Source organism: Atractosteus spatula (assembly GCF_055471065.1).
Source record: "Atractosteus spatula isolate fAtrSpa1 chromosome 10 unlocalized genomic scaffold, fAtrSpa1.hap1 SUPER_10_unloc_2, whole genome shotgun sequence".
Taxonomy (NCBI): domain Eukaryota; kingdom Metazoa; phylum Chordata; class Actinopteri; order Semionotiformes; family Lepisosteidae; genus Atractosteus; species Atractosteus spatula.
The window spans coordinates 38,439-182,617 of record NW_028296622.1 but is presented as its reverse complement, the minus strand read 5'-3'; the positions used below and the strand labels follow the sequence as shown (position 1 = coordinate 182,617).

General features: G+C 42.2%; 3 protein-coding genes and 4 non-coding genes across 8 annotated transcripts; 2 read left to right on the top strand and 5 right to left on the bottom strand.

The window, feature by feature from the left end:
* Window positions 1-11,962: 11,962 nt before the first annotated feature.
* On the bottom strand, window positions 11,963-12,036 carry trnan-guu (transfer RNA asparagine (anticodon GUU)). Its single transcript has one exon. It is a non-coding gene; the product is annotated as a tRNA-Asn (tRNA).
* Window positions 12,037-28,083: 16,047 nt separating this feature from the next.
* On the bottom strand, window positions 28,084-28,177 carry trnai-uau (transfer RNA isoleucine (anticodon UAU)). The gene is made up of 2 exons: window positions 28,140-28,177; window positions 28,084-28,119 (listed from the first exon to the last, which is right to left on the bottom strand). It is a non-coding gene; the product is annotated as a tRNA-Ile (tRNA).
* Window positions 28,178-46,240: 18,063 nt separating this feature from the next.
* On the bottom strand, window positions 46,241-46,353 carry trnal-caa (transfer RNA leucine (anticodon CAA)). The gene is made up of 2 exons: window positions 46,316-46,353; window positions 46,241-46,286 (listed from the first exon to the last, which is right to left on the bottom strand). It is a non-coding gene; the product is annotated as a tRNA-Leu (tRNA).
* Window positions 46,354-49,270: 2,917 nt separating this feature from the next.
* On the top strand, window positions 49,271-49,342 carry trnaa-ugc (transfer RNA alanine (anticodon UGC)). Its single transcript has one exon. It is a non-coding gene; the product is annotated as a tRNA-Ala (tRNA).
* Window positions 49,343-64,622: 15,280 nt separating this feature from the next.
* Window positions 64,623-68,006, bottom strand: LOC148812519 (uncharacterized). Its single transcript, XM_088908590.1, has 6 exons — window positions 67,965-68,006; window positions 67,552-67,638; window positions 67,250-67,312; window positions 66,526-66,642; window positions 65,254-65,622; window positions 64,623-64,808 (listed from the first exon to the last, which is right to left on the bottom strand). Exons 1-6 carry the CDS (start codon window positions 68,004-68,006, stop codon window positions 64,623-64,625), a joined length of 864 nt encoding a protein of 287 aa, XP_088764716.1.
* A 10,469-nt stretch (window positions 68,007-78,475) lies between these two features.
* On the top strand, window positions 78,476-105,549 carry LOC148812518 (antigen WC1.1-like). Its single transcript, XM_088908506.1, has 19 exons — window positions 78,476-78,686; window positions 80,063-80,161; window positions 86,520-86,744; window positions 92,386-92,529; window positions 93,172-93,204; window positions 93,333-93,371; window positions 93,653-93,967; window positions 94,735-95,037; window positions 98,109-98,180; window positions 98,631-98,945; window positions 99,180-99,212; window positions 99,402-99,440; window positions 99,542-99,685; window positions 99,904-100,002; window positions 100,288-100,359; window positions 101,548-101,634; window positions 103,738-103,821; window positions 104,010-104,081; window positions 105,374-105,549. The coding sequence occupies exons 1-19, from the start codon at window positions 78,476-78,478 to the stop codon at window positions 105,547-105,549; spliced, it is 2,562 nt and encodes an 853-aa protein (XP_088764632.1).
* Window positions 105,550-124,882: 19,333 nt separating this feature from the next.
* On the bottom strand, window positions 124,883-130,437 carry LOC148812517 (RING finger protein 112-like). Of its 2 annotated transcripts, none has more exons than XM_088908533.1 (7): window positions 130,395-130,437; window positions 128,079-128,141; window positions 127,524-127,788; window positions 126,902-127,096; window positions 126,347-126,478; window positions 126,056-126,160; window positions 124,883-125,184 (listed from the first exon to the last, which is right to left on the bottom strand). In XM_088908533.1, exons 3-7 carry the CDS (start codon window positions 127,779-127,781, stop codon window positions 125,044-125,046), a joined length of 831 nt encoding a protein of 276 aa, XP_088764659.1. In that variant the 5' UTR covers window positions 127,782-127,788; window positions 128,079-128,141; window positions 130,395-130,437; the 3' UTR covers window positions 124,883-125,043. The 2 variants fall into 2 exon arrangements, with proteins under 2 accessions (XP_088764659.1, XP_088764660.1); XM_088908534.1 differs by having other exon boundaries at window positions 127,710-127,788.
* Window positions 130,438-144,179: the final 13,742 nt, after the last annotated feature.

The following is a 144,179-nucleotide window of genomic DNA, read 5'->3' as shown; positions in this document are numbered from 1 at the left end:
ACAGAAAATCTTCATCTTGATCAAACGTGTTTAGCGTATGCGAATAGTGCAGCTCGACCAGACCCACTTCCCAGCTCCCGTCCAGGTCAATCGCCTTTTCCAGATGCTCTGTGAAGCACGCGCTGGTGTTCTTTGGAAACATCTTTGAGGATGAATTACTGGCCAGCGTCACATAGAAACCATTGGGGTTCATTTTTCAGCACCTCTATATTTCTCTGACCTCGGAAGCCTTTAACCAACTATTGAATTTATTGCTCTGTCTGCGCCACTTTACCAAAATCTGTTTGTTTTTCTTACGCCCTCTGGCTGCTTTAATCTTTTGGATGCGATAGATGCTCTCAGCAGTGGGGTTTATCTTCTGTAGCTCTTCTGCGTAGAAAGAGCCCTTAATGTCATCGCCTGCGTAGTCCTGCAGTTTGAGAGCTCCGCTCTTTGACAATGAAAATTTCATCTGTGAAGGTCTGTTCATACCCCTTCTCAAACATTCCCTTTTATTTTGGACACCTGCACATGATCACCTACATTAAATGAAAACTGTGACGGTTTTCGCTTAAAGTGTTCGCCATAGACGGTTTTCCACATCTCAAGGGAGTTATTGGTCGTAACAGAAGCCGGGGTTCGTTAAATAGTCATGTGGTAACTATGATTATAAAAGTAAATAAGATCAGACAGATCGATATATGGAAAGGTGTTTTTGTGTGTCAGGTACCTCACATTTTTGTTTTAATAGTTCAGTTAAACCTCTCTATCACACTACTGCTCGGTGGGGGAAGGCGGGAAATCTGCCCTATAACAACACCATTGGTTAAAAAGGGGGCAGGACATGGGGTTTTAAAGTTTTGACAGACGCTGCACACCACAGTGGGGAAGACTTGAGTTTTTCAAGTAGCTCTCGGTTACCAGTGTTGGCTAGCAAGGTGCCCGATACGTTGATTTCGGCCATTGCCCCTGTGAACACATCCCAACCTTTTAGCTTCTTACCGGCCGCAACTGATTGCTGTTGTGTGAGAGCCCTGACAAGATCAATCATGTGAGAGCCCTCAACGGGTGCCCCCTTGTACACAAAATTTCCTTTTTAATTCCAGGCTATTAACAGTTGATTGCGTGCCATAGTCTTTAACAATATCTCGGCATTTCTCTGGAATCACTGAGACGCGCTGTCTAAAATATACCCAAAGTCAGCGTCGGTCGATGACGGCTGTTGTGGTGATGCGTGTGATAGATCGGCGGGTGCATTTTCGGGTAGTACAACAGTTAAAATCCCCTTTTCAGAAAACTCCTGGCGTACTAATGTCAAATACCGTTGTAACACCTGATTATATAATTTCACTTTTTCATATTCAGGCAGATACGAGTTCTGAAAAAAGTCTCTCATTTAGTCATCCAACCTGCGGGTTGTTATTTTTCTCACATCGCTTTCGTTGCCGGACTGCTCTCGGAGTCGATCGAGCTGTTTCTGAGGTACAGGTACATTTTTTTTCAGCATGGTCCATTATCGGTGTTGTAGAAGCCCCCGTAATCAATGGTACCGCAATACTCAACAGGGTCCCGATAAAACTGCCGGACTGGTTCACCAAGAGTCTTTCTTTTAAGAGAAAGACCCTTTTTACTCAGTCTTTAAAAGCTTATGCTTTCTCTTCAGGGTCCCAAACTGCTAAGCAGATAACAGTATGTTCCCTTTCAAGGTGTTCAAGGTGATTTTAGCTATTGCCTGTACAAGATCACCTGAAGCCCCACAGAGAGTAGGTTTCCGCTGACTGGGGCTGGCTTTCACCAGAAAATGTAAGAGTCAGGTTTCGCTGAACTCGTGAAGACATGTCGACGGACCGAATCTGTTTTTTTTTTTTACTGAGTCTATGGTTGCAAGATCACTGACTTTTAATTTTTTTTAAAATACATAAGCCGTGGGTACATCTGGGGGGGAAAGACTTGTCCGCAAGCGATAGTCATCTGGGGTGTCGGCATTTAAATCCACCAACAATTAACCGAAAGGTTTTTTTAGTAGCGTCATCGAACGCTTCAAAAAAAATGTGGCTTTACCGGGGTACATCTGCTGGGACAGGGTTGTAATCTGTAGTTTATCTCTAGGGTTTTTAAACAGCACCATGTACTTTGTATCTAACGCAATGGTTCTACTTTTCCATCCTTGACAAAACACATTTTGGACGATATACATGATGCTGAGGTTTCGGTGGTGTACGTATTTGGTGAAAGCTTTTTCTATCTCATTATTTTCACACGCAGACTCCATCAAATCATCAACTATAATCAAATTTACTCTACCCGGCGGCAGTAGCTGATCGTCGGAAAACGACGTCGGTAGTCTTTCTATAAACTGAATGTATGGAAATTTCACAAGCAACTCAGCGTATAGAGGTTGCCAGCAGCTGTAACACCAGACTGTTTTCGGGTTTACGAGTCATAACGGCATCACCGTTCTCCAAGAGCTGTTTTATCAAATAACTTTTACCGCAATTCGAGGGTCCGGACAAAATGCATGAAAAAGGGTGTTTTAACCTGACATCCATCGTGTTAACATCCGTAGGGCAACGATGTCAAATTTTCTTGCTGCACCCGCTTGTCGTACACCACCTTCTGGGTTTTCTTTAAGGTCCAGGTCTCAATGTGCCAATCCTTTTTAACATGCACGATCATCGGCTGTTGAATAGAAATGTGTTTAAATTCCCGGCACTCAGCATAAGGGTTAACGCCATAGTCAAAAACCAAGTCACGCAGACTCTCAAAGTTAACTTTTTCACCATTATTACGCTCAATGTGAACACCTTTTACCTTTAAACAGGCTTTCCCACCAGACAGCTTGTACCCGTACGACTTGGGCCCTGTTGATACAAACTTGATGTGTTGTCCAGCATCGATTTCGCTGGTCGGCTCATGATATGGCGTAAATAAGTACCTGAACAATTAATCGGGGTTTCTCACAATGGTGGTCTGTGGTAAATTGTCTCTTTGTCCGTACTTCCCCCCACAAACTGTTCAAGGCAATTTTTGAAAGCTGTCTTTTGGCCGGATTCTTTTTAATGTTGCCGGGGTCCAGCCAGACACCCTCTTTTTCATAATATTCGCTGATATATCTTTGTTGTTTCGCAACATCTGTACACCACTCTGGAAACCCCGAAGCTTCCCGTTTCCCTTTCAGATGCAGTTAGATGTAGTCTGTAAAAAGATTGTGTGAGGCCTTTTCGAAATGCCTAATTTCGTACATTTTACACACTCTATACCCCAGATCTAAGGCCATCTGTAATTCTGGGGTGCACCAGACACCAGTCAAGGCGCGATCTTCATCACTGTGCTCACAGGGAGTGGACTGTTCTGTTACAGCACACGTACGACACAGTGTGAAAAACAGTTTTTTGTCAATTTTGGTTGGAAGAACTGGAAAGTACAAACGTCTGGGTGGGTAAACTTTCACCTTCACTAAACTGAAATACCGTTTTAAATCTCCAAAGTTGTTATATATTATTCGGGGGTGCCCCGGTGGGTATTTTTTAGTTTTTAGTTTTGTTCACAAACGGATACAGACTGGTGAAATCATAGTAATGAATTTTTTCACCGGGCTGCGCTGTGTAATGCAAACAAATCACATTTGTTCTCCCCCCCAAAAAGCGACTCATGCGGTTGCAAAGGCTCTGGTAACTGCGCAGCTGTTAGAAATTTACCCAAGTCTCCATTTTCAACAAGCGTGTCTCTGAACTCGTGCTCCCACGAAACACGCACGTTAAAACCTCTCATTTTGAGAAAATTAATTTTAACCATCGTCTTTCTGTACAACCAACCAAAAGTAGTGTTTGTTAGCAGATTAAAATCGTTTTCACAATAACAAACGCTACAACCGTGAAAAAAGCAACCGTTGAACTCAAAGGCTGTCGGCACTAATTACAGCATAATCATCCACAAAATATGGGCCAACCTTGAACTCACCGGCCGTGGTTAACGCGTGTTGGATTTTAACGGGCTCTGTGTGTTCGATGTACATAAGCCATTGAATGCTGGGTGTAGAAAATCATTTTTGCTGGCAGTGGTAATTTTCATGGGGTAGCAATGCTATCGTCTCTTCCTGTAAAAACATAAGTCTGAACATGGCCATGCAGACACTAGCGATGGTCACAAACTGAAAGGGGTCGATGCACACAACGCAGGAGGGCCCTGACTCAGTCACGCGTGTCTGTCTGGTCATATTCATGACCTTGTCCCGAAACCTGATACAGCCTTCTCTTAGAATTGCCACATCCAACTGGCAGTAACTTTTCAACTCTCTCTGTAAGTTAAACACACTTCCCCTGCATTCTTCATACCAAACCAAAAACCCGGCTTTCTCGCTCGGCAGCATGTAGTTAACGCCGTAAAGTTCTGGCGGCGGCAGCGGGCCGACATAATTTTGGTTTTCTGAAGTGTTCATCAAGTGTGGAAAATTCCCCTTAGCCCCAGGGAACCCCATGGCGGCCGGCAGTTTGCTTAATTTCATAGGTAGAACGTTTAAAGAATCGATAAATCTGATGTTCAGAGCTTTTACGGTCATACACATTATCTTACCACCCTGATTAATTAGTTCAACGTCCATCTTTTCAGCTACAACTGTCTGATTACTAGGTAATTGTCATATCCCTTGCCATTGTGTGATATGAACTATGGTTTTTGAAACGTCTATCGATAAATTTACACACAAAATCCTTTAGACAAGTTTCACACATAAAATTCCCAGCTTCGTTTATTGTCAATATGAAGGGCGTGGACGTAATTTGGTATGTGTGTCCCCGTTTCTTGCATGCATTCAAAGTCGAAAAAAATGTACTTGTTTGAAAATCTGGGGTTGTCCAAAGGTGGTATGTAGCACAAATGTGTGTCTGGGGTGTCGATCACGTTGTTACTACGCGAGCAGTTTCTCTTTACATTTGGGACTTGCGAGGTTATAAACCCCACATTTCTCACAAAAGACCCTGCGCTCACACTTACTAACACCCGTCGCTGCATTCCGAAAGTGTCTCGCCAAACATTGAGAGCTACGACAAAAGACCTTACAGGCCAGGCAATTCTGAATTTCTGCATCAATTTTGCAACGCTGGGGATCTAAACAGGTTTTACAAGCTTTAACACAGGCGTGTGCGTTCTTGTGGCTATACGCCGCATGGCAGTTAGTGCAAAAATACGCCGCCCCCACAAAAGCTTTAATATTTAAAACCCCATAAAAATGCTCTTCATGCAGTAGAACAAAAAGTATTTTAGAAATTTGGTGGTGTGGGTCCCGTTGTAAAATCACCCTGGTCGTGGTACAAAATTTTAATGACCACCTTTAAATGTTTTTCAAAAGCGGTAATGTCTGACAAACTAATTTTCAGATTCTCTGGAAAACCCAACTCTTTGTGCATTCGTTTAGCACCCTGTAACATTTCGGTACAACCCTCATTCAACAAACCGTACACACACCTGGCGAAACACAGATTACCGCCCGTGTAATGTAAGTCGATAAGGTGCGCTTTTTTCTGAGCAATTACCCGGCTGTACAGAATGGATTCAAATCTTTGGCGGGAACCCCCCTGCATATTCCTAACTATCGTCACCACTAAGCGGTGGCTGTCATCGGTGAGAACCTCTGTGTGGCTCTGTAAGAGGTCCGAGATGTGGCTTAAAAAATCGGCAGCATTTAATTCTCCGGGGTGTCTCCTGCGTGAGAACAAGGGTTTGTTAAAACCACCCGCAGTCAAACGCAGCTGTACAAAATCATTCCCCCCGATGTTTGGAGAAAGTTCATCCAATATTCTCTGGGCTGCACCATGCACAGCGTCTATAGCCTGTACATACGAGGTTATTCTGTCGAGATTAACAAAACAAAATTCTTCATGGTGCTCTGTTGCTCTAAAATTATTATAAGACCTGTTATAACTACGTATATGCTCCAGGAAAACGAAGGGGTCTCTATTCGCCCCTGCACCGCCACCAACCTGATTCAGATCGTTCAGTACAACCGGTTCTCGGTTACCGACATCCTGTTCTGCTACAACACCCTCGGGCCTTAAGTTATTTTCTACCACTGCATTCTCATTGCGTGGTTCGGGCGACCCTTGGGAAATCTGATGCCTCTCTCTGAATCTTTGACGACGCAACAAACATGCTTTTGCCAGTTTAATTCTTTTATTTATGTACAAACGCTTGCTGTTGGCAAGCGCTCGGTCTTTTAAACACTTTTTAGACCGCATGTTTAGTCATTTATCACCGGGGATTTGCACCAATGAAGCATTAAAAATATCATCATCATGGTCTGAAATCCTGAGCTTAGAGTGGCATCTTCTGTAGAAATTATATCTAAGAGGTTAGCGGTGAAAACCTGGATCTGTTTTGGAAACAAGGTCTGTACACCGGCTAAAACCGCTCTTAGACGCTCTAAAGCTCGTTTTTTGGCCACCTCATTAGTGATCGCCGTTGATAGTGACTGTGTAATACCGCGCAATGAATCTAGCACATCACCCAACACCAAGTCTTTAGGCGCGTTATGATTTCTCTCCGCAGGCTTGACACGTCTGGCTTTGGTCAGCGTCTTAACAGCCGTCTTCGATGCAGTCACCACCTTAGGGTCCGACGTTTCCGCCACATTTGTTTCGCCGCGCGTCGATACAGCTGCTGTGTGAAAAAATAAGACTTTTTATTACCACGCCAATGCTCCACATCTCAAAATCAGAAAACTACACGGTGATAAAAATAAAAGACTTTTCAACACAACAATCAACGAAATCTGAACTGTCAAAATCAGAAAACTACGATAACTATGATAAAAATGCCACACATGTGGCGCATCCTTACACACAGGGCTGCGGGTGAATGGAACAAGTTACCCGGACATGTTGTTACACCGGTTTCCTTGATGGCTGTGGTGGCGCTACTGGGTCAAGCGGCGTGGTTATAGACCCTCGCACAGACCAGTCGCTTTTAACTTTAAAAGCTAAGCAGTTTTAAAATAAGGTTTTTTAACACTCCCAAACAGAAAACTACGCAAAGTAGGATCTTTAAGCGAATTAACATCCTAACAAAAGAAGTAACGTTTACCGTAAGTGGATCATAACACATCTTGACCACGCTTAAATTATATTAACCTTTGCTTGTTGATTTCAGACGTTTTGAGCTCGTTGACCCAGTTAACGTGTTGGCGCGTCGCAGTTTATTTTTTGAAGGTCCGGGGTCTGCACGGAGTGGGAAAATACCATTAGTGAAAGAACTCAACACCGCAAATTACCAAAAAACGGTTGGGGTTTTTTATTATAGACACGTTTAAATGGCCATGCTAAAAGAATGTTTTATATAATACCGACCTCTTAGCTCCAAAGTGTGTTAAATGCTCGATATTTTAGGTACAAAGCATGTCTATTTTGTTAAGCCTTCCTTTTCTTTTTCCTTTAATAGAATAAAGAGGATGTGGACGGGTCAATCTTCAGCCTACCGGCACATGTGAATGTCTTGTGTCTATGCTCGTGTGTTCGCCCAAATGTTAATAAAGCTGATGCCTATGTCCCTAATGAGCCCGATGTTATGCCCCAGATTGTGAAAGCAGTAGTTTATTGCATCTTCAAACACTGTTTAAAGGGGGTCCTGGTTGATGACTGCCCGGCCTGTTTGATTGACCATCCCGGGCAGCGGGGTCACACATGCCTGTCTGGCGGCTACACAGATGGGTCTGAAGACGTGACGTTTGCCGCTTTAGAAATTTATAAGTCTCTCAGTTTAGCCCGAATTTTATCGGCTGTTCTGTACACCGCCCGGTGTCTGGGTTCGTACACCATTACAAATTACACTGAGCGGGGCATAAAACAGTTGCTAAAAAATATAATTGAGGACCGCTCCCCATACGAGCATGTACACACCACACTTGAACAGCTGGATGAAAAATTAGTAGACGTGACTTTTGATGAGTTGCAAAAGAAACACTATTCTTATTTTTACAGATGCAAAAAAAAAGATCTATGTAAAATGTGAATAGATTTCACTCTGTTTTACAGACCCGGGTGTGCCATCAGCCGAAGAATGAAGAATTTCGAATGTATACGTCTGAATTCTTACTAAGAGTGCTTTACACACTTCTCTCTACAAAGCTTGATATGCAAAACAAAGAGTCGAATGCTAATGTCCTTAAATTTGTTAAAGAGATAGATGTGTATGTCAAGAACTTGAGTGAAATTATTGCGGATCTGATGTTTTCAGATTAGAAAAGGAAGCCTGGGGGGTTCTACAGTGTGTATTCCAAAATACAGCGTGTTTTGCACAGAACCTGTGGTAACACCATCCCGCTGATTATGCAGGCAAATTTTTTTGCCCTGCTAGATCAGATCGCCCAGTGTGGTTCGCATGGCTTTAGACACGGGGAGCGGAAGGGGGTTATGAATGCTTTTTCAGATGCCGCAAAGTTTCTCAGCAATGTTGGGGTGGTGGTTACGTGTACCGAACTAATTTTCCGCACCAACATTTAATTGTTGAATGCAAACAGGAGCCAGTAATGCATGTGTGCTGCGTTGTTTCACTGTTTGAAAACCCCCCGTTGAAATAAAGCGGTTCACATTTCACATACTTGCAAACTGGAGTCTGTAACTTGTGTAAAAAGTGCTTCTGCACTGTTTCGGTGTTTGAAAACCCACTGTTGAAATAAAGCGGTTCACATTTCACATGGTGTTTGTCCTGCGAATTATTTCCGTGAGACTTTACGCAGTCAGTGTGTGTGTGTGTGCTTGCACCCCTGCTGCTTTGGAGACACGGCTTGTGCAGCGTATAAGCAGCCTGGCCGGACAACCACTCCGCCACCCGGCCGCGGCTGGCGCCGCTCACACCCCGGGATCTCGCGGCCCGCAACAGACTCCCCGCGCCGTCGTAACTACCCAATTTCCTAGGGTTATAATAGAGGGCACACAACCCCGCGGCAGACATGGTCCCCTTCCAAACCAATACACATTTTCACACACCTAAAGCGAGGGATGCGCCTCCTTGGGGCTTTGGGACCCTGAGGCTCCGGACCGACCGGCCGGGGGGGAGGCGGGAGTTCTGACAACGACACACCATTGGCTCCTGAGGGGGCGGGACATGCACAAATAACAACACGCCATTGGCTGGCAAGGGGGCGGGACATCCAACCACCGCGGACGACCATTGGCTGGAAAAGGGGGCGTAGTACCTGTCAAAAGTTTGACGAAAGGTGTCGCTTTATACTACTAACAGGTCTGTTTTGAGTCTCATGATGATTCTCTTCTGGATCTGATAAAAACACACAAATTTGTTTCCGATGTATTTTTCAATTTTATCAGATTTTTTCAGGTGAATGCAGTCGATACGTTCAAGTTTTTATATGATGACAGGACCTACACTTAGGGCTCAGTACTGATAACACTGCTGATATTGATGGAGTAGAAATAAGTGATGTATTGGCAGCTTTATCTGAGGCCAGAAGTCCTAGAACACCTACAAAAATGTTAGGATTCAGAGGAAGAAATATTTTTCTACCTCACCCAATCCTATTGCATTAACAAGGCTGAAGTTGGCTGCTTATTCACCAGCTTCTTATTCGCGTTTTTTGTTCCACCTAAAGTGCTGCTGCTGTGATGTTATGCCGCCTTTTGCCTGTAGATGGCTCTCTATAGTCATTTTTAAAAATACTAATCCGAGTTGATTACTGCACATATCCCCAGTAAAGGGGAATATATAAGTAATGATTATCCAAATTGCATTTTTGTATGAAATACATTTCAGAAAATCGAAAACCAATTTTCAAAACTCACAATAACACAAACTGGCATGTTAGACAACAAGTAAATAAGACAAAGGCAAAACGTGAATTCTCAAAGTCTCAAAATCTTGCATTTTGCAAGAAATGTTATTATAGCAGTTTACAATGGGACATTTAGAACATGGCATATGAGAATATATGGTTAACGGAGGATGAGCAAAGGGTGATGACACTTTCTGCTTATTGCTATGACCCTCCCTCCTGATTATAAAATCGTCTCACAATTCTGCCACGGAGGTGTGAGACACAATGTAACAGACTCTCAAAATCCTGAACTTCAGGAAATGTTGCTGTACCATTTTTAAAATATGACCCTCTGAATATGGCATGAGAGAATTCATAGGGAAAAGCTAATTGCTCTTTTTGTTGTATTGCGATGGCCCCTGTTTAGAAAAAAACATCTCAGAATTCTGACACAAAGGTGTGAGACACAATGTATCAAATTATGAAAATCATGAAGTATAAGAAAATTTACTGTACTATTTTTTAATATGACCCTCTGAACATGGCATGTGAGGATTTATAGTCAACAAAATAGCACCCCTTCTGCTGAATTACTTTTTCCCTCCTTCCTCGTTACCAAAACATCTTAGTATTCCGACACTAAGGTAAGAGAGACAAAATCACTCATCACGAACATTTGTAATTACAAAACTTCACTGTTGCATTTCTGCGTTGTGACATTCTGAACATTGCATGTTAAAGTATATAGAAAACCTAGATCAGAACAGGCTAAATGTAATTCATAGTGATTTATATTTTTTTAATTCTTTCTAAATGAAAAAAAATATGTTTTTCAGTGATTATGACACTTAAAATATGCTTTAATGCCAAAATAAATAATAATGGAAAAAATACCCAAAGTGGACATTCATAGTTGCGATTATAGGAATGTTATATATCAGGTGAGTAGCTGTGTCAGCATGCGTAGGCTGCAAAGGAAAAAGTAAAGGATTATTCCATGCTGAAAAGAGAAGAAAGGAAACATAACGTGTTGGCCGTAGAGCCTTCTTCAGGTGTGAGAAAGACAGGGCAGTAAGCAAAGATAATTTTCTTTCTCTTTGCTTACTGCAGTTTATCTTTGATGACAACATCAAAGACGTTAGGAAGTTTTACGGCTAACAGCTCCACATCAACTTCCTTTTATAACTAACCTCATCAGATCCCTCAACTCCCAACTCTTCCAGTTTCTCACTTCAGAGAAGGATAAAAAACTCAATCATCCTCTACAGAGAAAAACCATCAACACCCCTACCACCTCCACCAATCCTAACCTCGTTTTTACTATACCCTTTGACCTTTCCCTTTCACCCCTTTGCATCCTCAGCTAACATATTTTAAAATTACAATAGACCGTATAGTATTTATGTTTAAAATTAAGGTAAATATGTCAAAATATCAAAATCCAACTGCACAGTGCCATCGTAACAATGCTTGTCAAGTTCTCAAACAAACCTGCATTGTATTTTTAAAATATTTCAGCAGAGGATTCAACTGGAGTATAAATGAAGATTCGACGATAATATTGTAACGCAACGGGGGCTCAGGCGGGCGCCCTTGCCGCATCTGGTCGGCCCAAAGTATAGGTGGCTCGAACCCGGGACTTCCGCGTCTCTCTGCAGCGACCCAGCACCGTGAGCTAAAGAGAGATCTCTCTACAGCCCAGTAGCTGTAGTCCTGCTATCACAGGGAAGGGCGGTGACGTCACCTGCTCTGGTACGCCGGCTCTTACACAGTGCCTGTCGGCCGTAAGCGTTACACTCTCCCCCGCTTAAATCGCCGTCCCCGGCGAAGGGCTATCCCACCCCGCTTCTGACACCAATGTAACGCAACGGGGGCTCAGGCGGGCGCCCTTGCCGCATCTGGTCGGCCCAAAGTATAGGTGGCTCGAACCCGGGACTTCCGCGTCTCTCTGCAGCGACCCAGCACCGTGAGCTAAAGAGAGATCTCTCTACAGCCCAGTAGCTGTAGTCCTGCTATCACAGGGAAGGGCGGTGACGTCACCTGCTCTGGTACGCCGGCTCTTACACAGTGCCTGTCGGCCGTAAGCGTTACAATATTTTTTGGGTGAATATGGTTTTCTGAGGAGTTGCAATGTTGGGCATTATTGGACATCTCCCGGTGACATTATGGTTTCGCTGAGAAATCCAATCGACTGAAGACAACGTTTACATCGCAAAAGAACCCCGTCCCTGGGTGGACTCGAACCACCAACTTTTCAGTTAACAGCCGAACGCGCTAACCGATTGCGCTACAGAGACTGACTGGCAAGGTCTTTTCTCGAATCACAAGTTTTCGGTTAAAAAAAAATCTCTTACCGTTTATTTTGCCAGACGGTAATATTTCTTCTGCACTGATAACCGAGAATCGAATTTCATTTTTCGTGTGAATTTAATCAAAAACAAGTTTTCCAGAAAGGAAACGAACACATGCATTTAACGAAATCAAGCCCTTTGTGATTGCCCGAAATGATACGTTCTGTACTACTAGATAGGAAGAAAGACACGGCTGGGATTTGAATCTCGGTTCTTTTGTTTAATAGAGAAGCGCTTTAACCAACTAGGCTACGGTGACAGGAAAACCATTACCTTTTACAGCCACTTGGATACCCCGCTCTGAGACATCTGCGTTCAGTAAGCGCTGAACCTGCGCTCAGAGCAAATTGCCTCTTTTACATACAGATGCAGCCATTCAAAGTGCGCGTCACAGACACGTACCGCAGGTGACGTCGCTCAGTATGACGCAAGATGACGCGTGGCACCGCAGTACGTGATTGGTTGACCGACAGGGGCACTCGTGGTCCGTTGGTCTGTCGTAGAAAGACTTACAGTAAAAACGTCTTTGCTGTGCCCGTTGTAGATATTGAATTTTACCACTGAAGGGAAATCTTAGTAGCTGAGCATAAAAAGAATAGGAGCATACTGTAACGCGTGTGAAGGCCATAAACGATATTAATTTTGGAACATAAACATACAGTATATACTGTAGCTGGTCTTGGTACTTTAAAGAAAAAAATACACACCAGTATTCCATTTCTCCCTAAACATTTTAAGCTTTGAAGTCTTTAACTAACATGATACCGGAGTCAACAAGCATACTTTTAGAATTTGATTAAAAGGGAATATAATATGGAATCGCGTATCTAAAGAATTTAATAACGGTATTCGTGTGCTGCGACAGGGCTGTGTAGGGCTTTTTCGCCTGCCTGTTCATGCGAGCTGTCTTCTAGCCGACTGGTCTAGGTGCGTGACTAGCAACTGGGAGGTTGTGTGATCGAATCCAGCTGGTGCCGGACTTTTCTTTTAACAAACATTTCTTCGAAAAAATAGAATAGCGATATTATGGACAATAAATTGACTTTTATATTTCAAAATATCGCAACATGAACGATATTTGCGATATTTTGAACATATCTTCCCTTCTGACAGCGGTTCCTCCTTCTATTGTGTGTGTGTGTGCAACAGAGTAAATTTTTATAGAGAAATGGAGGCTGGACAGTATGCGTTACAATATAAACATTTATATTGATTTAAATCGTGTTCTGATTTAAATCGCAAACGCTTGTTTAATTATGTGTTTTTTAATCATAATCAGGCTAATGCATTTCTACATTTTCTGTATGAACCAGCTTAGAGGTTCATACAGAAAGACAGCTTGTGTTTAAATTGAGTGTAAGGTAATTTATGCTTCTAAAGTCATGGTCAGCATTTATTATTGTACTGTGCTGTAAACTTTTTCTGTGCCTAGTCACATTATTTTATAGCGTTTTTATTGCGTTATTAAATCCGGTGGCGCTGTGTGTTAGAGTAGTTTCCTGACTCCCTTGTCACATGGTCTGTGATTGAATCCCATAGAACTATGACTTTATTTTTTAACAAACATTTCTTTGAAAAAATGAAACGTTTCCCTTGGTCAGAGATTAAATAAAACCTCACTCGCACCAAACAAATTTATATTTCTAAATATCACAAAATACGTTCATTGTCTTCCAATCGAGTCGAGTTGACATTGGAAGCCTGCCACACCCGGACTGTTAAACCAACGCATTAGCACGTCAAAGCCCATCGAGGGTATTGAGCCAGTATTGCCTTTAGTATTCCCCCCTCTCCCCTCAATTCAATTCAATTCAAGGTGTTTTATTTGCATGACAGATGGGTACAAGCAGTTGGGTATGTATATTGTAACGCTTACGGAAGACAGGCACTGTGTAAGAGCCGGCGCACCAGAGCAGCGCACCGAGGGAGCGTCTGCATTTCTAACTTAGTTTTTAAAATTAGTCAAGCAATATGAAGCATCTCCTTTTACTTAGTGCCTGAGCATAAAAAGAATAGGAGCATACTGCAACGCGTGTGAAGTCCATAAACGATATTAATTTTGGAACTTAAACATACAGTATATGGCTGGTCTCGGTACTTTAAAGAAAACATACACACCAGTATTCCATTTCTCCTAAACATTTTAAGCATCGAAGTCTTTAACTAACGCGATACCGGAGTCAACAAGCATACTTTTAGAATTTGATTAAAAGGGAATATAATATGGAATCGCGTATCTCAAGAAATTAATAACGATATAATTATATTCATGTTGCAAAAGAACTGCAACGGACATAAAAACTCCCTTGCTTTTAACAGAGCGTTCCATAATTTCTAACTACGAAAATGCCAGGTGAAAGGATTTGTAAACATATTTTGTTAAAGCAAGTCAGAACCCATTCAGAGCCTACATTACATTTTAGCGTTTCATTCTGAGCAGAAGACCCTCACACCTGAAGAAGGGGGAGGTGTTTTTCGCTGGAAATCTCGCCTGCTTCTACTTTACAACCGGAGTGCTGGCTGTGACGAATTAAACCGGTATTACAGGTTACAATCACAGACCATGTGACATGGGAGTCAGGAAACTAACACAGCGCCACCAGATTTGATAACGCTATGAAAACGCTATAAAATAATGTGACTAGGCACAGAACAAGTTTACAGCACAGTACAAAAATGCTGACCATGACTTTAGAAGCATAAATTGCCTTACACTCAATTTAAACACAAGCTGTCTTTAGCCCTCTAAGGTGGTTCATACAGAAATGTAGAGATCCAGGCTCAGAACACACAGCTTCATTAGCGAATACATATGCAGGACAACTAGAGAAGACGTTTTACAGAGGATGGATTTTTAGAAACATCCCATCAGTGACATCACTGAAGTCAACTCCTAGGTACTGTAACTGTCGTGTGGATAGTTTCACAAGAATCAGACAAAGGTTTAAGCATCGCTTGTTCTAGATAAAACTGCAAAAAAAAAACAACAACCCATAATGTACTTCTTTGCGGCTCTGTTTGCCCAAATCATATATTCACAACGTGAAATCTAGAAAATAATATTACGTAACCAAAATCCGCAATATGGAAACAGAACCTGTGTAATTGTTGATAGATGATGTACTCGTAACATTTTTTCAAGACGAACTACAACATTTAAAAAATGACTTGTATGTACTTGATATCTCTAATCAATCCACGGGTCCCAGCACGAAACGAAAGTAAAACGCATACCGTTTCGCGCTTCTTATTAGTTGCTCAAAAGTAATTTGACCGTATGAAATGCATAATATAAACCTAGAAACATATACGTGAGTAGTACTTAAGCACTGTAGTATCGGTGTTAAGACATACCTCTCAAATACTGTAAATCAAGTTAAAAATATCTCAAGATTCTGGTCATAATGAAACCATGTTTCGTGTATGTTTTCTTTAAAGTACCGAGACCAGCCATATACTGTATGTTTATGTTCCAAAATTAATATCGTTTATGGCCTTCACACGCGTTGCAGTATGCTCCTATTGTTTTTATGCTCAGCTACTAAGATTTCCCTTCAGTGGTAAAATTAGATATGAATATTCAATACTTAAACGGGCACAGTTAAGACATTAAATATACATATACATACTGTATACAGTACAGTTTGCATACGGTAATATGTTTATGTCCCTAAATCAATCTCTTTTATGAGCATGTGAAAGGCATGGTGAATCACTGTACTTTGCATGATTGGAAAAAAATGCGTGATTGCGAAATGCTGTGGCGTTACTTTTACAAAGACGGTCAATGAAAAAAAGAATGTGGACCAGGGCAATACTTTGAGTTTACAGCTTGTCCAAGGTCATTTATTATTAATACTATTATTAATATCTTCGTTAAAGACTTTGATGGCTACAGCTCAAACATGAGAGGTTGAGCTTTATTAGCTCCACCTTGCGGAAATTCCGGATACTATTATTTTGCTAGCGGTATTTACCGGTAACTCGCGGTATTTACCGGTAGCTTGCGGTAGACTGCGTACAGCGTACCGGAAAATAATGCGGTATCGCCCGCGCATTTTGAATGGCTGCATCTGTATATATTCATTCAGTTACGAAGTGTTACACATCAAGAGGACATACGTTCAGTATATCATTCATTTAGACCGTTTCATAAATGAACTTGGTTACAACTTCTACATTAGATACTCAAAACAAGTACATAACTCTTAGGAATTAAATTGATATCAACTGGTGTGGATAACAATTGAATTCTTGAGCAGTAATGGAGTGAAGTTGAATACTCATCCAATCTCTGGGGATTCAGATCTCCTGCGGGCACAAAGAAACAGTTGCAGGCTGTTGCTGTCCAATCCGCGCTCTCTGGCTCCGTGCCAGGCTGTGCTGTGCGGCTTGCGACGGTGCGCTGCTGATGCTCACTGATCGGCTAGTTAGTGTTGGCTTTAACTAGCACAGTTTGTGCACAGGAGAAAAGATGACTGTGGGTCCCAGCAAGTCAGGAAGAGGACCGGTTCGTTCCTGATGAAGAGCTAGTTCTGAATAGTGATTCAGCTGTCCACAGTTCCGACCTGTTGCTGGTTACTCTCTGGCAACCTCCACTCTAGACTCTTAGAACAAAGGAAAGTTCTGGCACTCGGACACACTGGCCGTTCCGTGGTTGTCCGGGCTGAGTCTCAGGATGGTCAGGAGGCGCGTTGCGAGAATGTCCTGCCCTTGGGAGCCTTCTGCTCCTGGGCCGTCCTGCCCTGGAATTCTCCTTTGAATTTCACTGAATCTTCTGAATCTGAATCTTACTGAATCTGAATCTCACAGGCTCTCTGTGTTGCCTGTTTTTACCTGGAGGAACTTCAGCTCGTCGATTGGCTGAAAGTTCCATGGGCATCAGAGTCCCACGTGGGTTACTCGGCCCTACCAGTCCCTGATTGGTTGATCAAGGTGAGATATGAGTCACTTAGTCCTGACACTTAGTAATGCAGTCCAGATGTCCAACTGGCACTCCCTAGACAGATAGGCGCCAGTGGATGACCATTGATCATGATGGCCAGGCTTAGCTACTTGCATCCCCCTTTGGGAGCTGTCCTTATCAAAAGAAAACATCTTGCATGAATAGTTTCTCTGTGGCTGCACAACAGAGATGAACAGAGAAATGGGGCCTCATTTGGGAAGCTCAGAAACACTTAATTCTGCCTTATTATTAAGCCTCGCCGCTACAGTTTTATTTAATGTTGGTAGCAGGATGAACTGTCAGAGTGTATATTTTGTCGCAGAGTTGCTGCAAGATGTTAACAGTGAAAAAGGTATTTAGAAATGAGTTATTTCAAGATGAAAATTTTCAGAATAATTGCAAATCTAGCAGGATAGAGAAAGCACAGAAAACTGGCAGTTAGATTGATCAGATTAGTATGAAAAGTCATTTAGCAAAGGGAATTAGAAGAGTGACAAACTAGTATACTTTAGATCTTTTTTTTCTGAACCAGGGACAATCTGATCATGTTTCCCTATAACAATAATAAAAAACTTTATTTGATATATCACCATTAAAGGTGGCATCTCAAAGCAATACAGTAGATGTAAAAACAGATAAAAGGACCACAGATTACAAAGTAAATGCATATAAGAAAGACAAGCAGGTAGAGGTGCTACCAAAATTAGAAAATGAAGCAGATACAGACACTAAGTCTTCTGAAAAGAAAGGTTCTGAGGTTAGATTTAAACTGGCTCTGGTGTGTGTGTGTTTGTGTCTGTCCTGTGATGGACTGGCGCTATGTCCAGGGTGTATTCTGCCTTGTGTCCGTCGCTTCATTCATGTGCATCCAACACACAGTTCAACGCTAGCAACTACACAAAATCTAAAATATGAGCTCTACTTGCCACTTACAGTACCAACAGTACCAGCTATCTTTAGTAGTGACATTTTCATGGATCTTTTTAACAATAAAATTTACAACATCAGACTTCAGACACAATTAAACAGGCCTCAAAAAAGTCTGGTACAAACATTTTCAGCATGGAATAAACTGTTACTTTAATGGTATAAACCTTAAATGGATTCATATTCTCAATAAGATTTGGTGCTCAGTAACATGACTTAGAAAATGACAGAAGACATGCGTATCATGCTTATCCTTCTATTTTTCATAATCGTAAACTCCTTAAGGCAGTTACATTTTCTCTGTTCTGACCTGGAGTTACAGAGAAATTTAAATTCTAATAAGAGATTTGTAATGAGGAAAGTCATACCAATCACTCATACAGTACCAGGATTTGCAATTACAATACAAATACTTTCTTTCTGTATGTGTTTATTTTGCAGTTTGAGTCTATGGCATTCCTTTGGGGGTCTATACTCCAAGGCATGACTTTTTTATGTATAAACATCAGTATTTACTGCTATTAATTACTGTACGATTTATAGTTGAAATCTGAGCCTAGATATAAAGTTAGATATAAAGTTAAAATCTTGACAAAGCAATGTAGGAAATACAGAGAAAATAAATCCTTTCTGACATCTAAAATCAGTTTCGATCAAGGTCTCTAAAACGAACAAGAAAAAGAAGATTTTCGGAGGGCAATTACGCTGTGTTTATATAGAATAAGTGATTTATGAGCAATCTAATTTCTTGTTCGTTTAAAACAGTGAAATGTCAGCTGTAAAAGATCGCACCAGAAACAGCACTCTCTCTGCCTGTCATAGACATTCAGGAAAGGCTGAATGAAGTCATGTCAAGTACAATAATTCGGAGATCAATAATACCAGTTGTAGGACAGTATATAAGGAGGATAAGGATTTTGAAGTTGACTCGAAATCTGATAGGTAACCAGTGCAAGGACTTGAAAACAGGTGTAATGCATCCCTGATAGGATTCTTGCTGTCATATTCTGAACATATTGAAGATTGCTCAGTGTGGATTTAATTTCCCCAGTGAACAGGATGTGCATTTATTAATTCTAGAAAAAAAGCCTTTCTTGATTTCTCTAGTTCTTAGTTTCTCTAGTTCCCTTTAAAATAAACTATTATTCCACAATGCAGAGTATTACATGGCCAGTATTTACACATGATATTTGTGATTTAAAGAAATTAACACAAGCAGCTTTTGGAGATGTAAGTGTTGGCTGAGTTATTGCAGGATAAAAGACTAGAGATGTTGGCAAGAAGAAGATAGTTTGGGGAAAGCTGAGGAATACACGTATAACAAGAACACTTCCTAATGGGGTTAGGCATACTTTTGATGAAGATGATGAAGTTAACAGACTATATGTTTACATAGATACTGAAATAAGGATTGTATTTTAGATTATGTGTAGTTGCTGGAATTGAACTGTGTGTTGGATGCACATGAATTGAAGGAATGGGCAAACATAGCTGATGCGGATCCACAGAGCCAGCATATTAAGATGTTTATAATTAGAGGCAATTTGTTTAAATAACTAGGTATGGATACTGATGTGCAAGAGAGGTGGAAAGGCTGTTTCCTTAAGCCAGCAGTAAAAAATATTTTATTCTCAGTGAGATGCTGCCATTTCATAGTGGGTTTCTAACACTGTGTATAGTTCCATCCACACAGTGCCTTTACTTCCATTTCTAATCTCTTTATCCAGTACAGAGGATTTGGAGCCTATCCCAGTAAGCAACGGACACAAGGCAGAATACACCCTGGACATAGCGCCAGTCCATCACAGGACAGACAGACACAAACACACACAGACCAGGGCCAGGTTTCCCATAAACTAATTAACTTACCAGTATGTTTTGGAGTGCGAGAGGGAGTCATATCACACATATGGAGAAAAACCATGTAACCCAGAGAGAACATGTAAACCCCACACACACAGGATGGCAGGAATTGAACCTAGGACCCCAGTGCTGCAAGATAGCAATGCTAACCACTTTGCCACCATTATAAATGGATGGATATCTTAGTTATCTTTCTAGTTCACAGGTTTGCATGCATAATTTAATTTTGAAAGCCACTGAGACATCAGGTACTACTGTTGTATTTATGAAAAAGAAACAAAACAAAAAACATACTAACAACTGTGCCATCCTACTCCTTAGCTAATACATTTTATTATTCATAAACAGTTAACATTGTTAGCAAAATATTTTGAATTATATTTAACCCTATTTTTTCTTTAGTTTTGTATTTAACTTATTATATGATAGTCAGACTTAATGTATATTTGAAAATGAAAATATATTTTTACAAGATTTTACATTAAGCACTTAAAATTAATATGGTTAATAATAGTAAACTGTAACATGCTGTAACAAGATCGGTTAAACAGCGAAGAAAATGCTTTCAGAGAAAATGTTTCAGGTGTGAAGAACATAGATCTCCAATGCAATTTCAACCAAACCTGTTCCCACACACCCTGCCCCCACTACCATTAGAATATACACAAAGCACTCAAATCTTTCGAGCTAATGATCAGGTGACCCGAGAGAGAGCGAGAGAAACACCAAGGGGTGCGGAACCAGGGAACTATTTACATGGAAAACGGGCGATCTCCCCAGACTGTCCGCCCGTTTCACTGTTACCTGGATACCTCTTTATTTAGAACTCACTAACACTGATTTTTAGTTTAGAAGGATTCAAGTAGGGTTTTAGATGAAAGGCAGCGACCTTAATCAAGCCCAAATCACAATTGAACCCATTCAGAGCCTACATTACATTTTAGCGTTTCATTCTGAGCAGATGACCCTCACACCTGAAGAAGGGGGAGGTGTTTTTCGCTGGAAATCTCGCCTGCTTCTACTTTACAACCGGAGTGCTGGCTGTGACGAATTAAACCGGTATTACAGGTTTCAATCACAGACCATGTGACATGGGAGTCAGGAAACTAACACCGCGCCACCGGATTTGATAACGCTATAAAAACGTTATAAAATAATGTGACTTGGCACAGAACAAGTTTACAGCACAGTACAAAAATGCTGACCATGACTTTAGAAGCATAAATTGCCTTACACTCAATTTAAACACAAGCTGTCTTTAGCCCTCTAAGCTGGTTCATACACAAATGTAGAGATCCAGGCTCAGAACACACAGCTTCATTAGCGAATACATATGCAGGACAACTAGAGAAGACGTTTTACAGAGGATGGATTTTTAGAAACATCCCATCAGTGACATCACTGAAGTCAACTCCTAGGTACTGTAACTGTCGTGTGGATAGTTTCACAAGAATCAGACAAAGGTTTAAGCATCGCTTGTTCTAGATAAAACTGCAAAAAAAAAACAACCACCCATAATGTACTTCTTTGCGGCTCTGTTTGCCCAAATCATATATTCACAACGTGAAATCTAGAAAATAATATTACGTAACCAAAATCCGCAATATGGAAACAGAACCTGTGTAATTGTTGATAGATGATGTACTCGTAACATTTTTTCAAGACGAACTACAACATTTAAAAAATGACTTGTATGTACTTGATATCTCTAATCAATCCACGGGTCCCAGCACGAAACGAAACTAAAACGCATACCGTTTCGCGCTTCTTATTAGTTGCTCAAAAGTAATTTGACCGTATGAAATGCATAATATAAACCTAGAAACATATACGTGAGCAGTACTTAAGCACTGTAGTATCGGTGTTAAGACATACCTCTCAAATACTGTAAATCAAGTTAAAAATATCTCAAGACAGATTCTGGTCATAATGAAACCATGTTTCGTGTATGTTTTCTTTAAAGTACCGAGACCAGCCATATACTGTATGTTTATGTTCCAAAATTAATATCGTTTATGGCCTTCACACGCGTTGCAGTATGCTCCTATTCTTTTTATGCTCAGCTACTAAGATTTCCCTTCAGTGGTAAAATTAGATATGAATATTCAATACTTAAACGGGCACAGTTAAGACATTAAATATACATATACATACTGTATACAGTACAGTTTGCATACGGTAATATGTTTATGTTCCTAAATCAATCTCTTTTATGAGCATGTGTAAGGCATGGTGAATCGATTCTCAAAAATTACTGTACTTTGCATGATTGGAAAAAAATGCGTGATTGCGAAATGCTGTGGTGTTACTTTTACAAAGACGGTCAATGAAAAAAAGAATGTTGACCAGGGCAATACTTTGAGTTTACACTTACAGCTTGTCCAAGGTCATTTATTATTAATACTATTATTAATATCTTCGTTAAAGACTTTGATGGCTACAGCTCAAACATGAGAGGTTGAGCTTTATTAGCTCCACCTTGCGGAAATTCCGGATACTATTATTTTGCTAGCGGTATTTACCGGTAACTTGCGGTATTTACCGGTAACTTGCGGTAGACTGCGTACAGCATACCGGAAAATAATGCGGTATCGCCCGCGCATTTTGAATGGCTGCATCTGTATTTTATCTATCGCAATACAGTATCCAAAATCCAAAATACTACGGAAGGAATCAAATTTATACGTTTCTTTGGATCGAGAAGATGATCATTATGAGACTCAAAACATGCCTGTCTTTTCTTTTTTCGAGGACAAATGGATTATTGAGGTGTAAAGATGGGTTCAAAACTAAAACCACCTTCTATCGCTGCTGTTTCCTTAAATCCTTCAACTGATCATCGATATCGAGGAATAATATTATATAGTTTCTTCAAATCCTTCAACTGATCATCGACATAGAGAAATAATATTATACAAATTGTGGTTTTCTGTTAATTGCCAATTTGACTGTAATTACATCTTCGTTTACTGATGTCTTGCATGTATCACAAGGTATAATAGTTGTCGTGCGTCCTCAATTAAAATGTTTTAAAAAGTACGACAAAAGTACAACATGCTTAAGAGCATTTATGGTTACATCCATATTAAAATGAAGTTAAATGACTTACTTGCGAAGCACCAAGCAGCCTTGAACGGTTCGCGGAAATCAAATATACAGTACAGATGGATTCAGAGTGTGCTTTCCAACTTTTGTGCAACATTTTCTTTTGACAGGGCAGAGTTGTCTTCACAATCTGGGTTGATTAAAAAGGTGTGGCATCAGTGTTAAACAGCTTTCCTTCTTGGGGTACAACGGTTGTGTTCCATATTTCTAACTATTTTGGTTTCAAGATCGCAATTTAGTGTGAAACATAAAAGCCAGCTGGATAAGCTTGATTAATTTCCCTCAATGGATCAATAAAGTATCTATCTATAAATCTTTTACACGTCATTTACAATGGCCTTTCAACTAATAGCCCGTGCAGGGATCAAACCCTAGCTGTTGGTACGAGTTGCATAAGACCCTGTAACGCGCAGATAAGAAACTAACCTCTGCTTCTTCATTATATACACAGTGAGCTATATTTGCGAGCCTACTGCCTCCTACGGGCTCTGTATTTCATTGCGGTACAAGACCGGTCGTGGAGAAATGAAGTGAGGAGGGTGTGTACATTAAAAGGCTCATAGCGTCCCTGGGAGGGCTCAAACCACCACCCTTTTGGTTAACAACCGAACTACAAAGACGCATGTACAGCTTAACACTCCTCGGTCTCAGTGAAAGTGATACACTCCGTAAAATTTCCAGAGATTCATTTATTTTAAAAGGAAAATCACCAACAGTGGCCGAGGTCTGCTGGAGTTTTTCATTCTATACTGCGATTTCTGAAGGGTACCCTGTGAAAATACGAGTTTTGACGAGAAGGGATGGACATATAAGGTCAGAAGGCTTGGGGAATTGAACTTTAAGGTGAAGACTGCGGGTTCAGCAGCAGCAGAACCTGATCAGTATCAGTTGACTCCGATATACTTTGAAAATGAACTTGGGGATTTAGAATCAGACGTGCTACCGTTGCACCATGGGGTACTTAATTTAAAAAAATAGAAAAAACAATCAGTTTTCCTGGATCTGTAATTGAGAACAACACCTACACGAGAGCTGCGCAGGAAGAATAAAATGTGGTCTGGGAAGAAGAGACTCTCTTCGGAAGAGCGGCGCTCTTCACAGGAGATTTTTTTTTTGTGAAGCTGATTTATCTCCTTTGGGGAATTCAAAGGCGCTGACAGCTATTGGTTCTTCAGGTTCTGCTGGTCCTGAACACGGAATTCACACCATGCAGTTGAGGGCTATCTGTACACCACATAGATAATCTAAACAAAATAGAGCAGTACAGGACACGCAGTGTGGAGCTCGCACAGGCTTACAGTCTCCAGCATTGGAGTGAAGGGGAAAAAAAGAACTTTGTTTTTTTTAAAGAGAAAAGGCACAGTTCACATCTGCTTAACAATACGTCCAACTTTAGAGACAGCTACATCAGATAATGGAATCCCTGAAGTTTCAGATAACTTTTTTTAATACAGGTTCAAGCAAACCTGAAAGTTAATGAGTTTCCGGACACTTTTGTTTTATTAAAAAGTGTCTGAAGCCTGAAAATGTAATTTGAAAAAAAAACGCTATTGGACATTAGCAGGTGCTTTTTGTAACGATTTGCTATTTCATGCTGGAAAACAAAGGAAACAGACCCAACGTTTGCTTTCAGGTGCGGTTCATTACATAATACACATCTATTACTGAGGAGCTTGAATATAATTTACACGAGCCAGGTAGAAGTCGAACCTACAATCTTATGATCCGAAATCAGACGCGTTGTTTATTAAACCGCTGGCATTTCACATGACCTGAATTCCCCCATAGTGTGCTGAGCGCCGCTACTAGTAATGCACCGCTCCGTCTAAAATTTCAAAGTGAGAAACATGTGTTTTCTAATTTTTTATGAGTTTTAAAATATAATCTCTTTAAATCAGACAAGGGGTTTATGTTTCGCACTGAAATTCCGATTGACTGAGAATTCAAAGAAAGACTGTTTTCTTCCACAACACCGTATAATTATCACATCCACCAGACTCTCCAACCTCTCCAGACCTTGGTGGTTGAGCAATTGCTCCGATAAATTAGGTCACGTATCATGTTAAATCACCTCTTCTCAACACAACATTTCCTGGTGCACGTTTTCTCTATGAAAAAAAAGACATTTTTCCCTTGCACGATTTCTCGTTTTTTATCAAAGCGTACAGAAATAAAAAAGAAGAAGAAATAGTGTCGCAAAAGAACTCTGTCGCCCTTGGGAGATGTCAAACGCATTGGACATGAAAATGCCAGATAAAAGCCAGTTCTCTTCGTTTCTCAGTGTCGGGGCTGCTACTGTACTAATCTTCCCTGTCGTTGCAGAAGAATTACTGACAGCTGGCAAGAAAATTACAATGATTTTTTTTGTCTTTAGCCTTAAACCTGTGAATGCAGAAGAAAAGATGACGTGTGCCAATTTTTGTGGCACCGTGAGCTTGTCCTTCAGTCAACCACGTCGGTAATTCAAACACACCCAGAGACGCACTTCCAAATAGGTTTGACCTAAATACTATCTACTCTAGATGTGATTGGGCTGCTTTCCAAATCCTGATATATGCAGAGAACACGAGCTTTTGGCACGAGTGAATATATATGTAAACATAAATACTATTCGATATATCGCAATTGTGTTGTATTTAAAAAATATTGTAACGCTTACGGCCGACAGGTACTGTGTAAGAGCCGGCGTACCAGAGCAGGTGACGTCACCGCCCTTCCCTGTGATAGCAGGACTACAGCTACTGGGCTGTAGAGAGATGTCTCTTTAGCTCACGGGGCTAGGTCGCTGCAGAGAGACGCGGAAGTCCCGGGTTCGAGCCTCAGTCGGGATGGGGCCGACTAGAATGCTTGTTAGATGCGGCAAGGGCGTCCGCCAGAGCCCCCGTTGCGTTACAATACTTTAGCTGGGGATCCTCAAATCAGGAGTGTAGAAAAGAGCACCGTTAAACACCATTGGGAGTGCAGAACATGTGATAAAAGTGTTCTTGAAACAAAAAATGAAAATAGTGAATTTGTCTTTCACTTAGAGGTTCATCGAAAGCTCAGTAAATGATAAAGCAGAGGCTAGTGTTCTGAATTCTCCTCGCATCTGATTGTCTTGCTTCGACCTTTAAATTGTACGCTGTGTAGATGCTTCACTCTTCCTAACACAAATAAAGAGCCACAGGCAAAAGTGCCTGTCAGGAGTTCAGTTCAGTGGTAGAGCACTTGGGTCGCTTGTACAAGGCTTTGTTTTCTATCGCCACTCTGGATTTCTTTTTAAACGCGATGTGTTATCTGTGATTATCTTTCGTGTGATTTCCCCCGTGCGTGAATTTCAGCGTGGCACATAAAACCGTTTGAGATGCTATTTTTAAAACAGACCAAATGAAAGACCCAGTAGCTAAATACAAGTAGAAAACACGTGAATCTAATTGAGAAAATTTGGACCGGAGCGATGTACAGCGATGTATTACTAATAGCGGCGCAAAGCTCACAGTGGTGTCATTAGAACACATGATATCAGGGCCAGTGGTGCAATGGATAATGCGTCTGACTTCGGATCAGAAGATTGTAGGTTTGGTTTCTTCCTGACTCGTAAAGTTTTTAAACCACGCATCTCAACGCTGTCACTGTAGCGTGTGCGGTGCTACACAACCTTTCTATTGACTGGATACCGCACATTCTTCTTGTTTCACTACTGTTACCGTTAGACCACAGCCACAGAGTCGAGAAGAGAAACGGTTCCGAGAAACTGTCTTAAATAATCATGGTGAAAAAGATGGCAAAGCTTTTTTTTTACTTTAACATAACCTTACATTTGTCTGTTCAGTTCAAGTTATTTTCTGTACCTGCATATTTCATATTTCCCTGCTGTTTCCTGAGAACTATGTATCAAATCACAATAAGTAATACAAAAAATCTATTCAGTTAACACCCAGATGTGACAGAACGCATTTAAGAATTACACCCCCTTTAAATATGTGTCCTTCATTTCAGTTTTCTTCCCTCCCCAGGATACCTGAAAATTCACTATCCCATATTAAGGGCTGTACATGCATTACCGGTAATACAGCTACTAATAAAGGTTTACATTAATCTTAATTATTAATAAATTACACTTTTATTAATAAAGACATGTATTGATCAAATTCATTGTGAATAGTTGTGGTGTCTAGAAAACAATTTTAGCTAATTATTTCAAGCGAGTGGTGCATACTGTATGTTCGTTACTTTGTGACCATATTATTTCCACTACATTCAGAACAGTTCAAATGCGATCAACTGTTCCACTACTGAGTTACTTAAGCCCTGTGAAGAGGTGCTTTAAATTAGTCTCCTACATCAGTAAGATCTAATGGGCAGCCGATGTTATTTTAGGTTTGTTGAAATTGAGAACAGGTTTAGTACAGAGCTGCTGACAAATTTCAGCAGCCAGGTTCGTAGCAATGACCCGTTGTAGGGACATTGCCAATCAGCCACAAGTAAAAAAAAAACATTATTTGTGCCTTTATTAAAAAAAGAAAAACAGAGTAGTAGTTTATGTAGTAATTTCAGGTACAATGTAAGAACTTAAGTTAACTAGTCCCACAGTAATGCGTGGGGTCCTATCAATAGAAAAAAAAAATACTTGTAACGCAAAAACACAACAACCACAATGCGAGATGCCTTCCAGGAACCTAGGTAAATCACTGTAGTAAACTTACGACTACAGAAAATACAATTTAAAAAAATACTTAACGGAACAACTTCAAAACAAAAATAACATTAAAAACAAATCTGGGAAACAACAAAAACAGAATCTAATGCGAGAGCTTTTTCAAGTCTTCGGTACCCCATCGTGCTCCCTTAGTCCCAGTAGATCTCTCATCTATCTGTGTAGAGATCAGCAGGGGGTCCACAGCTGATGGGAAATTAAGTAGTGACCTGCATCAGCTGCAAAGGAAAAAGTATAGGTTTATTCCATGCTGAAAAGAGAAGGAAACACAACGTGGACCCTTCTTCGGGTGTGACGTGGAATGAACCTTTACCTGTTCCTTTGATGTTAATTTAGACCGGATCTCCAGCAAATACCTAACAGGCTACAATCCCGTTAGATAAGGTGTTAAGGACGACCTATAAGTAGCAGTATCTAAAGTGGACAGGTGCTTTCAGTAGCTAAAGACAGGCCACACTGCTCCAGGTGAGGCTCAAACTCACAACCTCGCCATGATTCCGCTGTGCACTGCTGTATAAGTACCGCGCGCTGACCGATTGCGCCACTAGAGCTGCGCAAATTACTTTCCCTTCACACACTGACGTTGCACAAACACAGGGTGAAAACGATTTCGGCATGTTTTCCGTCTCTCCGTGGTAGAAAGGGACAGTAAAAGAGGGAGGAGAGAGATGGTCAGACACGTAAATCAGCCCGGCGGATTTACATTACAAATTTGTACATTTGTACATTTGTAGTGACATTTATGAGTCTTCATGTGTCTGAAACTGTCCAGTTTGTATTTTCGTTTAAAAAATCCAGTAAACTTGAATAAGACAAGAAGGCACACTGCACATCTGCGGAATATCACGTCCGAGTTTACAGTGACATCAGAGATTGAAAGCGAAGTCGTTTTTTATTAAAAGTTCAAGGAAACCTGAATATGTTTGCTAGACGTATTTCAGAATCACAGTGAAATGTAGTACGATTGCTGCACAGATCTGCAGTCTGCAATTAGAATGCTGTTTGTGCGTTGTATAAAATATGCCATTCAAAACTTTTCTAAAACTGCAGAGATACATTTCGGAATGCGTCTTCCTGTAAAAATAAAATATCTATTTTATTTGACTGGCGCTATAAGCTATAAGAGTCTGAAGCCAGCTCCACAAAAGAACTATATTCAGTGGGCCAAATAAGTGAGTATTTCACTAAGTGAACAATTACTGTACATCATAATCATATTTGTTTTACTTCTCCTGCCATTGCAATTTGTGCCCAAAGATTTTTTTAATTTATTTTCAAAATGTATTAGCCTTGATGGGAAAGAAGCTTAAATTTTGGGCGCGGTGGCCAAGTGGTAAGGCGTCGGTCTCGTAAACCGAAGAGCGCGGGTTCAAACAAGAAAAGAAAAGTTAATAATCCTTTGACAAAGCAACGGCATCCTCCACTGCTTGTCAGGATGGCTGAGTGGTCTTAGGTGCCAGCCTCAAGAGCTCAATCGTGTGTAGTGACAGTTGTTATTCACAATCGGATTTCTATGGAAGCCCGTTTCCGCCAGGGAGTAAAAAAAAAACGAGCTATGGTATCTCAGAATTGCGACTTAGTAACTCAGAATTCCGACTTTATATCTGACATTTGCGACTTCGAAATAGCCCATATTTCAATGTCTGTCCTTTTGTTATTGTAACGGATTCGGGTTCTAGGGCTTGTTCCCTCGCAGCTCCCACCCTAGTTCGTGCCTCACTGCATTGGCTCGAGCCCGGGTCTTGCCAGCTGAGCTAAAGAAGACCTTTTTTAAGTAAAAAAGGACATACAATGAGATACCATAGCGCGTTTTTTTTACTCGCTGGCGGAAACGGGCTTCCATAGATTTCCCTTCATGTTCATTAAGATGTGTAATTTGTATGTTGCTTATATAAGAACAGTTTCTTCAAAAGTTCTGTCAATTAACAGTGGAGAGCTAGCCGATGTACGTTTTCATGAAAACGCTCTTTAAGGCGATTACAAGTATCTTGAGCAAATCTGCGTCATATTTTTAAAAAAAAAAAGTTTAGCTCAAGATGCAACAGGAGTATACAGTGCCTTGCGAAAGTATTCGGCCCCCTTGAACTTTTCAACCTTTTGCCACATTTCAGGCTTCAAACATAAAGATATAAATTTTGTATTTTATGTGAAGAATCACCAACAAGTGGGACACAATTGTGAAGTGGAACGAAATCTATTGGATTTTTGAAACTTTTTTAACTAATAAAAAAATGAAATGTGGGGCGTGCAAAATTATTCGGCCCCTTTACTTTCAGTGCAGCAAACTCACTCCAGAAGTTCAGCGAGGATCTCTGAATGATCCAATGTTGTCCTAAATGACTGATGGTGATAAATAGAATCCACCTGTGTGTAATCAAGTCTCTGTATAAATGCACCTGCTCTGTGATAGTCTCAAGGTTCTGTTGAAAGCGCAGAGAGCGTCATGAAGACCAAGGAACACACCAGGCAGGTCCGTAATACTGTTGTGGAGAAGTTTAAAGCCGGATTTGGATACAAAAAGATTTCCCAAGCTTCAAACATCCCAAGGAGCACTGTGCAAGCGATCATCTTGAAATGGAAGGAGTATCAGACCACTGCAAATCTACCAAGACCTGGCCGTCCCTCTAAACTTTCAGCTCAGACAAGGAGAAGACTGATCAGAGATGCAGCCAAGAGGCCCATGATCACTCTGGATGAACTGCAGAGAACTACAGCTGAGGTGGGAGAGTCTGTCCATAGGACAACAATCAGTCTTACACTGCACAAATCTGGCCTTTATGGAAGAGTGGCAAGAAGAAAGCCATTTCTCAAAGATATCCATAAAAAGTCTCGTCTAAAGTTTGCCACAAGCCACCTGGGAGACACCCCAAACATGTGGAAGAAGGTGCTCTGGTCAGATGAAACCAAAATCGAACTTTTTGGCCACAATGCAAAACGATATGTTTGGCGTAAAAGCAACACAGCTCATCACCCTCAACACACCATCCCCACTGTCAAACATGGTGGTGGCAGCATCATGGTTTGGGCCTGCTTTTCTTCAGCAGGGACAGGGAAGATGGTTACAATTGAGGGGAAGATGGATGCAGCCAAATACAGGACCATTCTGGATGAAAACCTGTTGGAGTCTGCAAAAGACCTGAGACTGGGACGGAGATTTATCTTCCAACAAGACAATGATCCCAAACATACAGCAAAATCTACAAAGGAATGGTTCACAAATAAACGTATCCAGGTGTTTGAATGGCCAAGTCAAAGTCCAGACCTGAATCCAATCGAGAATCTGTGGAAAGAGCTGAAAACTGCTGTTCACAAACGCTCTCCATCCAACCTCACTGAGCTCGAGCTGTTTTGCAAGGAAGAATGGGCAAGAATTTCAGTCTCTCGATGTGCAAAACTGATAGAGACATACCCCAAGCGACTTGCAGCTGTAATCGCAGCAAAAGGTGGCTCTACAAAGTATTAACGCAAGGGGGCTGAATAATTTTGCACGCCCCACTTTTCATTTTTTTATTAGTTAAAAAAGTTTCAAAAATCCAATAGATTTCGTTCCACTTCACAATTGTGTCCCACTTGTTGGTGATTCTTCACATAAAATAAAAAATTTATATCTTTATGTTTGAAGCCTGAAATGTGGCAAAAGGTTGAAAAGTTCAAGGGGGCCGAATACTTTCGCAAGGCACTGTAAATGAATTCTCCCGCCCTACATTCCAAGATATGGAATCTTATTTTTCTTGAAGTTTCTGATGTTGGTCGTTATTGGAAATTGTCCGGTGATATCGACTCAGGTACTCAGTTGTTACGTGCTGTAATTCGATACATGCAAAGCATTTATATTCCCTCAAATTATTAATAAGGTCAATAATGTATTAAACATTACATGCCACTTTTTCTATAGATGATGCTCGCGATGGAACAGTGAGAAAGGCGTGCCTAGATGTGCTTGAACCAGCACCTTACTATCATTTTAGTCCCGACCTGACCGCACTGAGCAATGGTACGACAGAGACTCCAACGGGTGGTTTTCTCCATTTACAGTTTTTGGGTAAAAACCAATCTGAACTTTTAAGCAAGTATTTTATTTCAAATTTTGCAAAGTGTAAGTTTTTCTTATAAAACGTTGTTTCAGAAAGAAACTGAGCTGATGGGAATAGCCCTGTCAGTAGAATATTTAACTTTTCATCTCAGCTAGTTCTTCTGTGGAACAGGCTTCAGAACTCTACGTACAACGCCTTTGATGTCATTTTATTTTTACAGCAGACGCATCCGGAATGTTTTTTTTTACTTTTTATTTGAACAACAAAATAGATTCAATATAAACAAGAGCACTTATAACATCAGTAGAATCGTCAGGGGTACATAAAATAATACAATTACACTTTCTGAAAACGATTAAACTAGGTAAATCAAGATAAGGTCCGCAAAGTCTCTTGCAAAGGTATTTGGGTTTGCTTGAACCTTTAATAAAAAAAGTGATCTGTGACTTCCTAGCTTCCAGTCTATAATCTCACTGTAACTAAACTAGGATGTGATGTTTCGCAGATGTGCAGTGTGCCTTTACGCTTGGCATGTTCAAGACTATTCGTTGCGTGAGCTCCTCACTGCGTGTCCTGTACTGTATTGTGATTTCGTTGAGATTATCTACGAGGAGTACAGCGACTAGAACGCCTTGAACTTTTTTTTCGGTATACAGTATAAAAGAAAACGCTAAAGCACATACAAAGTAACTAACATTTCCTATATGTAGGTTTTCTGAGTATGTCTCTACTTCACTTAAATACCTTAGTGACAGGCGATCTCTTTCCGATATTTGTTCTGGCGCGGTTATTGATCCCATACTAAAGATTATTTTTATAAAGAACATGTCACCTGCAAACTGGTATCGGGAAAGTTTTATAATATTACTTTTTATTTTAAAAAAGTAAATTTATCATAACCTATATGATTTCTTACCAGCGTGGAGCTCGAATTCACAACCCCGAGATTAAGTGTTTGGTACTAGTTGCACCACAGAAAAAATGAAATCTCTTATTTATATTAAATACTGCGGCTCCTGTTCTTTTCTTCTCGTCAGAGAAGAGGTCGGTCTGGTCTCCAGATTATCAACTATAAGATCAGACCGTGCTCCTTTGTAAAGCAGTGTTGGTTCACATTGCTTATATGGGGCAACACATCAACTCGATGATCGTTCGCTGTACACGCATGCCCCCCCTTCACTGAAATAACGTAGACGAAGGAAACTCTCTTGTCTTGGGCTGCTGTCACCCGGAGCGCGGGTATTGCGGTCACAGCACAAAGTACTGACCACTATACCATCGCGGCGAGTTGGGACAGACTATCGTTAATGTAATTCAAATGCTCACAGTGTCTTTAATCTGATGGATTCATATACCGTGCTCATGAGAAAGTCACAAACCTGTCATCTACACACTGTTCCCAGAGCTGGATAGGTGATTCCAGATTCTACAGCTCTCTAGCAGTAGTGGAAATCAGGCTACAGAAATGGAGAAAATCTCTTCAAAATGTGGAAATATAATCCCGAGACGAGTCCTTTCTCAAAGGTCAACTCTGCTTGCAAATCACCCCTCCCCACATCGCGCAGTGTAGCGGTTATAACCTTCTATTACCACACCAAAGGGCTTCAGTGAGAAAGCGGGCAGAAACAAAGCGATTCTTTCATTTTTATGTTTTGCACGCCTGACGGGGTTTTACGGTGCTCTTTTCTACACTGAACTGATCATTTGGACACCGTAAGTCAAGAGAGACACATTTCTATGTAATCAGGAAACCAGGAATCCTAACCGTTAGCCCGTTAGTGCCACAGAAAAAAAAAACGTTTCAGCAAGATAAAATTGCAGGATAAACACATTTTTTTCTTTTTCGTAGGGCTGGTGTTTTGTTTGATTTAGCGAATTGTTTACACTTTATTTCTGACACATGACTTAAAAGGCTGGTCGAGTATATTTAATACAAGAGCGCTGAACAACAATTTTCATCTACCGTATTGTCATGTTTTTTAAAAAAAAAGCAAGTTAAATGCATATATAGTAAATGTTTTTTTTTCATATAATAGTGTTTATGGTCTGATAAACGTAATTCATTATTTAACGGACATTTGGTATAATTAAAAAAAATACTCATTCACGAATGTAAACATTTTTTACAATAACGTGTTTTATTGTGATCTTGCGCCCCGTGCAGCAATATCACCAGACAGTTTAATGGTCTGTCGTCCTTTTACAGTTCTGGGTTTTATTCTGTCTTCAGATGCACCAGATGTATTTTTAAAATACGTAAATAACAATTCTGGTGCAGCGAGGCATTCTGATTAATTCAGATTCACTTTTCACGTGTGTTACAGATATCATATAATGTTTTTGTATCCACGCAAATCCTCGCATGAAGTTGATAAACTTTGCTTGTAACATATTTAACAAGGCACAGTGCCAAACTATTAAAATACATCAGAAATGTACCCAAACTCATCTTATTTATGTATTTGAAACGAACGGATGGGAGACTTTAACATGGCTTTCTAGAAATTCACTTTTAGGAGTTTTCGGAAGTCAGGACCCAAATATGCTCGTACAGTGAGGGAGGAGTGCTTGACTTCCTGCTTTCAGCTCGTGCATTGTTTCTACTTGTGACCACCAACAGAGAGAGCTTTACCGGTTCACAGAAAAGTCCCAGGAGTTTTCTGGGGTAAGAGGGAAGAATAAGTGTAATAAATGGAGATGTTATTGCCGCTGGGGAGTATGAAGGCGGTTTAGCGAGGCGGTGGTGTGTAGACGGAGGAGACGCGCATTCCGCACGGGCAGCGCAGAGCAATGAATCACATCTGCTGCGCGTTGAGTCCTCTCCTAAATAACCGCTGAGCCCGGACACACACAGCCTCTCCAGCCAGTGCTGGAGATTTTAAAAGGGTAGTATTTTTTTAATAATACTTCAGAAGGTGTTGGAACTGACTCTTTTGCTCAGTTGAGGCTATAGGAATCTGTGTTTCTTTTCAGGCTGTCAGGAATAGCGCTTATTATATTTTTTTCTCAGACTAAACAGTATCGTTTGGCTGAATTTCAGTTAAATGCCTAGTTTAGGAAGATCAAGAATGAGTTAAGGAAGACAGAGGTGGAGACTAATGGAAGTTATGAAAGCCATTAATGGGTTGTCTCTGCTTGAGCTTGATTTAGACCTTAGTAGGGCAAAGTCTAGGGGTTAATTGCAACAAACTGAAAGTGAAGTACTAACAGGCATTCAACCCGTGTTTAGTACACAGCTGTGGTCTGAAGTTGTGCTCCACCTTAAGTCCAATTGTAACGAACGTTGCTGCTGTGCTTAGTCCACAGCACTATACTTAACCTGTTCTCAATTGCGACGAACACAAAGTAATAGTTGTTGTCCCCTAGAAGTGACTAAACTAGTGAATTGTTTTAAACCACCTCTTAATATGGCTTGAGTAACTTAGTACCATACTTGGTGTAACGAAGAATCGCATTAGAAGGCTCCAAAATATAGTGGAAATAATATTGTTACCATGTACTGAATTTATGCATCCGTTGCTTGAAAACATTGTAATATTTAATTAAAATTGCTTAACACTCATACCACATTTATTCATAATGAAGTTGATTAATGTGTGTATTTACAAAAGTGACATTTACTAATTATGTTGAATGTTAATCATTACTAGTAGCTGTGAAGTTTAAGGTGCTAGGGAGTGAAGAGAACAGAACCTAAGCTATTATTTATATAAATGTAGCGTGAGGCTTTAATGTGTTCTATAAAATCGAGGAGTCAACTGGATAGATTTGTTAAGTATTTTAGTGATGGGTCTCTGTATTCAGAGGAAAGCAGGGATGAGGAGGAAATAGGTGGCACCCAAGCATGTTAAAGGAAAAAAAACTCAGCATCTTAAAAGTGATTTATGATGGTTTACAGTCCCTTTTCTGTCCTGTGGCTGTGATCCAATGACTGTGTTGAAACAGCCAGGGTTGTGCTAGCTCTTGATGGACTGGTATGCAAACCAAATGACAGAAAAGCAAAGCGTTGTTTTACAATTCTGAAAGCTCGTTCAATGTGGCTTCTTGTGTTTTTATGACTCCTGTTATAGTGCTGGTCTTGTAATGTTGTTGGATTGTGCAGAGGTGTCAGAAGATACTGTTATAAAGGATAAGCATGAGTTAGCAAAACAACTCGCCAGCAAGCACTTCCCCACTTTGAAAGGAAGATGTTGGAACTGATTCTGAGAAGGTCAGAGGAACAACAATTGTTGTATTTATTTTCTCAGGTAGTTTTATAAGTCTAATTTTCAGTAAAGTTCTGTTAAAAATAAATTAATGTCAAATTAATACAGTAGTGTCCTGTCTCAAGCCCACAGCTGCAGTTCTCATTTGTTTTGTGACTAATTGCAATTGAGTATCCCTCATTTGGTGGATTGTAGCCTCAATGCAATTCTTACATTTAAAAACTATATTTAAACTAAATTTCCTGACTAATTTTAAACAAGAGACAAAGTAATTAGCGTGGCCTATGAATTAACCTACTAATCATATGAAATGTGCTGATGCACAGTCCCCTGCAATTCGGGCTAAATAGTACAACAACAATGCTGAGCCCTGGGAACTGGATTAAGCACAAAATGAGCTGAGCTCCAACTTTGTTCCAAATGTTTATTAAGCACAAGTTGAGCTGAACTGAAAGGAAGACATTGGAACTGACTAAAAAATAACTTAATTTGAAATGTACGCTCCTACTGATACAGGAGAGAGAGAAAATCAAACTTCTGAAAAGTAAGCACAAGGCACACCCTGCTAAAGAAATGTATTGCCTTAAAAAATTGCTTAGAAGGTCAGAGGAACAATTGTTTTTTTTTGTTTTTTTGCACAAGTTTAATTTCCAGTTCTGTTAAAAATTAAACTTAACTTTACTGGTTATTGGTCGGGTGTTTTGTAACGATTTAGCTATAACGATGTGTCCACTTATTCATCTGGAGTGTTAAACAAAATTAATGCTGCAATAATACAGTAGTGTTTAATTTCAAATGCACAGCTGCGGTTCTCATTTGTTTCATGACTAATTACAATTGGGTATCTCATTTAATAACGGTGTAGCCTCATCAGGTGAATTGTAGCCTAAATGCAATTCTTAAATTAAAAACTAACTGATTTGTCAGGAAATTTAGTTTGAATATAAATAAGAAACAGAAAAGTAATTGTATATTAATGTGGCCTACGTATTATCCTACTAATCAGAAGTGTTCTGATGCACAGTCCCCTGCAGTTCAGGCTAATTAGTACAACAAGGCCGAGCCCTTGGAACAGGATTAAGCACAAGTTGAGCTGAGCTCCATCTTTGTTCCACATGTTTTTGCTGCAATTGAACTCGGAGTGGGAGATGATCTCCAGAATGTACCATACTAACTTAGCACGCGGCTGTGTTTTAACTTGGGAAGTCCATTGCAATTGACCCTATGGGTTTATATACATGGGTTTCTCTGCATACACTACCATAAGGGAGGAATGGTGAGTTGGAGGGAGGGCACCAGTTTGGTTTATCAAGAATACACCAAACTGAGTAGAACTACAGATCCAACCATTCAAAATGTGCAAGGTATGCTGCAGTAAATAGCAGTGCTTGTTCTGCAAAGAACTGTAGGATACTGCATGATGTATCAAAGTAGGGTGAAATATCTTGTAAAACTGCCAGGCGGAGCTATGAAAGCTTAATGTCTCATGTGCAGCATTTGCACTGTTGCTAGAAAATGTTTGGTTTTGAATCCCTGTCAATACTGAGGGACAATCTTTTGTCAAGTACACAATTTAACAGTCTAAATGGTACATACAATTTAATAATTGTAAGCTTTGTATAGCATTGTTAAAAATTAAACTGATTAAAAAGTACACTGAAGTGTTATAGAGGACACGCGTTGTGTATTCTCTTACATTTAAAAACAACATTCATTTAAATGTGATATGAAAGATTAATAAAGAATAATATTGGATAGGCTGTAAGCTCAAAATATTACCATAGTCCACTTTCTTTCTAAACATCTGCATCAATTTGTCTCGTTCACCCATGATTACTTAAACATTTTGCCTGCCCTTTTCAGCTTTAGCTTTGTTTGAACCCAGCTCCTGGCATGAGTTTTCCTTTAACAAAAACATTTCTTTGAAAAACTAAAATAGTAGATTATATTGATTTGTTGCTATTTCTAAATATCACAAGATGTTCAAAGTTAAGTGATTTATTAATAACAACAATAATTTCAAACTGCTTGTATTCTAAAATTGTATTTTATTTGGGGGTGATTTGTCACTGTTTTCACAAACTTCAATTTATTAAACATCTGAGATATGGTGTTCCAGACCTCTGTTTGCTTTCTGAAACTCCATTTATATTTCCTGTTTTCACACAGATAAGAATAAACTGCACGTGCAAATCTTTTCACAAGTGTAAAGATGTTCTGTGCTCAATAGCTCTTTAACACAGTACGCATTATGTCATATCTTTAAGCATCAGTTGAAGCATTCTGAAGTCTGACAATCGTAAAAAGTTACCAAATACTATTGGTGAAACTGTTAGCTGTCCTGGATAAAGCGATTAGAAAATAGTTGGATTTACAATAGTTGGATTGTAAGAAACTTTCTGATTTTAATGGGATATGGAAGATATTAATAATAAATGATTGGATGGTCTAAATGGAAGATGTATAGAGGAGACATGTTGAGTCTTTTCTTTTCAGCTTGAAATTAACTTTTGCCTACTATGTATATTCCATTGGAGACATTTTAATGCAACGCAGCTCCATACTTCTCACAAAGTCTAGGCTAGGTGTTACACCCCACTGTGTTTATGTAGATTAGACAGTTCTACTTGGGGAGGTGAAAGAACTTTCAGTTTTCTGGTGTCATTGTTGGCCTTTAACATAAGGCAATCAGCAATCAAATGTCCTGTTTTTTCTTAAGTTGAACAAAGATGTGCCACATGCATACAGTGTCATGTTGTATACTTTTAATGCTACTACAGTACAGCTTGTGGGAAATACATTTGTCCTGTATCAAAGTTTAACTTACCCTACACCCTACATTACAAACTGAGTGAATTCAACAGAATCGTCGGCTAAAAGCAACATGTCAAAATGTTCCCAAAATAACAAAAAGTGAACGAGTTGAGGATTCGATAATAGAGTAATCATAACAATAACTCCCGAGTTGTTTAATGCAATCCAAACGAAAGAAGGACACTTAAATAAACATGAAAAGACTATTTTTTCATTGACGAAAAGTAATGTCGCACTCTCTCTTGTTTAATCTGATTGTTTTATTGCTGCACAGACTAAAACCAGAGAGAAATAGCACCTCTTTCTTTGAAGCATTTTGTTTATCCTATCGTGTATCGGTTTCCAATTATACAAAGAAAGTTATGAGAATCTCCAATTTACCATACCTATGTTTTCCTGGAGAATGCAAAGCCCTTTTGCCTCTGGACCAATCAAAATTTATGGATGTGGTTCACCCCCAGTCCCAAAATTGTGAAATGGAAGAGCGGCGTAGCAGTCGGCTCTGGCTGTCCCCTCTGTGCCGACACACTGCACATTCAATCCCTCCTTCTCTTGACTGATGGGCAAAAGGTGGATCACAACATGATTGATTCTAAGTCATTTTTGATAACAATGAATAGTCACCTTCTTCCCTTCTGACAACGGCCTCTGCTTCTGCTTCCTGCTTCTATTGTGTGTGTGTGTGTGTAATAGAGTAAATTTTTATAGAGAAATGGAGGCTGGACAGTATGCGTTACAATATAAACATTTATATTGATTTAAATCTTGTTTTGATTTAAATCACAAACGCGTGTTTAATTATGTGTTTTTTTAATCATAATCAGACTAATGCAACATAAATTGATACAGTATCTTTGTCTTCTAAGTATCTTAATAAACTTTCAGCATAGCTTTCTACCCATTTAGATTTATATTTCTTGGGATTTTGGGATCAAACGTGGAAGGATTAGATTGTAATCGTTTTTATTTTTCAAATACGTTTTAGAAAAGTGTAATCTATACCTGCCCAGACTGTATGCCTTCCTAAACCCCGCCCTGACCACTTTCACTCCTGTCCTGCTCTTCCCTGCGCACCCCAGCCGGGCGCTCTTCGGCCTCTGCCCAGGACGAATGTATATTTTGATATTTACACCCGGCGCGGCACCGAGGGAGCGTCTGCATTTATAACTTAGTTTTTAAAATTAGTCAAGCAATATGAAGCATCTCCTTTTACTTTTAAGTCCCTTAAATACATTGAGCACAGCTTTCTCACCACTTAAGATTACATTTTGATACCATTCATACACAAAGCAGAAACTTTCTGATGACATACAGTACAAGTGGAAAGATCTTTAATTTAACTCTTTAAGTCTTTAATTTTGTTATGTTATACGTTTTAGGAACGTTTCATCTAAACAAACACCACAAAACTATTCTCTGAATATTCAGAAATGATTGTATTTCTGAATGTTATGTTACACCTACAGTAGTTCATTGCTTTAAATACATCAAATTAAGACAGTTAGGTGTAGCACTTTAGCTCTTTGTTTCTGAACCAGGGAAAATCTGATCATGTTTCTCTATAACAATAATAAAAAACTTTATTTTACATATCACCTTTAAAAGTGGCATCTCAAAGCAATACGGTAGATCGAAAAACACTTAAAAGGGACCAAAGTAAATACCAGACAAATGCAAACGCGTTTTTAATAAAATGCTTTTATTCATTCAGCAGAGAGTGAGAGGGACATCCAGCAGAGAGAGAGACACACACCGGTTTCCATTGACAAAAGTAATTGTTTTTTTTCAATTCCTCTTGTCTAACAGGAATGTTTTATTTGTGGACAGACTGTTAGACTAGAGGAAAAGAGCGCCTCCTTCTGCGAAGCATTTCGTTGATCCGATCACAAATTCTTTTCCAGTCGCACGAAGTAAGGGTTGAGAATCTCTGATTCACCATGCTACTAATGGTTTCCCGGAGATTGCAAGGCAAGGCACTTTTGCCTTTGGACCCATCGAAATTTACAGACGTGGTCCACCCCCAGTAAATTTCAAAAGTCACAAGATTTCGAAACACGAGGGCGGCGTAGCAGTCGGCTCTTGCTTTCCCGTCTATGCCGATGCACTGCAAGTACAACCCCCCCTCCATCTCCTGAGTGATGGGTAACAGTTGGATATCTGGGAGAATTATTCATCCCACTGGCGTCTGTGAATTCCGCTCTGTAAACGGTGCTTCCTGGGGGGAGATAGACGGCGGGGACAGCATCAACAAATTCCTGCGCGGTGGTGAGCGGAGAGGCCGGGATGGAGTGTCCTGAGGCGGTGTGTGCTCTGCGGGGGGCAGAGCTTCCGCCAGGCATTGCAACCTGCGCGGCGGGGAGAGGCACTTTTCGGGAGACAGCTGCTCAACTGTTTGACTGCTGGAACATACTGTCTCCTTCCTCTGCATTTTCAGGAGTGCCTCTAGCCTCCCAATCCTCCCCAGTAATGCGTCGTACTGCTCCCGCTGCTGCTGAAAAGTCTCCACACAGGTGCTGCTTCTACAGGTTGGCACCCTGGCCAGTGGCCGAGAGCAGAGACCTACGGCCTGTGGCAAAATAACATAATTCATGTAAGAAATAAAGTCACACAGTAGTATTCATCAGTTGCGGAACAGACGTCAAAATAAACTTTTCTTTTTTTCCGTCTTACCGCTTTCTTTTTTTACTGTCCTGGTGGTAGATTTCGAAGATCGTTTCGCCCGTGCGGTGTTTTCTTGAAGAACAGGCTACGAAGATTATAATTATTATTATAATTGAATTTAAAATTCAAAACGGCAATAATACCTTGTAATATGCGCTGTAATCGCGTATTTCAGATGAAGTCTGCTGTATTTGCTTACCCTTCGCTCTTTGGAAGCTGGGGCGGCAGAAGCACCCCGTCTCTTCCCGTGAAAGGTCTTGGTCTCCATACTGTACTGTGGTCCCTGTAGTGCAGGTTCACAGTTTTTTTGGTGATGGGAGCTCACCCAGTCCCTTGGTGTATTTATGCTATATTCACATGTACGGCTAGAATGTTCATTGTCTTCCAATGAAAGGCGGGTGCCTTTTGCCGAAGTCGGGAGACATTAGAGGCTTGCCACACCCGGACTGTTAAACCAACGCATTAGCACGTCAAAGCCCATTGACGACCCGGGCGCAATAGTTGTTTTGTCCCTTGATTTACTGATCTGCATTAATTATGGAAATCGAGTTCCTGCTCTGTGCAGACGACCTGGTCCCGCTGTCGCCCACAGAACAGAGGCTGCGCCAGAACCTGGCACTGCTGGAGCAGCACTGTCAGACCTGGGCGCCGACAGGCAAACTGAACAAGACCAGAGTTATGGTTTTCCAGAAAAAAAGCCAGACCTCAGGGAAACAGGTACAAATTCACACTTAACAACACATTAACACCTAACAACGGGAGCAGGGACGAATTAGGCCAGTAACCACTATTGTTAAACATACAGAAAATAATATTAAAGTATTGAAGTATTGGCTTTAGTATTAGCCATACAGAACATTAAAGTGCCCCTTTTCCATTCAGCGGGTGCCTGAGCCGCTGTGTCCTATCTTCTGACAGTCGCTGTTGTGAATGCCTGTAGAGTGTATCTTATTTTTAGTACTATATTTTTGTATTATATTCCCTATTAATCAAACTCTAAGAGTATGTATCGGCTTGTCCCCTCCTCCTGCCCCTCTCTGTGTACAGTAGAGCCTCCTGTCCAGCCAGCACATGTCCACAGACATTCACAACAGCGACATATCATAAAATGTTTGCACATATAGTTAAATTATTAGTTGTTTTTCAGGAAGTTAAAAAAACACTTGAATTACTTATCCAGTCTCTTGAAATAAAGTTATTTTTCAAGCAATGCAACAAACGTCGGCAATGTGTTTTTTTTTAATCCAACATTGACAGCCACATCTTAAATCTTGTCAGTCAGCTCTTTTTTCTCTATTTGAATTGTGGCTTACACATCGCACGACTTTAAAACTAGAAAGACATGTTTCGATTCACATTAGCTGGTGAGCCTTGTTAACAAAAAAACAGACAATACACACGGAGGGGGAGGTCAAGCGAGAGAGAGAGTTTTTTACCCTCTGTCTAAAAACCCAAATAACCCGGGGCAGAGACTCTGGGGGGGATCATTGCGTGGTACAGAGCGGAGCTCAGTCAATTCTTATGGAATGTGTTTTCTTTCTTCTTTTTTTCAGCATGGAATAAACCTGTTGCTTGATTCATACGGATTGATTCATATGGATGCCTGGTTCCGCCAGGGATTCAAAACATTTTTTTTTTAATCGGGTATCAAAGGGAATAGCAGTATAACCCTGTTCATGCACAAACAGTGGCATGTTACATTATTGATTTGGGTGTCTCCTCTTGCCAGAAAGCTCTAAATTACATTTTGAGCGTGGTTTTTGATTTTTTTTAAATTGCATTTTGAGCACGGACAGCACATACAAGGGTTAATTGCACAATGAACTGCGCCAAGAAATTTAAAATAGTCTTCTTTAGGTGTGATACAGTCTTTTAATACAGTCTTTGCTGTGCTCTTGAGGGTCCTTGTGATATTTCGAGCTCTGGTTGAATGATAAGTGTCGCAGTTTATTTATGGGTTGCAATTTAGAAAAAGTCAAAAACCGCACTCAAAATGCAATTTAGAGCTTTCTGGCAAGAGGAGACACCCAAATTAATAATATAACATGCCACTGTTTGTGCATGAACAAAGTTATACTGCAATTTTCCTTAGATACCCGATTAAAAAAAATACATTTTTTGAATCCCCGGCGGAACACATTCCATAAGAATCAGTGCTTTTATACAGTATATCGCCTTTAAACACATATATTTAAACACGCGTTTACGATTTAAATCAAAACGTGATTCAAATCAATATATATGTTTATTTTGTAATGCATAGGTGACTATTCATTGTTATTAAAAATACTTAAAAATACTTAAATTCGATCATGTTGTGATATTTAGAAATTTGTTTGGTGCGAATGAGGTTTTATTTAATCTCTGACCAAGGGAAACATTTCATTTTTTCAAAGAAATGTTTGTTAAAAAATAAAGTCATAGTTACATGGGATTCAATCACAGACCATGTGACATGGGAGTCAGGAACCTAACCCACAGCACCACCGGCACAGTCACATGCTGAGTGCTGAAAAAGCACTACAGAAACATTATCGAAAGACAATGCACAGATTTGATAAAGCTATAAAATAATGTAATTAGGCACAGAAGAAGTTTACAGCACAGTACAATAATATATGCTGACCATGACTTTAGAAGCATAAATTACCTTACACTCAATTTAAACACAAGCTGTCTTTAGCCTTCTAAGCTGGTTCATACAGAAATGTAGAGAACCAGGCTCAGAACACACAGCTTCATTAGCGAATACATATGCAGGACAACTGGAGAAGACGTTTTACAGTGGATGGATTTTTAGAAACATCCCATCAGTGACATTACTGAAGTCAACTCCTAGGTAACTGTCGTGTGGATAGTTTCACAAGAATCAGACAAAGGTTTAAGCATCGCTTGTTCTTGATAAAACTGCAAAAAAAAAAAAACAACAACCCATAATGTACTTCTTTGCGGCTCTGTTTGCCCAAATCATATATTCACAACGTGAAATTAGAAAATAATATTACGTAACCAAAATCCGCAATATGGAAACAGAACCTGTGTAATTTTTGACAGATGATGTACTCGTAACATTTTTACGAGACGAACTACAACATTTAAAAAATGACTTGTATGTACTTGATATCTCTAATCAATCCACGGCGAGATAGTTAAAGCAGAGTCCCAGCACAAAACGAAACTAAAACGCCCTGGGCATACCGTTTCGCGCTTCTTATCAGTTGCTCAAAAGTAATTTGACCGTATGAAATGCATAATATAAACCTAGAAACATATACGTGAGCAGTATTTGCGTAGTATCGGTGTCAAGATATACCTCTCAAATACTGTAAATCAAGTTAAAAATATCTCAAGACCGATTCTGGTCATAATGAAACCATGTTTCGTGTACGTTTTCTTTATAGTACCGAGACCAGCCATATACTGTATGTTTATGTTCCAAAATTAATATAGTTTATGGCCTTCACACGCGTTACAGTATGCTCCTATTCTTTTTATGCTCAGCTACTAAGATTTCCCTTCAGTGGTAAAATTCCATATGAATATTCAATACTACAACGGGCACAGTAAAGACGTTTACAGTAAATCTTTCTACGACAGACCAACGGACCACGAGTCCCCCTGTCGGTCAACCAATCACGTACCGCGGTACCCCGCGTCATCTTGCGTCAAAATGCGCGACGCCATAGCCAATTACCTCCGGTACGTGTCTGTACCGCGCACTTTGAATGGCTGCATCTGTATAAATTGAATTGTTCTATTTTTCAGGCTTGCATAGTCTTATTCATATTTCAGTTAAACCTTTTCTTCTGTAGTAATTTCATTTGATATTAAAATTAGTCCTGATTTACAATTTTTGGACATGGTTCATCTTAAAGAATTTTGTACTAAGTTTCAGTTTCAGTTTAATCGTGCCCAGAAGCTACCAAAACTGGTAATGTTCACGTAATGTGTAATGCAAAAGCAGCAGTTGGGGTGGGAAACAAAAGGCATTTCTTGGTACGAATCCTAAAACTTCATAGATGGCGTTCTAGGACTTCTCGCTTCAGATAAAACTGTCAATACATCATAGATTTCTACTCAATCAATATCAGCAGTGCTATCACTACCGAACGCTAAATATAGATCCTGGCAATAATTCATGAGTTGTTCGTTAGAAAATTGTTTGTTTTTTTTTAACGTTTTCAATACCAGACAAAAAGTCGAAAGTTTCAATTTCATACAACTGATGAAATCTCTCTTCGATAGAAGTTATAAGTACAGTACATCCAAAATACTGCGGAATGAATCAAATTTACATGTTTCTTGTGGATCCAGAAGATCATTTTGAGACTCAAAAAATGCCTGTTTTTTCTTTTTTCGAGGACGAAGGAGTAGCAGCAGGAGTAGCAGTAATGGCAAGAACGTGTTTAGAGTTCAGCACTTCTCATTTCTAATGCAGAGCCATCGACTCGGAAAGCACCGCCCGCAATAAAAGAAATTGCAGAATTGGTCTGTTCATGCTGCCTACACGCTTTGAATTGCTGGCATTTTCTGCAAGCGTTCCTTTTTGAGGGTTCATGAAATTCCTCACATTTGAGCCAACACTAAAATATTTCATTCGGGGTCGCCTAATTCATAGTGCAAACCGAATCTACAGGGGAATGCTGTGGCACATGAAGCCGTTTGTTATTCTGTTGTGAGGTGTGAGGGGCGGAATGCAAATTGAGTTGGTGAATAGAAAATGAAACAGGAGTCACTTCTTGAGCTACGAATTCCAAAAAGTATGAAAACCTGTGCATTTTAACAGTGCAGAATACTCACAAATTGCACTGAGTTGCTTGCTTTCTTCTGCTGCTTTTATATTTCAGTCATTCCCTGTCAGCTAGCACTGGAACAATTCAAGAGAGGTAAAAACTGAAGCTGTCAGGAGTGGGATTTGAACCCACGCCTCCATTTGGAGACCAGAATACCCAAGCCAGCTGGAAAGACACATGTCCTTGAGTCTGGCACCTTAGACCACTCGGCCACCCTGACAAGTGAGAGCAAGTGGTGTGCTGAATGCACCAGTAGTTGACTAAACTGAGTTTCTTCCCTGAAATTATTTGCTTGCGAAGAGCCAAGTTGCCTTGAATGGATCTTGGAAATCAAATATACGGATGGATTGTTATTCGGTTGTGAGTTTTGAGGGGCGTATTATAAATTGAGTTGGTGAAAAGGCGCTTTTTGTTAGTCTGTCGGGAGGCTGCACAAGGTGTTTAGAGGGAGAACTTCTAAAAGGCAGGCTCTCTATGTTTAACATCAAGAAAGATTTTTTTTTTCTCAATGGAAATGCTCTTTGGCACTTTCAGCTTTACGTAGGGAACAAGGTCTGCCGAGATCACTTTTGAGCCAGTGCAAATGGTAATGTGCCACCAAGCACATTTAATATTGGCTGTGGTAGCGAGCTGCTTTTGTTTGTGAAGCTTTGAATTCTTTAAGCTGAATCATCGGCAGGAGTAGCTTATTAAATCTTTGCTCATAGCGCTCCATCAGAAATACCTTGTCCATGTTCAAAAAAGATCAGGGGATTTACTTCATGCTTTCACATAGCATGCCTTACACGAAAGATTTAAATATGGAATTGATTGTGCTTCTTGATGTTGTTCCTGTGGTTGCCTTGGTTACAATGGTGAACATTCTTCCACGTTCTGCTAGAGTATCCACTGGGTGGGCTTTATCAATTGGCTCGGATAGGTCATCAGTGCTCCGTCTCCAGAAAAATAATCAGCACTGTCTTTTTTCTGTGCGCATGACCGTCTTTTAAAACATATAAAATCACAAGTTCATTGATTTCTCCAAATAACAACAATACATTTTAACCCAGCGGTTATCATTCCTTCAATCCAATAGTTTCACTCCAAGAAAAAAGCAGCGCAATATATAGAGAGATGATATTCAAAGATTTCAACGTTCTTATTGGATTGCCTGTATGCAGATATCGCTCAGAATTGCTAATATGATTTTAATTCAGTTTTTCTCTACTACTTTCAGAGTCTTTTATTGACCTTGCTGAAGCAGAGAAGTGAAATAATCACAAATGCCACCAGTTGTGCAGCTGTTTCTGGTTAATAATGATTAATGCAAAAAAAAAACAGCTCCTTACATTAAGAGCAAGAGCAACCAACGCGCTCGCTTGTTGAGTTATTTTCCGAGCTACTCTTCCTTAGCTGTGTAGAGGTTTGATGGGTTTACTGAGACAATTATTCATTGTAGCAGTAATCACGAGGTGGTTTGTTGTTGCTTTTAGAAAATCAATCGTCAGAACAACTAACAACACACACACATGGGTTCAATACACGAGATACAGTTATTAATATAAATTGTGCACCAAACATACAGTATACTAGTCTGCCTGGATACAAGCGGCAGACCTTACTGTGAGGGTTATCAATATACAAGGTATATAATCTCGAAGAGATGCAAACACAAAGAGATACACAACAGAGAATATATGTCAATTATATCGTTCGGTTACCAAATCGCTAATTAGTGTTATTACCCACTGTTACTCTTAACTCGGAAGTAAATGCATTACTCATGAATTAAATTGATAACAACTTGTGTTGAGGTACAATTGAATTCTCGAGACGCAATGTAGAACATGGGGTTTACTTATCCACTGTGTATGGATTTGGAATTTCCTGGCACGAACACCAAACCAGCTGACAGGCTCTGTTGCAGCCTCGGTTCCAGCGGTTGTCCAATGGGCGTTGTCCCGGCGTCCTCTGGCTACCGGCCAACCAGTCGAGGTGCAGCTCAGAGTAGGACAGGCGGAGTGCGCAGGACTCCGAGAGAGTCCGGCTGGCTAGTAGAAAGTCTCTATGCACAGAGTGTGACCTCACAAGTCACTCTTTTGCCTGGGAAGAAGCTGGTTCGTTCCCGGTCCAGCGCTGCTTCTGAACAAGCTATTCAGGTTGTCGACGAGGGGTCCAACTGTAGGCTGCCGTTGATCAAGCGGAGCATTCACGTTGGTAGAATTCTGAGTACGTACGGGATCCTCGGCCTCACGCTTAGAACAAAGTCCAAGTCCCAGTGCAGACAACAGCAGTTGTCACGTGATTGTCTCTGACGATGCGCGAAAATGGCCAAGGAGAGCCCCGATCGGAGCTTGCGCTCCCTTTTTGACCAAGACACAGATGTGTGCTGATTGGTTGAGAGTTTGGCGGGCATTGGAGACCCACGTGGTATTACCATGCCCTGCCAGTCCCTGATTGGTTGATCAAGGTGATATGAGTCACTTACTCTTGACACTTAGGAATACAGTCCAGATGTCCATTCGGAACTCCCTAGACTGATAGGCACCAATGGATGACCATTTATCATGATAGCCAGGCTTAGCTAAGTGCATCTCCGTTTGGGATCTGTCCCTTATCAAAAGAAAATATCTTAAATCAGCCTGCATGAATACTTTCTCTGTGGCTGCACCACAGAGAGGGAGAGTGAGATGGGGCCTCATTTAGGAAAGCACAGCAACGCTTAATTCTGTCTTATTAACAAGCATTGCTGCTACAGCTTTAAAGTTATTTGGCGAGCATGGACCTCTGAGAAGGAGTCTGAATCCATCAAGAAGACAGGAATTCTAATATCGCACCGCCGTCTTGTGTACAAAATATTTGTTCAGCTCTAACGTGTGTGCGTTGACAAGACATCTCAAAAGGACGTATTAAATAAGAAAATGATCCTTTCTGTTACCATTCCTGTGGTTGGAGCGTTGTTTCACCCTTTTACGTTCTACAATATTTACAGACAAGGTTTTATCACTGGAGTTGTACAGAACAAGTGTGCATCAGTCCATGAAAATCATCAGTACTGCTGTTTTTCTATGCATAGTTTAATCAAGAGCACTTAAAAGATGGATTGTGTTCTGTGAGCACCTGCACATCTCTAAGTCACTTCCACAGCCTCCTATGTTGGAGATGTAGCTCAGTGGTAGAGCACATGCTTTGCATGTTTGAGGTCCTGGGTTCAATCCCTGGCATCTCCAAGTGCTTTATGTTACTGTACTCACATCGCAGTCTTCTGTTGAGTGAAAATTCTTTACTCGTGTTCATAGAGAGCCAGGTTTACACAATTAAACTCGAAGTGCTACAGTGTTCTCTGCAGTTTTAAATGTACCTCCAAAGCATTTAGTTCTGTTAACTACCAAAGAATGTGAACTAATTTAAAGTCACATTCAGGAAATCCAGAGAACGTCTTCACACTTGTCATGGCTGTTGCAGAAAAACCTCACCCAGGATGTTGAATCTCACCCGGGATTTCCTGAGAGATCATTCAGCGAGCGAGTCCTCCCTCTGGACTCCACACTGAGCTGAAAGCTGCGCGAATTCCTCACTGTGTGTCCTGTACAGTGTAGTACAGTGACAAGAACGCCTTGAGTTTTTTTCCGTATGTGAAGGAAAATGCAAAAGAGCATGAAAAGTATTGATGGTATAAAATATCCATGGTACAACTCGAGAAAGATCTGACGGACAAAACAATGACATTTGATGATTACAAGAGAAACACAACCATCCGAACATGTGCTTGGATCCTGAACGCTTGCGTTAAAAGACAAAGCAAAGGATATAACCTGTAAATGTCTTCATGTCTTACAGTTTATGAAATGACACAATTTCTTCCTTTCTTAATAATTTCTTACTTTTGATAGATGCTTTTTTGAACTTTATCAGAATCACAATTACAAACATTTGGGGTTAACTGTTATTCACATATTCTAACGAAGAGAAACGTTAGTATCTTCCGGTGTGTGAGCCCATTTCTCAAAAAAGAAAAAAATAAGTTATATAAATTTAATTATTCTATTTTGTAGGCTTGCATAGTCTTATTCATATTTCAGTTAAACCTATTCTTCTGTAGTAATTTCATTTGATATTATATTTATCCTGATTTACAATTTTTGGACATGGTTCATCTTAAATAATTTGTAATTAGTTTCAGTTTTGGAAAATCGTGCCCAGAAGCTACAAAACTGGTAATGTTTGCATAATGTGTAATGTAATAGTAGCATTTTGGGTGGGAAAACAAAAGGTATTTCTTGGTATGAATCCCAACACTTCATAAGCGGCGTTCGAGGATTTCTCGCTTCAGATAAAGTTGTCAATACATCATAAGTTTTTACTCAATCAATATCAGCAGTGTTATTGCTACCGAACGCTAAATATAGATTCTGGCAATACTTCGTGAGATCTTCGTAAGAAAATCTAAAAAAGTACAGAAGCAATCAACGCTTTTTTTGGATCGAGAAGAGGATAATTATGAGACTCAAAATATGCCTGTCTTTTCTTTTTTCGAGGACAAATGGATTATTGAGGTGTAAAGATATGTTCAAAACCAAAATCATCTGCTATTGCTGCTGTTTCTTTGATAGTTTCTTCAAATCCTTCAATTGATCATTGATATCGAGGAATAATATAATACAAATTGTGGTTTTCTGTGAATTGCCAATTTTATTGTAATTACATCTTCGTTTACAGATGTCTTGCATGTATCACAAGGTATAATAGTCGCCGTGTGTCCTCAGCTAAAATGTTTTAAAAAGTACGACAAAAGTACAATATGCTTAACAACATTTATGGTTATATCTATATTAAAATGAAGGTAAATATACCAAGATATTAAACAATTTAACAGTCCTAACCTCATAATGCTTGTGAAGTTTTCCAATAAATCCGAACTCTAATTTTGAAATATTATTGCTGAGAATGCAAAGAGAATACAAAGATCAAAATCAATGAGTGAAAATACAAAAGTACAGATGCAGCCATTCAAAGTGTGCGGTACAGACACGTACCGCAGGTAATTGGCTGCGGTGTCGCGTATCGTGACGCAAGATGACGTTGGGTACCGCGGTACGTGATTGGTTGACTGACAGGGGCACTCGTGGTCCATTGGTCTGTTGTAGAAAGACTTACTGTAAACGTCTTTACTGTGCCCGTTGTAGATATTGAATTTTACCACTGAAGGGAAATCTTAGTAGCTGAGCATAAAAAGAATAGGAGCATACTGTAACGTGTGTGAAGGCCATAAACGATATTAATTTTGGAACATAAACATACAGTATATAGCTGGTCTTGGTACTTTAAAGAAAAAAATACACACCAGTATTCCATTTCTCCCTAAACATTTTAAGCATCGAAGTCTTTAACTAACGTGATACCGGAGTCAACAAGCATACTTTTAGAATTTGATTAAAAGGGAATATAATATAGAATCGTGTATCTCAAGAATTTAATAACGGTATGATTATATCCGTGTACTGTGACAGGGCTGTGTAGGGCTGTTTCGCCTCCCTGTTCATGCGAGTTGTCTTGTAGCCTACTGGTCTACGTGCGTGACTAACAACTGGCAGTTGTGTGTTTGAATCTAGCTGGTGCTGGACTTTTCTTTTAACAAACATTTCTTCAAAAAAATAGAATAGCGATATTATGGACAATCAATTGACTTTTATATTTCAAAATATCGCAACATGATCGATTCTAAGTCATTTTTGATAACAATGAATAGTCACCTTCTTCCCTTATGACAACGGTCTCTGCTTCTGCTTCCTGCTTCTATTGTGTGTGTGTGTGCAACAGAGTAAATTTTTATAGAGAAATGGAGGCTGGACAGTATGCGTTACAATATAAACATTTATATTGATTTAAATCGTGTTCTGATGTTATCCTTTACAGGATAAAAATGACCAGAACAGCAGCCAGGGAAAGGCACTCCTATTTTATTTAAAACACAATACGCCAAGAAATGTGTCTGATGCATTAGCAAGTTAAAACAATTGGGTCGAAAACCTGGGCGTAACACCATTTCCTTTTTCTGATCACTCGCTTTCTAGATACACATCTCACCTGTCCTGTTCTTTGTTTTCCTGGTTTGCTGATTATGCCTGCTGCGGTCCACTCCTACCCTCACACCTAAAGAATACTATTTTAAATTTCTTGGCGCAGTTCATTAACCCTTGTATGTGCTGTCCGCGCCCAAAATGCAATTTAAAAAAAGTCAAAAACCACGCTCAAAATGCAATTTAGAGCTTAATAAGATACACTCCACAGGCAAAATTAAAGACAAAATTAAAGACAATTAAAATCTGTAATCTTTCCACTTGTACTGTGAGTCATCGGAGTTTCTGCTTTGTGTAAGGACGGTGAGAAAGCTGTGCTAAATGTATTTAAGGGCCATCAGTGTAGCTGCAACTGCAGTTTGCTTGGTACTTCTGGCAACAGGAGCGGTTTGCATTCTTCTCTGGAAGAGGAAGATGGGTAAGAGTTAATTACCAGTTTACACATAACAAGTACTGCACTGTCTCTTCACATTACAGTATCTGTCACTCATACTGTCAGTGCTGTCTCTGTATTCTGGATGTGTAGTTCAGTATTATAGAATGGTCTAGGGTCACACATGAGAAGTGCCTCTCTGTATGACAGTGATATTGGACTGTATTAATATAGTACACAAATATGAATTTAGAGATTCAAAGTTAAAAAACTCCTGGTGACTGTGTTGTCTGCAGACTAAATAACATGACTTACTGCTTCATTCCCAGGGAGAGAGATGCTGAGTAAAAAAGTCTCAGTCCCCTCAGTGGACAGTGGAGACTCAGGTGAGACTCTGCTGAAAGGGGGAGGGTGATGGGAAGGGTCTGTGGAAGCAGTGATGGCCAGTGTGTGTCTGTATTTGTTGGTGGTCAGGAGCAGGTGGCTGTGGGAGCAACGATGTTCAGTGTGTGTCTGTTGTTGGTGGTGGTCAGTAGTCTGTGGCTGTGGGAGCAGTGATGGTCAGTGTGTCTGTTGTTGTTGTTGTTCAGTAGTTAGTGTCTGTGGGAGTAGTGATGGCCATTGTGTCTGTTGTTGTTGTTGGTCAATAGTCAGTGTCTGTGGGAATGGTGATGGTCAGTGTGTCTGGTGTTGTTGTTCAATAGTGTGTGGGATCAGTGATGGCCAGTGTGTTTGTCAGTAGTTAGTGGCTGTTATTGTTGTTCAGTAGTCAGTGTGTGTCTGTTATTGTTCAGTAGTCAGTGTGTGTGGGAGCGGTGATGGCCGGTGTGTCTGTTGTTGTTGGTCAGTAGTCAATGGCTGTGGGAGCAGTGATGGTCATTGTGTCTGTTGTTGTTGGTCAGGAGTCGTGGCTGTGGGATCGGTGATGGTCAGTGTGTCTGGTGTTGTTGTTCAGTAGTCAGTGTGTGTGTAAGCATTGATGGCCAGTGTGTGTCTGTTATTGTTCAGTAGTCGTGGCTTTGGGAGTGGTGATGGCCATTGTGTCTGTTGTTTTTGGTCAGTAGTCAGTGGCTGTGGGAGCACTGATGGCCAGTGTGTCTGTTGTTGTTGGTCAGGAGTCGTGGCTGTGGGAGTGGTGATGGCCATTGTGTCTGTTGTTGTTGTTGGTCAGTAGTCAGTGTCTGTGGGAGCAGTGATGGTCAGTGTGTCTGGTGTTGTTGTTCAATAGTGTGTGGGATCGGTGATGGCCAGTGTGTCTGTTGTTGCTGGTGGTCAGTAGTCAGTGTCTGTGGGATCGGTGATGGCCAGTGTATCTGTTGTTGTTGTTTGTCAGTAGTCGTGGCTGTGGAAGCAGTGATGGCCAGTGTGTCTGTTGTTGGTGGTGGTCTGTAGTCAGTGTCTGTGGGAGTGGTGATGGTCAGTGTGCCTGGTGTTGTTGTTGGTCAGGAGTCGTTGGGTGTGGGATCAGTGACGACCGGTGTGTCTGTTGTTATTGTTGTTGGCAGTAGGCAGGAGTCGGTGGCCGGGGAATTGGTGATGGCCAGTGTGTCTGTTGTTGGTCTATCAGGTGTTTCTTCACAAATCAGTTCGGAGGGGAGTACCAGTTCCAGTGTGACAGATAGAGGAGCTTGCGATCAGGCTGAAGAATTTGACCCCATGCTGCCCCCTAAAAGCCAGAAGCTAAACAGTGATGCTGAGACAAAGCAAATTATGCTGGAACATAATTTGTGACCCCTAGTTCACACAATATATTGTCACAGGTGTTTTATACACACTGACCTACACAGTTTCACCAGTGTCTTGACTGCAGCATCAAGAAGCAGTGAAACACAATGCTTAAACACACACTCAGCTCCTCCAGCACTGAGAGAAATGTGTGCCAGAGCAGAGAAGCAGGTTTAAAGTCAGCTGTGCTGAGACATTTTCACCAGTAATCTTTCATGCCCTTCTTCACTTATTCTGCTTGTTCTTTAATGTTTGTTTTTTTAGGCCTGTGATTGTATCTAGGTTTCTGGGTTGTATTGTATCTGGGTGACTGTCTCAATGAGATATGAAACTGGCATAGTTGCTTCAGGCTAATTATCCTGATATATCTGAGACACTGCGTTGTTCAGGGCTCCTCCTCTTGGAGGCACTGTTGTGCCAGGAAGCGGTCAATAATCTGGGAACGGAGACAAGACAGGACTAGGGGAACAACCTCCCCGTCTTCCCTGCACCCCAGGAGGAGGACATGAGGAGATCAGAGAATCAGAGGATTTACAAACCAGCCAACAGCTGATGATACTGGAATCCAGCTACAGTGAGACTTGAGCACTGGGGCTTGGTCATTGTTGCAGTACTGAAATTTGAATTTAAAATCAAAATATGAAATTTCCTCTTTTCTTTCTGGGTATTATTTAGCATACATACTGTATTTGACCATGTTTGAAGATACTTTGTGATAAGTTGACAATGGTATAGTGAGTGGAACATTGGAAAAACATGTTTGCACCTGAATATGCTTTTCATTTTATATTAATTAAATCCATATTGTAGCACATTAAATGCACCAAGAAGAGAATCTGAGAACTAAATGCATGTTTCTCAGCTCTCAAAAACCTTTCTAGTCTGTCTGTTTGAGAATTTTGCAGGAATATGTTTTGAAACTTGTATTGTAATACTTTGTGTCACCAAGGTCTTCAATAAAATTAATCAGACTTTAATATTTGAGGCTTGCAAGCAATGCTGCATGTTAGTGACTGAGTATTGGTTTACTAGATGCTTTCCTACGGGCCTGCATGTTGCACTATGAACCTCAGGGGTGAAGACTTGATTTAAAGTGTTTGCTGTCGAAAGGGAACAGTTTAAAGTGAAGAGTGAACAGGGTGCACTGTGTTTTGGTTGAGATGACAGGTTGGTGATGGGAGAGAGGTGGAGGTGGGGCTGGACAGGAGATGTCAGAATGGCGGGAAGTTTGGGTGAGGCTGTGCAAGTACTGAGTGCCCTGTAAACAGATATCTGAGATAGCTACAGCATGCAACTGGGAGAGAGGCACTGTGCCAGGGCTCTGGGCTTTAACACAGGTCTCAATCACAGAAGACAGGTAGTACATTTTACCAGCTGAGAGAGTCATTGTCTCAAGGTGAAACTGTCTTCGAGGGATGTTGCATCCAAAATACAATGGAAACCATCACATTTAAGCTTTTTTGGGGGGATTGAGAAGACGATCATGGTGAGACTCAAAACATACCTGTGTTTTCTTCTTTTGAGAATGAGTGGATTATTGAGGCTCAAATATTGGTTCAAAATAAAAAATCCATTCCTGTCATTGTTTATCCTTTGATAGATTCTTCGTTGAATATTTAGTGATTTAGTATCGATATTATATATAGTATAGTATTTAGTATCGAACGTTGATATTTAGTGATAATATAAAAATTGTGGTTTTCTCTTATTCTCTAATTTTATTAAAATAACAGGCTCTTTTACAATTGTATTGGATGTTTGGAATGTATAACAGTCCCTCTTGCATCCACAGCTAAAATATTTTTTTTTTAAATTACAAAATATTGAATGGCATTGGTCTTTAGATTCACATTAAAATTAAGATAAATATGCCAAAAGATTATAATAGAACTCTACAGTCCTAACCTAATGACGCCGACGAGCTGTCATTTTTACTTGTCAAGTTCTCTAATAAATCTGTTCTTTATTTTTAAAATATTTTAGCTGAGGAGACAAGAGGAGTATAAATGAATTCTTCTGCCACCCACTCAATGAATATTTGCATTAAACTAAATCAAGACGTATGTTGTCCATGACTATAAATTCTGTACAACAAGACAGAAAGAAAGGCACCACTGGGATTTGAGTGTAGGATCTGGGATGTTTACTAGACAGGTGCTTTATCAGCTAAGCAACAGAGTGCTCCCCTTTTACAGCCACTTGTACACACCGCTCTGAGACACCCAAGTTCGGTGTGCGCTGAGCCTGCTCGCTGAGCAAGCTGTCTCCTTTACAAGCAATAGTAGCACTGAAACTGAGAGAAAGGATGAGAAAATGCTATTATCTGGCACTTTTCATGTTAAAGGAGCTCAATGTGCTTTCTGTGTACAACAGGATGTCCTGTACACCTGCCACTGAAGCACAGCACAGGCTTGGTAGCTTGACAGCTCCCAAGAAAAATTTTGAAATTTCAGTTGGAAGAGGAAAATGACCCTTACCTACAGGGAAAGATGGTCATCTAGAGCATGACACCTCATGCCTGGAGGTGTTAGTTTTCTTGACGAAGTGGCCAAGTAGTAATGGCGATGGACTACTAATTCATTATGCACTGCACCTGGTTCAAACCTCATCATTATCAAGCTCACAGATGTGCCTTGTTTTAATAAAAAAGCTCGGTATGCTTTCATTTCCTTTTTTGCTCTTGTAGTACAACAGCAGTATATCTGGACTGAACATGCTATAGCAGGCTCACAGCAGGAACGTGTGACCCACAAGCAATGACAGTATCAGTATCAGATCTAGCTGCAGTATATTGGTTGACGAGAAGCAGTAACGATTCTGTGGAAACAGGTGAGCTTGCTTTAATACAGCTCTTTTGAGCAGAATGTGTCACAACAAACTGACCTAAACTCAACTATTTCAGTAGCTAAAGACATAAGTGATGTTGCTCCAGCTGAGACTCAAACTCATAACCTCGGTATGACTCCGCTGTGCACTGATGACCGATTGCACCCCTGGAGCTGCGTAAGTTTCTCTCTCTACACAGACTGACGCTGCACAAACACAAGGTGAAACATAGGGTTTTGACTGTGGATCCATCTCCACGTGGGGGAAGGAGACAGTAAAATAGCAAGGAACATACAAAAGAAGGAACCGAAAGAATTGTGCTCGCTGCAAATTAAAAAGGAAAGAGATGGTCGGACATGTAAAACAGCTCGGCGGATAATTTGTAGCAACATGTTTTGCGTCAATCAGCATACAGATTTCTCTTCGTGTGCCTTAAGATGTGCAATTTGTGCAGTCGTCGTATGACATTGGTTTCTTCAAAAGTCCAGTCAATTGGCAGTAGAGAGCTAAGCGACGCACGCCTTCGTGAAGACTCTCTGTAAGGCAATTACACATTTTATTTTCAAGTCGCCTCCTTCACATGCAATAGCAGCACCGACACTAAGAGAAAGGATGAGAAATGGCTTTTATCAAGCGATTACAGCCTTTGTTTGAAGGAGGGTATTTGTGTGCTAAATTGGCTCCTGGAGAAGTGCAGAACAGTAGGATACAAGGTTTATCAAAACTGACAGCAGCCCCAGACAATAAAGCTTCACACACGCATGACAAAATGCGTGTACGTTTGGGCTGCTCTCCTTAATGGTATAGTGGCTAGTACTTTGTATTGAGACCACAGTACTCCTGCTTTGAAACTGGGTTACAGCAACCCAAGACAAGAGAGCTGCCTTCATCTATGATATTTGAGTGAAGGGGAAAACGGTCATAGAGCTGATGTGCCATCCCACATAACCAATCTGAACAAACACTGCTTTACAAAGGAGCACTGCCTGAGCTTATTGTTGGTAAACTGAAGACCAGATCCACCTCTTCAGTGACGAAAAGTAAAGGACAGGAGCCGCAGTGTTTAATATAAATAAAAGATTTCAGTTTTCTCTGGAGCAACTAGTATGAAACTCTGAATCTCAGGGTTGTGAATTCAAGCGCCAGACTGGCAAGAAATTCCATAGGTAATGATAAGTTTTACTTGTATTCTAATAAAAAGAAATATTATGAAACTTTTCCCGATACCAGTTTCACAGTGACTTTGTTGGTGTTCTTTATGAAAATAAGATTTTGTATGTGATCAATAACCGCACCAGAAAAAATATTGGAAAGAAATGGCCTGTCACTAAGTAAATTCATTAAGTAAAGCAGCGACATAATCAGAAAATCGACATACTTGTAATGTTAATCACTTTGCATATTCTTTTGCGTTTTTTTATATAACGAAAGTAGTTCAAGATGTTCTAGTCCCTGTACTCCTCATAGATAATCTAAACGAAATCACAGTACAGTACAGGACACGCAGTGAGAAGCTCACGCAGTGAAAATACTCTTGAACACGACAAGAGTAAAGGTACACTGCACATCTGCGGACATCACGTCCAAGTTTAGTGAGAACTACTTCAAAGATTGTAAGCTAGGAAGTTTCAGATCGTTTTTTTAATGAAAGGTTTAAGCAAACCTGAAAACCTTTGCAAGAGACATTTCGGAATCCCAGTCAATTCCAGTACGATTGCTGGATCCTTCGAATTCAGCTGAACTATAGCACAGATCTGCAGTCCACAGTTAGAATACTGTGGGTGCATTGTATAAGACATACTGCCCAAAACAGTTCTAAAACAGGAGACACATTCTGATTTCAGAATGTGATATACATAAAGTGAAATGGTCTGGGAAGAGTCTTTTGTTTGAACAGTTCAAAATAGATGTAAAGGCGTATTTACAGACTACTTTGAAATGTCTTTAATATGCCTTGTTCAATCTTTTTATTAATAAGGTATAATTTATTATAGTATGTATCCCTGACAATGTTATTGATACTTTATATGTGTTATTGTTTGTATTGTATCTAATTTTTGTTGTTCAAATAAAAAGTAAAAAAACAACTTTCCGGATGCGTCCTGCTGTAAAAATAAAATGACTTCAAGGGCGCTGTATGAAGAGATCTGAAGACTGCTCAACAGAGGAACTATATCCAGAGGTGCCAGAGAAGTTGAGAGGGGAGAGGGGAGAGGGAGAAGCATCTCAGAAAATGGAGGTGCAGTCGCTTCCAGGCGTCATAAAACCACTAGGATGGACAACAAGAGCTGAAGCCTCCCAGCATTCTCCGAGCAAGTAATGTGAAGAACAGACACAGGTTATAGGGTAGTGTGACCGAGGGTCTAAGGCGCTGGATTAAGGCTCCAGTCTCTTCAGGGGTTGGAATCCCACAGCTGCCAGTTGTTTCAGGAACTGAACCACGATCACCTGCTTGGGAGGCAGCTATGCTCACCATTATTTTACCAACGCGCATGCAACATATGTGAGCAAATTTTCACTTAAAAGTTATGTAGAAAAAGATGTTCAATAAAAGCGATTTTTGTTCATTCAAAGCCCCACTAATTACTTTGTTGTGATGATGTTTGAATTAATATTTGCCGTGATATGATGTCATTTTGTCTCAAAGTTTAAGAGTCTGCTACCTTTTTTACTATTGGCTGGTATAGGAAAATCTGTGTTTTCACAGCTCCATTATAAATTATTTGTCGACGTTCTAACGCCTGAGTGCGTTTACAAGGCATTTCTCAAAAGGACATTGTCACGCCCTCTGCAGCCAGAGGGCGCTCCTTCTCTGTCCTGTCCCTAGTTTCTGGTCTGCTGTCCTTCCTGTCCCTCTCTTTCCCTTGGGCTATATATTTCCGGGTCTTGCACTCTGTCCTCGCTCAGCATTGACGTTTGGATGTCCTGAGACCCGCCTAGCACCAGGGCGCCCCACGTCCGCTCCCTGAGGGCATAGGTTTCTATACGGCATTCCTGAACTCTTTGCACTATGAGCCCGGGCCTTTTTCCCGTCTCGCCGCTACGCATATGGGTCTTTTCCGCTCTCCTGCTCCCCACGGTTAGTCCCTTTGGACGTCCGTGACAGACATATTAAATAAGAACACAATCCTTCCTGTTACCATTCCTGTGGTTGGGGCTGTTGTTTCGCCCTTTTTTCTCGTACAATATTCACAGGCAGGGCTTTACCACTAGAGTTCTACAGAACAAGTGTGCATCGGCCCATGAAAATCATCAGCAGTGATGGTTTTCTATGCGTGGTTTAACCGAGAGCACTTAAAAGATGTAAAAAGCTTTCAAAGAAGACAGAATTGAATGACAGTCTAGTAAGAAGGTAAAGAAACAACACATCCCCATCGGCGAATCAACCCGTCTCCTGTGTGGCTGGATATAGAAATAGCTGATTCATTCGTGCCAAGTAACTGGAAACTTTAATGTGATATTTTTTCCTTCCATTTCTCTTCATTCCTATGAATTTACTCTGTAGTAAAGGAAACGCATAAGTGGCAGACTGCAGGCATTTTTCATTTATGTAGGATTGCTTGTGTGCAGGGAGCTTCAGCGTTTCCTAGGTAATCTCCACAGACACACTGCTGTGTACAAGTCATTTTCTTATTACTTTAGGTTTTTAAAAACCGCACACACCAGGAGCTACTGAAACTGGTAAGGCTCATATAATGTGCAATGCAATAGCAACGCTTAGGGGGGAGAAATATGCCTTGCTATGAATCCTAACACTTTACAGGAGGTATTTTAATCATTATCGGCTCAGATAAAGCTGTCAATAAATACATCATGCATTTCAACTCCATCAATATCAGCAGTGCTAAATGTAGATCCTGGTAATACTTCATGAGTTCTTACATCCACATTACAGTATTAAACAAAATGTCGGAAGAATCAATTGCATGCTGCTGATAAAATCTCTCTTCGATGGAAGTTATAGCGTAGAGATGCAAGGAGTCACAGCAGAGTGAGTTGTACTGTAGTTTAGACTTGAAATAGTGTATTGCACATACAAGTATACAATGCAACTGTATTGTTTGTGCTCCAACTTTAAGCAAAATGATACTGCACGTGAATTCTCTCTAGGTTTCTGACACATACACGCTTTTATAACTTTCCCTATTAGGTTCTCCTGTAAAATAGTAAAGATTTCATCTAAATGTATCTTATGTTGTGTTAGACCATTTCAAAAGTCGTATTTCATTGTTTTGGTTCTTCGTTGTCTAGGCTTCTCCTAGATTGATTAAGGGTTTAAGTTGCTGCAATTTGAACTCTGGGAGCTTCACTTTCATGTTGCTCTTTATAAACTCACCTGTCTCTTCACTTTACGATATAAACTTGTTGTCTAATTTTCAGTTGTTGTATAATTTCTATTCCAAATGTCAGAAAAGTTTTATTTTTTCACTATCCCATGCATTGTTTGCTTATTATTGTGTTTTTGCAGTTTTTTCGACATCATAAGTAGTTTTTAACTTTACATAATCACGTACTCAGAAATATTAAATATATAGTATTCTAATAGTTCATTAACTAATGATTTTCTCGTTTTTTCCTTTTGAGTGATACATTTCCTTTTCCTTAATTTTATATTCTAGATATATGTAATATACATTCCCCCAACTACCAATATAGTAGGGTTATCATAAAGCTGCTCTTATTATCACTTGTAATGATATATTTACACTGATTCCTTCCTCTCAGCGAGAATATGATGATAAAAGTGGTTGGCTTTTATAATTTTTATATATACAGATACAGTCATTGAAAATGCACAGTACAACCCCGTACTGTGGAAATTTTCTACAGTTCTCCGAGTTGTACCGCAGTAAGTGATTGGCTGGCCAAAATGACTGACAGGCAGCACTCATGATGAATTGGTTGTTAGTGAAACGGTTGCTTCATTTGATCTCTTTACTGTGCATGTTTAAATCAGCTTAATATTGAATATTAATATGGACATTTTACAACTAAAGGGAAATTTTAGTAGGTGAGCATAAAAAGAAGAGGAGTATAACGCGTCTGAAGGTAATGAATGATATTAATTTAGGAACATAAACATATTATGTAAAATGTATATGTCTGGTTTTGGTAATTTAAATAAAAAATACATACCAGTATTCCACTTTCTTCATAAATATTTTAAGCATCAGTCTTTCATTCGGTTACATACTGTGGTTATTTTGGAAAAAGTTTTACATACTTCTGACTGTATTAAGTTTATATACAGAACTTCATTAAAAGTATATAAAAGTATATACTAAGTAAAAGTATAAGTATTAACTTCATTAATATTTATTCATATTTAATTGGGCTCGATATCACGGTAAAAAAAATGCATACTTTTTATAATTTGATTAATAGGGAATATAATATGGAACCGTGTATCTAAATAAATTAATAACGATATAATTATATTCATATAGCTCAAAATATTACAGTAGTAGGCTTTCTTTGTAAACATCTGCATCAATTTGACTCATTCACCCGCGATTACTTGAAAAATTTTGGCCTGCCCTGTTCAGTTATAACTTGAACTGTCAAGCAGTGTGTTGGTATAATGGCTTAGGCATCTGACTTGTATGCTGGGGGATTGAACCCAGCTCTTGCCATGAGTTTTCTTTTAACAGATAAACATTTCTTTGAAAAACTAAAATAGTAAATATTATTGACAATATATTGAATTTGATGGTATTTCTAAATATCACAACACATTCAAAGTTAACTGAGTTACGTGATTAACCTTTTCTTTGAATACTTGTGCTCGTTATCGCAGTATAAAACCTGATATTAATTTACTGTAATCCACATTCTTTGCAAACATGGTTTATTTTTAATTTGACTCAATCGCGCATGATTACTTTCAAAACACTTTAAACTGTTCATCTCAGCTGTGTTTTCGAGCAGCCCTTGACAATCCAAGTTCAATACCTGCTTACGGCACAAGTTTTTCTTCTAACAAATACTTTAAAAAAATAAAATAGTAAGTATAATGTACACTATAGTAACATGTTTTTATATATATTTATCATAACATATTCAATGTTAATTTATATTAATAATGAAATAAAAACGTGAATTATCAAACGGGAATACTGTCAACTGTTCAACCGATTTGATTCAAAACACTTTATTCAGTTGGGCAGTTTAACAGACGCCTCAAGCCTTAAAACGAAGTTGTATGTATTGTAATTAGAATCGAGAAAAACAAATTAAAAATACCACTGAAACTATAATAATGTGTCTGGTCATTATTTTCTCAATTCAGGTGTAAACCTGAAAAAGACACATCATGTTCACAATAAGCTATAGTGGACTATAGTAGTAGTAGTAGATTAATAAGATCCCATATTAATATAACTATCAAGTGATGTTAAATCACTACAACATGTATTTTTTTACAATAACAGCAAGTGGTGTTTTTACTACGTATTCTTAGAAAAGGATAAAACGTTATATCTTTTTATGAATTACAGAATATAAGCTTAATAATGTTAGAACAAGCATGTTAAAACCAGAACCCATGTTAGTTACCAAGTTAAAGACTTTGATGCATAAAATATTTATGCATAATTAAAATATTTATGATGGAGGTGGAAGGTTGTGTACACAAGAGGAATCTTTCTTTTATAAAATATACCTTCATTTTAATGTTTAATGATTGACATTCTGTAATACACAGTTTCAAATGATTAAAAATCTAAAGAGTATGCAACTTAAATTCTTAATTGTAAAAAGACTGTCCCTCAGCAGTGACTGGGATTCAAAACCAGGCGTTTTCTGGTGACAGCTCAAATGCTGTATATGAGATGTTAAGCTTTATTAGCTCCACCTGGTGATTTTACAAGGTGCTTCAAGATACTATTATCATATTTCAATTCAAATGTGGTCTGATTCGCCATGCCCACCATGTTTTACCGCCACGTACTCCACACATTTTGAATGGCTGGATCTGTAGGTGCCATTGCTCCAGGTGAGGCGTGAACACACAACATCGCCATGACTCTGCTGTGCACGCTGACTGATTGTGCCACTGGGGCTTCGCAAGTCGCAAGTCAGTCCAAAGACTTTGAACAAACAAATGGTGAAACAGGGTTTCGTCTGTGGATCCATCTCCACATGGGGGAAGGGGACAGTGAAACAGTAAGGAAAATACAAGAGAAGAAACTGAAAGAATTGTAATCACTGCAAAATAGGAAGAGGTCGTTGGACATGTTAAACAGTTTGGCGGTTAATTTGTGACATTTTTGGTGACAATCAGCACACGGATTTCTCTTCATGTTCCTTAAGATGTGCAGTATATATTTTCATTGTAGATTGGTTACTTCAAAAGTCCAGTAAAGTGACAGTGGAGATCCGATACACATCTTAAAGAAGACTCCCTGTAAGTCGATTAAACGTTTCATTTTCAAGTCAAATCCTTTACATGAAATAGACACCAACAATAGAAGGGGACTAGAAATGTCTTTTATCAAAATAAACCTGCTATTCACAGACCTCGGCCACAACATCTCCCAGGTACTTCTGCAGGATAAGGTCAAGCTCGGCTGCAGCCTGGTGGAAGCACTTGTCCACCTCAGATAAGTCACACCTGACCATTGTATTTTCGAAGTAGGATTTCAGCGCCTCTTTCACCTCCTCATAGCTGTCCTGCTTCATGATTCCTGTGCCCTGGGAGAACAAGAAAGGTGAATATTCATCATCATCCCTCAACGATTCTCCAAATTGCCTGACTGCAGACACCACCATGAGGAGGAGCTGGAGTGACATAACATCATCAGTAGGCAGTGAGTCAAGAGAGGAGGAGTCATTCCCACTGTTATCCTTATCCATGATCAAGAGTCTCACCCCCTGCATTACGCTGTCCCTAGTGGTGATCTGTAGACAGTGTGTCTTCCACCTCACCCACCTCCTGAGGCAATAATCTTGAATAAACAGAGGGCTGGAGGCCCAGCCCGGCTCCTGTCTCTCTCCCCTTGGGGACGGGAGATTTTCTCAGAACCATGTTGAGGTGAAATGGGAGTGGATGATGCAGGTGTCTTGGAGAGGTGAGTCACCCCAGCCCCTGCATACCTCAGTGTGATTCAAGCAAGGGGGAGGGGTTTAAGGGACTTACCAATCCCGCGTATGCACCCTCTGATTCAAAGTCAGGCAGGACTTCATTGTACAGCGCCAGGCAGTCCAGCTGGATAGATGATATCATGTTCTGAGCCCAGGTCCGCACCTGTATCTCCTCCTCCTGGAGCAGCCCCTCCAGCTCGACCTGCAGGCCCTCCCTGAGCTGCCACAGGGCCGCTGGGGTCAGGCCCGGGTGAGCGGGTGTACCAGGGGGTGGGTGAGGGGGTGTGTGAGGGGGCAAGCAATGGGGTATGGGGGCTGCCAAGGAGGAGGTCCATGCCCTGTCCTCCTGCAGATCCCTCTCCGGGGCCTTAGGGTGTTTCCACAGCTGGGTCTCGGTCTCCTGCCTGGTGATTGGCTGGCTGGCCTGAGGGGACAGGGGCACAGAGAGGGCATGAGGAGGACAGAGAGAAAACTGAGAGGGTCTTCTCCAGGAGGACCAAGCCCTGCCCCTGGTCTCCCAGCAATCACAGTCACCATCATTGCAGCTGAAACCAAACTTTTGATAGACGTCACAGACATATCAGGCTCACAGACTTGCAGCTCTCGGCTGCCTGGGGCGAGACACAGGGGGAGTCTGCTCCCTCTTCCTCTGACAGTCCTATCAGATGACAGCGGCAGACCTGATCCAACCCCACCTTCCCTTTCACACACAGCCACACACAGGCATGACTGTGTCACCATCATCAACACCTCCACCATTATAATCTCCACTATCTTCGTCACCATCATCTTCATCACATTTCTAATAAATGATCTCCACCATCTTCATCACAATATCCTTCTTCATCATGACAATCATCATATCCACCATCATCATCATCAACACCTTTCCATCAACATCATCATCATAACCACCTTCATTATCTACACTACCATCTGCATCACCATCATCATCCTGAGCAGAACACATTGGTTGTCTTACACTGGACGAATCTTTGCTCAGAGCCTCAGTATCGGTTGCCCTTCTCCGGCCTTTCAGGGTCACGTCCGTCTATGTCAAGACCTGTCAACAAGATGACTGCTTTAGTCTCACCAGCAGAAGCCAACCAAGTTTGTGTCTCAGTACAGGTTTATTCGTAGTCTGACAGTATTAATACAGTATTCTTTACATAGAGGAGGGTGGGGGTGTGGAACAAGCTGTCTAGCCATGTTGTTGAAGCCGATAGGGTGGCTTATCTTAAGAGAGAGCTGGATGAGACCCTACAGTCAGGACAGGAGGCACTACTGTATGTAGAGGGTGGTGGGTGTGTGGAACAAGCTATCCAACCATGTTGTTGAAGCCAATACTCATGTTCCTGTGGGATCTGCCCCAGGTCTCGGTGTGACACCCTTCTCTCTGCTCGGCCATCCCTCTCTCGACTTGAGCGAGTTTCTCCAGGCGGTGCTGGGGAGGAGAAAACAGAGTTACCAGCCAGTCACACAAACACACATCATCATCATGGGCCAAGATGACCCTACATGACAGTGGCCTGTCGTCCTCGATCCAGAAGCAGTGTCCAGCCCTCAGCTATCCAGCTTCATGATCCCCAACATCCCTGTCGAGACCTGTTGAGGCGCCAGTTCTGCTAGACCAGGGGTCTCAAGCCCATTCACAATCCCTGGAGAGCCAGGTGCATCTCCAGGTTTTCTTTCTAAACGGGGCTAGCCAATTAAAAATTTAATCTAATTATTTTCATAAGAAGATGTGGAAATAATGTGTTTAATAATATATTTTGATGTCTCTCACTGTTGAAGACTCAAAATATTCAAGGCATAGTTGGATATTTAAGGTCTGGATAAAGGTACAGTATTAGAATATTTTTTGTTTAATTAAAAAATTAGATCAACTTTGTAACCAAGACCTCTGGGCAGGAAACCAGATGATGCACCAGACCCTCTAGGAATGGAGTTTGAGACATGCTCACCCTCTCTCACACACAACCTCACACACACTCACCCTCTCACTACTACTACTACTACTACTACTACTACTAATAATAATGCAGACTCGCTTTTCTTGGGGTCTTGGGTCTGGCTCCTGTGTTGGCTGAGTCTCCTGTTACCTCCTTCCTGATCTGGGGATGTCAGATACAGTTCTGTTACAGACACGGGCTGGACTAGACTCACAAGCACACACACCCACAGACACACACTCCCACACACTAACACACACGCAGATGCACACACTGACAGGTAGAGTCTTTCTCTTCCTCAAGAGAAAACAACAGAGCCCTGCTACTGCGATGAGCTTTAATTTCAGGAGGAGGAAGAAGAGGAAGAATCACAATATGAAGAAGACCAGCAGTGGACTCACAGCTCTCTGGGTCTGTGGCCTGACTCTCAGACTTGTCTCCAGTCTCTGGTGGGTTTGGACATCTTCTCTGTTCACCTCTGTTGACATCTGTGGACAGGACAGTTCAGTTAGACAAACAAGTTCGACCAGACTTCACTCTCATAGTCAATCAATCAATCAATCAATCAATTTTTTTCTTATATTTTGCCTTTTAATCCAGAACATCAAAGCACTTTACAAAACATACCTGGAAAATAGAGTATAAATGTGCAATACTGTAGTTCCTGGAGTAACTGCTTGGATAATCCAACTACCACTGTTGTTACTCCTGCTGCTAATACTATGACCATGACTACAAATTCTAATACTAATTCTGATATTAATACTACTACTGCTGTCATTACTAGTAATAGTGATAAAAACAGAGCACTCACAGCTCTCTGGACGTTGGTCTGGAATCTAGAAAGTGGTTCCATTCTCAGGCGACTCTGGACCTCAACACCTGTTGATGGGTCACTTCTGTCAGACACACGAGTGGAGCCCAAGCCCACCTACACACACACTCACACACACTGACAGATATACACCCACACAATCACACACATTATCACACACTGCATGACACTCACCCACATATATTCACACACAGACATTACACACACTCACAGACACACATTCACACACTGACAGACACACACACATACACTACACACACTCACAGACACACACACAGACACAACACACACTCACAGACACGACATACATTTATACACACATACTCGCACACATTCACAGACACACACATAGACTACAAATACTTATAGACACACACCAACACACACACACAGACAAACACACACACACTCATAACTACAAATACAGTATAACTAACACTAACACAAATGCCACTAACATTAAAACAGTAACACTATCACTAAGAATTACACTATCATTATCACTGACACAAACTACTACTACACTACTAATACTAATAATAACAGTAATGCTATCACTAAAACTAACATGACTACTAGTGTAAATACTCTAACAGTAACTCTATAATTATAACTAATATTAACATGAATACTGGCATCAAAACTATCAGAAGCACAATCACCATTAATACTGACATGAACACTAGCATTAATATTAAAGCTACCGATTGTACTCTCACTAATATTAAATATGAATACACTCGCATTAGTATTAGTCCGTGACGTCAAACCACTCTTTGTGACGAAGGCGAGACACCTAGCTGGGCACAGTGAAGTGGCATGTGTTGCCATGGTTACCATACTTATAATTTGTAAACAGTGGAAAAATGCATTTAAACTGTTACCTACACAAATTTATCAACTTGGAATATAATTTCCAAGCTCTAGAATACAATTTCTAAACAATCATTTGAATAATTATTCTTTAATTTGGGATTGAACAGTATGAACACTAAACGCACTATGGTATTTGATCGATACAGGCTGTATTGACTGTTTTCTAGATATTTAAAGAATTTAAAGAAAGAAAAGAATCAGTACTCACCAATCGGTGAAGTTAATCGATGATTCTAAGGTTTTTTAGTTGAATTAATTGGTTGTCGATAGATAAGTGATCAATATCTCTCCTCAGTGCGCTCCGCGCGCTTCCCGCGGTCTCGCTCTCTGATCCCGGCACTCTGGCTGGTGTCTGTGACGTCACAGCGCTCTTTCTGACAGAGCAGAGCGCGTCTCCGCTGGAGGAGACTCCTTTTCTTACAAATATAACATATTTGTCCATATATCCGCTGGAGGAGACATAACAGCTGGAAATGGAGAGCGACAAACCGAGGAATACAATTTATTAAACAAAAAAAATAGTTTACTTCACAGACCAATGCGTTGTATAGCATACTCCCGTAGAGCAGAAGAGAAAGGGCACAAGTCCCTGTAATAAGCGCTTTTAAGGTTGAAGAGCATCTCCTGGTTTTATTTCCACTCGAGCTCTCAGTTCCTCAGCCAGTTTGGTGATTTAATTAACTGTATAACTGTTATCAGACTCTGTTTAACTGTATATTTATAAGACTCCGTGAGAGACGTGTGGGAGACGCTGTATCCCAGGGCTGGTGTGGAATAACACACAGACAGGTCTTCTGTGTGATCTGAGTCCCACTGCTCAGAGGTACAGACTGGTCAACTGGTCACTATTGTAGACAAGACCATTGGTCTGCTGCTGCTGATAATCATATTACACTTATAAGAGTAGCAATACTGCTGTTCATTAAATCAGTAAAAATAATAATAAGAGATAAACACATATTGCTCAATTTTCAGTAAAACACTTCTGACAGAGGGTTGGAGGAGTGACTTACAGTAAAGACAATGAATCAGGGCAGTAATACTTAAGGGCTGGAGGTCCTGGAGAGGGTTAATAGAAGCTTCTTGCTTCTGACCTGGAACAGAGCCCACAGCTGCCAGATCAGTGACCCCTGAGCCCAGTTCACAGAGAGGAGAACCAGGAGCTCTTCTCTGTCTCTAAGAGGCTGTGAAGAAGGAGAAAAGGGGGAGATGTGACCTGAGTCCAGGGTGTTCTGTCTGATATTGTTCATGTAGCAGCACTGATTGTCTGAATGTCCTCTGGTTCTGAATTGTCAGGATAAAGAGAAGGAAGGAGATGAGCTTCTGTCTGTTCAGGAGGTAGGAATTTGGGTAAAGTACTGAGGGACCCAGAGCTCTGTGTGTGAGTCTGAGCTGTGAATCTGATTGAGAGGAGAAAAATATTTTTGTTTTATTCTGCCTCTGAGAAGTCTTTTCCTTTGCCAAGCAAATGTTACATCCCCTTCAGATACTCTGCACAGACTGTCAGAGTGAGAGAAGAGGAGAGAGAGATGGACAGATAAGAGCACACACAGTGAGAGAGACAGGAAGGTGGAGAGAGGGAGAAGGAGCAGAAAGACAGTGCAGGTGTTCAACCACACTGTGACCACAGGAGACAGGAGGCTTTTCTCAGCTGCTGAGGAGCTCAGTGCTCATGGCCACTCAGGCTCAGAGGCTCTGGCAGCAGTCAAGTCTGAGAGCTTCTCCTCATACTGACACTGGAGCTCTGAGAGTCAGCCTCCATTCTGACAGGAACAGCCCCTCCTGTTCAGCCCTGAGAGACACACTGAGAGAGCTGTGTAGGGAGGGGAGAACACTGAGGGTCTCCCTGTGCAGCACTAGAGCTCTGAACACTGGGCTCTCCTGTGTCTCCCTGTGCAGCACTGGAGCTCTGAATATTGGGCTCCCTGTGTGTCTCCCTGTACAGCCCAGCTCTCAGCTGCCTCATCACACTGACACCCACAGCCTCACAGTACAGCCTGGTTTCCTGTGCTGGAAGAGCTCGGAGGAGCAAAAACCACAGACTCACTGCAGAGCCTGACCTGTAGCTCCAGTGAAGCTCTGCCTTAAATCACCGCTGTATTAACAAAGACTGAACTTTTTTTTTCATAATTGTGTTGCTTTTTCAAATTTGAAACTGACTCCTGCTCCGTGGCTCCTGCTGCTGCAGCTATTATGGTGAAGCTGTAACACAAGAACTCTGCTATATTGAACAGGAGAGTTTAAATACAGCATAACTGCTAATACTACTACTGCTACCACAACTGCTGCTGCCACTGATACTACTGCTACTACTAATATTTTACTGCTGCTCCTACTGCTGCTCCTACTACCCATAATGATAAGGAAGAGGATGTGAGCTGTTCCCTCACACTGTTCAGACTGGGGGTGTATCAGTGTATCAGTATCAGTTCAGCTCCACTATGCTGTTAGAGAGTCTCAGTCATGCAGTCGGCTTCACACAGAGAGACACTGGGGCCACAGCTGGAGGGGTTGGAACATCTGTGTGGACTAGAGCTGCGCAGAGACAGACTCAGGGTCTGAGGGACTCAACTGGAAGAGCTGCTGTCCAACAGGCTCAGTACATAGGGGACAATCACTGCTGAGCTTTTCTTTCTTTTTCATTTAAATTATTGATCACAGTCACAGGACAGCCAGTTCTTATTCAGTCCACCTTGTCTCTGGATTCCTGTGCTGACCTGAATGACCTCACTGCCACCTTAAGCACAGGCTCTCCTCACACTGCCCTTGAAGAGGACCAGAAGACATTACTGTCTGGAGACACGACAACTCTGTGGCTCACTGTAGGACACCAGTCATTGGACACTGCCTGACACAGACAGCAAGACAGGACCACGTTCTAGACACTTCCTGATACAGACAGCAAGAATTACAGGACCATATATACATAATTGATTATCTTGATACTGATTTAAAAATATAATACTTGTCTACAATTTTTTCTTAGTTTAATATCTGATCTCTTCCTGCCCCTGCAGCACCTGCAGCCCTGCTGTCTGTATCTGTATCTGTGTTTCCTCCAGTGAGACACAGAGCTGCTCCTGTCTCTCCTCTCCTCCGCACTGCTGGGAGTGTCTTCAGGGAGAGGAAACAGTGATGTGTCTCTGATATATATGGAGAAGACTGAAAGTGCCCTGTGTGATTGGCCGTCCCGCCTGTGTAAGAGGTTCCTGCTGTCAGTCTGAAAAGGCAGTGCTGTGTGTGATTGGCGGGGCGGGGGGCTGTGTTGTTACTGGGGGTCTGGGGTGCGGAGCAGCAGCTCAGTTGCCCTGTGGGCTCAGGGGTGAAGACAGGGGTCTCAGCTGTGCTCTGTCCTGATGACAATGGAGAGCTGCCTGTCCATCTTCTCTCTCGCTGTCCTGGTGCTGCACAGCTCAGCCAGTAAGTGACCAGTCTTCTGCTTTCCAGATAGACAGACAACAAGAATTAAAGTTAAGATGGAAAAGCTGCACAACATAATTTGTAAATGAGCTCGGAATTTAATGTTTTAATGTTTTATTTTAAATCCAGGACTGTGGGTATTCATAAGAAAACATTAAAACTATTTTTGATTGGTCTGTAAGTCAGGTAAAATAATTAGTTGCTAAGAACAATTTTATATTTTTAATAGCATCACCTCTGCCAATCTACTGCTACTTACTATTATCTTCAGTTTATGTCTCCAGTATAATTATCTGTATGCAATATTCTTATTCTTATTCTTAAACAGATAAGAGTGTTATAAGAGTATATTTTATTATTATGGGTTGTGGCTTTATTACAAATGGAACTTTTATATAAATAATGTCTTGAGAAGGTGATAGTTTAGCTTGAAGAATTATTAAGGGCAGGTATAATAATAGATTTAAAGGCATGTTTAAACACTAGAAAATGTCTGAGGAAGTAATGTTTTCCCACTAAATAATTATAAGAAACTGAGGAAGCATTGTAGGTAAATGAATTATTAAAGATGTGTATTTTTTCATTATGTGATACTTTCAGTGTTAAAGCTCCTTAGATAGTTCAGTATTAATGGAGGTAAATCTGTGTTTAAAGTCTGGAACAGTTTTAATTCAGTAATAAATATAGAAAAATTAATTAAAAGAGACTGAGGCACTATTGGAGGTAAATATGATGTGAAACTATTTTTGACCCATAGCTGTTTCTAGATAGGAGTATATATATATATTAGAGACTGTGGTAGTTTTATTACAGAAACTTCTTTTTCTGTATGGTTCATGCAGGTTTGCTGTGTTTAGACATTGAAAAGAACAGCCTGTACTGTAGAAAAAAAAATTTACTGCTTAGACAATAGTAAAATATGATTTTGTATTATTATTAGAAACCAGGGTAGAACAGTTACAGTTGCTTTATTGAATGAAGAGTCCCAGGGCAGCTGGAGTCAATCCCAACAAGCACAGCGGACACAATGCGGGCGACACACTGGAAAGAACACCAATCCATCACAGGGCACACACACAGACACAGACATGCACACACTCCCACCAGGGTGAATTTTATAGCATCTGGGAGGAAAACAGAGAAGCCAGAGAAAAAAAAAGATGTGAGCTCAGGTAGAACATACAAACGCCACACAGATAGCAAACAAGGTCTGGAACTGAACTGGAAGGCAGCAATTATATTGACTTTGCACATTTGAGTATAATTTGACAGATACATGAGTTGGTCTTCTAAGGTTAAGATTCAGATAATAAGGACTATTTTTCTTTTTGATAATGTGGAGATTTAATAAGAATGGTTTACTGCAATCTGGTTGGTGTGCATTTGAATGCTAGTTTTTAAGCATGGATAATGAAAATCAAATGATTGCTTAAATAATATTGTACAAGTTAAATAAATACTTCTCCTGCCTCCATCAGTTGGAGATTCATGATCAGAGTACTCAGGCTTGCTATTTATTAGGACAACTTCACAATAACACAGAGAGTTAATGAATTTACTAGTTAGCAAAATATATTAAACTTATCTGGTATATTTGGAATATGATTAATCTCTGAATCAGGTGTTAAATGATTCATGTGTTAGATCTTGGCATGTAAGGGCTTGAAATTAGATGTATGAAAGAAAGGGGTACCCCTCTTTTTTGTTTGTTTAAATGTGGTATTTTTTATTTTTCTTCATGATAATACACAACATGAAAACTCCTAAGAGGCTGAGAACAAGCTTCAATGCTGTTTAATAGTTTATCCTGTAGATGGCGCTTTACCACTGCCAGTGATAAGAAATCCGCGGTTCTGGCAAGAGTAAAAAGGCAAAGTAATTAAAGGCACCGCCAGAACATTCTGCACACTAATTCGTGTCTGGTCTCCTCATCACTTTGCAGATTGATAAAACTGTTTAAAACCTCATAAAATAAAGTGAACACAACGTGAATGATTGGATGTTGTGGCTAATGTATAGAGTTTTTGTATCCATCGCTGGTCAGAATGATTACGTTGTCTTGACTATTTTTCAGCTAAGCTACCAGCCATGGTCCTTATTGTCACTCCCACCGCGGAGGAGTAAAAGCACCTATTTCCATTTTAGGTGATTTTGTGTGATTTGTGTTATTTAACTGCATTCTTTGTAATGGTGCTTGTGTTGTTGAGTGGGCAGTGGTTGAGTCTGTAGTTCTGGGAATAATGTAGGAATGCGCTGTGTGTCTGTTGAGAAGACCATCTGTGGTGGTGTTAAAAGCAGTTTTAAACGGCTTCTGTATATGTGTATGTAGGACCAAGGAGGCTTTTTGCAACTGTAAGACTAAATTACTCTTTAGTTTTGATTCTAACTTATCTTAAGCTCTGTTTTTTACAACATTTTGAACAAGATTTGAACTTTAAATGTAGTGTATGGCAAAGTTGTGTAGGGCACAGTTGTGTTTGTTGATTGGGAGTGATGTGAGTTGGAGGGGTCCCCTGAAAGTCTATAGCCCTGAGGTCTGTGATAGTCTTAATGTTGCCCTGGGTATACAGGATGTGATTATCACACACAGAAATGTGGTGTTATGTTTGAGTTGTGGAAATAACTAGACATTGGTTTAGCATTTATGTAGAAGCCACACGAGGTAAAGATGTGTTGTTAAGAGTAAACATTGATTGAAAATATTACTTATGCCGTGCAACTATACACTGAAGCAAGATGGTGAACTCCATTGTAAGAAACATGGTAAAGCAAATGGTGACATGAAAGGAGTTGATGATAATAGTGGAAGTGTGAATCTGAAGTGCTTCAATCTGAATGAGAACTTGATAAGGTGGGTGCTAAACTTCCTAACTAACAGGTCTCAACAGGTCAAGTTGGGGGAAGTGCTTGTCTGACATTCGCTACACTTCAATTGGACCACCACAGGGCTGTGTCTTGTCCCCTCTGCTGTACATTTTGTACACTAACGATTGCATAAGCAAACACACAGATATACATCTCTTAAATTTGCAAAGGAACAAGTAATAGGTTTATTCTATGCTGAAAAAAAGAAGAAAGTAAACACAATGTTTCGGCCTTGGAGCCTTCTTCAGGTGGCTGAACCTGAACCTGAGCAGTAATGCTCGGTGTGTTAAATGAAACTGTGTAGTTCAACAGTTATTGAATTGTTTAAACAGTGGAAATCTGGAAAAATTGTGTATTGAAACAGTGAAAATGTCATGACCGCTAGCCAGCGGAGATCAACCCATAAGAGAACTAATCAGCACCAGCAGCGGGTTAATAATAACAAGCGCCGCTGCACGTGTTAATCCACCAGCACACACTCTACCGTGCAGCACACAGCTCTATTTAAACCATCCAGACCCGCTTCCCGCTGCTCGGTATTGAGTCTTTTCTCAGAGAGCTCTACCCTGCCTTTGTTTGTACCTCGCTTTCTATACTTAAATCAGTTCTTAAATCTCATACCGTGTACAGACCAGTATTCAGTTTCCATTCTTATTTTGCAGTTATTACATGAGGCCTGATACATAGATACAAACAAGCATCAGTGATTCAGACCTCTGACACCAGAGGCACTGAAAACTCTACTGACCACAGCTCTGAGAAAAAGAGAAATACAAGTCCCAGCCCTCTGAATTCATAGAATTACTACATGTATGCTGGTAGTCTCTCCAGTATCTCACACATAGAGTCACTGTGCTGCTAAACTCTCCAGTATCTCATACTGCAGAGTATGAAGTATCTCTCAGTCACTATGCTGTTAGACCCTCCAGTATCTCACGCAAAGTCAGGATCTGAAAAGGCAGATAGTGGGTGTCAATGTTTTACAGAAGTTGAGTTAGTATACTTAGTATGCTTTCTGTGTTGGTTTCTGCATGTAATCTGTTTCTAGTTCACCAGGGAATGGAGTAGCAGTCCAGTAACACAGAAAACTAAACTATCAGAAATATTTTCAATATGTATATGTACATATATAGAATTTTTCCTCCAAACATGGTAATATTATTTTCTCTGTCTCCAGGTAGTGCTGATGTGAGGCTGGTGAAGGGTGCCAGTCCCTGTGAGGGAACAGTGGAAGTGTATCATGATGGAGAGTGGGGGACAGTAGCTGACTTTGGCTGGGATCTGGATGATGCTGCAGTGGTATGCAGACAGCTGGGCTGTGGATCTGCGGTTTCACCACCAGGAGGAGCTCACTTTGGACCAGGGTCTGGATCAATTCTGCTGAGCTGGGTCCTTTGCAAGGGGTCAGAGTCTGCACTGAGGGACTGTGGAAAACAAGAAATGAAACAGTATAGCATTTCTCATGGCTTTGATGCTGGAGTGAGGTGTTCAGGTAGGAGACACTGATCTAGAGTTTATCATCATGATCCATCAGTCCATCCTCTCATTTCCACAGTTGAGAGCTGTGACAACACTCTTCACTGTAATTACTGTATGTGTCTCTCTACCTGTGGGGAGATCAGAGGTACAAACACAGGCAGGAGACCCTGTCTGAGTGTCACGTCCTGTACACCTAGAGGGTGCTGCTCTTCTGTCTTGTTCCTAGATCCCTATGATTATTCATGTCTTTCCAGTGTGTCTTGTTGTATAGCCTATTTACTTCCTTTGTCTGCTCTGCTCCTTGCTCAGCATTAAGGGTTCGGATGTCTTGAGACCGCCTAGCACCCGGTCCTCTCCTCTGTGGCCTGTGGGCATAGGTTTCTACACGACATCGTCTGACCTCCTGAGTTAATCCCTGTTTTTCTGCTACGGATAGGGTCTATTTGCTCTCCTGCCATTTCATGGCATTTCACTTTTGCTTGCCACTGCTGGCAAACGGAGCAGCAATGTTTTCCTGTTGCTGTTTCAGTTTTAACAGGACAAAGTTGTTAGACTTGCGCCCTTGGCACCCCACATGGGACACAAACCCTCTGCCCTGAAATTATGAGTTTCATGCTTTCAAAAGAGCTAGCCAGGGCCAAGGTGATTATTATACTTGAGGAAAATATCACATGATATTAATAACAGTATTATTAGTGTAAGTAATAATTATATGTTGTGAATAATATTTATTATTATTATTCAATATCTATTGTAATTAACTGTGGAAGAAGTGTAAATTTGGGTATTAAATTTAGGAAAAGTCTCCTGTATTTGTGTGTTTTTGCAGCTGGACAACAGGAAGTGTCTCTGTCTCTCTGAACATGTAGTTTATCCTGTCTGTCCAGGAACTTTAGTGTTAGTCAGTTTAAACAGCCAGACTGTGGTCTGTGAGTATCAGTGCCCAGGTTATATAGTACTGCTCCAGCAGTGCCAGCCTGTGACAGTCCTGGTGCTGTCCAAAGTGTCAGTCAGTGCTCAGGTCAGACAGTCCTGCTCCAGCAGTGCCAGCCTGTGACAGTCCTGGTGCTGTCCAAAGTGTCAGTCAGTGCCCAGGTCAGACAGTCCTGCTCCAGCAGTGCCAGGGTGTGACAGTCCTGGTGTTATCTAGAATTTCTCAGTGCCCAGATCAGACAGTCCTGCTCCAGCAGTACCAGGCTGTGACAGTCCTGGTGTTGTCCAAAGTGTCAGTTAGTACCCAGGTCAGACAGTCCTGCTCCAGCAATGCCAGGCTGTGACAGTACTGTTCTCTGGGCTCTATGAGTGATGTAGTTTAAATGATTCATAAATGTTCATGAGTTTTCAGTTTCTCTGACTGTTGTTGAGACTACAGGAGCTGCTCCTGCTGACTGTCTAGATGTCAGTCCTCCTTTATTCTCTTTTAAGGCCTCGGTGCAGTATGATTTTTTCACTGTCCTTCTGCACCTCTACCCTGCAGTATTATTGCCCTCTTGAATATTAAATTCAAAACTGAGTTTCTAATTTTTCCTTTTTTTTCCTAACATGACCGAGCATATTAATACTTCAGAAACGTTTAGATTAAATGCAAGTGATGATTTTAAGATCTTTTAAATTGAAGATTACAATGATTTAATACAGGTAATCTAAAGAATATAATTTATCTGATTTTATTTTACTTTGACGTACTGTATTATACACACTGTTAATGTGCTCTAATACTGTTAAAATGTGTACAAATGTTTTGTTACATGTCAGGGGTGCAGTTAATAGGAGGCAGGAGTCTCTGCTCTGGCAGAGTTGAGGTTCTGCAAGGGACATCCTGGAGTACAATCTGTGAGGCCGACTTTGACATGAAGGACGCGGAGGTCGTCTGTCGTGAACTAGACTGTGGATTTCCAGCACAGCTGCTGAGAGGGGCTCATTTCGGAGAGGGACAGGGGCTGATCAGGACAGAGGAGATCCAGTGTCGGGGAAATGAGACCAGAATCCAAGACTGTCCCACCTCAACCAGGGAGAACCAGAGCTGCACTCACAGCAGTGACATCGGCCTGGTCTGTACAGGTGAGAGCACTACTGTCTGTACTGATCCTCAGCAGTACAAGCACTTCAATATCTTGAAGAAAAATCAAAAGAAAAGATGTGCACAGTTGTTGTCAGTCAATATTTATATATTCTTACATGTAATAATTATGGTATTAGAAGAGAGTATAGTATTAGAAGATGGAGTAAGTGTGATGTTAGAATTTCACACCCTAGCAAACTTCTTAAGCAACATTATTTAAAAAAATATTATTACTATTTTTAAAACACTATGTTCAGACATAAACTGTGGTGTATCAAGTTAATTTTACAAAAAATATTTATGATAACCCATCTACGGGTTTGTTATATTTTACTGATGTGCGACTGAAAATAAACATGACTATTGATTTTTAGAGGTTCATCCTTGTCAGCTCTAGGTGGTGGAGTCTGGCTTTCAGGAGGAGAGAGTCACTGTGATGGCAGGGTCGAGATTTACTACAACAGCACCTGGGGAAGACTCCTCCAGCACTCCTGGGGCTACAGAGAGGCCTCTGTGGTCTGCAGACAGCTGGGCTGTGGCTCAGTGGTGCAAATATACAACTCCTCTGTGTATGAGACAAGCGACAGTGCTGTGTGTGTGACAGGTATTCAGTGTACTGTAGTACAAGTCTATAACTCCTCTCTGTATGGGACATGGTAACACTGCTGTGTGTTACGAATGATGTGTCCACGAGTTAGAGGAAGAACACTGTGCGTTATTCTGAGAGTTTCGGAGGGTCGGAGAGAGGGGTAAAAAGGGAAGGAGATCGATAGCTACTTAACCTAGATGCTTGGCTGTAGTTGAAGTCAAGGGACGAAGGTTGAGTATCGAAGGCCAGAGGTTCAGTCAGGAAGAGTATTTCTCAGTAAAGAATGGTGAGGTAGGAGCTCCTAGAAAAGAGTCTAGTACCAAGCACAGACTTGAAGGTAGTGAGGGTTAGAATATCCCAGCAGTTGAGGGTGCGGACATTAGTGTGGTGTCATTGCTGGTAAATTGATCAGCTAGCGCTTGCTGGAATTACCTGTAGGTGTGGCCTCATTAGCGAGAGGTCGTTTGCTGGATAGAATGCACTTGCTGGTGGACGTGACACTGTGTGTCTGCCAGGTATTCAGTGCTCTGTAGTACAAGTCTAAATCTCCTCTCTGTATGGGACAGTGACAGCCCTGTGTATCTGACAGGAATTCAGTGCTCTGTAGTACAAGTCTATAACTCCTCTCTGTATGGGACAGTGACAGTGCTGTGTGTCTGACAGGTATTCAGTGCTCTGTTGTACAAGTCTATGTCTCCTCTCTGTATGGGACAGTGACAGTCCTGTGTAGTACAAGTCTATAACTCCTCTCTGTATGGGACAGTGACAGTGCTTTGTGTCTGACAGGTATTCAGTGCTCCGGGGACGAGACTCATCTGGTGAACTGCAGTTCTCCACAGACAGTCAACTGTAGTGATGGACAGGAAGTGTCCCTGATTTGCTCAGGTAGGAGCCACTTGGTCTATTTGATCTTTTTTTATTAGTTTAACTAAATACATTTTGATACCTGCTGCACTGATCTGGTAGAAGAAGATTGAAGCCAAGATGTCTGAGTAAAGCAGGCTGAGCAGACAGACAAAAGTGAAAATAAACGTGGACAGAATTAAACAATTCACTTTCTCTACCGAAACACACAGGTCCTTCTGTAAAAACTTTCCTCGAGAGTTTGTCTCGGGTTGACTTCTTTGGCATCCTTTCCTCTCTTCAGTGAGAATCACGGTTGTCACGACCGCCAGCCAGCGGAGATCAACCCATAAGTGAACTAATCAGCACCAGCAGCGGGTTAATAATAGCAAGCGCCGCCGCACGAGTTAACACACCTGCACATGCTTTACCGTGCGGCACCCTGTGCTATTTATACCATTGTAACGTTGCCATAGCCAAAATGTAAATGTAGTGGCTCTCTGAAGGCACCAGTTCTGTAGGGTTTGGGCATTTACTGTGACAATTATTAATTGTAGCAGTAAATCACAAAATTGATTCTTGCGATGGCTTTAGAATCCAACCATGCGACATAACTCAAACAACGCACACACACAGGTACTAATACACGAGGATACATTTATTAATACATAGAATATGCATATAAACCTAACAGATCTTATCGAGAGGGTTATCAGAATACAAAAGGTATATATTCAATCAGTTACGAAGAGTTACACATATCAAGAGGACATACGTTCAGTATATCATTCATTTAGACCGTTTCATAAATGAACTTGGTTATAACTTCTACATTAGATACTCAAAACAAGTACATAACTCTTAGGAATTAAATTGATATCAACTGGTTGGGATAACAATTGAATTCTCGAGCTGTAATGCATTGAAGTTGAATACTCATCCAATCTCTGGGGATTCAGATCTCCTGCAGGCACAAAGAATCAGCTGCAGGCTTGTTGCTGTCCAATCCGCGCTCTCTGGCTCCGTGCCAGGCTGTGCTGTGCGGCTTGCGACGGTGCGCTGCTGATGCTCACTGACCGGCTAGTTAGTGTTGGCTTTAACTAGCAAAGTTTGTGCACAGGAGAAAAGATGACTGTGGATCCCAGCAAGTCAAGAAGAGGAAGCAAGTCCTGAATACTGATTCAGCTGTCCGCAGTTCCGACCTGTTCACGAGGCTTGCTGCTGGTGCTAACCTCGGGTGGATCCTCTGGTTATTCTCTGGCAACCTCCGCTCTAGACTCTTAGAACAAAGGAAAGTTCTGGCACTCGGACACACTGGCCGTTCCATGGTTGTCCGGGCTGAGTCTCAGGATGGTCAGGAGGCGCGCTGCGAGAATGTCCTGCCCTTGGGAGCATTCTGCTCCTGGGCTGTCCTGCCCTGGAATTCTCCTTTGAATTCCCTTTAGAAAAGTCCACAGAAGTCCACTGAATCTTCTGAATCTCTCTGAATCTCACAGGCTCTCTGTGTTGCCTGTTTTTACCTGGAGGAACTTCAGCTCGTCGATTGGCTGAAAGTTCCATGGGCATCAGAGTCCCACGTGGGTTACTCGGCCCTACCAGTCCCTGATTGGTTGATCAAGGTGAGATATGAGTCACTTACTCCTGACACTTAGGAATGCAGTCCAGATGTCCATCTGGCACTCCCTAGACAGATAGGCACCAATGGATGACCATTGATCATGATAGCCAGGCTTAGCTAAGTGCATCCCCCTTTGGGAGCTGTCCTAGGAAACCTTATCAGCCTGCATGAATAGTTTCTCTGTGGCTGCACCACAGAGATGAACAGAGAGATGAGGCCTAATTTGGGAAAGCTCAGAAACACTTAATTCTTCCTTATTAATAAGCCTCGCCGCTACACCATCATAACCCACTTCCCGCTGCTCAGTATTGAGTTATCTCCCTTAGAGCTCTACCTGGCATACCCTAACCTTATGACACATGGATTTTGGACTTCCCCTTTTGCCATTTGACTTCGTACCTCGCCTCTCGACTTGGATTGTTTGCCTCCGGTGTCTGTCCTGGATTTCGACCGTCCTTACTTCCATTGACCACGAACTCGCCTCTCGATTCAGATAGTTTGTTGCCTTGTCTACCGGCTACTCCTGCGGCTGCACAGGATCCATATCTCTACTTTTGGGTATCCTCACAACAGTTCTCACTACAATTTCAGCTGACATCTTGCCCTCTTTTTAAAAATAATTTCAAAGGGTAAAAAATCACCTCAGCCCCTAAACATCTCCTATAAAGACCCCCCTTCTTTCCAAAACCCAGTCAACAAACCTGTTCTACATAATAACAAATTTAGACTTTTAGGAGACTTTTTTTCACACAACATACTAAATGATAACTAATTTAGATTAAAATCATAATATCAAAAAAACATCTGACTTGTTGTGTAATTTGGAAGGTAAATAGTTACATCAGCACAACTTTACAATTGCTTTTACTAAAGGGTATATGATGTTATCCTACCAATTTTTCTAGGGCTTTAATATATAATTACTTCAAGGGGAGAAGCAGGGGTTGGTAAAGTAGAGAAAAGTAGCACCCGGACCGCAGGGGGGAACCCAGGTGGATTGGCTGACTTGGCAGCCTCCGAAGCATGAAAACAAACACCCATGACTCACGGAGTGTCGGCAGAGAGGCGCTGCCTCACGACTGAGAGCTAGGCCCTCAGGGAAGGAAGACTCCCCTGACTCTTTGAGAGTCACTTTGAGAGGTGCTGCCTTGCAACCAGGCTCTGCTATCAGGGGATAGAAAAAAGGGGATAGCCCCTTGAGTTGCATGAGAGGTGCTGCTTTGTGACTGGGAACGAATCCCTTAAGAGGGGAAGAGAAAGAGTGTCCCTACTTGAGGAAATATATTGAAAGGTGCCGGCTGAGGGGTTGAGAATGAAGGGAAAGCTGCTTGAGAAGGAAACAAAAGAAGTCCCCTGAGTTGCTGAGAGTCGGATTTGAGGCGGCGCCCTGCAATTGGGATAAGCCCTCAGGGGACCGAGAATAATGTGGCTGGGGTCCCCTCTGGCTCACTTTTTGAGAACCTCCCCAGAAAGGGTCAAGGTGGTGCTGCCATCCAGAGGTTGGGGAAGCGAGCTTCACTTACCCCCCAGAGATGGAGCCCCAGCCCAACATTTTCTCTCCCAACACCTGTGAGGACAAACAAAGTGTGTGCCAAAGCATAAGAAAATAAAGAAGCAAGAGAAAAGAACAGGAAAGAAATGCGTAGAGGCTATGTGTGAGCCTGACCGCACAGTGGAGAGGAAAAAACCCTTGGTGCCAATTCAAGGGAAAACCTCTGGTGGTCTGGAGGAACAGACGCCCCCACTCCGGGCATTCTATCGCATCCACTCTGGGATAATGAGTAGCTGAAATGCCTGAGAGAATGTAAAGGTCAACTGCAGAGGAGGGAGGACAGCTGAGTGTCTTAATTGAATATCCGTGTGAGCTCGGGCAGTGTAGGTGGCAGCTTCAATTCAGATTACTGAAGGATCCACAGTGAACTGGATTGGGTTGGAAGAGCATAGAAATGAAAGTTAAAGTTTGGGATATGAGACAGGTCACAGAATTAAACACGTGATTCTTGAAAACAGAATATGGTGAAACTGGTGAATTCTGCGGCTCTTTGAATCTACAGCAGTTAGACGCATCCTAGAAGGGGGTAAGATGCAGAGGTTGTTGGAGGAGATACAGTATGTTTCCTAGAAGATGCTATTGGAGGTCCTGTCTCTGGATTCCACGAACTGCGAGATGGAGTGCTGCAATATAAAGCCGTTAGGACATTGAAAAGACTGAAGCCTGAGGTGGAATTGAATCCCAGAGGTAAGATCTTGTAGCACTTGGAAAAAAACATTCAGAATAGCGAGGTTAAAATGGAGATGAAGGTGGCTGGTGGAATGTGCAGAAGGTAGTGCATGTAGTTCAGGCAGAAGAGTAGGCTGTGTGGGTAGATCATGAAGATGGTGGAACTCAGGAACTTGAAGAGGAAGAGAGCTTTAATGGACATCAGCAAGAAGAGTTTAGGTTACTGTGAACTAGAAAGAGCATTGGCTACAGCTTTGGAAAGACCAGGGAGGTGTTCCTTGCCAGATACAAAGTATGGGTAACAGAAAACTGTATGAGATGTTGAAGGAGGCTTGTAATTAGAACAGGGAGAATGGTTAAATTAAAAATCCATAGACTGAAAAATTTAATTGGGCATAAACAAAGAACTTAAACAAATATCAGCAGTAGTTGTCCACTTCTGGCACCTGGAAGAGTGGAAGAACAGATGGCATCCCTGAAAATAGAAAGCCAGAATAAATTCGCCCAGAGTTAAACCTGTGAAGACATGAATCCCAGGATTTAGAGCAACAACAAATTCTCCAGAACCCGCTACTCGGTAACCAAATTCAGAGCTGTCTAATAGGAAAAAAACACAATTGATATATTTACCTTCAAGAATCTGGCAGCGCAAATGAGGATCAAAAAGCTTGAAATTGGGGGGAAGAAGATCATCCTTTATCGGTAATGAAAATGGTGGATTTGTTATCAGCATGAAATAAGAATGTTCTATTTCTATTTCTTCCCCCCATCCTCTGGTGTCCCCAGACATGGATGGCAACAATAGGGTAGAGTTCCAGAAGGGCTGATGATCATGCATGTAGAGAGAGCTCCTGGATTTGAGAGGTCGGAAATTAGAAAAACCATTGAGCATTGAATATTACTATTAGACTGAGAGGAGAAGCATCAATCAAGGACAGGTAGTGCACCAGTTCTTGCAAAACAAAGCGGCACAGACAGGACACTCTAAAAGCAGTAGCAGTTGGCCCAGGGGCTGATTCTCTCTCTCTGTCTCTGTCAGCCTTGATCAGAAGAGCTCAGATTTAATTGAGAGATGAGATCTCAGCACAACATTGGATACAAATAAATATGAATTAGAATAGTTCTGGGCTCATTAGGGTAATTCAATAATTTCAGGTTTGTTGTTTAATCAGTGCCCAGGTCAGACAGTCCTGGTTTGTCAAGAGTGTCTGTCAGTGCCCAGGTCAGACAGTCCTGCTCCAGCAGTGCCAAGCTGTGACAGTCCTGGTTTTGTCAAGAGTGTCTGTCAGTGCCCAGGTCAGACAGTCCTGCTCCAGCAGTGCCAAGCTGTGACATTCCTGGTTTTGTCAAGAGTGTCTGTCAGTGCCCAGGTCAGACAGTCCTGCTCCAGCAGTACCAGGCTGTGACAGTACTGTTCTCTGGGCTCTATGAGTGATGTAGTTTAAATGTTTCATAAATGTTCATGAGTTTTCAGTTTCTCTGACTGTTGTTGAGACTACAGGAGCTGCTCCTGCTGACTTTCTAGATGTCAGTCGTCCTTTATTCTCTTTTAAGGCCTCGGTGCAGTATGATTTTTTCACCATCCTTCTGCACCTCTACCCTGCAGTATTATTGCCCTCTTTATATTAAATTCAAAACTGAGTTTCTAATTTTTCTGAAAATTGTCGTGAACTAGACTGTGGATTTCCAGCACAGCTGCTGAGAGGGGCTCATTTCGGAGAGGGACAGGGGCTGATCAGGACAGAGGAGATCCAGTGTCGGGGAAATGAGACCAAAATCCAAGACTGTCCCACCTCAACCAGGGAGAACCAGAGCTGCACTCACAGCAGTGACATCGGCCTGGTCTGTACAGTTGAGAGCACTGCTGCCTGTACTGATCCCCAGCTGTATAAACACTTCAATATCTCACTCTGAGCTGCTCTCACAGCAATGACATCGGCCTGGTCTGTACAGGTGAGAGCACTGCTGTCTGTACTGATTCCCAGCTGTATAAACTCTTCAATATCACATTCTGAGCAGTGTGGGATAATTACTTTTCTTCCTCATAGCTTTCCCACTGATCTTTGAGAGCATTGTGTTTCTACTGTGTCATCATCTAGTTTAATTAAATATCTAAAGAAAAAATGGTGTAAAGTCCTGATTTTTTTTGTTTGCATGTCCTTGCTTTTTAGAAAGTGTTTCATCACTTTAAAAAAAAAAATATTTGCCTAAGTTTAATATGCTTGTATTTTGCATTTCAGAGCACTGCATATTGAGCCAAAAAACTAATTTCTTTGGATCAGTCAGTGAGCTGCAGCAGGCAGTGGTTTTGTGGTCATGTGATTTCCACTTTTCATGATTCATTTTTATTTCTCACAGTGCGATAGATAATTGGTCTTGTGTTTTGAAGTTAAACATTCAATAATTATGCGTATGTTTGAGACGTTTGTTGTACAATCTACCTTCTGTAAAATCAACCTTAATAACATTTCATACTGTATAGCTCCTGACTCTCCTGTCCTTTGTATAAAGTCTAGTGATGTTAATGCTTATGGATCCTGACTTACTTGTCCTCTCTGCAGAATACAGTGACTACAGGCTGATGGGCGGCCCTGACTCCTGTTCTGGCCGGGTGGAGCTGCAGTACCGCGGTGAATACAGGACAGTGTGTGACCAGTACTGGGACCTGAGAGATGCCACTGTTCTCTGCCAGCAGCTGGGCTGTGGGGAAGCTGTAGCAGTTCCAGGACAGGCCTGGTTTGGACAAGGCAGTGGATCAAGAGGGGTTGATGTGTTTGAGTGCTGGGGCAATGAGACTCATCTCACCTGGTGCGCTGTCTCTTCATGGGGCAGAGCTGCTTGCTCTCATGGGCAGGATGCTGGAGTCATTTGTTCTAGTAAGAATCAATGCATATTCACATTTTCAGAATTAAGAAAGCTTTAAATAACAGATCAGTAGGATGTCTAATCCAAATTTCTGCCACTTGCTCATGAAGCAACCAAATCCATTTACATGGTCTTGGTCTCCAAGTCAGGGATATCAGACCAACTGTTCAAAATGCCAGTAAAAGCAATCTTCTTACCAGAATCACTAAATATTTCTCACTTTTCAAACTGGCCTAACCTCCAAAGAGCTCCAGCACATCTGTTGTCACCTCTCACCCAGCTGTCTTTCCCACAGTCCACAGTACAACCATGATCACCTCTCTCTCCGCCTTCTGTTCCCATAATCCTCTCTCATCTCCACAGAGCTCCAGCACAACTGTGTTCCCAAGATCCATCCACTTTATCTATCCACATCTGCTTTCTATTTAGCTTCCATTACCCACATTCATGCTGTTCTATAGGACACTACTCAGCTGCTAATTCCAGCTGCACCCACCCTGTGTAACTGAACAAACAAGCCAGTTCACATTCACATTCCTCATTCACAACCTCTCTGCCACAGATGTCCACACTACAGGTTGTGCTCCTTTTAGTGTCCCAGTGAGCTGAGCTCACCTGCCCAGTGCTGTCATACCCATCCTCACTCATTAGGAATGATCTAAAGAGCTTCTGCAAGAAGGCAGTTGAGGTGAAGGAGGGCAAAAAGAAAAGATGTGCACAGTTGTCATCAGCCAGTGAATATTTATATATTCATATATGTAATAATTACAGTATTAGAAGAGAGTATAGTATTAGAAGAGAGAGTAAGTGTCATATTAGAATTTCACACCCTAGCAAACGTCTTAAGCAAGAATATTTAAAAAAAATATTATGACTATTTTTAAAACACTATGTTCAGACATAATAAGCTGTGTTGTATCAAGATAATTTTACAAAATAATATTCCGGATAACCCCTCTGTGAGTTTGTTTTGTTTTACTGATGTATGACTGAAAATAATCTTGATTATCATTTTTTTAGATTCATCCCTGTCAGCTCTAGATGGTGCAGTCCGGCTTTCAGGAGAAGGGAGTCACTGTGATGGCCGGGTGGAGGTTCACTACAACAGCACCTGGGGTAGACTCCTCCAGCACTCCTGGGGCTACAGAGAGGCCTCTGTGGTCTGCAGACAGTTGGGCTGTGGATCTGTAGTGGAAATGTATTTCCCCTCTGTATATGGTACAGGCGACAGTGCTGTGTGTCTGACAGGTATTCAGTGCTCTGTAGTACAAGTCTATAACTCCTCTCTGTATGGGACAGTGACAGTGCTGTGTAGTACAAGTCTATAACTCCTCTCTGTATGGGACAGTAACAGTGCTGTGTGTCTGACAGGTATTCAGTGCTCTGTAGTACAAGTCTATGTCTCCTCTCTGTATGGGACAGTGACAGTGCTGTGTAGTACAAGTCTATAACTCCTCTCTGTATGGGACAGTAAGAGTGCTGTGTGTCTGACAGGTATTCAGTGCTCTGTAGTACAAGTCTATGTCTCCTCTCTGTATGGGACAGTGACAGTGCTGTGTAGTACAAGTCTATAACTCCTCTCTGTATGGGACAGTAACAGTGCTGTGTGTCTGACAGGTATTCAGTGCTCTGGGGATGAGACTCATCTGGTGAACTGCAGTTCTCCACAGACAATCAACTGTAGTGATGGACAGGAAGTGTCCCTGCTTTGCTCAGGTAGGAGCCATTTGGTCTATTTCATCTTTTTTTATTAGTTTAACTAAATACATATATTTTGATACCTGTTGCACTGACCTGGTAGAAGGATACTGGAGCCAAGAGCTCTGAGTAAAGCAGGCTGAGCAGACAGACAAAAGTGAAAATAAATGTGGGCAGAATTAAACAATTCACTTTCACTACCGAAACACTCAGGTCCTTCTGTAAAAACGTTCCTGGAGAGATTGTCTCAGGTTGACTTCTTTGGCATCTGTTACTCTCTTCAGTGAGAATCACAGTTCTCACTCCGGCTTCAGCTTACATCTTGCCCTCTTTTTAAAAAGAATTACAAAGGGTAAAAGTCACCTCAAACCCTAAACATCTCCTATAAAGACCCTTCTTTCTTTCCAAAACCCAGTCAACAAACTTATTCTACAAAATAATACATTTAGTACAAGAGCTCCGTACTTGTAGAGCTCCGTACTTGTACGTTCCCAGTAATAGTCTTATGATTTCTACTCTCCCGGCAATTCAACTCTTTACTTGTCCTCGACTACGACTTCACCTCCCGTTTTTGTACCTTCTGCTCTCGGAACCTTCCCGGCTTTTTGACCTCCTAGCTTTTGTCCAAGACCATGTCTTCGTCCCTCATTTTGGCACTGAACCACAGATACCTGAATTGTCACGCACAGGGTCCTACCTCCCCCAGCCTTGTGTTACGTGACACAGTTACTGTGCTGCTAAACTCTCCAGAATCTCTCCCTTCTTATAGTCACTGTGCTAGTAGATTATCTACTATCTCATACAGTCTGAAATGATATTAGACTTTCTGTGTTCCACCTTCTGTGTGTCCCCAGTTTCTAGTTCACAGGAAGATGGACTAGCAATCCAGTCAAACAGGTTAAAGTAAATTTTAATGTCTGACATAATTTGAGTATGTGCAGTATAAATATACAAAATATCCTGTAAACATGGTAATGATACTTTTCTCTCTCTCCACAGGCAGTGCTGATGTGAGGCTGGCTAATGGTGCCAGTCCCTGTGAGGGAACAGTGGAGATTCACTATAAAGGAGAGTGGGGGGCAGTTCGCAGTATTATCTGGGATCTGGATGATGCTACAGTGGTGTGCAGACAGCTAGGCTGTGGATCTGCTATTTCAGCACCAGGAAGATCTCACTTTGGACCAGGATCTGGATCAGTCCTGCTAGGCTTGGGCTCCTGCAGAGGTTCAGAGTCTGCGCTGAGGCACTGCAGAACAACTGAAGTGAAACACTATGGTGCTTCTCATGACTCTGATGCTGGAGTGATCTGTTCAGGTAGGAGACATAGAATCTTTTCATCTTTTCAGCCTCCAGCACTGAGGACAATTAAAACTCCTTCACTGATCTAGAGTCCATCATCATGATCCATCTGTCCATCATCCCATTCCCACTGCTCCTGTCCTGCTAAGACCTGCTCACTGAGAACACTCCACACTGTCACTGTGTGCCTTTATTTATAAATCCAAACCATATAAATTATCAACCAGCTCTCACTAACTTTTTCCCTACAGTTATTCCTCCTGCTCTCTTACTGTCTACTATTAGCTAGGAATATTCTTAATAAACATAAAAATAAATCCTTTAAAACACAAATCATATAGTATTTATAAATATAAGCAATAAATATATGTCATACATAAATTATAATTTACTGATAATTATATTCTATAACTATATGAAGGATAAAGTGTAAATTCAGCACATGACTCTTCAGTTTGGGAAAACTCATTTTTCTCATTCATGTGTTTGTACAGAAGGATAATTGGAAGTGTCTGAGACTTTCTGAGCATGTAGTTCACCTTGTCTTCCCTGGACATTGGGTGTCGGTCAGTTTAAACAGCCAGACTATGGTCAGTGAGTCTATATTTAGTTATCTGTCTGCCCTTACTGTTTTAACACTGGAGAGGCTAGAGTATGCTGGGGTTCTGGTGTGCTGTGGGGTGAATTGCCTTCTCTCCAGGTGTCAGTGGATCTGGTCAATATCAGGTGTGTTTTAATGGTGTTTCAGTGTCAGTGATCTGGCCAGTTTAAGGTGTGTTTTAATGTGTTTTCATGATATTTTGGACTCAGTGTTCTAGAGCTTGGTGCTACAGTGTGTTCTGTGTTCAGGTGCTGTATCAGCTGGCCAAAGGGCAGACTTTTGGTGGTTGAGTAACTGTCAGTCTGATACAAATGAGCCCAGAATTGATTTGTGCAATGAGCTCTCAATACTGAATTGTATATAAGTATAAATGAACAAGATCAAGTTCTGTTGGCTCAGTCCAGTTGTTCAATGATTTTGCTATTGAAGATTGGACGTCTAACCTCTTACCTCCTCTGTCATATTGGAAAATAGGTTGGGTTATACTGAACCATACTCATGATGATGAATTAAAGTTTAAAGATTGGCACTTAAAGAGCCTTTAAAGGCCTCTATGCGGATCTGATGTTCCTGAATTTTCTTGCAATGAACTATAGCCAGGAGCTGACTGCTAGACCCTGGTGTGTGTGAATAGTGCTGAATTAAATTACAGTGTGTCTTTCACTGAGATCTGCTTTCATGTGAAGAAACACAATCCAGGTCATGTCCACATTGTCTGTCAGTGCCCAGGTCAGACAGTCCTGCTCCATCAGTGCTGGGCTGTGACAGTCCTGGTCTTGTCCAGAGTGTCTGTCAGTGCCCAGGTTAGACAGTCCTGCTCCAGCAGAACCAGGCTGTGACAGTCTTGGTCTTTTCTAGAGTGCATGTAAGGGGTCAGACTGGTCAGGGACAGTGATCTGTTTCTTTGTTCTGATATCCCTGCTCATTGAGGTGTCACACTGGTCAGTGACAGTGATCTCTGTTATTGTTCTGATATTCCAGCTCATCGAGCTGGTCAGGGACAGTGATCTCTGTTATTGTTCTGATATTCCAGCTCATCGAGGGGTCAGGCTGGTTGAAGGCAATAATCTCTGCTCTGGAAGAGTGGAAGTGCAGCATGGAGAGACCTGGGGCTCAGTGTGTGACTCTGACTTTGACTGGCAGGATGCAGAAGTTGTCTGTCGACAGCTGGGCTGTGGGATTCCCTCACAGGTGCTGAAGGGGGCTCATTTTGGGAAAGGGGGGGGACAGGTCTGGACAGAGGAATTCCAGTGCCAGGGCAACGAATCTCAGATTTTCTCCTGTCCAAAGTCATCCACAAAATCACAGAACTGCACGCATGAGAACAACGTGGGACTGGTATGTTTTGGTAAGAGCAGGATAATTGATTCCATTTATTTTTAATGTAGTTCCTAAGTGAAATAAGAGAAGTTTAGAAAAGACAGACAACACTCAACTCCTGCCAGTCACCTGCTCACTGCAACATAAATCTGCAGCACGTCCTTCCCAGTAGTCTTTGCTCTATAACCCCTCCCCTGATTCAATGTCAATACAGCAGCAGCAGCAGCCCTGTGTCTTTTGATACAGGGGCTCTGAGTGTCTCATCCAGTTTTTTTTTCTTGAAGTGTAAAATTAAGGCTGAGTAATGGTAATTATATGTAAAATGGTTTAGATTTGTTCTCTAAAAGAAAAACAGAAATAACAAATATAACTTGGACCCGCTCTGTTCTGCCCTTGAATTCACACAGCTGTTTAATCAGTAAAGAGCTGAATAAGCCTCATTCATCAGTGTTAGTATAACTCTGAGTCTGAGTCAGTACTGTGGATTTATTCAGTGAAGAGCTCTAGAGTTCCATTCATCAGTGATGTTATGTTGAGGGTTTACTGTATACTTGAAGGTGAGTTGAGGATAACTGCTAGATGTTGCAGGATATTGTTGTGTTATGACACTGTGTCTGCTCTCTCTCCTCTTGTCCTGTCTGCAGGATACACAGGGTACAAACTGGTTAATGGCTCAGATTCCTTCTCTGGCCGGGTGGAGTTACAGTGGCTCTTCAGCGACTGGGGGACAGTGTGTGACCTGTACTGGGACCTGAGAGATACCAGTGTTCTCTGCCAGCAGCTAGGCTGTGGGGAGGCTGTAGCAGCTCCAGGACAGGCCTGGTTTGGACAGGGCACTGGACAAGTATGGGCTGATGTGTTTGAGTGTTGGGGCAATGAGAGCCATCTCTCACACTGCACTGTCTCTTCTTGGGGGAGAGCAGGGTGCTCTCATGGACAGGACGCAGGAGTCATCTGCTCTGGTGAGAATCAAGTTTTTAAAAATCATGTGTTTACACACAGCAGCACACTGTCTTCATGACTGACCAAATAACTGCTCTGTTACATACAGCCAGTAAAATTATAGAGATGCCCAACTGTTATTTGTTAATGCATTTCAGTGTATTTTCACTAAAAATACAGATTTTTTTTTGTTATTCACATCACCGATGAAAGAATGTCCTGGAACTCAGTATACTGTAATTATATTATATTATATTATATTATATTATATTATATTATATTATATGGAATTGCCTGATATCTGTAATTAATCCATTAATTAACCCAGAGCATAAGTAAGCAGGGTATTGCACAAAAGAGAAAGTGAGAATCCGGAGCTCAAGGTTAATAGAAGTAATTTTTGTGCCACACACACAACTGACACGACACTCCACTGGTGAAAGATCAATCCTGTGGACAGTAATGAGCTCCTTCCTTCTCTTTTACAGACTCGAAAAGTAGCAACGATTCACTTGGAAATGGTAAAGTGAGAATGATGACTCATTTTGTCATTAGTCAGTTCTGTTTTATTATAGTTTCATTGCTGGTGTTAAATTGCTCCTCTCACACACAGCTCACACTCCACTTTCTCTCTCTGTGTGTTTGATAGGTATCCCATCTTCCTCTGTTCCTTCCTCAGTAACACCAGGTATGAACCGGTCCTTGTTCTGTATCTCCAGGGCTCTCAGTGTGTGTTGGTATCTCTGTTACTCATCTCAGACTGTGGCTTTGTGAGGCAGCAGGTGTGTGTGGAGGTTTTCAACACTGTTCCACTAAACCTCTCTAACACACACAGTCAGGCAGCAGGACATAAAAGCTGCTTGCACTGCATCTGCTGTCCCTTAGCTGATGTTCAGCAAATTATCTCCCACTAGAGGTCACAGTGATCTCTTAGATCTACTGCACTGACCTCTGACTCTCTGCTCCTAGACCAGCACTCCCTCAGGCTAGTTGGAGGAGGAAGCGACTGTGCTGGGAGGCTAGAGGTTTATCACAATGGATCCTGGGGGACAGTCTGTGATGACTCCTGGGACCTGGCAGACTCTCAGGTGGTGTGCAGGCAGCTCCAGTGTGGGGCGGCCCTCAGTGCCCCAGTGCCGGCCTCCTTCAGCCAGGGAACTGGACCCATCTGGCTGGACGAGTTGGGCTGTCTGGGGAACGAGTCATCTCTGTGGGAGTGTCCCTCAGCAGGGTGGGGACAGCATGAGTGTGGACACAAGGAGGACGTGGGAGTGGTGTGTTCAGGTACAGGTCTCCAATCACACCAGGACTGTGTTCATACAACAGCGTGTTTGGTGCCAGGAGCAAGTACAGTATCCCCAGTTCAAGACAAGAGCAGGGACAGTAATGTGAAAACAAATTGTTGTTGTTTTGCACATTGCCTGTTGCTGTTTTTGCACACAGCCTGTTGTCTCTGTCTTTCTTTTATTACACAATTGTACTGTTGTTTTTTTTGTACTCCGTATTGTTTGAGAGCTAGCTAAACAGCATTCCGTTATACCATATACCTGTATATAAGTATAATGACAATAAACTTGAACTTGAATTTGAAATAGTATTGTAATTGTAATTGTATTTGTAATGGGGTGCTTAATAATAATTAATAATAATAATAATAATTGCTTGCACTTATATAACTCTTTTCTGGACACTTCACTCAAAGCGCTTTACAGGTCATGGGGACACCCCTCCACCATCACCAATGTGCAGCATCCACCTGGATGATGCAAGTCTTAACATAATCAAAAGATTCTCAATTTGGATTGTAATTTACAGAAAATTTACAAACTGATGTTGGCACTAACTTTAACAAATATCACCATTGCATTGCTTTTTATTGAAAAACAACATTCCATTACATTACATTAATATGATTTTGGGAAAAAAGATTATGATATCCTAATGTCACAGTAGTTCGCAGACACACTGTTTCTATCTGAGGTCTTTAATCTAGAAAGCCTGTGTCAGTTCAGAGCAGGGTTCTCTCAGTCTGTCCACTTGTGTGTCCCCAGAGTTCAAGGAGCTGCGACTGGCCGAGGGCTGTTCTGGTCAGCTGGAGATTTTCTACAATGGCACCTGGGGCAACGTGTGCTCAAATAGCATGAGTGAGGTCACAGTGAGTCTGATCTGTCAGGAGCTGAACTGTGGGAAGAGTGGGCGTGTCGTCGATTCAGCCCCTAGACGGGACTCCGCTCCTCACTGGGTCGATGAATTGAAATGCCGCCCTCATGACTCCACGCTGTGGCACTGCCCCTCCTCTGCCTGGAATCATACCCAGTGCACAGACTCTGAAGTGGCTCTGATCACCTGCTCAGGTAAGAACTCCCTCTTCAACCTGTCTGAGGGTCGTCAGGGGCTGGATGTGTGTGTATATGAAGAAGAGGGTGAAGGGGAAGGAGATCATTACTGATAAATGAAATAGACAGCCCAGTGTTACACTGTATTTGACCACACCCTGTGTTGGACAGTAAGACACTGAAGGTCAGAATTATGGTGGGATGGCCCAGAAGCTAATTTGACATAAATCTGTCTTCAGGTGGGGAAAACATTGACATCTAAACACGTCAATGATTGATTGGTTTCATAAACACTAATCCTAGTAGCTTTTATTGCAATCTAAAAATGATGTTTGTGACTAACATGCTTTTCATTATTATCAGAAAAAACAGGGGAAAGAGATCATGACTAGATTACAGACAGCCCAGTGTTTCACTGTATTTGACCACAGTCTGTTGTGGACAGTAAAATTGTGAAGGTTAGGATTATGATGGGATGGCCCAGAAGCTAATTTAAAATAAATCTGCACAAAACAGGGGGGGAAACATTGGCACCTAAACACCTAAACACATCAACAATTGATTAGTTTCACAAAAACTGTACCTAGTGGCTCTTATTACAATCTAAAAATGATGTTTGAGACTAACATGCTTGTCATTATTATCATTATTATCAAAGACAAAAACAAATAAAATATTTTGAGTTTCAAGGGAATTTTAAATGTCTTAATTGAAGAGAAAGTAATGTTCGATCTGTACACAACAGGTAGCGGTTGCCAAAGAGCACTAGTTGTAAAAGTGTAAAAGTGATTTCATATTGTTTATCCCTAGCAAATAATGTTCTGTATTTGTGGTGTTTATCTTGAGTCACACAATATCTGTTTAGCCTTGCCCATTACTGATGTAGCAGCAAGGCTTATTAAAAATACAGGAATTAAGTTTGCTGCTCCCTTGCCAGTCCCTCTCTCCTTCATCTCAGTGGTGCTGGATACAGAGAGGCCATTTCATTTGGTTCACATCTAAGGTGTTTTTCTAGCTGACAGAGTGTCCTGATAAGGAACAACTCCAAAGGCTGAGACACATCAACCACCCTAACAAATGGTCATTTCTGGTGCCTTACTGTCTGGGAGATTCCAAGGGAGTCTCATCCAAAGTTGTTTACAACTCTAAGGTCAGAGTGCATTGTTACTCATCATCAGCTAATCAGGACCTGGTAGGGCAGGTTAACCCCACGTGGGTCTCTGATGCCCATGAAACTTTCATCCAATGAACGACTGTAGTTCCTCCAGGTAAAACAAGCAGCACAGGGCTTCCTCAGCGAGCCTTCTGGACATTCTCAGACTCAGCTCCTCCTGGAAATTCTCAGACTCGGCTCGGACCACCACGTAACGGCCAGTGTGTCCGAGTGCAGGACTTTCCTTTGTTCTAAGAGTCGAGAACAGAGGTTGCCAACGCATAACCAAAGGATCCACCCAAGGTTAGCCCAGCAGCAAGGCTCGTGAACCCACTGCGAAAGCTCACCTGATCAACAAGTGAACTACGGTCGGAACTGTGGACAGCTGAATCAGTATTCAGAACTAGGGCTACATCAGGAACGAACCGGTCTTCTTCCTGTCTAAAGAGTGTGACCTTCTTGGACCTGCAGTCACTTTTCTTCTGTGCACAAACTCGCTAGTTCAGGCAACACTAACTAGCCGGTCTTCGGAGAGCATCAGCAGTGCACCGCAGCAGAAATCTCTCCCTCCTTATCTGTCACGCCCTCTGCAGCCAGAGGGCGCTCCTTCTCTGTCCTGTCCCTAGTTTCCAGTCTGCTGTCCTTCCTGTCCCTCTCTTTCCTTTGGGCTATTTATTTCCGGGTCTTGCACTCTGTCCTCGCTCAGCATTGACGTTCGGATGTCCTGAGACCCGCCTAGCACCAGGGCGCCCCACGTCCGCTCCCTGAGGGCATAGGTTTCTATACGGCATTCCTGAACTCTTTGCACTAATGAGCCCGGGCCTTTTTCCCGTTTCGCCGCTACGCATATGGGTCTTTTTCCGCTCTCCTGCTCCCCACGGTTAGTCCCTTTGGACCTCCGTGACATTATCCTTCTCTCATGTCGAACCAGCACTGCCTCGCACCGGGCCAGAGAGCACCGATTGGACACAGCAACAAAGCCTGACACTGCTTCTTTGTGTCTGCAGGAGATCTGAATCCACACAGATTGGATCAGTATTCAACTTCACTGCATTACAGCTCGAGAATTCAATTGTTATCCTAACCAGTTGATATCAATTTAATTCCTAAGAGTTATGTACTTGTTTGAGTATCTAGTGTGGAAGTTGTAACCAAGTTAATTTACGAAACGGTCTAAATGAATGATATACTGAATCTATGTCCCTCTTGGTTTGTAACTCTTCGTGATTGAATATACCTTTTGTATTCTGCTAACCCTCACTATAAGATCTGTTATATTTATATGCACATTTATGCATTAATAAATGTATTCTCATGTAATAGTATCTGTGCGTGTGTGTCGTTTGAGTTATCCCGCAAGGTTGATTCTAATAGCCATCAAAGAATCATTTTGTGACTTACTGCTACAATTAATAATTGTCCCAGTAAATGCACAAACCCCTACATTTATTGGTGCCTCGTGAGAGGATGCCTACACTGATTACAATATTTCCCACTTCTGAGACTGAACAATCTGCTAAATAGGACATAAGGTGAGCTGTCACTTGTCAAAAGTGATGAATGTTAGTTTTATCAGACCCCTGAACAGAGTTTAGTGTTTCTAATCCCTAATCCCACAGTGTGTAAAACATTAAATCCAGTGGTTACACAAGTATCTTTCAAATGTATTCAGACCTTCACACAGTTTCCATATTTTGTAGCTTTACAGCTGGCAGTCACAGCATTTTCAAGTTGCAATTAATATTTGTTATATACACAATCCATACATTAAAAATTAAAGTAAATAAATATCTAATACAAAAGAAAAAAGAAGAAGTAATGACTGCACAAGTACTTATACCTGCAGCTAACATATTCTGACATGATACTCATTAATGTCAGAATATCCAGTATAAAAGTTATTAATCTGAAATGAACAGGGTTTTCCTTCTTTTAGATGAAGAGAAGAAGTCTGTGCCCCGGAGTTTTAAATCCTGTTCCACAGCCTCAGGCCAGGAAACATGTTCAAGTGAGTTTACAAAATGTGTCTGTATGTTGATAAAATAATTCAATTCTTAAATTTTGTTTCACAAATAACAAATACAGTCAGTGCACTGAATTAGTAGACTAGCAGACTAGTAGACTAGCTGTATTTTGTTTTGATGTTTATTAAATGTGTCAAACCAGGAAGGAGGAACATAGAATGGAACACAGGCTGGTGGAGTTTGTGTCTCTGTGTCTGTTAATCAGGTTTATTTAGTTCCCTAGACTACTGGCCATTCAGGCTGGTTGGAGGAGGAGGTGTTCTTCAATTTTGTTTCACAAATAACAAATAGTCTGTGCACAAACCAGACAGTAGCCGAGATGTATTTTGCTTTGATGTGGATAAGATGTGTCAAACCTATCTCTAGACTACTGGCCCCTCAGGCTGGTGAGGTTTGTGTCTCTGTCTGTTAATCAGTTTTATTTTGTTCACTAGACCAGTGGCCCCTCAGGCTGGTTGGAGGAGGAGGTGCCTGCTCTGGGAGGGTGGAGGTTTATCACAATAGCTCCTGGGGGACAGTCTGTGACGACTCCTGGGACCTGCAAGATGCCCAGGTGGTCTGCAGACAGCTGGGCTGTGGAGACGCAGTGAGCGCAGTGGGAAACGGATCATTCGGACCAGGAAACAGCACCATCTGGCTGGACGAGGTGAACTGCAGGGGCAGTGAGCTCCACTTGTGGGATTGCTGGCACCCTCCCCTGGGACAGAGCGACTGTCGGCACAAGGAGGACGCTGGGGTCATCTGTACAGGTGAGTGGGAGCTGCTGGAGGTCCCAGGGTATTTGGGGCTGCTCTCAGTACAGGAATACAAATGTAAATAATAATGAAGATGCAAATACAAATTCTGCCTATTAGAAAAACAATTAGTATGAGCCCTTGTGGCCATTAAATACTCTATATTAGTGCAGTGTGTGTTTGTCTTGGCTCATCATCTCTCTTTCATACTCTCTGAATCTCGACCCATCCCTTTTCTTTTTTTTTCAGGTTGGGAATCTCAAAGCCATCCAGTGAGAACAGGTAATGCAGTTGACAGAAGGGAATAAAATACATTTTGGTTTGTCTAAATGATGCTGCTGGCAGATTGCATGATTTTCAGAAGTACTGCTCTCTCTATGAACTGTGGCCTCTCTGTTTAATTTTTGTCAAGAAATACAGAAGAATTGTTGTGAATCTTGTCATCAAAAACCATTTTATCTTCTATTATAGCTCTTCCTACTTCCACCAGCACTTCTTCAGTGAAAACAGGTAAATCCCCAGTTTCTAATCTCTGTCCAGATGAGATCACTACTGAGATTGAAGATTAAGACACAGAAGATAATTTTCTGATCTGTGTCCCTCTCCCTCAGGCAGCACCAGGACAACACCCCAGACACAGCTTCTGGGAGGCCTCTCCGTCTCGCTCCCGGTCCTCCTGCCACTGGGGGCTCTGCTTTTTGTGATGTTGGCCCTGTTAGTGTGGCAGCTGATCCACAACAGGAAGCTGAGGAAAGGTAGGGAGGGAACTAGTGACCTCTGGTGGTCACTACTATCACTCACATGAAACTGATATGTGGACTTTACTCTAAGATCGAGATCTGCAGAAATTTGCAGATGTGAAGAATTATAATATTTATGTGCACAGATGCCCAAGAAAAAGTTTAGCACTGAACTGAATACCTTATATTCCCCTCACTGCATGTTAACCCTGAGTGTTTGTTTCCTAACACAGCCCTATCTAAGGGAGCACACACCCCCTATCATGATGCTGTCTACGAGCTAATAGAGTACAAACTGGCCAGAGAGGGAACCTACAACACCTCCGGGAGAGGTGAGTGGAGAGAGTGTTCAGGTGTGATTGGTCTTCACCCTCTGAGGAGGATCTGAAGACTTACACTTGTAGAATATCTCACCACACTGGTTTCAGATAGTAGTTCTTTCTCAAGAGGTATGTCAACATGAGTAAAGAAAATCAGCACAGCACTGTGCCTGATCTAAAAACAAACTCTGTGTTACTTTTCACACTCTGGCTTCTCACACAGTGGGAACAGCCAGTAGAGGACAGTGAGGCTGCTGTCTGACTGCAGGTATTACTGATCTGTCCTCCTGTTCACAGGGAGATTCCTCTCTGACGAGCTGCCCTCTGGATACAATGATGTGGAGGATAGTGAGGGAGACCCAGTACCAGGTGAGGGGAGATGGAGTCAGGGGGATCAGTGTGGGAGTGGGGCATCTGCAGTCCAGTACTCACTCTCATCCCAAACCAGGCTGACATCTAGAGAACTTGTGCAGAAAATCCTGAATCTTACAAATATAACCTCTGGTGTTTGACACCTTATTAACTCTGCTCTTCAGTGTTGCCTAATGCTGGCCTGATCTTACAGAACACAGAGGCTAAGACAAAACAAAACTAGACTTTATCAGTAGAGGGAGAGGATACCTTTAAAGAATAGTTAGGCTGCAGCTCTAACTAGTGTTGATGCAACAGTTACTGTTTCCCTCAGGAGCAGAATTCAGGATCGTTGTCCCACTATGATGATTGGGAAACTAAAGGCAATAGACACTGCCTTTCAGATGAGATATTAACACCAGCATCCTGACCTAATTATTAAAGATTCTGTTGATTGCTGTTTATAAGACTCACCCTGGAGTTTTGCCTTACTTTTATCTCACAAAGCATTTAGAATTGCACTTTACTAGAACTACATAGAAAACATATTTTACTTACTTTGCAGTTCATATGAACATCAGTTTGTTATTAATGTTAAAAGTGATTGGAGCACTGTGGTAAAGTGAGTCAGAGTCCTGAAGTGTACATTCTCTGTGTCTCTGTGTGGTTCAGGAGACTCGATAACCTCTCTGAAAGAAGAGATCCCAGAGCACTACGATGATGCTGTAACTGTACCTCAGAGACCAGATGCTTTGTCAGGTTGGTTATTTCAGTCCAGTCCCAAAGAGAAACCCTGCACCAATCCCAGTGAGTCTGACTCTCTACTCTCCCTTTTATCTCAGCCTCTGAATACTGGGTTTTCAGTTACTCAGCAACAGTCACATTAAACTGACTCTCTATGGTCTCAGCTCTGCGCTATCAGTCTGGGTCACTGTGCTGCCAGTGTCCAGCTCCTCTTCAGTATCTCATAGGTTTCACATCTTCACCCCGCCCAAATAAGTTAAAATCTAGGAGTAGTTTTATATTTATTATGGAAGTGAATAGGATTAGAAATCAGGTTCCCTGATCTCCCGTATTTAGTCTGGAATTTTAGTTCTAGTGTGATGTTCAGTTAATCAGTGTATTCTGAGGAGCTCCAGGAGTCCTGTGCTCTAGATGAGATGTGTTCTGCTGTGTGACAGTGAAGCTGTGCTCTGTGTGCTTTAGGAGAGCTGATGTCCTCTGTGAAAGAAGAGGCCCCAGAGTACTATGATGATGCTGTAACTATACCTCACAGTCCAGATGCCTTGTCAGGTGGGTTATTTCAGTCCAATCCTACAGAGAAATCCTGCACCAATCCCAGTGAGTCTGACTCTCTTTACTCTCTCTGTGCACTGCACAGAACATCACACTGAGTCTGGATTATTCTCTGGGTTGTTCTGCTGCCAGTGTCCAGCTCTTCTTCAGATATTTAACAATGATTCACACCATTGCTTTTTGTTCTGATACAGGCTACTCTGTTGTCATTCACCATTTTAATTTAAACAAAATAGAGCTATGTGAAATTTATTATATAACCATGTTCCCAGGTCTCCAACTACTTATTAACATTGACATATTTAGACAATTTCCGCCTGGAATTTCCTCCCCCTAAAACATTTGTTATATCTCTGCAGCAGGACATAGCAGGTCTAAAATTGAAGCTAACCCCCTTGGCTTTGAGTGTGAATAGTCAAATTTCTTATATTTCTTAATGTGTCCACTCAGCAGACAAACATATGAAAAAAAAAACCCAAAAAACAGCTGGCGAACATGTTTTTTTGGTCTTCAGAGGTCAGATTTTTCAACTATATGCATGTCAAGGGCCTGGGAATGATTTGAAAACCTTGTTCTAGGTGACTACTAGCTTGGATAAAAATCTGGGACTGTCACGCCCTCTGCAGCCAGAGGGCGCTCCTTCTCTGTCCTGTCCCTAGTTTCCTGCCTGCTGTCCTTCCTGTCCCTCTCTTTCCCTTGGGCTATTTATTTCCGGGTCTTGTACTCTGCCCTCGCTCAGCATTGACGTTTGGATGTCCTGAGACCCGCCTAGTACCAGGGCGCCCCACGTCCGCTCCCTGAGGGCATAGGTTTCTATACAGCATTCCTGAACTCTTTGCACTATCGAGCCCGGGCCTTTTTCCCGTCTCGCTGCTACGCATATGGGTCTTTTTCCGCTCTCCTGCTCCCCACGGTTAGTCCCTTTGGACGTCCGTGACAGAATACTGAGCCACCTTCTGACCCCGCGAGCGGCGCTTTTTGTCTTGCCGCAGTTTTTTTTTTCTCTTGCTCTGGGCTATTTTTTTTTTGTTTATTATTAGTTGGTTCCTCTATTCTAATCGCTGGATATCACTCCGATCTTCCATGCCTGTGAGCGGGTCCTGCACCTGGCTTTCCTCGGGTAGATCACTCCGATATCAGTGATTGAATGTTGAGCTGGCTCTCCCATTCTGATTGCTGGATATCACTCCTGGCATCCGTGTCTGTGAGCGGACTGCGGTCTGGCTTTCCTCGGGTTGTCCACTCCGATATCAGCATCAGCTTGGTGAGTTCTGCCGTTCCTCCATTCTTTTCGCTGGATATCACTCCGGGAATCTGTGTCTGTGAGCGACTACGGTCTGGCTTTCCTCAGGTTGTCCACTCCGATATCAGCATTAGAATGTGAACGTGCCCATTGCCCAGTCTGCGGTATTTTTCGCCGGGGTTTTTTCTTGTTTTTTCTTGTTTTTTGCCTTTTGTTTTGATTTTTTTTCTTCCTGGTTTCCCCTCCTTTTTGGTCCCCCCTGCTATCTGTTTTTTGTGGTTTGTCTCCCTGGTCTTTCCCAGGTTTTTGTCTGTTGTGTTTGTGCTTGTGTACTTTTTTGTTTTAAGTCTCCGGAGCTCTACTCGACCCCCCTTCCTCCACCCAATAAAGGTTTTTACCCCGGAGGAGGGGGTAGCTCTCAGCCGTGGACTCCCGGAGGTTTCTTTTCAGTTAAATGAGGTTTTTCCTCCCCCCAGTGCTGTGCAGCTTATTTATTTGTATGGGCGTCAGGAGCCGCCCATGAAGGGGGGGGTACTGTCACACCCTCTGCAGCCAGAGGGTGCTCCTTCTCTGTCCTGTCCCTAGTTTCCTGCCTGCTGTCCTTCCGGTCCCTGTCTTTCCCTTGGGCTATATATTTCCGGGTCTTGCACTCTGCCCTCGCTCAGGTGGTAATATTGGAGAATACGTGCATGTGAGAAAATTTGTGGAGTGGTTTCAAACAAACATTGTTTATCTTGCATTTATCTTAATAATATAAAGTGTCATCTGGGGAGACAGGAGTGCCCCTCGGTTACCGCGATCCGGACTAACAGGTTAAATCTGATTTGTAACAGTAAACCTGTCTCTGTGTGGTTCAGGAGAGATGTGCTCTGTGAAAGAAGAGGCTCCAGAGCACTATGATGATGCTGTAACTTTGCCCCAGAGCCCAGACACTGTGTCAGGTGAGTTATTATAAATAAGACTTATGAGTACGCCCTGTACCAGCCTGCACTAACCTTTGTCATTAGAAATTAGTTACAACCTAATTTCACACCAGCAAATAAACACTAACTGGAAGAGAAGAGCTCTCTTACAGGCCAGTTTGTGTCAGAATGACAGAGCCATTACTGACCTGCTCTTTGTTTCACAGGGAGACTCCTCTCTGACGAGACACCCTCTGGATACAGTGATGTGGGGGACAGTGAGGGAGACCCCACTTCAGGTAAATGGGGCTACAGCCAGGGGACTCAGTGTGGGTGAGGTAGTTCAGGGATGGGAAGATAACCACAAGTAATCCATCTCTGTGCCACTCTCATCCATGACAAGGGGGCTTCAGACGTTTTGCAGTAGTAGTGCCTTCACTCTGCTCTGTCCCGCAGGGATCAATATTCGCCAATACAGGCTGAGAGACTGTACTGCTACGAGAGTTGATCTCATAGATTAGAGTCTCATTGAAACCCACCTACTGTCACACCCAGCCAAACAGATGATTTAAATTGATCAGCAGCCAATCAATTCTGAGAGAGTGAGGTCTGGGCAGAACAAAGCTTCAGAATCCCCAAGACCAGGAATTGTGTTTTCTGACTGCAGGGAGAAATAATAAATCCAGAAAATACTGTCAAAGTATTTCCTCACTGTATTTAGAGAATTAGTACTTCATAAGCATAAGTCAAATCTGCACTAAATCATCAATTCTTCCTAAAAGATACAATTTTATATGGAAAATTACTTACTTACATCAAGGCTATTGACTACTATATTGTAACAACTATTCTGTTTACTCCAACCATTACTCCACTAACAGCCATTTGTATCACTGCAGATCATGTCATGCTTCTATCAATAAATTGTATATTGTTTATTTAGATTGGTTCATAAAATCAGCAAATACTCTCACAATGTACTGTTACAATCTCTGATTATTACAACAACTTAAAACGTCCATTCACTAAACTATTGTGACTATGGAAGTGTTTTAAAAAATCTAGATACGCCTGGCTATTGTCAACATTTCCAATTTTCAGGGCCTTCAAAGCAAGGAGATGTATGCTAAGATGTAGGGATGTGAGATTCAGTGATCAAAGCAACCATAACATTTACCTCAGTCTACTTTAGTTAAGTTGGTTCCGGGTGAATGATTAAGTGTCAATTAATAGTCCAAAAAAGACAAAAGGTGAGAACTCCTTGTTCAGATCAACTGTAAAGACCAGTTCGGAGTTTAATATTTGAATCTCATTAAGAGAGCTTGCCATTCAATTGTTTCTAGAAACTTTAATTGTTCTGAGATTCCCTTGGCTAAAAACAGCATCTCCTGGCCAGTAGGAGCATTTTTAGAACAGGGAGATAGATTGCCATTCATTTTGTAGCATCCAAGTTCACAAAGAGAGAAATGTAACTGTAGGTCGTATTCTGTTTTTTTTAAGCAGCTTTATCTCTTCAGTGGAGACAGTCAGAGGACAGCTGATGGACAGGAATGACTCTATATCAGCTAAGATACCTGTGTCTCTCTGTCAGGTGTACCCCACACTGGCCCTGGAGTGGACAGGGTCCTGCACACACTGCCCTCTGAAGAAGGAGCCCCTGCCCCTGACAGTACTAACTACGATGATGTTGGGGACGAGTTTCAGGGAGAGGATGGGTGCTGTGAGACTGACAGGGCTGTCTGGGAGAAGCTCCTCCTGCAGGTCTAGACACAGAAGAGCTTCACCAACAGAGTCACACAGTCTTAGAGCTGCTCTTAGCACTGAGACTGTCTGACATTGTCTGTGACCTGAGTCCACTTCACTCCACTGTTTCCACACTGACACTGTCTGTGACCTGAGTCCACTTTACTCCACTGTTTCCACACTGACACTGTGAACTGAGTCCACTTCACTCCACTGTTTCCACACTGACACTGTCTGTGTCCTGAGTCCACTTCACTCCACTGTTTCCATACAGTCCTCAGTGTCTGTGTCTACAGCTTGTGTTTTTTAAAACGGAGGCTTGAACATCCCATTTCTGCTCAGTCTTTCTTCTTTTTTATAATTTGATGTTTCAGAAATTAGAAAAAAAACATTCATTGATGTATAATTCTGAATGTACCACTTTAGATTGTAACTGATTTGATTGTTATTAAAATTTTGCTCTGCAATAAAGTTTTTAAAACCATTTTTGTTATCTGCATGTAATTTCTAAAGTATGATTTTGTTACAAATTCCGCACGCACTCACACGGTCACGCATTCCACCCGCTCTAACAAACGCCTTCACATTCCCACACACACCCACTTAAACAGACGCTCATGCCGCAACTAATATTCCTATCGCCTTTCACTCCCGTCACTACTTTAACCCTCCTCTTTTCCCTCACCATCCCTCACTAATTCGGATTCTCTTTGGAGCTTCCTAGTGCCTGTACTCTTCTTCTTTCGGTTTGAACTCATCGTTGCTTCCTGGACTCTCGCTTGTTTCTGACCTCATTTGTGCCTTTGTGATGTGGATTTGTTGTCTTGATTGTAGTGTTCCAGCCTGGTTTTTGACTTTTGCCCGCCCATCTGCTTCTTGAGTATAAGGACTTGCGTTGTTGTAAAATTTTCAATAAGGACTTCCTGCAACAGTGTGATTATATCATCAACCTGAGCACAGGGTTTTTATTTTTTAGCATAATGATTGCTAAAAGATATTAAAAGTATCAATAAAAAATAAGGAGTCTTTGACCACTTCATCAGCACAATGATAATATCAACCCCAGAGGAGGAGGAAATTTTAAATGTTTGTTATCAACTTATTTGTATAAGTTGATCCACACAAAGGACAAAAAAACACTGTAGACAAAATCAGGCACAACATGAGACAACTTGACAGGAACTTACCACGGGGCTACAGCACTGAGTGTTAGCAATGTTAACCACTGTGCCACCTATAAAATAAACAAACTTTGCAAAACACTAGGAGATTGTGTAAAACAATATTATATATGCTTTCACTCTGGACCTTTATGAATGCATTTAAGCTTTTGTCTGCTGGAAATATTATGCTGGCTGCTTTGGGGAACGGAAAGAGCAATTATTAACATAATACAATATATAACATATAAACACAGTGGTAATGAAATATCCTTAAACGGCATGAGTTCTAAAATACTGATAGTTATTTTGTTTGAAAAAGGTGTTTTCAGTCATGTTACTGTGTTACAGATGTTTTCAGCACCAAAACCAAACAACAGCAGTTCAGTTTCCAGTTTCCAGTAAAGAATCTCGCTGCTACATCACACAAATCTTTCCCACTTCAATCTGCATCTCTCCACTATATTCCCACCAGTGTGGAAGTTAAAGACACTATTTTTAAACGCACACACACTGACCTAAGAGCACCAGTTAAGTGTTGGTTTTCTTCTTTTTTTTCTCCAGTCACTTCACGGGGAAGAAACACACAAGTGCAAGGGTTTCAATTCTTAGTAAAAAATGCTCTAAATACCTAATATGCTGCACAGTCCTTTTCCAAGATGACTTGAAAATCGGTGACTTGGACCTTTTTTGTCCACTTCCAGAAAGCCTGGAATTCAGATTAGAAAACAAAAAAAAACATCTCTAAATTCAACTTTTATGCTGCACAGAGAGCACTACCAGCTCAGTTGGTTAGTGTGGTCCCACTAATGCTAGGGTTGCTGGTTCAATCCCCATAGGGGCCAGGAGATTTCCTTATCCTCTGCCGAAACTGTTTGATCTTTTCGTGATGAAATCTGATGCAAAGATGCCATATACATGTACTTCAGACGAAACGAGGGAGTTGCAGGTTAAAAGGAAAGTGCGAGGCAGCGGATTGCCGCTATTGCGCCCAGTGGGAGCAGCGTGAGGAGGCCACCCACAGCCACGTCCCTGAACCCCGACATTGGGCAGGTGCTGCGCTGGAAGGTGGAGCTGAAAGGACACCAAGTCCGCGAAGGCGCTCTGTCTCAGCACTGTGCGCACTGTGGGAGGCCTTGGAGGTGAGGGAGGGGGTGCTGCGCCGGGGGTGGCGGGTGCCCTCCAGCGGCGAGTTAAGGTGGCAGTTTGTGGTGCCGCGGCCAGGAACTGCGCGCCCCGGTGGATTTGGCTGCTGGGAGGAGTGCTGGCACAGCCAGCTGGGCCGGATTATGAGTGGGACCTGCAGCAGTGGATGCTGCAAGTACACAGCTTCACTCGAAGCAGCCTGACTCAGGCGGGGGTACAGCAGAAGCGATACTATGATCTGCACTGCAGGGGGACCCCTCTTAGACCTGGGGACCTCATCTGGGTCTACAACCCACGGTACCGCAAGGGCCTCAGCCCGAAGCTGGTTCTGGCCTGGAAGGTACCCTGGGAGGTCCTAGAGGTCGTGGGGGAGGTCTGCTACTGTGTCTGGTTTGGGAAGCAGGGGAGGGTGGTGGTCCTGCACCGAGACCACCTGGCACCCTTCAGGGCTCTCGAGGGGGCGCTGGAACCTGGAACAGGAGGACGCAAAGGAGCCTGGGGAGCAGCCAGGTCCAGATTTCACCAGGCCGGGGGGGGCTGAGGGGCCGGACCACCAGACTCCACCTCAACGCAGTGGGTGCACTCGCTGGGTGCCACAAAGGCTGCAGGATTGTATGCTTGATGTAGACGGGCTATAATCATTAATAAGTCGATATTACCATGAATCTTTAATAATGACCAACAGCTCCAACTTCCAAGAAAATTATTTTCACCTGTAAAATTTTATCTTCGAATGGGTGGCAGGATAATTCATTTATAGACCTGTTACATCCTCAGTTAAAATATTTCCAAAATACAAAACAGATTATTTGGAGAACTTAGAAGTAAAACAGACAGATTGCAGGCATTATTAGTTTAATGTAATGCAACAGGGTTCAGGTGGGTGCCCTTGCCACATTAGGTCGGCCCCGCACCATCGGGGGCTCGAACCCGGGAATCCCGCATCACTCAACAAGGACCCAGCCCAGTGAGCTAAAGAGAGATCTCGCCACAGCCCAGGGGGCTGTGGTCCTGCTATTACAGGGAAGGGCAGCAACGTCACCGCTCTGGTAAGCCAGCTCTTACACAGTGCCTGTCAGCTGTCTGCGTTACACTCTTCCCCGCCTAACTCGCCGTCCCCGGCAAAGGGCTATCCCATCCCACTGCTGACACCAATGTAACGCAACGGGGATTCAGGTGGGCGCCCTTGCCGCATTAGGTTGGCCCCGCACCATCGGGGGCTTGAACCCAGGACTCCCGCATCACTCAACAGGGACCCAGCCCAGTGAGCTAAAGAGAGATCTCGCCACAGCCCAGTCAGTAGCTGTAGTCCTGCTATTACAGGGAAGGGCGGTGACGTCACCGCTCTGGTAAGCCGGCTCTTACACAGTGCCTGTCGGCCGTAAGCGTTACATTAACATCTGATTGTGCCGCAGGGTCTCTGACACGTCACTTTTCTTAAGTCAGGTATTTTGGTTGAAGATTAAAATAAATGCTGGATTTGTTTTGCCAATTGGCAGTATTTCTTCTGTATTGATAAGGAAGATTTATTTTTCATCTTTGCAAGTTGTATGAATTTCTTTAAAATTATGAGTGCTTGCGTTAAACTAAACCAAGACAACTGCCCTTAGCAATGAACTCTGTACCATGAAACACAAAGAAAGGCTAGGATAGCATTCAGACCCACAATTTCCTGTCTACACCAAGAGAAAAAAATGAGAAATGGCTTTTATCTGGCACTTTTCATGTGCAAGGAGTTCAATGTGCTTGACATCTCCCAAGGGTGACAGACCTGTGGGTTATTTGCGAAACTGCCTTTCTCTCCATTCGAACACCAGCAAATATTGTGTTAAGAAGAAATGAGTTAACATGGTATGTGATCTAATTTACCGGAGCAAATGTGTTTTTCTATTGGCATTGTAAACTCTTGTGAATGTGTGCATAGATACCGTTAGTGGTTTCAATATAAGACTATAAAATGTCTTCTTTGTGTTATTCTGTATTAATTTGTGAAAATATAATAAAGTTCTGCATTCTGTTATGGCTATAACAGATAACTTTGTGCTTCAATTTTAAAAAGAGTAACAATAAGAGACATTTTGCAAGTTACTTGAAGATCTAGATAAAAGAACATGAGGGTGAATGGAGGCATAAACAGGGCTCAAACCCTCAACAGGCGAGTTACGAGACAGATGCCTTACCACTTGGCCACCATGCCGTCGTCTCTAGCTATCAGCCAACTATACTATGTTGAATCAACGCGAGTAATATTATTGTTGTAATAGAGGAGCTAGAGAGGCGCAATCGGTAGAGCTCGCGACCCTTAAGTTCAAGATCGTGGATTCAAGGGTCCTTGTGTTTGTGTCCTTTCTGATCCCTTTTAATAGGACAGTGCAAGCAGGACGTGATAGCGTACAGTGACCCCCAATGTCTTATGACTTTGCGGGATTCAGCTTTCTTTCCACTTTGAGCCTCGATTCAGATATTTTTCTGAAATCATCGGGCGAGCAGGAGTTTGTCTAAATCGAGGGAGATCTGCTCACAAGTAAGTATTAAACACTTCAGCGTTTATTGTTCGAACACCACACTTTGTCAAAACACTTCTACTTCTTAAGCTAATAAGTAACGGTTTTTAAGCACGCATTGTAATTTTAATGCTGTTATTAAAAAAAAACTTAAATTCACATAATGGAATTTGGACGGCGCAAAGTAGTCTAGCCCCTGTACAACTGTACATGCCCACTGATAAGAGCTTAAAACTACAGTAGCATGAGTAGCAATAATGGCAACAACGTGTTCAGCATTTCTCATGTCTTCTGCAGAGCCAAGTCTTATCGGAAAGCGCTGACCGAGATAAAAGAGGTATGCGGCTTCAGATCGGTTTTACAGACTGCTGCGTTGCTCTGTTCATGCCGACTACACGCTTTAAATTTATGTCATTTACTGCGAGCGTTGCTTTTCCAGGTTTTTCTGAAATTCCTCGCATTTGAGCCAGCACTAAAATATTTCATTCAGGTTCGCCGAATACATTGTGGAAACGGTATTTCCAACGGAATGCTGTCACACATGAAATCTTTTTGTTATTCGGTTCTGAGGTTTGAAAATTAAAATGAAATGGGGATCACTTCATAGGCTTGAAAGAAGTCCAAGCAGCATAAAACCCGCCAATTCTCACAAATTGCATTATGCTGCACCTTTCTTCTGCTGTTTTTATAATTCGGGTTTCAACATTTGAATGCAAACCTTATTTCTGCTCAAGTGTTCATGAAGCTTTTTCCTGTCCATTATGTTGTTGCTAAGAAGTTTCTCCGTTTTCCTCCTATTGTGATTGTCAGCGAGCACAACAAGACTGAAACAGTGTTAGACAGGTAAAAAAAACAGAGTAAAATGCCTGATTGTCAGATGTGGGATTTGAACCCATGCCTCTATTTGGGGACCAGAACACAAAGCTTCAAAGACATGTTTTAGTCAATGAGGTGTTTTAAACCACTCATCCATCCTGACAAGCACCGAGTAAAAGGATGCTGAATGCACCAGTTGCATCCGATTTTCCATAAATTTAGGATGATTGACATGCCTGGACTAACACAATTTGTGGCGTTTAGCATGATATACTGTAACACCACAGACTGTATATATAAAAAAAACCACAAAGCACCCGAGCTTTCACGAAGTGTGTTTCGTGACTGGACACACCAGCAGCAAGCAGGTGAACCTTTTTTTTAATCTAAAGGAAAATTCACCCCATGCGTCAGTTCAGAGAGGTTAACGAGCCCAGCGATACTTTATCGGTTCAGAGAACAGTTCAATCGCAGAATGAGATACCAGCTGTTGAGAAACTAATAATGAAACCGCTATTAATGGGAACAAAGTCTGAAAGGGTCCAAGCCATCAGAGTCTGATGCACCGCAGGTGCAGAATAAGTCACCAAAGAATGTACATGTGCTGCTGGTAAACATCATAAAAAGCCTCTCTTGGACTTGCAGTAGTGAAACACAGCAGTCAAAATTAAAAATGTGTATTATTTTTATTCCTCAATCTTGTTTCCCTGGCTTTTACACTGTTTTGGCAGGCCTGAGAGAACCATTCAATTTGTCATAAAAACACCATTTCATTATCTTTGTTCAAAGCCACTTTCAAGTTGTTATCCTAGGCAGGAACCGAGGAAGACGTATAAAACCCTGCAGGTTCAGACAGGACGTGCAGGAGGTTCTGTTTAATTTGAGACGCAAACGAGCCTGGACTGCATTAACAAGTTCCAGTCTGTGTTGTGTTCATCACAGCTGCTGTTGGTCTCTCACCACTGACAGGCAGAAGGCAACTTTGTTCGTCTGGACTAATTAAGACTCAATTAACAGCAGATCTGAGGAGAGGAGTTCGTCTGAACTAATTAAGACTCAATTAACAGCAGATCTGAGGAGTGGAGTTCATCTGGACTAATTAAGACTCAATTAACAGCAGATTTGAGGAAAGAGGAGTTCACCTGGACTAATTAAGACTCAATTAACAGCAGATCTGAGGAGAGGAGTAATCTGGACTAATTAAGAGCAGTCCTAATTAAGTCAGGACTCCATGAACAAACTTGAATTTGTGTTGAGAGGAGATGACAGATTCAACCTGGGGGACTGAGTTTTGAGGGGCCGCAGGACGGGGCACGAATCTGGCCGGGCAGCCACTAGAGGGGGCTCCAGTGTTTCCTCATTGCAGCACCCCTGGTGTTCAGGGGGCTCAGTGCTCCCCGGCTCAGGGTTTGTGGGGTCACTCCCTCGGCTGGTTCCCCCCAAACCTCCTGTAGATCGCCTTGGCGGCAGCAGTCGCCACACCACCCACTCCCACGCCGGCCGTGGCACCGATGGCGGTTCCTGTGGCGATGGCCCCTGCCTCCGCGGCAACGGCAGCCCCAGCAACCACGCCCCCTGCCACGCCCCCTGACCACGAGGCCCACCGTCAGCCCGAACTTGATCCGGTGGATCTGCAGGAACTCGTCGCACGTGGCACCCAAAGAATCCTGCAACGCCCCGAGATCCCGGGGGAGGACCCGGCGCTGCACCCCCTCCAGCAGCTTGGCTTCCTTCTGCCTCACCCTTTCCTCCATCTTCGCCGGGGAAACCGTCATGGTCATGGCCTGGGGACAGTGGGTGCAAGGTCACCCCAGGGCACCACAAAGACCAGAAGGAACTAGACCCGGGACACCCCAGAAACAACAGGAGTGAAACACAGGACACCCCAGAAACCAGCAGGAGTGAGATCCGGGACACCCCAGAAACAAGACACAGGACATCCCAGAAACCAGCAGAAGTGAGACACAGGACACGCCAGAACACACTCTCATACAAACACTCTCACACAAGCACACACATACTGTCAAACGCACCGTCTCAGACACACACACACTCACAGTCTCTCTCACCTGGTCCTGCAGAAAGTTGGTGAACTCCTGCTCTGCTTTCTGGAGAGTGAGGGCAGCAATGAGCTGGGCAAGGAGAGAGAGGGGTTACAGACAGGATACTGTTACAGTACTGACACTAATACTGTAACTGTACTGTACTGATATCTACACTGATACAGATACTGCACTGACACTGATACTGTAACTATACTGTACTGATATCTACACTGATACTGCTACAGTACTGACACTGATACTGTAACCATACTGTACTGATATCTACACTGATACTGCTACAGTACTGACACTGATACTTTAACTATACTGTACTGATATATACACTGATACTGCTACAGTACTGACTGATACTTTAACTATACTGTACTGATATCTTTAGTCTGATAGTCTGAAGGGAGTGTCCCACACAGACAGGCTGAGGGAACTGAGTCTCTTTAGTCAAAAGGGAGTGTCCGACACTGACAGGCTGGGGGAACTGAGTCTCTTCAGTTTAAAGGGAGTGTCCCACACTGAGAGGCTGAGGGAACTGAGTCTCTTCAGTCTAAAGGAAGTGTCCCACACTGACAGACAGTTGAGTAGTTTTTCATGTGCTTCAGGGAGACTCACCTCTGCAGGGGAGGAAATCCTGTATTTGCCTTGAAGAATGACACGAGCCGCCTCCTGCCAAGACAAGAACGAGCTCAGTTTCGGCTCACGGGTTGGCTTAAGGTCTCCAGTGGGTGAGGGGTGACAGGTCAGTGTGTAGATCCGGGGGTACAGTAACCTCAGTGTCCAGTTCTGCTGGTCCAGTCTTACCTCGAACTTCCCTGCCAGTGTCGCTCCAGTCTCGGTGGGCTGGCTTGTTTCCAGGACCTGGGCGGTGTGGTTGATATAGTCCTTCAGGTGGAGCTGAAACTCTTCATCCATGTCTTAGAAAAACACAGCGAGAAGCCAGAGAAGTCAAGAGAGCTTCTTAAACCTCTGTCATCTTAAACAGAAGCTACAAGGGGACCTGATATTCACAGACACTCTGCTTAACACAGAGAGGGGCGGGAGGGGGGAACAAGCTGATACCCTGGCTTCTCTCCAGACACAGCTGGATGAGCTCCTCCAGTCAGGACAGGAGGCTCTACTGTACACAGAGAGGGGTGGGGGGGGGGAACTGGCAGGTGTTTAGGAGTCTGACCTTGGACCAACCCTTGCTGGCTCCGGACCAGCTTGCTCCCAGGGAAGGGCAACAGGAAGCAGCTCGGCCTCTTCTCCCTCAGGATCCTCAGAGCCTGTTCGTTCGTGCCGGAGCCCTGCAGCCACTGAAACACAGGAGGACATGACACCCTGTAGGGGCGCTGTACCCCAGCCTGTAGGGGGCACTGTACCCCAGCCTGCAGGGGGCGCTCTGATCAGTCTGGAGTATCTGTACCCCAGCCTGTAAGGGGCTGTACCCCAGCCAGTAGGGGGCGCTCTGACCAGTCTGGAGTATCTGTACCCCAGCCTGTAAGGGGCGCTCTGACCAGTCTGGAGTATCTGTACCCCAGCCTGTAGGGGGCTGTACCCCAGCCAGTAGGGGGCGATCTGACCAGTCTGGAGTATCTGTACCCCAGCCTGTAAGGGGCGCTCTGACCAGTCTGGAGTATCTGTACCCCAGCCTGTAAGGGGCGCTCTGACCAGTCTGGAGTATCTTTACCCCAGCCTATAGGGGGCGCTCTGACCAGTCTGGAGTACCAGTCCCCTGTATCAGTACCCCAGCCTGTAGGGGGCGCTGGCTCCTGTCCTCTTACCTGGATGATCCTGTCTAGGTGCTGGGCTCCCCCACTCTGGCCCAGCTCCGCAGACTGGGTCCAGTCTCGCACCAGGAAGTCAAAGCCCTGGATCAGAGATGGAGAGAGTTCTCAGGGAGATTCACGCAACATGTCCGCCCGGAACGCCCGAGTCAGACACGGATGAGACTCGCGGACACTAGGACACCTCGACACGAGAGATCAGAGAGGAGGGAGTTTACCTGCTGGTGCTGCAGGCGGAAGACGTCTCCACCCTGTTCCAGCACATGATACAGGAGCTGCAGGCAGAGACACAGACAGAGGAGAGAGAGACAGAGACAGGGGAGAGAGACAGGAGAGCGAGAGAGAGCGAGAGAGAGAGATAGACAACCAAAACCCCTTAGACTCCTCAATCACTGAGCAGGAGCTACTGGACAAACTCCAGGCCCTCAGACCACGCAAAGATGTGGCCAAGATGGAGTCATAAATGAGATGCTGAGACACAGCAGCCCAAAGTTGCAACAAGCCCTGTTCAAACACCTCAATCTCATCATGATAGCCAGATGTTTCCCTGAGGCCTGGAACCAAGGACTGATCACACCCATCTATAAGAGTGGAGATAGACTTGATCCAAACAACTACCTGGGCATCTGTGTGAACAGTAACCTGGGGAAGGTATTCTGCAGTATCCTAAATACACCAATACTGGCCTTCCTTAAGGAACACAATGTCCTGAGTAAGAGTCAGATTGGCTCCTTACCAGATCACCGCACATCTGATCACATTTACACCTTACACTCTGATAGACAAACACGCCCACCAAAAACACAAAGGAAAAAATTTTGCCTGCTTTGTTGATTTCAAAAAAGCATTTGACTCGATTTGGCATGAAAGATTGTTTTATAAACTACTCCAAAGTGGCATAGGGGGCAAAGTGTATGACATAATTAAATCAATGTATTCAGAGAGCAAATGTGCAGTGAAAAATGGAAACAAAAGGATCAAATTCTTCACCTAAGGCCGTGGGGTGAGACAGGGCTGCAGCCTGAGCCCAACACTGTTCAATATCTATATCAACAAATTAGCAGGAATGTTGGAACAGTCTGCAGCTCCTGGTCTCACACTACAAGACACAGAAATCAAGTTCCTGCTCTATGCAGATGACCTGGTCCTGCTGTCGCCCACAGAACAGGGGCTGCAGCAGAACCTGGCACTGCTGGAACAGTACTGTCAGACCTGGGCACTGACAGTCAATCTGGACAAGACCAGAGTTATGGTTTTCCAGGAGAAAGCCAGACCTCAGGGAAACAGGTACAAATTCACACTTAACAATAACACATTTGAGCACACATCCAGCTACAGATGCAGCCATTCAAAGTGCGCGGCACAGACACCGCGGTACAGATACCGCAGGTATGATGACACGGCATACCGCGGTGCGTGATTGGTTGACCGACAGGGGCACTCGTGGTCCGTTGGTCTGTCGTAGAAAGACTTACTGTAAACGTCTTTACTGTGCCCGTTGTAGATATTGAATTTTACCACTGAAGGGAAATCTTAGTAGCTGAGCATAAAAAGAATAGGAGCATACTGTAACGCGTGTGAAGGCCATAAACGATATTAATTTTGGAACGTAAACATACAGTATATAGCTGGTCTTGGTACTTTAAAGAAAAAAATACACACCGGTATTCCATTTCTCCCTAAACATTGTAAGCTTCGAAGTCTTTAACTAACGTGATACCGGAGTCAACAAGCATACTTTTAGAATTTGATTAAAAGGGAATATAATATGGAATCGCGTATCTAAAGAATTTAATAACGGTATGATTATATCCGTGTACTGCGGCAGGGCTGTGTAGGGCTGTTTCGCCTGCCTGATAATGCGAGCTCTCTTGTAGCCTACTGGTCTAGGTGCATGACTACCAACTGGTAGGTTGTGTGTTTGAATCCAGCTGGTGCTGAACTTTTATTTTAACAAACATTTCTTCGAAAAAATAGGTAAGCGATATTATGGACAATCAGTTGACTTTTATATTTCAAAATATCGCAACATGATCGATATTTGCGATATTTTGAACATATCTTCCCTTCTGACAGCGGTTCCCGCTTCTATTGTGTGTGTGTGTGCAACAGTAAATTTTTATAGAGAAATGGAGGCTGGACAGTATGCGTTACAATATAAACATTTATATTGATTTAAATCGTGTTCTGATTTAAATCGCAAACGCGTGTTTAATTATGTGTTTTTAATCATAATCAGGCTAATGCATTTCTACAGTTTCTGTATGAACCAGCTTAGAGGTTCATACAGAAAGACAGCTTGTGTTTAAATCGAGTGTAAGGTAATTTATGCTTCTAAAGTCATGGTCAGTATTATTGTACTGTGCTGTACTGTGTCACATTATTTTATAGCGTTTTTATTGCGTTATTAAATCCGGTGGCACTGTGTTAGTTTCCTGACTCACATTATTTAAACTACCACATTGATCATTCATCTCTAAATAAACTTTATTTTATATAGCGTTTTAAGCGATTAGGTAATTAGATTGCTCATAAACCTAATCGCTTTTTCTACATAAACACAGCGTGATTGCTCTCTGAAAATGCTTTTCCTTTATTTTTAAAGTAGGCTCAGATTTCAACTATAGATCGTATTATTATAAACTTTCTTGGAAAAATGTATTTTATGTAAACCATGTTTGCTATTAATTCATTTAGGGCTAAAATACGTTCATTGTCTTCCAATCGAGTCGAGTTGACATTGGAAGCCTGCCACACCCGGACTGTTAAACCAACGCATTAGCACGTCAAAGCCCATTGAGCCAGTATTGGCTTTAGTATCCCCCCCTTCTCCCCTCAATTCAATTCAATTCAAGGTGTTTTATTTGCATGACAGATGGGTACAAGCAGTGTTGGGTATGTATATTGTAACGCTTACGGCAGACAGGCACTGTGTAAGAGCCGGCGCACCAGAGCAGCGCACCGAGGGAGCGTCTGCATTTCTAACTTAGTTTTTAAAATTAGTCAAGCAATATGAAGCATCTCCTTTTACTTAGTGCCTGAGCATAAAAAGAATAGGAGCATACTGCAACGCGTGTGAAGGCCATAAACGATATTAATTTTGGAACATAAACATACAGTATATGGCTGGTCTTGGTACTTTAAAGAAAAAAATACACACCAGTATTCCATTTCTCCCTAAACATTTTAAGCATCGAAGTCTTTAACTAACACGATACCGGAGTCAACAAGCATACTTTTAGAATTTGATTAAAAGGGAATATAATATGGAATCGCGTATCTCAAGAAATTAATAACGATATAATTATATTCATGTTGCAAAAGAACTGCAACGGACATAAAAACTCCCTTGCTTTTAACAGAGCGTTCCATAATTTCTAACTACGAAAATGCCAGGTGAAAGGATTTGTAAACATATTTTGTTAAAGCAAGTCAGTTTTTTCCACAACACATAAAAGACATTTTTCCAAGAAAGTTTAGCCTTTGTCACTAATGAAACCACTAAATAAAGACATAAATATAGAAATCTTAAGATTTGTTTTATTTAATGTTGGTAGCAGGATGAACTGTCAGAGTGTATATTTTGTCGCAGAGTTGCTGCAAGATGTTAACAGTGAAAAAGGTATTTAGAAATGAGTTATTTCAAGATGAAAATTTTCAGAATAATTGCAAATCTAGCAGGATAGAGAAAGCACAGAAAACTGGCAGTTAGATTGATCAGATTAGTATGAAAAGTCATTTAGCAAAGGGAATTAGAAGAGTGACAAACTAGTATACTTTAGATCTTTTTTTCTGAACCAGGGACAATCTGATCATGTTTCCCTATAACAATAATAAAAAACTTAATTTGATATATCACCATTAAAGGTGGCATCTCAAAGCAATACAGTAGATGTAAAAACAGATAAAAGGATCACAGATTACAAAGTAAATGCATATAAGAAAGACAAGCAGTTAGAGGTGCTACCAAAATTAGAAAATGAAGCAGATACAGACACTAAGTCTTCTGAAAAGAAGGTTCTGAGGTTAGATTTAAACTGGCCCTGGTGTGTGTGTGTTTGTGTCTGTCTGTCCTGTGATGGACTGGCGCTATGTCCAGGGTGTATTCTGCCTTGTGTCCGTCGCTTACTGGGATAGGCTCCAAATCCTCTGTACTGGATAAAGAGATTAGAAATGGAAGTAAAGGCACTGTGTGGATGGAACTATACACAGTGTTAGAAACCCACTATGAAATGGCAGCATCTCACTGAGAATAAAATATTTTATTATTTTATTAAAATATTTTATATCTTAAGGAAACAGCCTTTCCACCTCTCTTGCACATCAGTATCCATACCTAGTTATTTAAACAAATTGCCTCTAATTATAAACATCTTAATATGCTGGCTCTGTGGATCCGCATCAGCTATGTTTGCCCATTCCTTCAATTCATGTGCATCCAACACAGTTCAATGCCAGCAACTACACATAATCTAAAATACAATCCTTATTTCAGTATCTATGTAAACATATAGTCTGTTAACTTCATCATCTTCATCAAAAGTATGCCTAACCCCATTAGGAAGTGTTCTTGTTATAAGTGTATTCCTCAGCTTTCCCCAAACTATCTTCTTCTTGCCAACATCTCTAGTCTTTTATCCTGCAATAACTCAGCCAACACTTAAATCTCCAAAAGCTGCTTGTGTTAATTTCTTTAAATCACAAATATCATGTGTAAATACTGGCCATGTAATACTCTGCATTGTGGAATAATAGTTTATTTTAAAGGGAACTAGAGAAACTAAGAACTAGAGAAATCTAGTTTTTTTCTAGAATTAATAAATGCACATCCTGTTCACTGAGGAAATTAAATCCACACTGAGCAATCTTCAATATGTTCAGAATATGACAGCAAGAATCCTATCAGGGATGCATTACACCTGTTTTCAAGTCCTTGCACTGGGTACCTATCAGATTTCGAGTCAACTTCAAAATCCTTATCCTCCTTATATACTGTCCTACAACTGTTATTATTGATCTCCGAATTATTGTACTTGACATGACTTCATTCAGCCTTTCCTGAACGTCTATGACAGGCAGAGAGAGTGCTGTTTCTGGTGCGATCTTTTACAGCTGACATTTCACTGTTTTAAACGAACAAGAAATTAGATTGCTCATAAATCACTTATTCTATATAAACACAGCGTAATTGCCCTCCGAAAATCTTCTTTTTCTTGTTCGTTTTAGAGACCTTGATCGAAACTGATTTTAGATGTCAGAAAGGATTTATTTTCTCTGTATTTCCTACATTGCTTTGTCGAGATTTTAACTTTATATCTAACTTTATATCTAGGCTCATATTTCAACTATAAATCGTACAGTAATTAATAGCAGTAAATACTGATGTTTATACATAAAAAAGTCATGCCTTGGAGTATAGACCCCCAAAGGAATGCCATAGACTCAAACTGCAAAATAAACACATACAGAAAGAAAGTATTTGTATTGTAATTGCAAATCCTGGTACTGTATGAGTGATTGGTATGACTTTCCTCATTACAAATCTCTTATTAGAATTTAAATTTCTCTGTAACTCCAGGTCAGAACAGAGAAAATGTAACTGCCTTAAGGAGTTTACGATTATGAAAAATAGAAGGATAAGCATGATACGTATGTCTTCTGTCATTTTCTAAGTCATGTTACTGAGCACCAAATCGTATTGAGAATATGAATCCATTTAAGGTTTATACCATTAAAGTAACGGTTTATTCCATGCTGAAAATGTTTGTACCAGACTTTTTTGAGGCCTGTTTAATTGTGTCTGAAGTCTGATGTTGTAAATTTTATTGTTAAAAAGATCCATGAAAATGTCACTACTAAAGTTAGCTGGTACTGTTGGTACTGTAAGTGGCAAGTAGAGCTCATATTTTAGATTTTAAGGAAGCAACGGACACAAGGCAGAATACACCCTGGACATAGCGCCAGTCCATCACAGGACAGACAGACACAAACACACACACACCAGGGCCAGTTTTCCCATAAACCAATTAACTTACCAGTATGTTTTGGAGTGTGAGAGGGAGTCATATCACACATATGGAGAAAAAACATGTAACCCAGAGAGAACATGTAAACCCCACACACACAGGATGGCAGGAATTGAACCTAGGACCCCAGTGCTGCAAGATAGCAATACTAACCACTTTGCCACCATTATAAATGGATGGATATCTTAGTTATCTTTCTAGTTCACAGGTTTGCATGCATAATTTAATTTTGAAAGCCACTGAGACATCAGGTACTACTGTTGTATTTATGAAAAAGAAACAAAACAAAAAACATACTAACAACTGTGCCATCCTACTCCTTAGCTAATACATTTTATTATTCATAAACAGTTAACATTGTTAGCAAAATATTTTGAATTATATTTAACCCTATTTTTTCTTTAGTTTTGTATTTAACTTATTATATGATAGTCAGACTTAATGTATATTTGAACAATGAAAATATATTTTTACAAGATTTTACATTAAGCACTTAAAATTAATATGGTTAATAATAGTAAACTGTAACATGCTGTAACAAGATCGGTTAAACTGCGAAGAAAATGCTTTCAGAGAAAATGTTTCAGGTGTGAAGAACATAGATCTCCAATGCAATTTCAACCAAACCTGTTCCCACACACCCTGCCCCCACTACCATTAGAATATACACAAAGCACTCAAATCTTTCGAGCTAATGATCAGGTGACCCGAGAGAGAGCGAGAGAAACACCAAGGGGTGCGGAACCAGGGAACTATTTACATGGAAAACGGGCGATCTCCCCAGACTGTCCGCCCGTTTCACTGTTACCTGGATACCTCTTTATTTAGAACTCACAAACACTGATTTTTAGTTTAGAAGGATTCAAGTAGGGTTTTAGATGAAAGGCAGCGACCTTAATCAAGCCCAAATCACAATTGAACCCATTCAGAGCCTACATTACATTTTAGCGTTTCATTCTGAGCAGAAGACCCTCACACCTGAAGAAGGGGGAGGTGTTTTTCGCTGGAAATCTCGCCTGCTTCTACTTTACAACCGGAGTGCTGGCTGTGACGAATTAAACCGGTTTTACAAGTTTCAATCACAGACCATGTGACATGGGAGTCAGGAAACTCCACCGGATTTGATAACGCTATAAAAACGCTATAAAATAATGTGACTTGGCACAGAACAAGTTTACAGCACAGTTCAATAATAAATGCTGACCATGACTTTAGAAGCATAAATTGCCTTACACTCAATTTAAACACAAGCTGTCTTTAGCCCTCTAAGCTGGTTCATACAGAAATGTAGAGATCCAGGCTCAGAACACACAGCTTCATTAGCGAATACATATGCAGGACAACTAGAGAAGACGTTTTACAGAGGATGGATTTTTAGAAACATCCCATCAGTGACATCACTGAAGTCAACTCCTAGGTACTGTAACTGTCGTGTGGATAGTTTCACAAGAATCAGACAAAGGTTTAAGCAACGCTTGTTCTAGATAAACCTGCAAAAAAAAAAACAGCAACCCATAATGTACTTCTTTGCGGCTCTGTTTGCCCAAATCATATATTCACAACGTGAAATCTAGAAAATAATATAACGTAACCAAAATCCGCAATATGGAAACAGAACCTGTGTAATTGTTGATAGATGATGTACTCGTAACATTTTTTCAAGACGAACTACAACATTTAAAAAATGACTTGTATGTACTTGATATCTCTAATCAATCCACGGGTCCCAGCACGAAACGAAACTAAAACGCATACCGTTTCGCGCTTCTTATTAGTTGCTCAAAAGTAATTTGACCTTATGAAATGCATAATATAAACCTAGAAACATATACGTGAGCAGTACTTAAGCACTGTAGTATCGGTGTTAAGACATACCTCTCAAATACTGTAAATCAAGTTAAAAATATCTCAAGACAGATTCTGGTCATAATGAAACCATGTTTCGTGTATGTTTTCTTTAAAGTACCGAGACCAGCCATATACTGTATGTTTATGTTCCAAAATTAATATCGTTTATGGCCTTCACACGCGTTGCAGTATGCTCCTATTCTTTTTATGCTCAGCTACTAAGATTTCCCTTCAGTGGTAAAATTAGATATGAATAGTCAATACTTAAACGGGCACAGTTAAGACATTAAATATACATATACATACTGTATACAGTACAGTTTGCATACGGTAATATGTTTATGTTCCTAAATCAATCTCTTTTATGAGCATGTGAAAGGCATGGTGAATCACTGTACTTTGCATGATTGGAAACAAATGCGTGATTGCGAAATGCTGTGGTGTTACTTTTACAAAGATGGTCAATGAAAAAAAGAATGTTGACCAGGGCAATACTTTGAGTTTACACTTACAGCTTGTCCAAGGTCATTCATTATTAATACTATTAGTAATATCTTCGTTAAAGACTTTGATGGCCACAGCTCAAACATGAGAGGTTGAGCTTTATTAGCTCCACCTTGCGGAAATTCCGGATACTATTATTTTGCTTGTCGTATTATAGGAGAATTTACGGTAACTCGCGGTATTTACCGGTAGCTTGCGGTAGACTGCGTACAGCGTACCGCAAAATAATGCGGTATCGCCCGCGCATTTTGAATGGCTGCATCTGTACACATATCTTGGTCTCAGCATCAGCTCATGGAGTTTTGACCTGGCAGTGAAGGCACTGAGGGAGAAGGCACTCAGGGCATTCTACGCAATAAGAAGGAGGATCTTCAACATCAACCCACCAACAAGAATCTGGCTCCAAATATTTCAAAGTGTAATCTAACCCATTGCTCTATACGGCAGTGAAGTGTGGGGCCCCTCACAGACCAGGAGTACACTCAATGGGACAAACACCCCACAGAAACTCTGCACATGGAGATCTGTAGAACCATCTTCCGTGTGCAGAGAAAAACACCTAACAACGGGTGCAGGGCCGAATTAGGCCAGTACCCACTATTGAGAAAAGAGTATTAAAGTATTGGCTACACCTAAAAAACAGCAACCAAAATTCCTACCACCACAAAGCCCTGCTGAGCCAAGAGCTGAGCCCAAAACAGAGCCCCCTGAGCCAGCTGGTCTTGAGGCTCACTGACCTGAGCCACATCGACACCAGCCAGCCTCAGGACAGCACTGCTAGAGCACCACAACTCAGACTCCACCACATCACAGCACAGATCAAACAGCAATATCTCACACACTGGGACACACACACACAAACACAACATAAACTGGAATGCTACAGAACCCTAAACAGACAATACACACTAGCCGAATATTTGACCAAGATAAGAAACAACAAAAAGAAACAGACCCTGACCAAGTACAGGCTCAGTGACCACAGCCTGGCCATAGAAACTGGGCGACACAGGCAGACCTGGCTGCCCAGAGAGGACAGGCTGTGCTCCCACTGCCAGCGGGGAGAAATAGAGACAGAGGTGCACTTCCTACTGCACTGTGACAGATACTCTGGGATTAGAGAAACATTCTTCCCTAAATTCAGAAATCTAACCCCAGAGTTCCCACATCTGCCAGAATCACAACGGGTCCCAATCTTACTGGGAGAGGGAGGAGGGAACTCAGTGGAACTGGCAGCCCAGTATGTAATCTCCTGTCACAGCCTGAGGAACAGTGAGTCCGTCTCCCATAATGCTCCATGCTCCATCTGCCTACAGTATATGTAAATATTTTATAATATGTCTTTGTTGTAAATGTCTGTGATATGTCTGTAGATTTTATTTTACTTTTATTTTTGTTTTGTTTCATGTGAATTTCATTATTTTATGAGAGAGATAGACAGGAGAGAGAGAGAGACAGAGACAGGGGAGAGAGAGACATGAGAGACAGGAGGGAGAGAGACAGGAGCGACAGAGAGATCCAATTCAATTCAATTCAAGGTGCTTTATTAGCATGACCGATGGGTCCTCTCACACACAGATACAGATACAGCAGCTCCCCAGCCTGTCTGATCAGCACACCCAACACCACGAGACCTGCAGAACCCCGGCCACATCGCAAGTCACCAGCAGGGGGCGCACATGTCTGGGTCACTGGGTGCCCACTGGTGTCCAGTGCTTGGGGGAAGGGGTGGTCCCCAGTTCGAGTCCTGAGCCCAGACCGCACCCCGTGAGCTGTACCTCCAGGTAGTCCAGATCTGTCTTCCTCACATCGCTGTGCACATTGAAGATCTGGGAGAGAGGAGAGGGGTACAGACAGGGCCAGTGGGGTAAAGACAGGGGCAGTGGGGTACAGGCAGGGGCAGTGGAGTACAGGCAGGAGCAGTCAGGGTCAGTGGTATACAAGCAGGGGCAGTCAGGGACAGTGGAGTACAGGTAGGGGCAGTCAGGAGCAGTGGGGTACAGGTAGGAGCAGTGGAGTACAGACAGGGGCAGTCAGGGACAGTGTAGTACAGATAGGTGCAGTGATGTACAGGCAGGGGCAGTCAGGGGCAGTGGGGTACAGGCAGGGACAGTGGGGTAAAGACAGGGGCAATGGGGTACAGGTAGGCGCAGTCAGGGGCAGAGGGGTACAGACAGAGGCAGTCAGGGGCAGGGGTACAGCCAGGGGCAGTGGGGTACAGGTAGGAGCAGTGGGGTACAGTGTGGATCAGTGAGATTCAGTGGTGTTCAGTAGAGTTCAGCAGGGTTCAGTGGGGTTCAGCGGGGATCAGTAGGGTTCAGTAGGGTTCAGTGGGGATCAGTAGGCTTCAGCAGGGCTCAGTGGTGTTCAGTAGGGTTCAGCAGGTTCAGTGGGGATCAGTGAGGCTCAGTGAGATTCAGTGGGGTTCAGTGGGGATCAGTGAGATTCAGTGGTGTTCAGTGAGGTTCAGTAGGGTTCAATGGGGTTCAACGGGGCTCCGTGAGGTTCAGTAGGGTTCAGTAGGGTTCATCGGGGCTCAGTGAGGTTCAGTAGAGGTCAGTAGGGTTCAGTAGGGTTCAGTGGGGATCAGTGGGGATCAGTGGGGGTCAGTGAGGATCAGTGGGGATCAGTGGGGGTCAGTAGGGTTCAGCAGGGCTCAGTGAGGTTCAGTAGGGGTCAGTAGGGGTCAGCGGGGCTCACCAGGTGGGAGCTCAGGAGAACACTCAGGGCTGACAACTTCACACTGAGCTCTGTCTCCCGAATCAGATCCACAGAGCCCTCGGAATCCAGCAGGAACACAGACGTCTGGGTGGAGCGACAGAGACATCGGTCAGCACAGAGACCAGGGACCCCACTGTCCCCCTGGACCCCCAGAACCCACCCTCACCCTGCCCTCGGAGTCCAGCAGGAACACAGCCGTCTGAGAGACAGAGACAGCGGTCAGCACAGAGACCAGGGACCCCACTGTCCCCCTGGACCCCCAGAACCCACCCTGCCCTCCAGCGTCTCCAGGAACAGGGGCCGGTCCCAGATGAAGATGCCTCGAGTCGTGCTCTCGGTTCCCGGCTGCCACTCGAACCCGCGCAGAGGCCCCTCATCATCCATCCAGTCCTCCACAAGCTCCTGGGGCACAAGCTCACGGGTCAGAACCGAGCATCGGGACAGGAGACTGCTCTACACAGAGAGTGGTGGGGGAGGGTGACAGGAGACAGTGATCTACACAGAGAGTGGCGGGGGAGGGTGACGGGAGATGGTGATCTACACTGAGAGTGGGGGGGGGAGGGTGACAGGAGATGTTGCTCTACACAGAGAGTGGTGGGGGAGGGTGACAGGAGATGGTGATCTACACTGAGAGTGGCGGGGGAGGGTGACAGGAGATGTTGATCTACACAAAGAGTGGCGGGGGAGGGTGACAGGAGACGGTGATTTACACAAAGAATGGCGGGGGAGGGTGACGGGAGACAGTGATTTACACAGAGAGTGGCGAGGGAGGGTGACAGGAGACAGTGCTTTACACAGAGAGTAGTAGGGGAAGGGAGCTCTCACCATTCTGAACAGCTTGCCCAGGAGGTAGTTCAGGAGGAAGGACTTGCCCTTCCTCCTCTCCCCGACGATGGCCACCATGCAGACTGGAATCTGCCTCATGTCCTGGCGCAGGAAGCAGTCCTGCAGGACGTCCTGGTGGAGCAGGAGGGAGCCATCGGCGCTGACCTCGACTAGCTGGACGGGCCTCCCAGGAGCCTGGAGACACAACGGGGAGTTATACACTGAGGACACCGCACCAAGTTGACCCAGGTACTGTTGTTCATACCTGCAAAAACAACACTCTCGTCTGACACATGCCGACCACGGACATGCGTGAAAATATTGTTTTTATATTTTTATTTTGTACACAGAGAGGGGTGGGATGGGGGAACAAGCTGATACCCTGGCTTCTCTCCAGACACAGCTGAATGAGCTCTTCCAGTCAGGACAGGAGGCTCTACTGTACACAGAGAGGTGTGGGAGGGGGGAACAAACCGATACCCTGGCTTCTCTCCAGACACAGCTGGATGATCTCCTCCAGTCAGGACAGGAGGCTTTACTGTACACAGAGAGAGGTGGGAGAGGGGAACAAGCTGCCCATCCGGATGGGTTTGGTGGCCTACAGCGGCCCCTTGTGGCTCACCTCCTCTCTCCTCACAATCCTGGCCGGGTCACAGACCCGGCGGCACTGGGGGCAGGTGGGCTCGTGGTCAGCCCAGAAGGTCTCGATGCAGCGCCGGCAGAACTCGTGGTCGCACTCGAGGAGCACTGGGTCAGAGAAGCCGCCCAGGCAGATGGAGCAGGAGGGCTCAGAGCACAGGGAGCTCACCTCAGCCCCCTGCTGGAGCCGGGGAAGCAGGCAGATTTCCTCCTCCTCCGGGAGCAGGCAGATGGAGGACATGCTGGCGCTGAGGGGAGACAAGGAGACTCCTGGTGTAACTGGACCGCATCATGACCGCTGCACTGGCTGGACTGGACCTGAACTACCGGACCAGCTCGACTGGACCTGATCCACTGGACCGGCTAGACTGGATCAGAACCACTGGACCGGCAGTCCTCCTGGTGTAACAGGACCGGACCTGACCCACCGGCCCAGCTGTCCTCCTGGTGTAACTGGACCGCATCTGGACCACCGAACCGGCTGTCCTCCTGGTGTAAGAACAACAACATTATTAAAAATAGTAATAATAATAACAACCTTTTGTCTGGGAGGCTCTGTGAATTCCCCTTGCCTGCAGCTGTCCCCTCACCACAATCCTGTCTGGACAACGAGAAAAATAATTAAAAACACGAACAGAAATGGCATTCATCTTACACAAATCCTCACAATGTGTGTGTGTGTTGCTCACACAGACAGATCAGAGCACAGTAACAACACGGTATTGATCGGCGCCATCCTGTTCCGATCAGGTTATTGGGGTACGGGAGGGCAGGAGATCTGAAGAGTCACTCGGGTTCTGAAGTTTCTCTGCAGCAGTAAGTCAAGGAAACCCCCCCCCTCATTTGTCAGTGCTGTTGAAAGTAGCGTTTGTGCCGCTCTCATTCCAGAGACATAGCACCTTGTTTCTCGGGTGATCATGTGACCATGCACAGCGACTTTGACCCCCAGTGACCCCGTCTGCCCAGTTCAAGCGTCTGTTACGGGTGCGAGAGGAACAGCTCTGAAATTGTGTTCCTCTGTGTGCCCGGGTGGGGGGGCGGTGGTGGATTTTGCATTGATTATCAGTGTCTTCTGTGCGTTTGTATGAGCAGGAAGATTAAATCCATCACGAATATCACAAAACCTCATCAGAAGAGTTGCAGGTACAGTCGTACAATCGCACGTTCTCACCAAGAGGCTTTAATGAGCGCGTCACACTGCCGTCCTTTTGAAAAAAACAGCTGAAGAAATAATCATCATAATTGCTTACACTTATATAGCACTTTTTCTGAGCACTCCACTCAGAGCTCTATACAGTTCATGGGGATCCCACTACCGCCACCAGTGTGCAGCCCCACCTGGATGATGCTCCAGTACTCTCCCCACACATCAGCTCTCAGTGGGGAGGAGAGCAGAGTGATGAAGCCAGTTCAGAGATGGGGGTTATTAGGAGGCCATGATTGGTAAGAGCCAGGATGCCCCTACTCTTTTTGAGAAACACCCTGGGATTTTTAATGACCACAAAGAGTCAGGACCTCAGTTTTACGTCTCATCCAAAGGACGGCACCTGTTTACAGTCTAGTGTCCCCGTCACTATACTGGGGCCTTAGGACCCACACAGACTGGAGGGTGAGCGCCCCCTGCTGGCCCCACTAACACCTCTTCCAGCAGCAGCCTTAGTGTTTTCCCAGGAGTCTCCCCTCTAGGTACTGACCAGGCTCATGCCTGCTGGGCTCTCGTGGGCTGCCAGTCGTGAGTTGCAGGGCGCTATACACCGAGTTGACCCAGGTACTGTTGTTCATACCTGCAAAAACAACACTGGGGGTCTCTCTCGTCTGACACGTGCCGACCGCGGACACGCCAGAAAATATTGTTTTTATATTTTTATTTTCCTCGGCCGCCACCGAGGAAAAACTCCTCGCCCTGATCTCGTCATTCCGACCAAGCGATCTCGAAATGGCGAGATGACGTGACCCGACGCGGTCATGAAACCGAAAGTGGATCCAAGTTGTCATTTTTTTTTGTTGCTTGAACCCTGAAACTTTTCGATGTTTATTTTGGTTATGTCCCTTTCTGGACTGAGTTGCAAACTTAATATTAAAAAGAAGAGACCAATGCTGATGTTTGTTTTGGAGAAAAAGACGTCATGTTACGTTTCAGCCCTATCGAAAACGATACTAAAATATCGTTTGTAATAAATGTCATTATTAGAATGGCATATTATCAGATACACAAAATGAAATGGTCTGGGAAGAATCCTGTGTTTGAGCATTTTAAAGTGGATGGAAAGGAGTATCTACAGACTATTTCAACATGAAAAAATATGAAAGCGGTGCAGACTTTAATTTGTTTAAACATTTTTCATAAATTTTATTTTGTACTATATACCCCTTTACGATAGTTTTCTCTTGAAATGTTAAATGTACTCTTGTTTATGCATTGAAGTGGATCCAAGTTCACGGGCGCTTCTACGCAACAGGCTGTACAGTACAAGTGCCTACCCTGAAGTCATCATTGCTGTCGCCAAACTACCAGATTATGCGTTCTCTCCTAACTACGAAATAAAGGGGCGATTTTTTTTCCTAACTAGGGGTATTTTCCCCTTTGGATGCAGTGATCTAGGGTCTTGACGATCACTCATTGTGCAGGTCTGCGTTGGGCCGCTGAAAGTAGCGTCAGCGCTGCAAGAATCAGCTCTGACTACAGGAAGCGCTGGACAGGCAGCTGGACAGACCGCTGTCTGTCCGACAGATACTCCACCTCTGTTCTTATCTCCCAGGGCTGTGCTGAAGTCCCACAGCTAACCTGAGCTAACCCGAGCTCTCCCTCTCTCTCGATTGATTAAATAATGACTCGTGGTCTTTATTTACTCACCGAAGGCAGCTCGGAGCTCAGCTGTACTGTAGAGAAAGTGAAAGAGTTCCCAGCTGGAGGAAGTGAGAGACAATGAGCAGCTGACTCATCGATCGGGGTTCAGACAAGCTGTGATCTCTCCACCCAGAGCACTTATTACTACACTGTCCTCTCTGCACTGCACTGTCCTGTGTTTTTACCCTGATCTCACTGGGCTGTACTGCGCTGTACTGTGTTTTTACCCTAATGTCACTGGGCTCTACTGTACTGTACTGTGTTTTTACCCTGATCTCACCGGGTTTTACTGCGCTATCCTGCCTGATCTCACTGAGTTTTACTGCGCTGTTCTGTGTTTTTACCCTGATCTCACTGGGCTGTACTGCGCTGTTCTGTGTTTTTACCATGATCTCACTGGGCTCTACTGCACTGTCCTGTGTTTGTACCCTGATCTAACTGGGCTGTACTGCTCTCTCCTGTGTTTTTACCCTGATCTCACTGGGCTCTACTGCACTGTACTGTGTTTTTACCCTGATCTCACTGGGATGTACTACACTGTACTGTGTTTTTAACCTGATCTCACTGGGCTCTACTGCACTGTACTGTGTTTTTACCCTGATCTCACTGGGCTCTACTGCACTGTCCTGTGTTTTTACCCTGATCTCACTGCACTGTACTGCGCTGTACAGTGTCCTGTGATCCAGTCAGAGGCAGCAAGAAGTCCAGATCTCTCTCCTTTGTGTCGGCACTTTTTTTCTGCCTGTCAGATCACGCTTGGGCTGTGTGAGAGAGAGGCCTGGCCTCTCTCCAGGTTTGTTTCACAGCTGCACTGGAATGCTGTTGGACCTGAGACAGATAGAGAAGAAGAACGTGTTTACCTCTCCTGTGGTGTCTACAGGGGCCTGCTGGGTGTGAAGAGGGCAGATTGAGTCACTTACTCACTTACTCTCTCTGTGTTGACACTCTCTGGCACAGACATCTACTGCCAGAGACCCTCTCTCCTGCCTCTTTATTGCACGACACTCCCTGTCCTTTGTGGTCTGTTATGAAATCTGTTTCAACATCTCAAAAAACATTAAATGAACCAGCTAAACAAACCAGTCCTACTAGTTTCTGAGACCCTGGCGTCTCTCCAGACACAGCTGGATGAGCTCCTCCAGTCAGGACAGGAGGCTCTGCTGTACACAGAGAGGGCTGGGAGGGGGGAACAAGCTGCCCAGCATTGTTGTTGAAGGAGCTCCTTGAAGTTGGCTCCCCTACAAACAGCACAAATGATGAAACCTCCCTCATTTGTTAGTGCTGCGTTTGTACCAGTTTGTGCCGTTGAAAGTAGTTGTGCTGCTTTCATTTCTGAGATATAGCGCCTTGTTTTTCTCAGCCCCCTGGGTTCCTCCCAGGCTGGCGCCAGCTTCGGGCTGAGGCCCTTGCGGTGCCGCGGGTTGTTTAAGTGGGTGTGCGTGGGAATGTGAAGGAGTTTGTTTGAGCAGGTGGAATGTGTAACAATATAGTTTAGAAATTACATGCAGATAACAAAAATGGTTTTAAAAACTTTATTGCAGAACAAAATTCTAATAACAATCAAATCAGTTACAATCAAAAGTGGTACATTCAGAATTATACATCAATAAATGTTTTTTTTCTAATTTCTGAAACATCAAATTATAAAAAAGAAGAAAGACTGAGCAGAAATGGGATGTTCAAGCCTCCGTTTTGTAAAACACAAGCTGTAGACACAGACACTGAGGAGAGTATGGAAACAGTGGAGTGAAGTGGACTCAGGACACAGACAGTGTCAGTGTGGAAACAGTGGAGTGAAGTGGACTCAGGTCACAGACAGTGTCAGACAGTCTCAGTGCTCAAAGCTGCTCGAAGACTGTGTGACTCTGTTGGTGAAGCTCTTCTGTGTCTAGACCTGCAGGAGGAGCTTCTGTCAGCCAGACAGCCCTGTCAGTCTCACAGCACCCATCCTCTAACTGAAACTTCTCACCAACATCATCGTAGTTAGTTCTGTCAGGGGCAGGGGCTCCTTCTTCAGAAGGCAGTGTTGGCAGGACCCTGTCCACTCCAGGGCCTGTGTGGGGTACACCTGACAGAGAGACACATATCTTAGCTGATATAGAGTCCTTCCTGTCCATCAGCTGTCCTCTGCCTGTCTGCGTTGAAGAGATAAAGCTGCTGAATACAGAATATGACCTACAGTTACATTTCTCTCTTTGTGAACCTGGATGCTACAAAATGAATGGCAATCTATCTCCATGTTCTAAAAATGCTCCCACTGGCCAGGAGAGGCTGTTTTTAGCCAAGGGAATCTCAGAACAATTAAAGTTTCTAGAAACAATTGAATGGCAAGCTCTCTTAATGGGGTTCAAATATTAAACTCCAAACTGGTCTTTACAGTTGATCTGGACAAGGAGTTCTCACCTTTTGTCTTTCTTGGACTATTAATTGACACTTAATCATTCACCCGGAACTAACTTAACTAAAGTAAACTGAGGTAAATGTTATGGTTGCTTTGATCCTTGCTTTGAAGGCCCCGAGGACTGGAAGTGTTGACAATAGCCATGTCACGAATCTCCCTCACGCAGGCAAGCGCTCCCGCATTCCCACGAGCTCTCCCCATACCAAACGTGCACGCGTCAATCAGTCCTCATTAGTCCATCAAACCCTCATTAGTCCCCCTGTCAGTGCTCACGATTGAGATTCTCTCCCTGAGCTTAGCTTCGACCTACTCCTTCGCCATACAACTGATTCTCTCCTGGACCTCGACCCTGCTTTTTCCGACTACGTCTTTGCCACTCGATTTTGATCCTTCACCTCTAGAACTCAGATCCTGACCCCTGCCTGTCTCCTCGATTATGCCTCCGCCTTCTGAATTCACTCCGACGCCTCTTCAACGCCTACCCGGACTCCGACCCCAGCCTGTTTCCTCGATTACGCCTTCGCCTACCGATTCTATGACAACGCCTCTTCTACGCCTTCCCGGACTCGGACCCCTGCCTGTTTACTCTGACTATGCCTACGTCTTGCGCCAACCCTACCTAGGGCACCGCATTGGATCCCAATCCTCCGCAGTCAGCCCCAGCGTGACAAGCCAGGTGTATCTAGATTTTTTAAAACACTTCCATAGTCACAATAGTATAGTGAATGGATGTTTTAAGTTGTTGTAATAATCAGAGATTGTAACAGTACATTGTGAGAGTATTTGCAAATTTTATGAACCAATCTAAATAAACAATATACAATTTATTGATAGGAACATGACATGATCTGCAGTGATACAAATGGGTGTTAGTGGAGTAATGGTTGGAGTAAACAGAATAGTTGTTACAATATTGTAGTCAAAAGCCTTGAAGTAATTTCTCCCTGCAGTCAGAAAACACAATTCCTGGTCTTGGGGATTCTGAAGCTTTGTTCTGCCCAGACCTCACTCTCTCAGAATTGATTGGCTGCTGATCAATTTAAATCATCTGATTGGCTAGGTGTGACAGTAGGTGGGTTTCAAAGAGACTCTGATCTATGAGATCTGACCCTGTAGCAGTACAGTCTCTCAGCCTGTATTGGCTAATATTGATCCCTGCGGGACAGAGCAGAGTGAAGCCACTACTACTGAAAAATGTCTGAAGCCCCCTTGTCTTGGATGAGAGTGGCACAGAGATGGATTACTGGGGGTTATCTTCCCATCCCTGAACTACCTCACCCACACTGGCTGTAGCCCCATTTACGTAAAGTGGTGCCTCCCTCACTGTCCGCCACATCACTGTATCCAGAGGGACTCTCATCAGAGAGGAGTCTCATTGTGAATTGAAGAGCAGGTCAGTAATCGCTCTGTCATTCTGACACAGACTTTGAGCTTTTTGATGACCTCTTCATGGACTGTATGAAGTTCAGCAGAAAAGTGTTGCAGAAGGAACTTGGCTTTGAACCTCGGCACTTGGATTTCATCTTCACTCTCCCAGGTCAGAAAAAGTTTGTGGTTGAATTTGCTACCTACCCTCTGTTTGAAAAATGTGTGGATGTGTTTGAGGCAAAAAGAGGGAAAGTTCCTGCCCTTGAGAAGATCCACATGCAGCCTCTGACAGAGAGAGAGAGGAAAACGGTGCATGTTGTTATGTTCGCGGATCTGGCAAAGACGGAGGACATTCACACCTGGCTTAACCAGTACTGCATCGTCCACCATGGAACTGAGGTCATAGATTTTGATGGTATAAAAACAGGAGCAAGGAAATTTGAGGTTTGCTTGCTACCGGACAATGTAAATGGAGGCTTAAGGCACCTGCCCTCTACAATCCGGCTGGGTGCCTGCAATGGGGGTTCTGCAAGAACAACAGAAAGATTAGCATCCAGCGGGGGCCTCTTAGTGAGCCCAAGATCTCATCAAGAATCGGCTCCAGCAACAGGGCTGGACGCGTTGTTCCATACTCCGACCACTCTCGGTTTAAACAGGTCCCTTCTGGTCTCTGCTTGAAATGCACTTTCCTGCGTTTGTTTTGGTGTAACTGGCTTCCCCTGCATGGGCGAATGTGAAGAAGATCCTTAGTAAGTCATTGAAGAAAACAGAGAAGAGGTCGGAGTGGCCTCTGTAGTTCATCAACGATCCAGTCAGGTAGTACTCCTCTGTAAAGCGCCGTTCGTTCACATTGATTGGCTTTTTTTTGCCTTCATTCGTGCAAGTAGTAAAAGCAGATGCTCCTATTTTGCCATGACCCAGACTCGAATAGGGGTTGTTGCAGCCACAACGCAAAGTACTGACCACTATACGATCACAGCGAGTTACCGAGACATACGTGGTGGGGCGGAAAAGGCTGTGCTCTCTTCGTGTAACAGGAGTCACCTGCTCCTGCTTTCCAAAAGATCAGCACCGTGTACGAAGGAGCCTCATTAAAACCACTCAAACATGTGCAAAACGTGCAAGAAGAGGGGCGCTTGTTTCCATCACTGCACCTCGGAAACCTGCAGTAGGTGGGATGGGTGACTCTGGTAGACAGTGTTGACCTTTGGCAATAGGATTTATAGTCTCCAAGATGATATTTGCACTTTCTGGAGAGGAGATTTTCTCTACTTCAGTAGCCTGATTTCTTTGATTGGGTGAGGGGGCTGTAGAATGTGGCGCCGCCTTTCCTGCTCTGTCCATGGCAGGCGTGCTGGGCTCTGGTGAGTCAAGCAGCGCACTCCAACAAAGATACTGGAAGCAGCTGAATAGCATTGGTGAAGCTCAGCACTGGGCCACAGGGCACAAGTTCCCATCGTTTTCGTAGTGTAGCAGTTATCATGTTCACCTCACACATGAAAGGTCCCTGGTTCAAAACCGGGTGGAAGCAGCCTTTTTTTGCACGTTCCTGTACTTCACAGAGGTCTTGAGCCACCGGTCATTTGTTCCCAATGTATTTCCGGTGCCTTCATGCACTCTTGTACCAAACGCACGTTCCTTCTGTACGTGGAGCCGATCATTTGCAATTGGGCTGTGCCGACAGACCAAGACGAGTTCTGTCGGCTCAAAAGCAGCGCAGGACCTACAAGAACAACATAAAGATTAGCATCCAGCGGTATTGAGCCCAAGATCTCATCAAGAATTGGCTCCAGCAACAGGGCTGGGTGCATTGTTCCATACTCCGACCACTCTCGGTTTAAACAGGTCCCTCCTGGTCTCTGCCTGAAATGCACTTTCCTGCGTTTGCTTTGGTGTAACTGGTTGTCAAAGAAAACTCAGTCTTTACTCAGGTTAGGAGATTGTCAAACAGAGATCTTTAATACAATCAGCTGAAGGGGAGCATATCACAGAGAAAGGGTTTCCCCTAGCACTCAAGACATGGTCACTGGACTGAAGTTACACTTTCCTTTATTTACATTCAAAGTAGACAAGACTTTAACATATCAAAGGAACATACAGGGAAAGGGGCAGTGTCAGAAGTCAAACACACAGGACATGAAGATGCCATTTGGCATCCTACAATCTGTTTAATTTCTCTCTGGTTGAATGGGTGTGAAGAATCACAGGCTTTAGTTTGCACCTAAGACAGTGGTCTTAGGTGCGAACAGAAAACCTTTCCTGCGCATAGTCACTGTCTTGACCTTTTGACTTGGTCTTCCACAAGTGCCAACTGTGTCCTTCTTCAGGCTGGGATCATCCTCCATCTCCAAATCCCAGATCCTGAATAGTGTCATCAGCCCAAAGAAACACAATGTGTTTTTCCACCGGCACTGCAGGGGCAGCTCCCCAGACCGCCTGCTCATGGACGGAGTGGTGGAGGTCGCCTGGAACTGTCCAAGAGGCAGGAAGGACGACGTATTCGACAGTTGTGTGGCTTTCCTGAACCTTCACGGCGATGCCAGCAAACACCCAGAGCAGCTGCAGTTTCTCCAGGAGGTCAGCGCTGTCATTGTACAGATGCAGCCATTCAAAATGCGCGGGCGATACCGCATTATTTTGCGGTACGCTGTACGCAGTCTACCGCAAGCTACCGGTAAATACCGCGAGTTATCGTAAATTCTCCTATAATACGACAAGCAAAATAATAGTATCCGGAATTTCCGCAAGGTGGAGCTAATAAAGCTCAACCTCTCATGTTTGAGCTGTGGCCATCAAAGTCTTTAACGAAGATATTACTAATAGTATTAATAATGAATGACCTTGGACAAGCTGTAAGTGTAAACTCAAAGTATTGCCCTGGTCAACATTCTTTTTTTCATTGACCGTCTTTGTAAAAGTAACACCACAGCATTTCGCAATCACGCATTTGTTTCCAATCATGCAAAGTACAGTAATTTTTGAGAATCGATTCACCATGCCTTTCACATGCTCATAAAAGAGATTGATTTAGGAACATAAACATATTACCGTATGAAAACTGTACTGTATACAGTATGTATATGTATATTTAATGTCTTAACTGTGCCCATTTAAGTATTGAATATTCATATCTAATTTTACCACTGAAGGGAAATCTTAGTAGCTGAGCATAAAAAGAATAGGAGCATACTGCAACGCGTGTGAAGGCCATAAACGATATTAATTTTGGAACATAAACATACAGTATATGGCTGGTCTCGGTACCTTAAAGAAAACATACACGAAACATGGTTTCGTTATGACCAGAATCGGTCTTGAAATATTTTTAACTTGATTTACAGTATTTGAGAGGTATGTCTTAACACCGATACTACAATGCGTAAATACTGCTCACGTATATGTTTCTAGGTTTATATTATGCATTTCATAAGGTCAAATTACTTTTGAGCAACTAATAAGAAGCGCGAAACGGTATGCATTTTAGTTTCATTTTGTGCTGGGACTCTGCTTTTAACAATGTCGCCGTGGATTGATTAGAGATATCAAGTACATACAAGTCATTTTTTAAATGTTGTAGTTTGTCTTGTAAAAATGTTACGAGTACATCATCTATCAACAATTACACAGGTTCTGTTTCCATATTGCGGATTTTGGTTACGTAATATTATTTTCTAGATTTCACGTTGTGAATATATGATTTGGGCAAACAGAGCCGCAAAGAAGTACATTATGGGTTGTTGTTTTTTTTTTTGCAGTTTTATCTAGAACAAGCGATGCTTAAACCTTTGTCTGATTCTTGTGAAACTATCCACACGACAGTTACAGTACCTAGGAGTTGACTTCAGTGATGTCACTGATGGGATGTTTCTAAAAATCCATCCTCTGTAAAACGTCTTCTCTAGTTGTCCTGCATATGTATTCGCTAATGAAGCTGTGTGTTCTGAGCCTGGATCTCTACATTTCTGTATGAACCAGCTTAGAGGGCTAAAGACAGCTTGTGTTTAAATTGAGTGTAAGGCAATTTATGCTTCTAAAGTCATGTTCAGCATTTATTATTGTACTGTGCTGTAAACTTGTTCTGTGCCTAGTCACATTATTTTATAGCGTTTTTATAGCGTTATTAAATCCAGTGGCGCTGTGTGTTAGTTTCCTGACTCCCATGTCACATGGTCTGTGATTGAATCCCATGGAACTATGACTTTATTTTTTAACAAACATTTCTTTGAAAAAATTAAACGTTTCCCTTGGTCAGAGATTAAATAAAATCTCACTCGCACCAAACAAATTTATATTTCTAAATATCACAACATGATCGAATTTAAGTCTTTTTAATAACAATGAATAGTCACCTATGCGTTAAAAAATAAACATTTATATTGATTTGAATCGCGTTTTGAACCAGCTACCAGTTAACACTGTACTTCCTACTTTGAAAATACCTGTGAAACCGGTTTAATTCGTCACAGTCAGCACTCCGGCAGAGAGGGGGTTGTACTCGTAAAGTAGAAGCAGGCGAGATTTCCAGCAGAAGACACCACCTTTGAGTGCTTTGTGTATATTCTAATGGTAGTGGGGGCAGGGTGTGTGGGAACAGGTTTGGTTGAAATTGCATTGGAGATCTATGTTCTTCACACCTGAAACATTTTCTCTGAAAGCATTTTCTTCGCAGTTTAGCCGATCTTGTTACAGCATGTTACAGTTTACTATTATTAACCATATTAATTTTAAGTGCTTAATGCCATTTTTTGACCAGGCACGAATATTCTTAAGTCCATATCTTCGCAAGGGAATCAGTGCGAATTGCAATACTAATTAAATGACCGCAGGCACTTTCCACCCCCTCTGCCAGCAGGAACATTCCTATTCTTAGCTCAGCAGCTCATTACAAACCGGGTTTTTTTACACAGCGATACAGCTTTGCGTTGTGAATCTGTTTTTCCGTGTTTACAAAGAAAGTGGAATACAGTGATACTACCTGCTATACAGATACATATGTTTAGATATTTAGACCCTTAAATTAATATCATTATTAATTATAATGATTATAATGATAATAATGATAATCGGCCAGTGAAAGCTCTGTTGTCCTTCACATCAATGCCTGAAACATTTTACCGAACCCAGGATTTTACAGAGAGGGAGGAGGCGCGGAGCTCAGCAGTACAGAACGAACATTCTGCTGCCTGGAGCGCTTATGGCAGCGATCGCGTCTGCATTTATAACTTAGTTTTTAAAATTAATCAAGCAATATGAAGCATCTCTTTTTACTTTTAAGTCCATTAATTATCATTAAGCACAGCTTTCTCACCACTTAGACTACTTTTTGATACCATCCTTAGTCAAACCAGAAACGTGTTGTTCTGTCTAATGACATTACAAGTGGAAAGATTACAGATTTTAATCGTCTTTAATTTTGTTACCTTATACATTTTAGAAACGTTTCATCCATACAAACACCACAAAACTATTTTCGATTGTATTTCTGAATAGTATGTTACAATTAGTTCACTGTTTTAAATACATCTAATTAAGAAAGTTAGGTGTTAGCATAAACTATTAGCAATCAATAATATTAAATTTAGCACTGTAATAAGCTGTTGCACTTTCCCCCGCATCTTGTAAAAATATATTTTCATTGTTTAAATATACATTAAGTCTGACTATCATATAATAAGTTAAATACAAAACTAAAGAAAAAATAGGGTTAAATATAATTCAAAATATTTTGCTAACAATGTTAACTGTTTATGAATAATAAAATGTATTAACTAAGGAGTAGGATGGCACAGTTGTTAGTATGTTTTTTGTTTTGTTTCTTTTTCATAAATACAACAGTAGTACCTGATGTCTCAGTGGCTTTCAAAATTAAATTATGCATGCAAACATGTGAACTAGAAAGATAACTAAGATATCCATTCATTTATATTGGTGGCAAAGTGGTTAGCATTGCTATCTTGCAGCACTGGGGTCCTAGGTTCAATTCCTGCCATCCTGTGTGTGTGGGGTTTACATGTTCTCTCTGGGTTACATGGTTTTTCTCCATATGTGTGATATGACTCCCTCTCGCACTCCAAAACATACTGGTAAGTTAATTGGTTTATGGGAAAACTGGCCCTGGTGTGTGTGTGTTTGTGTCTGTCTGTCCTGTGATGGACTGGCGCTATGTCCAGGGTGTATTCTGCCTTGTGTCCGTTGCTTACTGGGATAGGCTCCAAATCCTCTGTAGTGGATAAAGAGATTAGAAATGGATGGAAGTAAAGGCACTGTGTGGATGGAACTATACACAATGTTAGAAACCCACTATGAAATGGCAGCATCTCACTGAGAATAAAATATTTTATAGTGCTGGCTTAAGGAAACAGCCTTTCCACCTCTCTTGCACATCAGTATCCATACCTAGTTATTTAAACAAATTGCCTCTAATTATAAACATCTTAATATGCTGGCTCTGTGGATCCGCATCAGCTATGTTTGCCCATTCCTTCAATTCATGTGCATCCAACACACAGTTCAATGCCAGCAACTACACATAATCTAAAATACAATCCTTATTTCAGTATCTATGTAAACATATAGTCTGTTAACTTCATCATCTTCATCAAAAGTATGCCTAACCCCATTAGGAAGTGTTCTTGTTATAAGTGTATTCCTCAGCTTTCCCCAAATTATCTTCTTCTTACCAACATCTCTAGTCTTTTATCCTGCAATAACTCAGCCAACACTTAAATCTCCAAAAGCTGCTTGTGTTAATTTCTTTAAATCACAAATATCATGTGTAAATACTGGCCATGTAATACTCTGCATTGTGGAATAATAGTTTATTTTAAAGGGAACTAGAGAAACTAAGAACTAGAGAAATCAAGAAAGGCTTTTTTTTCTAGAATTAATAAATGCACATCCTGTTCACTGGGGAAATTAAATCCACACTGAGCAATCTTCAATATGTTCAGAATATGACAGCAAGAATCCTATCAGGGATGCATTCCACCTGTTTTCAAGTCCTTGCACTGGTTGCCTATCAGATTTCGAGTCAACTTCAAAATCCTTATCCTCCTTATATACTGTCCTACAACTGTTATTATTGATCACCGAATTATTGTACTTGACATGACCTCATTCAGCCTTTCCTGGACGTCTATGACAGGCAGAGAAAGTGCTGTTTCTGGTGCGATCTTTTGCAGCTGACATTTCACTGTTATAAACGAACAAGAAATTAGATTGCTCATAAATCAGTTATTCCATATAAACACAGCGTAATTGCCCTCCGAAAATCCTCTTTTTCTTGTTCGTTTTAGAGACCTTGATCGAAACTGATTTTAGATGTCAGAAAGGATTTATTTTCTCTGTATTTCCTACATTGCTTTGTCGAGATTTTAACTTTATATCTAACTTTATATCTAGGCTCAGATTTCAACTATAAATCGTACAGTAATTAATAGCAGTAAATACTGATGTTTTGTGCCCTCTTACCACAAAAATATATGTTTTGTAGTTGGGATTAACTTTATTTCGTACGCGGAGCTACTCTGATTCGGACACCGAAAAGTTAAAGATCAAATCAGACACCCAGAGGGGGGGGCGTCTTCTCGCCTCCATAACTAAAATGCCAAATAGGAGTGGCTTAAGCGACATACACAGTCGTGTAACTGACAGTTTGAGGTAGCCTATCGTGTAAATTTCGCTTTGTTGCTGATAGGTTAAGCTTTCGAAACTCTGCCCCAAAGTCATGTGACTCATTTTTCGCCCTGTTTCGTTGGTTAAACGCAATGATCACAAGCACCACCATGGTAACTGGGATGTGTAGTTTTTAATTCCGTTTGAATTATAACTGTACGTACTGTCTTCATATTTGGCCAGGGCTTTAAAGAGAAGGCGCGCCAAAAATTTCGGTGCCAATCTCCGCTTTAAAGGTACCCCCGTGCTGGAAGAATTTGACCTCAGAACGTTTGCCCAGCGTAGTTATAGTGGACATAAAAACAAGAGTTCGCTGCCATTATATCCTAGAAGACACAGACCGGCGCCAGACCGGTAATTGCCTGATGAACTAGGGATTGGACAGTTTCCAAGTGCCTGTATAATCGATGGAAATGTTCAAATGTGCAAAAGAAATAAACAAAATAATCATTTATTTCTTTATCATATTGGCTAGCTAATGTCCTCTCTTTGCTAGTTAGTGGCTGTGTTTCTGCGTTGGGAAGCAACGGGTGACTGTTCTCAGGCGGAAGATGTAAACAGCTTAATTTTCGTGTTAAATAATTTTTAAAAATTAAAATTCATTCTATACAGCAATCACATATTTGGGTACCGTTTCATAAAACTTTCATGCTTAAAATGTTTAGGGAGAAATGGAAGACTGGTGTGTATTTTTTCTTTAAACTATCAAGACCAGCCATACACAGTACAGTTTATGTACATACAGTAATGTTTATGTTCCTAAATTAATATCGTTTATGACCTTCAGATGCGTTATGCTCCTCTTCTTTTTATGCTCAGCTACTAAAATTTCCCTTTAGTGGTAAAATTCCATATAAATATTCAAAACTAAGCGGATTAAAATGTGCACAGTAAAGACATTAAATGATTAAATCTTTTCACTACCAACCAATGCACCACGAGTGCCCCTGTCGGTCATTTTGGCCAGCCAATCACTTACCGCGGTGCCCTCCGGTGCCCTGCGGGTTGGTTACTGTACCGCGGGTTTTTACCGCTCATTTTGAATGGCTGCATCTGTAGTTCTGATCTCAGAGAGTCCAATGGATGAAGACATGAAGAAGACAGCAGAGGCTCTTTTCAACTCTTCTGTTCCCCTGGTCTGTCTATTTGGTGGACAAGAGAATGTTCCAGATTCAAACAATCCAACCAAGGTGAGACTAGCAGTTAAGAACAGGAGTGAATCTGATCTGACTGATGAGATAATATCACACGTCAAACACTGCATCTCCAGTGTGAACAAGACCTTCAGCCTGCAAACATACTTGCAGGCAGTGAGACAACAGCAGTTCGGGGTGGATGAAGACAGTGAATTCTGTACAGAAGGGAAGGAAAAGGCCCAGGTTTTGTTGGATCTGTTGAAAAAGAAAAGATTATCAACCCTAAAAGAGACTCTGTTGCCTCTGCAGGTTGAGCTGTGGCACAGATGGTGCATGAAGGACAAAGAACAGTTTTGTCTGAACAGCAAAGTGAACAAAAGTATTGAACAGCAGATGAGCGAGATCAGAGCTGAGAAAAGAGCCTCTGTCGTGAACAGCTGAAAAGAGCTTTTTCTCTCAATGACTTCATGAGATCCTTCCTGCAGTGTTTAACTTCTGCAGATCCACAAGACACCAAGCTGTTCATGCTGCACTGGCTGGGAATGTACAGTGGTGTGAAAATGTGTTTGCCCCCTTCCTGATTTCTTGATTTTGCATGTTTGTCACACTGAATTGTTTCAGATCATCAATCAAATTGAAATATTAGACAAAGATAACAAAAATAAACACAAAATGCAGTTTTTAAATGAAGGTTTTTATTTTTTTTTTAAATCCAAACCTACATGGTCCTGTGTGAAAAAGTGATTGCCCCCTAAACTTAATAATTGGTTGGGCCACCTTTAGCAACAACAACTGCAATCAAGCGTTTGCGATAACTGGCAATGAGTCTTTTACAGCACTGTGGAGGAATTTTGGCCCACTCATCTTTGCAGAATTGTTGTAATTCAGCCACATTGGAGGGTTTTCGAGCCTTAACCGCTTTTTTAAAGTCATGCCACATCTCAATCGGATTCAGGTCAGGACTTTGACTAGGCCACTCCAAAGTCTTCATTTTGTTTTTCTTAAGCCATTCAGAGGTGGACTTGCTGGTGTGTTTTAGATCATTGTCCTGCTGCAGAACCCAAGTGTGCTTCAGCTTGAGGTCACAAATAGATGGCCGGACATTCTCCTTCAGGATTTTTTGGTAGACAGCAGAATTCATGGTTCCATTTACCACAGCAAGTCTTCCAGGTCCTGAAGCAGCAAAACAGCCCCAGACCATCACACTACCAC

Bases quoted from the DNA above. Each gene is read 5' to 3' on its own strand.
- LOC148812519 (XM_088908590.1), bottom strand. From the start codon at position 68,006: ATGGAACCACTTTCTAGATTCCAGACCAACGTCCAGAGAGCT. The intron at 67,639-67,964 runs GTGAGTGCTCTG...TCCTGTCCACAG, and splicing joins AGACCAACGTCCAGAGAGCT to ATGTCAACAGAGGTGAACAG. The intron at 65,623-66,525 runs GTTGGATAGCTT...CTGTCCCCTCAG, and splicing joins GTATTGGCTTCAACAACATG to GCCAGCCAGCCAATCACCAG.
- LOC148812518 (XM_088908506.1), top strand. From the start codon at position 78,476: ATGAAGGACGCGGAGGTCGTCTGTCGTGAACTAGACTGTGGATTTCCA. The intron at 99,441-99,541 runs GTAAATCCCCAG...CCTCTCCCTCAG, and splicing joins CACTTCTTCAGTGAAAACAG to GCAGCACCAGGACAACACCC. The intron at 103,822-104,009 runs GTGAGTTATTAT...TTTGTTTCACAG, and splicing joins GAGCCCAGACACTGTGTCAG to GGAGACTCCTCTCTGACGAG.
- LOC148812517 (XM_088908533.1), bottom strand. From the start codon at position 127,781: ATGTCCTCCATCTGCCTGCTCCCGGAGGAGGAGGAAATCTGCCTGCTT. The intron at 126,161-126,346 runs GTGGGTTCTGGG...CGCTCCACCCAG, and splicing joins TGGAGACGCTGGAGGGCAGG to ACGTCTGTGTTCCTGCTGGA. The intron at 125,185-126,055 runs GTGAGCCCCGCT...CCTCTCTCCCAG, and splicing joins TTCTCCTGAGCTCCCACCTG to ATCTTCAATGTGCACAGCGA.